At 44.4% G+C, this 144,179-nt stretch overlaps 1 protein-coding gene across 1 annotated transcript; it reads left to right on the plus strand.

The window, feature by feature from the left end:
* The first annotated feature begins 48,124 nt into the window (after positions 1 to 48,124).
* Positions 48,125 to 106,746, plus strand: efna3a (ephrin-A3a). The gene is made up of 5 exons (XM_034094733.2): positions 48,125 to 48,640; positions 95,394 to 95,695; positions 95,941 to 96,006; positions 97,914 to 97,991; positions 104,379 to 106,746. The coding sequence occupies exons 1-5, from the start codon at positions 48,531 to 48,533 to the stop codon at positions 104,495 to 104,497; spliced, it is 675 nt and encodes a 224-aa protein (XP_033950624.1). The 5' UTR covers positions 48,125 to 48,530; the 3' UTR covers positions 104,498 to 106,746.
* Positions 106,747 to 144,179: the final 37,433 nt, after the last annotated feature.

The following is a 144,179-nucleotide window of genomic DNA, read 5'->3' on the forward strand; positions in this document are numbered from 1 at the left end:
TAGAAGGAGAAGCAGGGTGAGTAGCAATGACGAGGTAAGTGACACTCCTAGTTCGACTGTTAACAGCAATGAGGAGGTTGCAGATGTCGACCATGGTAGTGGTGAAAACAGTCTTGCTGCTGATCAGAGCAATATCATTATGATACAAGGCACACCTGAAGAAGCCTTTGTTGTTCCACATGTGGAGCATAATGACATTCCAACAGTCAATGCTTGTGAGGAGGATGTTGGTTTGGGTAGCAGCAGCCAACAAACAAAACTAATTGGAAAACAGGCAGACTCCGCCTCTGTTCACTCTTACACTTGGGCTTTAAACTAAGACGGGTCATACTGAATAGTTTGTGCACACATTTCTAACATGTGATCTTTCTTTCATGTAGGACGCTTGAGGGAAGTTGCAACGCCTCGGCCAATGGGATGTCTTCTCCACGTGAAAGAGATTGAAGGCATAATTTATAACTTGAGACAATTTTCCAAAAGTTATGACTTGTATTGGCTTAGGCAGTAATGGATTACATCTAACACGAATCAAGATCGTAGAAAAAAGGGAAAGTGTAATCCTTAGTTAGATAGGAAAAGATGTAATCGCATTAGTTTTACTTTTTTTAATAATAGGGAAACTCAGGATTACAATCTTATTCAAAACCTAAAAAGAGCATATATATGTAAAATGATCAAATGGTATCTCTTCTCTGGAAGCGGTACTGTTCTGTAGGCTAATACTTTAATTGTGAATCTATACACCTACTGCCTGAAAAAAAAATCATATTAATATTTCTTCTCTCCTGTGTTTATTTGCATTGCATTTGATATTGAGGTAATCCAAAACAAAAATAAAGTCATCAGGTTACTGGTTGTGTTTTTGGCAAGTAGCCCTCCCAACCCTGTACATAAGTTATATCATTTTAATTACTGATACAGTTGTTGCACATCTTTAATTTATTTTGTAGTGTACTTAAGTCATACAATGATTCGAAACCTTTACTTTTCATAAAATGCAAGATGTAACTTTCAATGTGGCTTGTGTATTTATCACATTTTCAATGTGAAATAGATCTGATTAAATAAAGAGTAAAAGCACCATCTTAAATGTTGACATTTATCATTTTCCTATGCTTATTGTTAATGTAGTGGTGTTATGAACAAAATGTTGTCCTAAAGGAAATTAAGATGTTTTTTATTTGTTGACAAATGTCTTTGCCCTTATTTGGAGCAGGCTGGAGAAGGCGGGAGTTAGACTCTGACGTCACTGTCGAGCCGTTAGTGGCCGACTCCGCCTACTAAGGGCTTCACGGCAACTCTGCAGAATCCTATGGGTGACGTCACGGACCCTACGTCCATTTATATATACAGTCTATGGGCTGGAGCGGCGTTCCGGTGCTCTCTGTCAGCACTCCTTTCAGACGAGACATATAGAGAGGCGAAGTCCCTCCCTTTCCGGGAGCCTCCATGGGACCCCGGAAGCGTAAAATTATACATTGAAGTCAATGGAGAGAGAAAGGTTATCTTTTGATCCCGTTTGAATTGTGCCACGAATGACACATATGATGTTTGTCAATTTAAAAGAATCTTTTGCAAGTCAAAAAAATAAAAATGCGTCGTAAAACTGTGAAGTTACACATTTTTTTTGGTGAAACCGCTGAGTGAACTACAGGTCTCTGGTCTCGCACAATATGCGTCACCATCACAAAGACGGCCGTCACGTTAGCAAATTTCACCTGTTTCTTTCAGAATGAGAATAAAAGTATAACACGAGGTGAACATCACTACAAGTCTGGACACGTTGAGAGCTGTACATACACGAAAGGGGAGTTAGTCGGTTCTGTAAGAGCCAGCATGCGGGACCGGCTTTACAAGATGTCGGTGAGTAATATGAGTGCAATGTGTAACGTTAATGTCAGCTAGCTAACATTAGCTAACAAGGTACACTAACGTGTTTTGTTTCAGGAACTAGTGTTCTCCTTTAGAACTTCGTGGTCTGTGTGTGCTGTGGATAACATTAGTGTTCACAAGAACAAGGTAAACTCCCGTGTTTTGTTTTAGTTGCTCTTCAGATTGAAGCGGCCAGTTTTATATCGACTATACTGTATGTGTGATCTCCTTTTACATCTCGTTGTGTCATTTGAGTTTATTTGCTGTGTGTAGATTCAAGGGTTTTGGTTATCTTGTCAATTTGTTTGGTTATCCAGGCACAGCTGTGTGTGACTCCCTCGGGTGCACTGGTATGTGTTTTCCTAATGTAGAGAGCATTGATTAATTAATAAACTACACACTGAGTCTAGATCCTGACCAGATCCTTTTTTATTGTTGATCAAATGTTTTTCAAAAATGTATTCATACACATTTAGAAAAATACAATGTACAATCACAACCAACACAAATTACAAAAAATACAGAAAAAACAAACAATAACAACAATCAGACAAGAGGACAAAACTATGGAAAAATAACCCCTCCCATCCCCAGATCCGGACCATCCTTGTATTATTGCACATTCAATCTATTATAGCATGCTAACAAACATGGTCCTTACTTTATTTGTACAGATCTGCATGGGAGACGATGGCGCGATGCAGAGCGCTGTCTGTGATTGTGCACGGGGGATGTACAAATGCAGCCACGCTGCAGCATCGGCAATATGTGCCATGTGGCAGATCAGCTCCACAGATGTTGAGTGCCAGTGGAGGAAGCCTGGCACTTCCAAGGTAGTCCAGCCGGTGTCTCAACTTTACCAACAGTGAGAGGAGACATACAACCCACTGGCCAGAGACATCGCCACTCAGGATGTAGACTGGTTCAGGTCTGCACTGAGGGGCGCACAGTGTGGCATGGCATGGCTTTTGTCACCTGAGCCAGAACCGCGGCCTCAACATCAGGCCATTGTCACCGTGCCGGAGCTGGTGAAGGGGCATGGGGGTCGGGGGCTTGATTTATTCTTTATGAAAATAGTTGACTGATGGAGAAATTAATCCAAATGAAACGTTGGACTGAACTACAACTACGCCTTTAAATCTCTACGGACTGTTTTTCAGTGGGATGGCAAGTTCCTATCTTTAAACATTTAATAGTTTTTTCTCAGAACAGATTTGATTTTCTGAAGTTAATTTAACTTAACCATGTAAGGTCATTATTAAAAAGGTACAATCAATTTGTTTAGGGTTGACTAAAATAATGATAAACATTTCATTTGGATAATTTACTGACAGAATAAGAAACTCAATAATGCTCTACTCACCTGTTCCTTTTTATAAAGTGAAACAGTTGAAACGATAGATTTTAGTAAACTTAAAAACAACCTTCTCCAAAAGCTATCAAGGAATATACCGAATACTTATTTTAGAACTTTATTACATATTATTTGTATATAGTTTGAATGATCCATAATTGACAGAAGCTTGTGTTTACACTGACCTGTTACTCATATATTAATCAGTATTGGGTCCACTCCTATTCATCATTTACCTCCTCCCACTAGGCACAATCCTCCGTCACCATGGCATCCACTTTCACTGCTATGCTGACGACACGCAAGTCTATATCTCAACCAAACCCAACACCGCCCTCCCGCCCACCTCCCTCACCACCTGCCTCCAGGATATCAGGAGCTGGATGAGCAGGAACTTCCTGAAGCTAAATGGTAGTAAAACTGAGGCCCTGCTCATCGGCTCAAAAAACACCCTCTCCAAAATCCTAACCACCCCACCCCCAAGCATCATGATCGACGGCTTCCCTGTATCCTTCACCAGCCAAGTCAAAAGCCTTGGCGTCATCCTGGACAGCACCCTTTCGTTTGCACCCCACATAAAAAACATCACCTGGACTGCCTTCTTCCATATCCGAAACATTTCCAGACTCCGCCCATCCCTTTCACAATCCAGCACCGAAATCCTGGTTAATGCATTTGTCACATCCCGGGTTTGACTACTGTAATGCTATCCTCTCTGGCCTACCCACAAAACTACTCAACAGACTCCAAAAGCCAAATCATTCAAAACTCGGCTGCCCAGATCATTACCTGTACCAAATCGTCTGACCACATCACCCCCATCCTCATCCAACTTCACTGGCTCCCTGTTCAGCACCGGATTGTCTACAAAAACCTTCTGCTTGTATACATACAAAGCCCTCAACAACCTCACCCCCACCTATCTCTCAAGCCTCCTCCAGGAATACTCCCGCTCCCTCTCCCTGCGTTCATCCTCAGCCGGACTCCTGACTGTCCCCACCTCCCGCCTTAGCACCATGGGAGCCAGGGCTTTTAGCTGCACCGCACCCAGGCTCTGGAACTCTCTGCCTCCACACATCAAACAGTCTGACTCCATCACGACATTCAAATCCCACCTCAAAACTCACCTGTTTAAACTGGCCTACTCACTCTAAAACACATTCAACCTGCTATCACAGATCCCCCTCTCACTCCGTCACTCCACACTCTTGTCCTGCCTGTTTCATGCTTTTATGCTGCTGTATTGCCTTGTCGGTTCGATTAAATTGTGTTCCGTTTTTGTTTTAGCTGTTTTAACACTTTTAAATGCACTGTAAGGCGACCTTGGGTGTCCTGAAAGGGGCCTCGAAATAAAATGTATTATTATTATTAATGTCTTTGTAACTTCTTTAAACCACCACCTCACTCATTTCTTTCATTCATCACGGTTCAGTAAACTAAGTGATACATGAACCAGTTTAATCATTATAATAACGTAGGATTGCAACTCTTTGAAACTGTAGGTGGCTCTTAAAAGAGCCGTTGTGTTTGGGTGTGCTGGTCTCGGGTCAATCTAAGCCCTCTCTCTGCGGATGCGGCGGGCCAGCTGGATGTCCTTGGGCATGATGGTGACCCTCTTTGCTTGGTTCATCTTACTGGGGGGCAGCTACATGGATGTCGGTGCAGTCCACAGTCATTGTGCAGTTGAAGGCAGAATTAATTTATTATTGACTCCGAATGAAGCACAACTTCATGTCATACAATACATTGACTTTATTTGTAATTGTGTACAAAAATAAAGCATTGATTAGCAAGCAGGACCTGCAGGAACAGAGCACGGTGATGGATGGAGCTGGGAAGAGAGAAGAATAAAGAAAACAGATAAACTTTATTATCGGATATTACAAATTCAATTTCAAAACAAGTTGCTGCTCCTACAGTTTTCTAGTGTGTAAAGATGATTTCACTTGACCTATGCAAAATATCACACTCAATACATGTGTGTCTCTGGGGGGTGTATTGTGCCTTTGATGTATATAAATAATATACCATAACCAAATACTATTACGTACAGTGGAAATCAGGTTGCCAGAGCAGGTCAGTGTGCATGTTCCTCAGGGTCTCAGCAGTTACAGGTGAGGGACAAAGACAAACATCATATGTGTAGTTCGTGGCACAATTCAAACGGGATCAAAAGATACGTTTTCTCTCTCCATTGAATTCAATGTAAATGTTTCGCTTCCGGGGTCCCATGGGCCGGAAGTAGATGGGCGTGACTTCGCCTCTCTATACCACGTGAAGACACGTTACGCTCGTGTTGTGTTCATGAACCTGTCCTTGGCCAGGAAAAACAGGTACTCGCTTGTTTAATTATTTTTGCGGTCTAGATTTCTTCTTCTTTTTTGAAGTGAGAAGTTGTCCGTCTGTCGGACTGACTCCCTCCCCCCCACCCCCAAAACGAAAACTCTTCGGTTCTCCACGAATTACACAAGTCACCCAAATCAGCGTTAAAAAAGCGGGAGGCGCCGAAAAATCTCCTATTAATGTATTGATTATAGCTCCGGGTCCGTATAGGTCGGCGTCTGGGTCCGGATCCGGTCCGCCTGTTGCCGACCCCTGGTTTAGCGAGAGCGCGTATGTTTTGGATTAGGCCAACCGGCTAACTCAAACATATCCAGGTTAGGTTGAACCAGCTTCTGGTCTCTAATATTGTTGTTGTAGTGCGTTTTGTATACGAACCACCTTCACCCTAGCCTACTCACTGTGCCTCTGTGTGGTAAAACAATAAAATACTCTGTTCCCATCGTGACATTGTGTGTCTCTCAATAGTGGTAGAAGTGGTTTATAGAAGACAGGCTCGCCATATGATAACTTTAATAATAAACAAACATTTGCAGCAATTTATGCGTGGCAACTATTATTTTCATTATGGATAGCTGCTGTTTAGTCTGTGAACTGTCAGAAAATAGTGAAACATGTCCATACAAGTTTACACAAAGTTCAAGGTAATGTCTTTTTAAATATATTTTTTTGTTTGAACCTAAAAATATTCAGTTTAATTAGATACAAAAAAGAAAAAAGCAGGAAATAAATTAGCTGACTAGTCCATAGTACGAATCCATCTTTGTCATGAAGGCAGACATCTCAGGATTTGATATCTAAAAAAACATGGAGTACATAAAACCAAAGTTATCTCCATGGAAATAAAAGGGGAATTAAGGGAGCATATGTGTGTTACTAGTTTGGTTGAACTGACGATTTAATGTAACAGCTGATGTTCTCAAGTTGACATGCAGGTGATAAACAACTAATCAGAAATTATGTTCAGGAAATAGAATAATGGGTGGAAGGAAGTGTGGATTTCCCCGTGCTGAAGGTCCCCACCGCTTCATCGCCTCCTTCACTCCACAAGCCATCCCTCCATCACAGAGTGAGAGAGGGGAACGGACAGCACTGCCTGAAGCCGACAGAGCAGCAGAGCGGGCAGCAGAGAGAAAGTGAGAGAGTGAGAAACACAAAACAAAGGCACTGGGGTAGAGAAAGGCAGAGCCAGGTGTGAAGGTGAGGGGAGAAAGACAGAAAGGCAGAGCAGGAGAGCATGAGAGACACAAATGCTACCCTGAGAAGTTGTCCTCTCCTCTGGTTATCCTCCATCACCCTGCCTGTGTTTTCTCCATCCCTGTGACTCTCTTCATGCCCCTTTGGCTTTGTGACCCCTGTGTCGGCTGCCATTTTTCAGCCCTGCCCTGTCACTCTCCTCCCGGCCCACATGCAGCACATACCGGAGGGTCGAGTGTCGTCAGCGGAGCTTGAACCTCACACCATTGTTGTACGAGAGCAGATCCTGTGACCGACTAAATGTGACAGTTGAGCTGCTGACCTTTGATCCCGGGGAAGACAGACAGGAAACGGCAACTGGAGCAGCAATGCCCTTGCACACATGGGTACTCCATACAAACAAAACAAAACCAAAGAAACGCACACACTCACAGATGTAGCTTTGTCTATACACCTTTAATTAAAATGTGGCATTACGTTGTTCTTTTGTAAAACATGGGTTTGGCCTAGATACACAATAGTTCAACACAATGGTGTGTTTGAACCAGGTTTGAACGCATTGTGAACTTAAAAAGCATTTCGAATTAAGACGATGATAAATGTTGTGATTCTAACTAGTGTTTTATGCACTAATATCTTTCTCTAACTGAGTTTTACTTGTGCTGCGTTTCAACGCAAAAAAGACAAGTCCCTCATTAATAGATGTGAGAATAATAACAATGAAGTTCTGCACAAGAAAATCAATTTGAACAAAACAAGTGACAACAAAAATCAGTACTTTTCTTTATTCCATCATTGTTGTTCCACTATTATCTTTTGTATTACTTTTTTGTTTAATGAGCTTTACTGAGCATTAAAGTTAATAGTTTGGTTATTCAAAAAATGTCCATCTAGTCTTAATTGTTTCTATATGAGCAGTATAGACAAGAGAGAAACCAATTACCTCTGCACTGAAAGCTATATATCATAAAAGGACTCCCAAAATTAAAAAGAGGTGTACCAGAACTGCTGCATGTAGAAATCCCCATCTTACAATCCTCTCAGTTACACTACCATTTGTTTTCGAAAAATGTCAATTGGTTTTAATAGGTTGTGTAATCCCTGTAGAGTCCTGACTCTGGCTCCTATAGCAGACCGTAGCTAAATCGAAGATGGAATTTACCGGGATTGGAGGTAAAAGGTTTTCCTGTCACCGGCGTTATGTGAGTTATGGATGAAGCACTCCCTCAGGCATTTCCCCCCTCTGGCAGTCATAGTTTGTATTTCCATTCTCTTCTACACTTAATATTTCCCCCTTTGTCTTACCACCTTCTATACCAGCCACATTTTTAAAACTCTTAGTTCTAGTTTACGGTCTGGTTCATTCATTTTTTTGGTGACAAACACCATCCAACTGTATCTCCGTCTGCATGTTCTTCTTCTATGTTTTTTAAAAATATCCTGCTTCCACTTTCTTCCCTTTCTTTTGCTTTGTTTCTCCCTCACAGGGGCCCAATCGCTCACGTTCTCCCCTCCCTGCCCCCTCCTGCTCTCTAGCAGTGTTTATTTAAGCACTTTCACAGTCACTGCACCCTGTTCAACGACCAGCCCTCCCTCTCCCCTCCATCTCTCATGGACACACTTTGTTTTGGTGTCTCTGTCTCTGTACTCTTCCCTCAATCCCTTTTTATTCTTCTAGCCTCCTCCTTCACTTCATCCCTCTTTCCTTTCCCTCTTCCTCCTGGTGCTCCTGCTTCTTTAAACAATCTTAGTTGCTTTACAGACTTCACAGTCTGTTGTTGGAGCCTTTAAGATCTGAGAGGAGCAGACAGCTGAAATCTGGGCCAGACTGAACCAGGCATTGGGCAGCAGAAAATATATCTTTGCACTTAGACTATCTCGGAGACATGTAGTTGTTAAATAAAAGGAATATCTTTCCAGGCAGCTCATAATTATCAGAAGAGATTGATGCCCTCAATGGGCAATTTAATAACATGGAGAGGGCAGGGACTGTCGGATCTAGCTAATGTTTGAAAAGAGCAGCGTTAAGAGACTAATCCCATTCATCTCAAGTTCTATATTCATTTTTCTTGTGTTAATAATAGCTCCACAAGGACATGGGAGCACTTCAGTAGCACCGTCTCTTTCATCTTTTCCGTTTTAAAATGAGTTTGTAATGAAATTATATATATCATATCTCAAATACCTGCTGAGAGTTATACTGATAAGCCCGGCCCTTTCATCAGTAGGGTGACATGAAACTGGCAGTTTAACAATATACTGTAGTAACCCTGCACCTCCAATTAATCTACTCCCATACTGTATTACCACTAATGTTTCACTCACAGTGTCGGCTTAAAGGGGAACGCCACCCATTTTAAGGACAATTCTTACTTTCCGTGTCCACAAGGGTTGTTTATTGTTCTTGTGACACAAATTATGTGATTTACCTTTTGTATAACAAGGGTACTGACTCTACATGCTCCTGTTTTGTTACACACTAAAGTCTATTTGGTAGTGTGTGCAGCTTTAGCTTGTTTGCCAAAAAGAAAAAGAAAAATGTACGAACTGAATGGTTGTTTGGAAGACAAGTTGTTTGAGAAATATTATAAGTAATAAATAAGTATATTCTACTTTAATTAATTGTAATGACAGCCACATTGCGTTTAACTCTTGGCATATATAACGGTTGAAAATAATGTGGGTTGGCAAATGCGGAAGCGTAGAACGCCAGACAAATTTAGGACCATCACATTATCTGTTTACAGGTCTATAGGACTCTGTAAAAAGCGGTTTATAACGTATTTTGTGGCTCGATGATAAATGTGTCCCAATTGATATCACTTATGCATTAGTTTGGGATAAACACTATGTTTTGAAAAGGAAAAAAAAAATGGGGTTGTGTAGCAACCTCCAAACTTATCAGATCTCTGTAGCACTTTCCTAATCTCTGCTTGCAGCTAGCAGTACGATTAGCCGCTAATAGCATTACACAGACAAATCTTCAACTCACTGCTATAGGTGGATGCAGTTTTTAATTACTTAGAAAACACCTTTTGCTTAACACACTTCTTAGTTGATATATATTTTGTAGTAATAATTTGAATCTGAAAAGTAAGTAGTAGCAAGCAGTACTGCAAACCTAGCTACAGTATTGAGTAAGAACTAGAAACAGATAGCTTGGCTCAGTCAAAGGGTAACACATTATGCCTACAAGGACCTTAAATGCCCACTAATTAAATCCCACTATTGCTTTAAACTTTAGAAAAGCACCACTGGAGCTTTGAACAGATTCTAATGTGTGCTCAAGGACCTGTTCTTCAGGACTGAGGTTCCTAAGTTAAACTACTCTGTCTTTACGTCACCCTGTAGCTCGATTTGGAATCAGTATTTCTGGACATGCATTCATGCTTTAGAAATGAGGCAGACACTCTGAAATGGAAGCTATTCAAATATTCAACCATTTATTCATAAGTGAGATCACATTTATTATTGTTATTCATTACCAGGATTGTACAACTGCATCACCACCCACCCACACACACACACAACTGCATACACCTCCAAAGCCCATCCCCTACATCATTCATGGGCCCATTGGCAGCCAGAACACTTTGTAGTTGCGTAGAATCGGTTGTGTTTGCGCTCCCCTCGCTCTCAAGACTACTTTCTAGGCCTGTGAGTGTGAGGAGCTGTGCCGTGGATGACAGTAATGTATTCTGGCCCTCCCTGCAGGCCCCCATGGACCTGGCTCCCTTCCTCTTCTTCTCCTCATGGGACTTCCTTGATGTTATGGGAGCTGAGGCCTGTTGAATGCCTCCCCACCATGCTCCCCACCCATCCTTTTATAATGTGTTGATTCTCGTCTTCTTTTATTATGGGTTAATGCCTTCTCTCCTAGACCCAGCAAACTGGGGTCCGATAAACTGTAAGAGAGAAACCACCAGGCAGAGAGAGAAAGAGGATATAGAGCAATTCAGTCTCATCAAACTGAAATGTGGTTTACAGTCTGTGCTGTGTACCCGAATAATGCCAAGATACCATTTCTATGCCAAAAATGTGATTATATGACAATAGCATGATTTGGATTATAAAAAAGTGGCACAAATTGGATGAGCCTTTCATCAATGTTGCTCCATATAAAGCTGTACAAATGTTTAGGAAAAAAAAACATTGATTAAGGTCAGTGATTAGTTTAGTTATCTAACAAATGGTCAGGCACAGAAAACTATAGTTAGAGTTCTGCTATTTTCTACCACAGTCCGCTGTGTGCTCAAGGTGCTGTGGCAAATTATGGCATGCAAGAGCAGAGTAAAGTTTGTATAAGATTATGATTGCATGATATGAAAATGTACATTGAGGCAAACCAAAGTCAACAGGTGACATTTATTCCTTCTTTGTGCTAAATTCACAATAAATCGCACCTTGGAAATAGTGCCACTTTATTATAACTTCAGGCAGTTGCTTACAGATATGAGTGGACACTTTGTTGTCATATACAATGCTTATTATATAAGTAATAGACAGCTAGAATGTTCACAGTCCTGGGCTCTCAAGTGGAAATTATGAATTCATTGTAAGAAAAAGCAAACAATTGTGTTTTTTGTTGTCAGGTTGTCACATAACAACCACCTAAGTGGCCACACAGGTGAGGCGTCAGTACTCTCTCAGGCTGCCTGAAGTCACCATTGTTTGTCTGTAACAAAGGTTGCTAGGGTTACAGACTTTAATCACAGCTAAGGCTTTATTTATTGGGAGATAAGTGCATAACCTGTCCACACGCGCAGTGCTCATTTCATTCCGCTCCGCTGTGCACCACAAATTGAAATTCCCTCTCATTAGAGGGTAGCTTGTCAATCTCAGAGCACCGACGGTCTGAATGTAGCCACAGATGGGTGAGCCCGGGAGGAAAAGCAAAACCGACCACAAACATTGTTGCATGGTAGCGACTCTGAAGCAAATCCATTTCATCTTTTTGTCAGCCAGCCATCATGTGAAGCATGTATGCTGCGACATGATGGGCTGCCACTGCCAACCATTTGTAATACTAGCGTGCACAAAGACAGACCAGTGGTGTTTCTAGCTGCGCGAGCGCCCAGATGGCCAGTTTGTGTCTAGGGTAAACAAAGAATAAATGTTAGCAGAGAAGAAGAGGTACCACGAGAGTAATGGTGGTGTCTTTTCCTCTGCTTTTTATTTCCCTCATATCTCTGTTTGTGTTCTTGCTGTCTGCCGTGCCCCTGTGTCACATCGACGCACACATAACTGTATATACTCACACACAGCATAGACACACTCATACTGTAAGGAAGAATACACACACACACACATACGTCACACACACATATATACTATCACACACACACCTTCAGTGACACTTTACTCCTCTCCGGGTATCTTGGGTAAATCTGTCTGTCAGAAGTTGAAATTTGGCAGAGCAGTTCCTCCACGGCGAATAACACTGCAGCTAATGAGTTCATCTCTTCCACTCCTCTTTTCTCCTGACTACTTCTTGCTCCACATTTACACTCTTGTTCTCTCTCTCTACCCCTCCTTAGGCTTGCCCTCTGTCTCGATCTGCCTCTCTCGTACACACTCTCCCTCTTCTTCTCTCTGCTAGTTGCATCGTTTATCTTTCTCTCCACTTCTCTATCGACCCTCTTGGACATCCTCTCTTTACCTGCACAGATGGTTGCAGCTACTCCTCGGAGTCTTAATTATTCAGTCAATTACCAGTTATTCTGCGCCGTGCGGCTCCATATTTGTTAGGGTTACACCTGATTTCAGGGGCTCTGGAGTTCTTTGCGATGCTCCATGCCATCTTTTCTGTCGCCTCAAGGTGTGTGACGGACATCTTGTGGGAATTAGCTCATCTTATTTCCCTAATCTCTGTAGGGATCCCACCAATGGAGGAAATAGTATTGTGAGCATATGGACTATGACCATTAGATGACACAGCATATCATATATCTGCCTGGATTGCAGTCTGTTTAAGTGTTGAAATAAGAAACCACATCAACATGTACACATTTGGTTCCTCGTAATGGCATTGATCTGTTTTTCTTGATGTGCCAATCTCACTTAGGCTCACTGTGCTCATTGCCGGCTTCGCAGTTACCCACAGAGAGTATTTCCCTGGGAATGATTTTGTCAAATCACGCACTGTGGTGCAGCTGAACACTTATGTGCTTCGTTAATCCATCGGAGTACTGTTCTGCCCCAACCTTTGGGTCCCCGGCTCTCCCTCTGCTCTTCATTACGAGGCCTTAATCCTGACAGCGACACTCCACACACAGGGCAGGGCGGAGACGACCAACAACAGGAGACCTGCTTATTCGCCCAAAGCCCAAAGCAAACACTGCAGCTGCTATGGGTGATGCTGACAGCTAGAGCGGTGTGTGTGGGGGCTAGGAGGGAGGGAGAGTGATACATGTGGAGCTGTACACAAATAAGATAAGCAGCAGAGCAATCTACATTAGTATCTAGTGTAATGACACCCACAGAAAGATGGATAGAGAGGGAAAATGTGAAGGAGATGCTTGGCTGAGGAGAGCGAGGAGTGTTTTGTGAGGAGAAAAGCCTCTATAGCTGAAAAGAACAGCTCAAAAAATGTAGAAAGTGGGAGGAAGGGGAAGAAAGAGAAGGAATACGAGTGAAAGATTAATAGGAAGAAGATGGAGATGGAGGATGGTGATGGAGTCGAATGAAGGGCCCATGGCGCCACTCTAAGTCTTCCTAACCAATGAGGACCTGGATGCTGAGAGGGCTTGTTCACAGCAGGCAGCTGCTAGCACATCATTTTGAAACCTCTCTTCCCCCCCCCGCCACGTCTTTCCTACTCCCCCGCTTCCTTTTGCTTAGATTGCACGTCACTTATTATGAATTGTTTATTTAATTTATTTTTATTGTTGCTTTGTTAGTGGCTCAATATGAAGCTGCTGTCTTGGCTTGTATATGAGATCCTGGATCGTAGTGGGAGTAACTTGGATTTATGAAAAATCTTAATTAAACTATGAAAATGTTTTCCTCTTCCTCCTCTTCTTTTCTCTGTAGACTGGCAGTAAAAGGATGTAAAATAAACTGGGGCAAAAACACGATTCCTGAATATATTTCTCTCATTTGAAGGTTTCAAACCTTCACAAGTAAATGTTAAGGAATATTAAGCTGATAGAAAACAATTTGCACAATGTGGCCGGCTAGCATGTATTTACCAGCTACCACACGTGTTCTCGAGTCTTTGGTGCCCAACTTCAGTCCCATCACATTGAGTGACAGATTGACAGGGGCCACATTGTGTCAGTTCACTCTGGTGTGGAACAATACGTCCATACTATCACTCCATAGAAGTTCAATAGTGGAGTACAGAGGGAAAATGCATCGCACACTGAGAACTCACAGTGAATGGGAAGCATGAAGAACAGCGGGGGAAACTTATCAGCCGCGTGATGTAATGTTTACGGGCTTTTTAATTAATTATGAAAATTAGCCGAAGTGGTAGGCACGCTGAGAAGTGAAATCAGATCTTTACGCTTATCACAGCCTCGCAGCACTCACACTGCGCTATTTGAATGCCATCTCGCACAGACCACACACACACACACACACACACACACACACACACACACACACACACACACACACACACACACACACACACACACACACACACACACACACACACACACACACACACACACACACACACACACACACACACACACACACACACACACACACACACACACACACACACACACACACACACACACACACACACACACACACACACACACACACACACACACACACACACACACACACACACACACACACACACACACACAGCTTATCAAGTTCAGCTTGACATTAATGTAAGAAAAAACACACAATCCAACATGGAAACAAAATATTATTGATTGGAATTTCAGTTTTTCAAGGTTTGAATACAATTAGATTTCGCCCTTTGGATCCTTGAATGATGACGGGAGTACTCCTCGTTATATTCATCTGTCAAAATGGACTGCAAATATGAGCTCGCCAGATCTATATTTGTAAGCATTGATCTTGGAGGGAAAAAAAAGTGAACCAAATATGCAAAGAGAAAAACAAACAAAGTGAAGTATTATCACGAGCGTAGTGTCATTGATTCAGTTTGTAGAGTTTATCCTTGACTCTGTTGTGCAGAAGCAGAGAATCTCTCTCTGTAGGGTCTTCATTACTCATCACACAAAGTTGGTCCCTGTAGGAGGGAAATGGGAAGCTGAATCCAGAATCCCACCTTTGGAGGAAAACCTGCTCTGTTCCCATCAACCCCAGCCGGATTAGGGAGCAGGATGTTCTCAGAAAATGGCAACGAAAGAGGGAAGCTGCTCTGCCACGTTACCGCCTTCTCCTTTGCTTGTGGAGAAAAGACAAACGTGGACAAGACAGGAGTTTTTTTCCCTGCATCTTCGGGAGCCAAGAGACACGAGGTGTTAGTGGGGGGGAGGCGGGATTAGCTGGATTAGCTGAGACGCACCAGTGATAGGACCGGGCCCTCCTTGCAGTCCCTGGCAGCCGGGCCTGTTTGCAGGGGCTAGATGAACGGGGGGGGGGCCATCATTGTCTCAGTGAACCATTGCTCAGAACTGGGTTCAAGACAGAGAAGCCTGTATCTGTCTCCTCCTGTGTTCCTTTATCCGTGATTAAATGGACAAGCTTTTGCTGTCGGGTTCAATTCATTGTAGTTTGGGTCCATGAGTACGTCTTTCACCTCCTGGAGACACTTCCCTGTTTCTCAGCTTCACTGCTTTGCACCAAAAAAGTCTTTTGAATTTGCATTGGATAATGTGATTCTCACCTGGCGGTCCAGATATTGAGAAGAAGCACTGCTATTAATCACAGAATCTTTAGAAATGAAGGCAAGGATACATATGTATATACAGTATAAACTATAGCATAAACATAAACCAGTCATTCATTTGGTTGATCGGCCTTGAGACGGCATTAATGATACAACACACTCCTATAACACCATGTTTCCCTCTTATGACAGAAGGTTTATTTTTCCCTTCTGTGTACATTATGTATATTTCTTACACTGGCATGTACAGTGCAGCTGCTTTGTTGCAGGCATAATCCCCATAAATCCTCCATGGCAGGCAGCACATGCTGCACACTGCTCAACATAAGTACTGTATACGTACATGCATCTTGTGTGATATGGTCCGGGCATTCATTTCTCTGCATGTAGCCTCAAGGGCTCTCCACAGAATAGATTTCCTGTATCTGTAACAGAAATCACAGAATAGAGAGAAAAAGAAGAGCAGAAAAGAGGAAGCAAGAGGGAAAGAGAAGCGAGCGGTGAAAAGATGGGAGGGGAGCAATTAAATGAGTGCGGGAGAGAGAGAAAAAGTGATAAGAAGAAGAAGAGAGAAGTGGAACTGTGAAGAAGGAGGGGAATTGCATGTTATTAGCGATGCTGGTGTCACATTACAGCACAGCAGAGTTTGTAAAGTGGCGAGATAACTCTCACCTGAGGCCGTGCGCTGCTGCCATCACTCAGAAGGACAATCATGCGGCAAGACTAATGCTCCTGCGCCTGCTGTCTCCACTGTGCATGCATGTGTTTGTGTAGCTGGGCACCAGTTTGTATTCATCCATATCTGTCTGTATGTAGATACATGTAGTGCATGTTGAGAACCAGAACCGTCCCCTGTAAGCAGGCCTCAGCTGGACCTCAAGGAGCTTCTGCCCCCCCCCTCCACCATGATTAATTCTTCAGTCCACACGCATGGCACCCAAGGAGTCAAGCGTGCACTGTTATTTATCTGCTCTCTAGGGGGCCTCCCCCCCCCCGCCCTGGTCTCTCTGGACACAGTGGGCTCCATGTCGTATTGTTGTTCACCGCTGTCTTATCGGCAGTCTTGTCGGGAAAGACAGAGGGAGCATGGGAACGTAGAGGGGGGAGGATGGAGGGAGGGAAGGGGCAGCGAGGGGCAGAGCTTTACATGGATTTTCTTTACATTGATTTTCTTTACTCCGACTTTGTAGGGAAAATTGTAAGTTAAGGCACACTGCCCGATCCCTGGGCTCAAAGACTCGCCGTTAATGGAAGCTGTCGTAAATCCGAGTGTAGATTACATTTGTAGTGTCTTGGATGACAACGAGACAGAACAGTACATCAGACACTCCAGATGTAACACCCTGCTGTATGCATGTCAGGGGTGGCATATGCAGATTTCATACGGGCGTATTATTGAGATTTAATAGTGGAAGTGGGTGTGAAGGCTCATCTTGCATACATCCCCACCCGTGCCTTCATGGTGTATAATGCGATATGTGTCTCGTGTGCGGTATGTGTTCGTGTGTGTCTGAGTGTGTGTTTGTGTGTGTGATGGAAGGAGACAAAGACAGAGCCGCAGGGGAGGAGAAAAGAGACGTACAGTAATAGAGAATGGCTGTTTGTTACAGTACATTAGAAACCATTATGGCTTGGGTAGCAGAGCCTCAATGATGGAAGAACAACAATGGAAAAAGACACACACACACACACACACACACACACACACACACACACACACACACACACACACACACACACACACACACACACACACACACACACACACACACACACACACACACACACACACACACACACACACACACACACACACACACACACACACACACACACACACACACACACACACACACACACACACACACACACACACACACACACACACACACACACACACACACACACACACACACACACACACACACACACACACACACACACACACACACACACACACACACACACACAGAGACACCTAGTAATCACTATGTGCAATCACACAGCTAAAGGGTAATCGCACATCGTAGGAAAGTGTGCAGTATGTGCAGCACGTACTGATACAGGAAAAATGACCTCTACGTTCCATGTTCACTCTCACCTTTTTTGTCTTTTACTCTGCCGACATTATCACCTACCTACTGTAGTAAAGGTGGGCTGTAACTGCTGGTGATTTTACACAGCAAGGCTCAGAGCGCCCTGAAAGCTGCTCACAGTTAAAAGGGAAAGGATGGAATCACTCCCCCAGCAGGGCGGAACTACAGACCAATCACAGCATTATAGAGCCCAAGGGAGCACGACCTGTTTCTGCTTGTGTTTAAAGGAAAAGCGATGAGTGTGAGCATCCTTTGCTTTTCTTTTTTGCCCCCCTCTTTCTTCTTTTCTTTCTCTTTTATTCCTAACAACCTTTGTGTCTTTTTTTTTTAATATGTTGTGTCTGGGCATGTCTCCAATGCCCAGTGTTCTCCCTTCTTGGTCTCTCTCTACTGTAACAACCTGATTCCATTGATGCTGGTAAATGGTGGCCCAGTTTGTCCCCCCTCCTCCTCCCCCGCGCTCCCGCTTGTGAAATTACCAGTTGGTTACTATAGAGACGTGTTTATAAATGCAGTTTATGACTCCCTTTGTGCCCTCGCTGTGTGCACCTCCTCATGTTCCAAACCTATCCTCCATTCCCCTCTAAAATGGCATCTTTCTATTTGATGTCTTACCTGTTTCTTGTCTTACTGTGTTTCTGTCTTTCTGGCCGTCTCACTGCTCTGTCCTTCATCTGTCCCCTCCATCAGGTTCCTTTTGCCCTTTGTTCTCCTTTTTCATTGTCGAAAACCTCATTATTTTGTTAATTTCGTCTCCGTCCGCCGTCAACGTGACTCACTATGTGGGTCTCATTTCAGAGAAAAAATACCCAATTTACCTCGATACGCAAATGGGCTCCAGTCCAGCAGATTCCCAATCTCGGTGTTTACAATACCTAAGCTCCTCTCCTCCCATGATGAGTAAATGTAGAGCTCTTCTTTATGATAATGCATTGGTGTAGGGGTATGTGCCATACATCCTTGTCTGCAAAGCACCCTACCTTTGTGACCAGAGAGGTAAAGGAAATAAAAGCTGCGGGTTGTCTTTCTGCTCCCTCGTGAAAGTCTAACGGAGAGCTGATCGTATCTACCCAAGAAGACAATGGATGTATAGGCGTATTTAGACCACTCAAAGCAAAGTGCTGCTGAGGCTACAGTTTTACTCCCACCGGGTTCAGGTGTGGAGGGAAGCTAATGCACAACAAAGGGGTACGCTTATACAATTATGTAATAACCAACCTACCTCCACTGGCTCCAAGCGCAACACTTAGCTCCGGTTTGATTTTTGTTTTCTAAGTGCTTAGGAATGTACTAGTCTTGTAGTGATGCATCCTTCACTATACGTTTGTGATTGACAGATACTCTTCAGTGATAATGATGGGCTATGCTTGGGTCATTTCAGTAAAATGTCAGATTATATTTGTTGCTTCCTTCTGATGCCTGTCTGTGCAGTATTACTTTTATTCTGGAAATACAGCAAATTAATCTGGGTTTGATGTTTGTGGAAGGTAAAGCAAAGTATTACCTCAAAAGGGAAACAATGTGTGAAATGAGTTTCAAGAAAAATTCAAATCCATCCATTAAAATGTATTTTTAAGGCAATGTAGGCTTTGATTTTTATTATATTTCAATAATTGTTTTTTGATAAAACACGGTAAATTACCTTTCATGCTATATATTCCAAGCCTGTTTCAGTGCTGCTCTCGTGTTTATTTGTGGAAACTAAAAAGGAGAACATATTTGCTTTCCTACGAGCCTCTCTTCATTCCTTATTATAGATTGGATTTTTCTGTTTCTCAGTGAACTTGCTACACATTTACCTTTAATCTCCTCCTCATTTGTTTTTGTTTTAGAGGAGCAGTTTGGTTGCGGAAACAGGTACATGTAAATGTGCCCTCTGTGGGACGAATAAAGGTATTCTGATTCTGAAACATAATTACTGGACAAATGGGAATTCTTTCTCTTTCTCTAGATCAAACACAAGATATATTGTTTGCCTTCTGTTCTATTCATTGAAAAAGTGTAGTGAAGCTGATCTTTCTACATTGTATCAAGCATCAAAAGGGTGAATGTATAAAAAAGAAAAGAAAACCGGCTGTCATTAAACAGGGCCGACTCTGGGCTGTCATCAAACCTAATGAGTTTGGTTAAGTGTAAACATTAAAACATAGCAAACACTATTGTAGCAGCACTGCAAACAATCTTAATCTGATTTTAAACCAATTATGATTGGCCATTGTCATTATGTCCCCGTTTTTGTATGTCTTGTCATTTAAACTCCATTCCTACTCCACCCATCCAAGAAGCCATGGCAGAAAAAGCTTGTCTCAACACCCCGGCTGGTTGTATTATACCGTACGAGACAGCGGGACGCGCTGCCATGACATCGATGACACAACACGTGTCACCCCTCCGCTGTCTCTCTGCCATTTAGCGGTGTGGCTCTCTGTGTGGGGCCCTCACTGTATTTCTTGCCTTCTCTCCTTCTGGGGATTTGATGAGGTGCAGTAATATATAAGAAATGACTTGGTGGCAACTCATCTAATATGATTTGTGTAGGAGCTCATAAAACCCCGCCAAGCGTAACTTTAAAAGAATGAAATGGAAGGACTGTGTTGATTCGGCTCCCTCTGTCGCATTGCAGGGATCATAAATGCGTTTAGAATCGGGCTGTGGGACCAGCACTTTCTGTGGATTTCTATCCGTGCTAATGACAAAGACATTATTTTGTCATAAAGTGTGTGAGTCCATGTGTGTCATCTAGCAGCCACTTTGATTACAAAGACCACTACCTGGGTAACTCTCCTTCAGTGTGTATCATCCTGTAAGGAAGCAGCGAGGCGTCTGATTCCTCCTGCCTGCCTCCTTGCAACGACTCTGGAAATAAATAATAAACACATTTAATTAAAATGAAAATGTGCTGCATTTCTATGTTAATCCTAATTTATTCGCCTTAATTGAGCTTCCATTTGCTTTGCCAGTGGTTGGCAGGAGTGTTAATAAATAAGCCATTGTCTAGGTGCCATGAAGCATTTAGCCGAGCAAATCCTAATATACTGTAGCACTTCACCTGCCTAATCAGCAGGAAGAAAAGTCCTCAATGTCATAAACTTCTACATGCACGCACATACACACGCATACACACGTCTAAGCTACACGCATGCAAACACACACACCCTGGCAATTTTTCTGCAATAATTACATCCTTTTCATATTGGAGACCCTCCCCAACATTAATTATAAAAGTATAATGCAATCAGAGCAAGCTGTGTGTTATATAATATGCTGTGATCCTCACTCGTTTATCTCTCTTCTCTTCCAACACTTGGTCTGTGGTCTGAAAATCGATCTATCTGTCCCTGTGTTCCTCAGCTCTCCGTTGCTTATTAGTGTCATCTGGTAAGAGGATATCTCTCTGATGGCTGCCGTACCTCCCCACACATCATGTCCCCCACGTCGTCTCCACACTTTCCTCTAAATGATGAAAAGCTAGCTTTCTTTCTCTCAGGGCTAGAATAATCATTTTTCCAAAGAGGGGATTTAATTGCATGTTAAATGTCCTCTTCAGAGTCTTTCACTGTTCTTGAACTATGCTCCTTTGACTGTTACTAAACTCTCCTCTCTGTCGCTTCTTCGATGTCTCTCTTTCTCATTAGCAACGTTTTTCCTTCATTACCCTAATGTCACAATTTTGTCTCTTTCTTCTTTTACAGAAATGTAATTGGGCTTTTGCGTGTTGTTGAGTCACTCTGTGTCTGCTGCATGGAAAATCACCCAGACAGAAATGTAACCTAGGGCGTATTTTCACCGTCTCTTAACCTCCCTCTTGGCTGACTTGGACTCCTGTAGGGAGGCGATGAATACTTTTTAGGAGAGTGGTAAATTCGGAGGGGAAAGAAGAAAAGGCTGAATATTTGCAAATATATCACTCTGTTTTTCTGCGCAGTTCATGGCCCCTCCAAATGATTCTCGATCTAATACAGGCGGGCAGACAAAATATTACACCGCATGCATTCAGCATTGTTTATTCGGAGGATCTGATGAAAGTCCTTGTGTTTTTCTAGGAGCGTCGCAGATATCTGGTGTGTATATATATCAAGTTGCATGGTCCTCTTCCATGTGGCTCCAGGCGAAGCATCTGCACACATCTGCAGAGTGCACACAATCCCCCTTTGCCTCGTTATCTCCTCCAGAGCTGCTTAGTGATTTATTTACCCGCTCACAACATGTCGCTCAGGTAGAAAGGACGAGGGGAATAAAGGGGAGAAAATGGAGAGGACGAGGAAGGGAGAGGGACTGGTCGAGGACAGGTGATGAGAGACAGAGGAGAAGGGAGAGAAAGGGGGCAATGAGTGAGAAAGAGTGTTCAGGCGATGATAACATGCTGCTGATGAGAGGAGCAGGTGGAGAGACACATTCAGATGTCGTTTACAGACCCATAGAGCCAATGAAGGACCGCGTGAGAGGAGGGAGGAAAACAAGAAAAAGCAAGAAGACTGAGATTCAGACTCTTAATTCTAATCAGGAGATTTGGGTTTGAAAGAGAGTCCATGCAAACCCCAAGGGTGTCACTTCACATTAGAGGAGAGCCTGTCATCCACAGGAAGACATCACCAGCCTCTGAGACCCCAGGTGGTGGGAGACAAAAGGTATTAGTCAATGAAAAGGGACTGGTTTATTTCAAGACGCAAAATAAATGTCTTCGAAATGTAATTATGTGTGCTTTACGTCGGTGTAAGTTTACATAACCAAACAGAGACACTTTTCAGTGTGAATGGATATTTAGAAATCTGCTATTCAAATGTTAACACCAGCCCAAGAGAGATCCAAAGCTCTGTCAGTTTGATTGACAGGTATTTTAATACAGGCCACAACAATATAACATATGAGTATTTCTGTTAAAGGTCCCTCTTTTGTTTGTGCAAAGTTGTCCTATATTTTCGTGAAGAACCGTTGACATACACACTGAGTTTAGTTTTTATCATTTAGATAGAAACCTCCTTAGTTATTGTCTAAATGATATGTACAGTACAGTATCATATTTATATACATTCATGTTGTACATACTCTCTGTTGATTTATGGTTGAAAGTTGAATCTAATGTAATCAAATATAATATAAAGTCGCTCTGAGCTTGCACACAGTATAGGCTACATTTGTATAGACATAGAGAATGGAGAAATGGGTCGATGCAAATGTCAAAATATCAGCATATATATTATATTTTCTAATTTCCCCGTATGCTCTGAAAACATATGTGTCAGTTTAGTGCATGCAATAATAATAACTGGTGTTAATTTCTCACTGCGCTTACGTCTCTATAGAAGGCAGATGGGTTGGCAGTGAGTGCGGGCTGCCAAGGTCAACCCCAGGGTGCTCGGCGATATCGGCGGCACTTTCATCCACAGCCAAGACTCACGCTGCTCCCTGGAGCTCTGCCTCTCCTCCCCATGCCCCCCGTCCCCTCTGGATCTGCAGGCTTAGCGAACTCAACCGTGTAAGCACATCTCCCCCACCGCTGGAACCAGCCTCCGTAGGGTCCCTTGCTTGCTTTGCCACACAGCACGCACCGCCAGGTTCACTGGAAGCCAGAAAGAAGTTCATGGAGAATTCCCACACATCCACCACTCCTCCGTTGCTCTTAGCCCTTTTCCTACCCAGCATGCCGCTTTAACCCCAGAGGTTCAGTGCCAGTCATGTCACAGCCAGGCCCCGAAACGTCCGGGGGTCTGAGGTCTTTTGCTACCACCTTACTGTCTGCAACAGTTTTTTTTGTGGGAAAGGCCTTGTTCTTCCCAATCATGATTTTCAGAGTCGGAGTGCTAAATGACCCTCTTAATGTCACCAGGGAGAAAAATGGGCAATCTCTCAATTTGGCATGAGCCGGTCCATGGCAGCAAGGCAAGAACTTGATAGAGTGTGGAGGTTTTAAGCGGCAGGAAACCTGGTGACCTTTCGATGTTTTCTGACACTCTGACTCGATTGCCCTTTTGAAAATGCTAATACCGAATGGTTCTCTACAAAACGGGTCCTCCGAGAAGGCCCTCGGCGTGTCGAATAAAAGGGTGGGAGACGACCACAAGCAGTGTGTGTACGGAGGGCACTGTGTCAGGTTCTGGGGTTAAAGCTCTGTGTAATATGAAACTGCATCCATTTATTATATGGTCTGTTTTTTTTATTGCTGAAAAAACTTCTAGGCTTCTAACTTAAAACACTCAATTAAGTTCCTGAACCAAACAAAGCAGTAAATGGTCTTTTAAAATTGAACCCCTGAAAGGTTAATTTAAACTCTAACGGAACTCTTATTAAATGTCAATAGCCTGCAGTTTATGATAGTCAGTCATATTTCTCCTTTTAGAAAAAGATGTGTCTCTCCTTGTAGCACCTGTGAACCTTGCACATGGCACGTAGCGTCTTAGTTTGTTGAGCTCTGCAAAAAACACATAAAGCGCATCTTAATTATTTGCGATTTTATTCATTCCGCGGGCCATAGAGGTGTGCAAAAGACGATAGAAAGCATAATTATCTTAATGGAAGACTGAGATGCATACCCTTTGTAACACAAGCACCTCTTAACAGCCAAATCAATAGCACACAGCGGCTGTGCCCTCAGCCCAGGAGTGGAACACCTCCACTATCGAGCACTGATGATCATAATAAGCAGCTTCGATGCGATTCACATCATCACAAATAATGAGCACCCTCAAATCGAGAGAGCGCTATTACCTTTTCCATCTTTCTTTCTCTCATTAAGCACATTTCAACATTAAGGTAACTAAACGGGTTTCTTTTTCGAACCTCTGGCTTTTTAAATCCTTCTAATTGACTTCCTCTCTTTATCTTTCTTTTTTTTTGCAGCTTAAGTGCAGTTTTTCAGAAGTTTAATTAACATTTGGAAAGACATCATGCCGTTATGAAAAACTCGACCTGGCAGCGTGTTAGCGACGAAAATAGAACACCTGAACAAGTATTGCTTTAAAAAAAAATACTGGCTCATAAGAGAGCACAGAAAAAGAAACAAGGATGAATAAATCCACCAATATGGCCATCATACAGTATTTCAGAGTATTTTACCCACAGATGGAGCTCCACACAAAGTCCCTGGTCAGGCTTGTGTAACTTTCACTGGGCTATGAGTGAGTAACACTGATTGCTTGGTTCATTACCTCTTCCTCACAGGACTACTGACTAACTATACTCCTCAAAGGCATTGAACGTGGCCTTTGTACAAGTGCTTACAGCAGAGCGGACTGTGTGGCTTGCTCAAATAGCTCTCTGAGCATCAGCTGATCCCCCTGTGGCTCATAGTGACGTTCACTATCAACATGGCAGGAGCATCCTGTTGCAGTTGCTCCTGCTAGATTAACCTAATTTCCCCCTGGGGTTAATAATTGATTGATCGATCGATTGGTCGATGCTGTTTTAGTCTCCAAGCACTGCTAAACTTCTAAATTGGTAATGATAAAGGCTTTAGGAATAATTTAGCATAACATACATCTGATGTGGCTATGACAGTGGTGATGTGAAAGTGAAACAGCTGGCTAATTCAACTTATAAAAACTTGCTAGCTAATTGTTAGGATTTGTCTGTGTTTGTATTTTTCGTGTCCTTTTCTATCTTTGGGTTTCCTATTTTATTTTGTAAAGTGTTCACCCCCGTTTCCTGCCTGTTTGCTTTCTGTCGGTTTCCCTCTCTGATTACCCAATTGTGTTCACCTGGTACCTATGTGTTTTCTCCTCCCTCCTCACCTGTCTCGTGTTTATGTGATTAGTCCTGGGTGTATTTAAGTTCTGGGTTTTCTGTCTCTCTTTGTCGGGTTGTCTTGTGATTTGGCTTGTCCTCGGTGAGTGTGCTGTCTGTGTATATATAGCCTTGAAATAAAGGAATTATTTTGACTTTAATCTGCATTTGGGTCCTACTTGCTTCACACACCGTAACATTACAACCCGACCTGAAATATGGGCCCAGCAGATCCTTTTGAGCAGGAATTATTGGATTTTACGTTTTCTTTGGCTACCTGCTCTCATCAATGGATAGGAGCGGTCAGGGTTCAGCAGCGAGATGCTGCTCTGGCAGAAGCAGTCCACCTTACACTGAGGAATCAAAGTTTGGTGAAATTCTTACCTGCCAGGCTTTTGGATTACCTCACAATTTGTTTTCCCGATCCTGACAGACCCAGGTCTCCCAACTCCTGTTTTGATACCACACGCATTGGTGTGGTCCGCCTGGCGTCAGCCCCTGCTTCTCACCCAGTGTTTGCTACTGTCCAGGAGCCATTCGCTTGTACTCGTCTGGCCTTTGGAGGTCCACGGAGCCTCCAAACGGCTCCTAAAGGAAGGGGTCGCAAGGCCAGGTTGGCAGCACGAGCCCAAAGAGCCAGGGTTCCAGAACCAGTTCAGCCCCCAGCAGCCATGGTTACGGACCCAGTTCTGGCCCCAGCAGCCATGGTTCCGTGCCCCAGTACCATCCCACATAGCCATGGTACCGTGCTCCAGTACCACCCCACACAGCCATGGATCCGTGTTCCGGTTCCCTGCCCTGCAGCCATGGTTCCGGCTCCAGTGCCGGTCCCAGCAGCCACGGTCCCTGCTCCGGAACCGGACTTTACAGCCATGTTTCCGGCTCCAGAACCGGACCTTTCAGCCAGGATTCTGGCTTCAATTCCGGCCCCAGTCCCGGTCCCAGCAGCCTTGGTGCCAGACCCAGATGTGGCCCAAGCTGCCACAGTCCCATCTCCAGTTCCCCCTCAAGTTCCCTCCTTTAGTCCCTCCTCTGGTCCCTCCTTTAGTCCCTCCTCGAGTCCCCTCTCTAGTTCGCCTCTCGAGTCCCCTCTCAAGTTCCCTTCTCTAGTCCCTCCTCTAGTCCCTCCTGGAGTCCCCTCTCCAGTTCCCTCCTTTAGTCCCTCCACTGGTCCCTCATCGAGTCCCCTCTCTAGTTCGCCTCTCGAGTCCCCTCTCAAGTTCCCTTCTCTAGTCCCTCCTCTAGTCTCTCCTCTAGTCCCCTCTGGAGTCCCCTCTCCAGTTCCCTCCTTTAGTCCCTCCTCTAGTCCCTCCTCAAGTCCCCTCTCTAGTTCCCCTCTCGACTTTCGTTCTCTAGTTCCTCCTCTGGTCCCTTCTCTAGTCCCCTCTCTAGTCCCTTCCCTAGTCCCTCCTCAGGTCACTTTCCTAGTCCCTTCTAAAGTCCCTACTGAAGTGCTGTTGGAGGTCCCGCAGACTACTCTTCTGCCGGGGGTCCTGCCAACCCCAGGTCCTGTGCCGTTGGAGGTCCCGCAGACTACTCTTCTGCCGGGGGTCCTGCCAACCCCAGGTCCTGTGCCGTTGGAGGTCCCGCTGACTACTCTTCTGCCGGGGGTCCTGCCAACCCCATGTCCTGTGCCGTTGGAGGTCCCGCCGACTGCTCTCCTGCCGGGGGTCCTGCCAACCCTGTGTCCTGTCCCGTTGGAGGTCCCGCCGCCTACTCTCCTGCCGGGGGTCCTGCCAACTCTTAGTCCTGTGCCGTTGGAGGCCCCGCCGACTACTCTCCTGTCGGGGGTCCTGCCAACCCTTTGTCCTGTCCCGTTGGGGGTCCCGCCGTCTACTCTCCTGCCGGGGGTCCTGCCAACCCTTTGTCCTGTGCCGTTGGAGGCCCCGCCGACTACTCTCCTGCCGGGGGTCCTGCCAACCCTTTGTCCTGTCCCGTTGGGGGTCCCGCCGTCTGCTCTCCTGCCGGGGGTCCTGCCAACCCTTTGTCCTGTGCTGTTGGAAGCCCCCGCCGACTGCTGTTAGGCAGAGGACCAGGAAGGGGTCTCGGGCGGACGGCCGGTGGTCAGGGAAGCCGTCCAACAGAAGAAGGAGGCTTTCAGGGATTTGTTATCCCGGGGGACTCCCGAGGCAGTTGCAAGGTACCGACAGGCCCGAAGCGCAGCAGCCTCATCCGTGGCCGAGGCAAAGCAGCGGGTGTGGGAGAAGTTCGGAGAAGACATGGAGAAGGACTTTCGGGCGGCACCAAAGTTGTTCTGGAAAACTGTCCGACACCTCAGGAGGGGGAAGCAGGGAACCATCCAAGCTGTGTACAGTAAGGATGGGACGTTGTTGACCTCAACTGATGGAGTGTTGGGGCGTTGGAAGGAACACTTTGAGGAACTCCTGAACCCGACAACTCCGCCCTCTATGTTAGAGGCAGAGCTGGAGTATGACGGGGGATCAACACCAATCTCCCGGGGGGAGGTCACTGAGGTCGTCAAACAACTCCACAGTGGCAAAGCCCCGGGGGTGGATGAGATCCGCCCGGAAATGCTGAAGGCTCTGGGTGTTGAGGGACTGTCATGGTTGACACGTCTCATCAACGTTGCGTGGAAGTCGGAAACAGTACCGAAGGAGTGGCAGACCGGGGTGGTGGTTTCCCTTTTCAAAAAGGGGGATCAGAGGGTGTGTGCCAATTACAGAGGCATCACACTACTCAGCCTCCCCGGGAAAGTTTACTCCAAGGTACTTGAAAGGAGGGTCAGGCCGATTGTCGAACCTCAGATTGAGGAGGAACAATGCGGATTCCGTCCTGGTCGTAGAACGACGGATCAGCTTTTTATTCTCGCACGGATCCTGGAGGGGGCCTGGGAGTACGCTTATCCGGTCTACATGTGTTTTGTAGACTTGGAGAAGGCGTATGACCGAGTTCCCAGGGAGTTACTGTGGGAGGTGCTGCGGGAGTATGGGGTGAGGGGGTCTCTACTCAGGGCCATCCAATCTCTGTACTCCCAAAGCGAGAGCTGTGTCCGGGTCCTCGGCAGTAAGTCGGACCCATTTCCGGTGAGGGTTGGCCTCCGCCAGGGCTGCGCTTTGTCACCAATCCTGTTTGTAATATACATGGATCGGATTTCGAGGCGTAGTCGTGGGGGGGGGGGTCTGCAGTTCGGTGGACTAAGGATTGCACCACTGCTTTTTGCAGATGATGTGGTTCTGATGGCTTAATCGGTCTGCGACCTTCAGCACTCACTGGATCGGTTCGCAACCGAGTGTGAAGCGGCTGGGATGAGGATCAGCACCTCCAAATCTGAGGCCATGGTTCTCATCAGGAAACCGATGGACTGTCCACTCCAAGTAGGGAATGAGTCCTTACCCCAAGTGAAGGAGTTCAAGTATCTCGGGGTCTTGTTCTCGAGTGAGGTAACAATGGAGCGTGAGATGGGCCGGAGAATCGGAGCAGCGGGAGCGGTACTGCAGTCGCTTTACCGCACCGTTGTGACGAAAAGGGAGCTGAGCCAGAAGGGAAAGCTCTCTGTCTACCGGGCCATTTTCGTTCCTACCCTCACCTATGGTCATGAAGGATGGGTCATGACCGAAAGAACGAGATCGCGGATACAAGCGGCCGAGATGGGTTTTCTCCGCAGGGTGGCTGGTGTCTCCCTTAGGGATAAGGTGAGAAGTTCGGTCATCAGGGAGGGACTCGGAGTTGAGCCGCTCCTCCTTCGCGTCGAAAGGAGCCAGTTGAGGTGGTTCGGGCACCTAGTTAGGATGCCACCTGGGCACCTCCCTAGGGAGGTGTTCCAGGCACGTCCAGCTGGGAAGAGACCAAGGGGTAGACCTAGGACCAGGTGGAGGGATTATATATTTTCGCTGGCCTGGGAGCGCCTTGGGATCCCCCAGTCAGAGCTGGTTGATGTCGCCAGGGAAAAGGAAGTTTGGGGCTCTCTGCTGGAACTGCACGACCACGGATAAGCGGGAGAAGATGGATGGATGGATAAAGTTGAAGTATAGTACAGCAGCTGATTGCAGCACAAAAGAGAAAAGATTAATGGCTGTCTAATAAAACTGGGCTACATTTTGTTATAAAATGAAGAAATCCTTTACAGGCACATACATTGCTGTAATTAAGGCTAAGTAGGTTAAGTAAGGTATGAATGCATGGCTTGTCTACTGTTGCCTACAACCCTGATATGTCTAAGGCAATGAATGACAGCAACTATATGTTTTATTTGAGCCACAGCCATTCACTGTGTCCTCACTATCACTCAGTTTGAGCGTGTGTGTGTGTGTGTAAGTGTGTTAAAGTAGATACTACTTCAGCCACATGCCAGACAGTCCTGCAATTATTCAAACAGCTAATTAGGTCAGTTCTCTCCTTCATCCCGGCAGGCAGAGGGTTGAGCGAGATGGTTGGGTCTGACATAGTGACCTCGTGACGGCTTTCCTGGGCATTAGTATCTGGGATTGGTCCAAAGCCAAAGGGATGACCGACCTGAGCGTGCGTTGGACTCATGATTGAAATCCTGAGCATCAAGTACAGGCCTGCTGGGCATTCTGCCACCTGTCGCGTGGGAGTAACGTCCGTTTGAACAGTTGGACAGGGTTTCATTTTTCACACAGTGGACCAACACTTGAATCATTGATTGATCTGATTTCAGGAGAGAAACACACACCATTCACAGGCTTATCAGAATGATTTTTACATAGACCTGGGTTGAAATTAAATTGAATATCCTTTTGGACTCTTTGTAGTTGAGATTAGTTTGTCAAAGAATGTTAATGTTTTAATGTTTTTATTAGTGCTTTTTTCTTCATTTCTGGGAAGGAGATCTCTATCTGCAGTTGGCTACAGAAGCTAATATATTGGGATACTTTCGGTGCTTATTGGACTCAGAGGCCAGTGTAAGATTTCCATAAAGATATAAGTTTAATAATTTTACTTGAAGGCTTGGCCAGCATTCCGTGGTTTTGCAAGAGAAGCATTTTCCGCATTTCTTAACAGATGTGACAAGTAATACGTTGGCTTTTCCCTTTAATCTTGGTATACAACTGAGATGTATGTGCAGGTTACATTTAAAAGTAGGGCAGTGCAGTATTACAGGATGCTGTTATAATAATTGTGTGAAATAGGGCAGAGCTACTGTCACTTGTTGCATGCAGACGTTCAGCACTGCTTTCTGTGCTCCACCTGACAATATATAAGAATATATAGATTAATATTGAACCAATGTGTCATCATCCTCCATAATCAGTTTGTCTTCCTTCTCATCTGTGAGCCCAGTCCCCAATATATCAATCCATAATCCAGCTACAGTGCTTTTTTCCCCACTGCAATAAGCACACGCATTGAAAGGTTGATGTCCACACCAGGCCTTGCTCCATAGTGATTGTGACATTTTCTGCCCCCCCCCCACCCCCTCGTCCTGAACACCCTCTCATCCAAAATGCTCCAATTCCTTAGGAGCAATATCTTCTGCTTGCGGAGAAAAAGGTCACATGCTCCATTATTTCAAAGTGAACTTTCGACCTAACATTTACAGAGGAGGCAAAAAATAGCCGTCGATGTGAAGACGCCGCAGGTTCAGTTTGGATGTGTATTTTTGGATGAAGGATAGATGGATAAATGAGGGCAGGCAGTGTGAAAGGATTAGCATTGTTTGACAATACAGAGCGAAGTTTCTAAATAGAGACAAGCGATCACAAGGCTGAGTGGTCCAACATTGATCGGAGTTCAGACGCATGTACTGTACAAGCTATTACGACATATTGCGAGTCGGTTTCATGCTGATAATAACTGTTCTCCTTGAGCAGTATAGAGTCTGTACATGCAGGCCAGCCCCTGAGGCTGTGATGGCAGTGGCTAACTCTGCCATTTGACTGTGATTCTCTCTGCCAGTCAGTTGTGTCTGCAGCTCCAGCTCCAAAGCTTCTCATTAGGGCGGTGGGAAAGCAAAGGGACGAGATGCAAAGTGATTTGTTTTTGCCATTGAGGAAGAGACACAATGGGCCTCAATAAAAAACTGTATATCATACACACAAAAATGTGCTTAAACTATACAAATATTTTCTGAACTGAAGTTGTTGTAGTATAAGCACCAAATAAGAACTGTGTTAAACCATTGATACGCACAAATTATGAGGCACGACCGTCTTAGAAAATGTAAACACAGCTTTTGACCAAATGAATACCATTGAAAATGTATTCTTTAAAGAAGATTTTATTAGACAATATTATTTAAAAGTGTAGAAATGCATTGGGGAAAGTGTTAATAAACTATACAATTAATTCTCTTTCATCCTCATTAATAATTGTGGTAATTTAAATATTCAACTCTGTCCATGTCCTAGCTTACAATGGGTTGTATGAGAATTTCCACTTGGAAAAGTAACGGTTTTGTTTTTACTGTTTTTATTGACTTGGCATATTAGGATCAGCTGCTCCCAAATTATTTGGCATTTTTTCTTCTCTCCTACGACAAATCTTTTTACCCGATACACATTCAGACACACCTATTTATATATATATATATATATCCAGTATATAAATGGGGGTGGGGCAGCATGCTGATTCCTAACAGTTTGCACTCGCCTATCAATTTTTGTATGATTCCGATCCACTAAAAGAGAAAAGAACAACATTGTGTAATTGTGTAATGTACTGTACAGTATGTGTAATACATATTTGTATGCACATGTTTGTGAATTAGGCCCAGTGACAGGGAAACGGAGGCGTGTGGCGCAGTGGATAGAGCCTTGGTGTTGGGATCAGGGGGTAACAGGTTCAAACCCCACTGCAGTCAGCATGTCGTTGTGTCCTTGGGAAAGACACTTCACCCCAAATTGCTCCTGTGGGGATTGCCCACAGTATTGAGTATGTAAGTCGCTTTGGATAAAAGCGTCTTACAAGTGACATGTAATGTAATGGAAACTCTTTACTAATGATACTCTCTTATCAGCCAATTTGGGGTTATTAAAGGAACTCAGGGATACAACTATTACTTACCTACAGACAGGAGGATAAAGGGAGTGGAAGAGAAAGAATACATCATGAATACATTCTTCAATTGCTTCCTCAATCGATGCTCGTCCCGTGGTCAGGTCTGCTGATTGGAGTCTAGTTATTGACTCATGTGGTTTGCTTTGTCGTACCAAACCAGTCCTCTGAGCTTCAGAGGTCTTTTTATCCCATAAAATATATTGTTTAGAGATATTCTCAGTGCTATTTCATAACTTGTTGCTCTCGGCTTGTTATCAACTTTGTCAATACTTGTACTTGCATCACCCATTTTTTACAGATAAAGTGAACAAGAGACAAACATATCTTCCATTGCTCCTATTGATCTGAAATCAATCATTAGAAGTAGAGGGATTTTATCTTCATTTGGATCCATCAATGTATCGATCTATTACAAGCTTTCACAGCAACAATATCAGTCAGATCAATATACAGTATGCATATTCTTCAGCCTTTATTTGATGAACCTATATTGATTAGGCAGGCTGTAGTTTATTGATAGAAGATGGCAGGCATATTCTCTACTACAGATCAAATAAGATTATCGCTGATTTGCTAGTGTGAATGAAAAGATTAAATGTTTCATCATCCTTTACGTTTCGGTGTCTTTCACTCAAGTCTGCAAAACTTTGTTTGCTTAATATTAATGTTAATCGTACCAGATGTTTTAATATAGTAAATAAAATCAAAACATTGCTCGGCTTGAGCTCTGTTAGTAAAGCCTTATCCCATTTTGAAAGTGTCAATGCTTCCATTGCTACTACATCTTTTATAGTAAAATATCTATTCTGAGCCTTTTTTGGATGAGTTGCATCGAAAACACAAGTGCACTGTTCAGCTTCCTGAAGGTGCAGTGGAACATATGCCTCTTCCAGTCATGCTAATAATGTTCTCCTCTTTGTGTTTGCTTATCAAACACATGCTGCTCTGCTCTTGTTTTCTCTCTACTCTCCTCAATATTTCATGCCATTGAAAGTGCATCTATTCTTGGCGTTTCTCGTGCCCTACCACCTCCTGACTATCACAACATAATATGCAATCATTTGACAACTCTGCACCTATCTTATCCCCCTCTCTGCCTCTCATCTTTTCAGTTAAGATCATCATGCGCATTAGGGTGACCTTAAGGGTACTGAATCTGCTTTCATTGAATTTCTTTCTTTTGTTGGAATTTTAGGTAACCTACAAAAATAAGATGGCTTTAATTTACTATTATTAAAGCTTTGTTTAGGTTTGGTTCAGACTTGAGGCTTGAAGTGGACTTGCAACCCAACTAACAATACATATCATGGTATATTTGCTACATGAGTGGGCCTACAACACTCACTAAGCATAGCAAAGACAAACTTATTACAAACTAGACCTATTATCTAGTCTTGCAAATTATATTAAATGAGATAGGATTACACATGCTGAGCACGTAACTAAAAGCAAGTCAATTCAGCTTCTGTTTTAAATTCTGGCTTTGGCTGTAGGCCTACTGTCTGAGAAAAACATTTGTAATGTGCCTCCTGTTTTGATTTAGACCATGCAATGTGATTATCATTGTAAAGGATAGGATCTTCAAACACCGAATAATTAAACAGATAAGCGGGCATGGTTTTCAACCATCATGTTGATGTTTCAAAGCGGAAGCTAATGTTCTCAAAGTGTACACACATTGTGAATCGCAGCTTATATATTACAAAGGTTTCAGACGTGGCTAAGTGTGAAGTCAGTTTTTTGGGCTAGCAGCCGCGGCACTTATCCCACAAGTGCATGTTTAAGGCAATTACTTGAATTTCTGTAACTTTCCATTACTCAATCCGTGTATCTACCGTCCAATTGTTTTTCTTTATTAAACAAGTAAACGGAAGAGCGTCTGAGAGGCGTTTTTGCTTTTTACCTTATTAAATGGTAAAAATGGTCCTTGGAGCGAGGCGAAACTCACGGAAGTGATTTCAAAACAAAAGCACTAGTTTGCTAAAATCACACTTTGAATCACAACGAAAACGGTCACGACACATATTGAGCCCAGAAAATGGATGTTATTAAGGGCTGTTAATATAATAAGCCTAGGTAAAATGGACTGCATTGTCAGGAGATTCAAACTATACAGCGATTCTGCACTGCGGTCAAATCAGCTGCTCTTCATTATTCCTGCTATATTTGACGAGTGATACAAATATTTTTTACCTCAAGTTATTAAGGAAACTGACACTGTTGGATTCGGTTTGACTTCTACCAGAAATAAAATGAAGTTCTTTTACTGTGTACTTTGTGAGTATAATGCATGTTTTTCTGCTATCGTTGATGAATGATAAAAATATAATTTTACCATTAGTTCTTAGTGAAGTTGATACTGTTTGACTTTGTATTAGTTAGCCTACTACTTAAAATACATTGAAGTACTTTTACTTTGTATTTTTTGAGAAATACTCAAAGTCCCCGGCTGAGAACAAAATCAAGCCACTTCTGCTAAGTTTGATGAGAATTATTTTGTGTTGCCATTAGTTCTTCGTGAGATTAATCCTGTTGGACTCAGTACTAGTGAAACTACCCCCACAAGTACTATGAAGTACTTACTGTGTACTTTTCCAGTACTCCTCTATCAATGTCCCCTCCTGAGAACAAGAATGCATGTTTCTCTGCTATTTTGAATAAGCAAGGCAAGGCAAGGCAAGTTTATTTATATAGCACTTTTCAACACAAGGCTATTCAAAGTGCTTTACAAAAAATAAAAGACATTAAGAAAATGGCATTTAAAATCAGTCATTAAAAAGAAAAGCTAATAAAATAATCATTAAAAGAAAAAAATACATGGATAAAAGTTACAGTGCAGTTTAAGATGTGAATAGTTCAATTAAAAGCAGCGACAAAAAGAAAAGTCTTCAGCCTGGATTTAAAAGTAGTCAGAGTTGCAGCGGACCTGCAGGTTTCTGGGAGTTTGTTCCAGATATTTGGAGCATAATAACTGAACGCTGCTTTACCATGTTTAGTTCTGACTCTGGGGACAGAAAGCTGACCAGTCCCTGAAGACCTGAGAGATCTGGATGGTTCATAATTTAGCAGGAGGTCAGAAATGTATTTTGGGCCTAAACCATTATACTGCTGCTGGTTTATAAACCAGCAGCAGTATTTTGAAATCTATTCTTTGACACACAGGAAGCCAGTGTAAAGACTTCAGAACAGGAGTGATGTGATCCACTTTCTTAGTGTTAGTGAGGACTCGAGCAGCGGCGTTCTGAATCAGCTGCAGCTTCCTAATAGATTTTTTAGTGAGACCTGTGAAGACACTATTGCAGTAGTTGAGTCTACTGAAGATATAAGCATGGACAAGTTTTTCCAAATCCTGCTGTGACATTAGTCTTTTAATCCTAGATATATTCTTTAGGTGATAGTAGGCTGATTTAGTAACTGTTTTAATGTGACTGTTGAAACTCAGGTCCGAGTCCATGACTACACCTAGATTTCTGGCTTTATCTGTTGTTTTGAACATTGCAGACTGAAGCTCAGCGCTAACTTTTAAATGTTCTACCTTGGCTCCAAAAACCATTACCTCAGTTTTATCTTTGTTTAATTGGAGAAAGTTCTGACACATCCAGTCATTGATTTGTTCAATGCACTTACTCAGTGTTTGAATTGGAGCATAGTCTCCTGGTGAAATGGTTACGTAAATGTGTGTGTAATCCGCATAGCTATGGTAACTTATTTTGTTGTTCTTCATTATCTGAGCCAGTGGTAGCATGTAGACGTTAAAGAGTAGAGGCCCCAAGATGGAGCCTCGAGGTACCCCACATGTCATATTTGTCAACTCAGATGTGTATTTACCTATAGAAACAAAGTTGTTTCTGTCCTTTAAGTAGGATTCAAACCAATTTAGAATCGTTAAAAAACCTTTCTTCATGAGACTGATATTGTTGGACAGAGTATTTTAAGAGGATGGTTGACTTGATATCAGCAATACTTCCAGTCAGTACTCCGGCAGCAGCATTTTACACCTTGGAAAGTCTTTAGAGTCTGGCCTGGATAGCTGGTCACAACTATCCTTCAGAACACTGACACACACACTCTGTCACTCTTGTTGGCCTCTTACTGTCTTTTAAAATATGATTATTTCTCTGCTCCTTTTCATTCCTCGCAGATTCTTCCATCAGTCCCAGTCATTGCATGTCAGTCAATAGAGTTTCGAAAAATGTGTCCAATTCAACAAAATGTTTTTTTGTGAGTGAAGGCCAGAGCTAAATTATAGATTGTTTGATTGTATAATTACAAGGTGAGAGAAAATAAATCCACATCCTCCTATTAAGCCTATTTTATTTCCTTTTCCATGTTGCACTTATACTGACTTGCATTAGAACATTTGCATGTTGATCTACATGCTGATATATCTTCCCCAGCCTCAAGGAAATACATTAAAATAAATGGATTCATAATTTAAAATTTTTTATAAAAATGCATAAATTAATAATGTTGTGCAAACATTTCAAATTTAAATATATTGAAATGATTTCTCACAAAAACCTTTCTAAATTATAATAAATTATTAAAAAAGGTTTAGTCAATATACGTTTTTCTGCCTAAAATAGTTGAAATTGAACGTAAACTATATCAAACACCACATGCATGGTAATTAACCAATGTTTGCCCGCTATTTAAATTGACTTTGTTAGTTAATACAAATATTGATATTATATATAACATATCATTGATGCAGTCTTTCTGAACATTTTTTAAAAAAAATATTGAAAATGAAGAATATTTTTAATTTTCTGCACAGATAGTGCCCTAACTTAAATTTGAAAACACGTGGCAACTTTATTAATACAGCAGTTCAAAAGATTTGTGGAAGGATACATTCTTCATGGGCTTCAATGACTCTAAAGGGTGTTTTATGGTTGCTTGTATAATCCTCAGTCAGTTAGTGGTTTGTTTAAAGGTCCCATGTCATGGCCATTTCTACTGATCATAATTCCATTGTTGAGGTATGCTAGAATAGATTTATATTGTGAAATTTTCCAAACTCACATTGGTTTCACAGCATCTCTGTATAGTATGTGTGTATTCACTCTCTGTCCTAAACGGCTTGTTTGAGCCCACTGTGCTCTGATTGGTCAGCTCGCCCACTCTGTTCCGATGAGTCTACCACTATGGTCTACCACCGTTACAACGGAACATCAGTGATTACGTGTTACAATGGCGTTAGCAACCAGAAAATGACACCAGTAAGGACAAACAGATGAGAATGCTACGTGGAGCGGCGGACAGTGTGAGCTGGGTTCAGTTCCTGCTTGCTGCGTGGGGTCTGCGAGACAACGAGACATCGCGAATGGACGCGGGAAGGGGGGGATGCTGAGGGGGCTGCAGCACCCCCATATTCGAGGCTCCACTATAAATTATATATATAGAATAATTATGATGATGAATGAATTTTTTTACCACTAAAATACAGCAACACATCTTTGATTCATGTCGTTTATAACTGGGATATTACAATTATTATTAACTTTGTCTGTACAAAGTAGCCTGTCCAGGAAATATGCCCAAATCAACAAAAACTCCGAGCCGGCAGGCAAGACGCACCGCTTCTGAAATGCTTCTGAAATGCTTCTGAAACGCGCCCGGTAGGGTGTGACGCCGGAGGAGGCCGGACCAAAACCGCGGCGCAGCCGTGACGCGACGCAGACGGACCTGGTGGAATCTAGCTACAGGGTGTACTTTGAGGGTTTGTGGTTTGCAGACCGTTTACATGCATAAAAACCTTCATATTACACAAGGGGATGGGTAATACCCGGAAAAGAATGACATGGGACCTTTAAATAACTAGTGACATTTTAATAAATATAGCAAAAAAGGTCTCCAAAAAAGGCATAACCTGGCTGGCTTATATTAACCAGTGTGTATTTCTTCAAGCACCACAAGATTCAGAGTTTATAAAGTGCAATTCTCGGCCATTTATTGTCTCATTTCTCCAAACACATACAGTAAAAATGCCTGTTTTGAAGCCCTAATGTCACAGCAGGATTTGGAAAAACTTGTCCATGCTTTTATCTTCAGTAGACTCGACTACTGCAATGGTGTCTTCACAGGTCTCACTAAAAAATCTATTAGAAAGCTGCAGCTGATTCAGAACGCCGAGAGACGGCTGAGTTGACCGCAGTGCAGAATCGCTGTATAGTTTAAATCTCCTAACAATGTTGTCCATTTTAGACATAGGCTTATCATATTTACAGCCCTTAATAACATCCATTTTCTGGCCGTTTTCGTTGTGATCGCTAAATTCCCCTTGTTTATAATAATCACCGTTACTTCAGCAGGATACTGTAGTGATTCAAAGTGTGATTTTAGCAAACGAGTGCTTTTGTTTTGAAATCACTTCCGTGAGTTTCACCCCGCCCCTCGCTTCAATGACCAGTAGACCATTTAATAATGTAAAAAGCAAAAAGGCCTCTCAGACGCTCTTCCGTTTAAGTGTTTAATAAAGAAAAACAATTGGACGGTAGATACACGGATTCTACTCATATACTGACAAATACAAGACCGCAATTGGCCAGTTGTTTGGAGGTTGAGAAAGAAATTGTCTCTTAAACTTCTTCATCACTTGTATCATCCTGTATCAACAGGGTATGTACTATGATGGCAGATGTTCAATACAGCAATGTTTTGTCTCCAAAAAAAGTATTTTGATCAAGTAAAGTGAATTGTTCATACTTTATTATTATTATATATGGCTTTGCAGGCCACACACACTGCATTGTTTTTTATTATCGGCTTGTTTTCCAAGCCTTCATATGATGACCATATTTATTTTTCTGAGAATTTGTCAATTTCCTCCTAATTCCAGTCCTTACTGTTCATCTAAACAGATTGTCCTCAGTTTATCTATTCGCTCTTGCCGCCTTCCGTCCTTTACGACCATTTACCAACACATCACTCGCTTCCCCAAAGGCTCAGCCCTCATCCTAGCATCCATTTCCCAGCACTCCCTTTCCATCACAGCCCGATGCTGAGGAACATTGTTCTTGATTGCTTGGCAGATGCCATTATCCTGGGCTTATATCTTCACAATCACATTAGCCATTTGCACAGCTGGGTGCTTACTGAAGCAAGGCGGATTAAGCATCACACTTGAGGCTGCAGAATGATGGAGACCCACCTGGAGCTCATAGGCCAGGACTCTCCTCAGCACCATGCATTACCAAAAACACTGATGGCCTTCCTTCAATTTAGCCACTGCCTCCTCCTCCATCTTTCCTTCATGCACTTCTCAGTTTCTCAGTTTATACTTCAGTCTTCTTTAACCTTCTCTACCCCTCCCTTGATTCCATCCTCCATCTATCCGTGCCCCCAGGCTCTGTCTATTTTGTCTTTTCTTTCCTCCACTTTCTAACTTTTTTGTCCCTTATGCTTTTTGTTCATTCCCTACTTAATCACCTGTAAAGGGACTGCAAAATGCTAAAATGATTCACACCCAATGAAAAAGTAGAGAGAGGAGGATTAGGGAAGTTTGTTAGGGTCTCATAACAGTTTCTGTTCAGTTCAAAAATACATTTTATACACTCTTTCTCTTTACAGTGGTGTTTATTTGTGTGTGTCTTGAAGTTATAAATGCTGTTTTTATTTTTGTCACATTTACTTTTCAGTAGATCACCTGATTAATCAAATAAATCGCTGTTTACTGACACCCTAACCGGACATTAAACTCAGTCAAGACTACCTCGTTTTAATCCATTAACATTACAGATGAGATCACCCTTAAATGAAACATCAGGAAAAGGAGGAACAGATGGGTATAGGAAATTAGAGATTGCACAGATAGGGGCCAGGGGGAAGAATAAAGAAATCTCAGTGAGATAGAGACCAGCACATTTTCCCCTGGAATATTGCTCATGCCAGGAGTAAAGCCAGTTAGGAAATCAATATGAAGTCGGCACGAATATATGAAAGTGTTGAGGCTGATTGATGATAACAAATTATCTAAATAATCAATAATGCTATACAATAGCTGCTGTTCATGAATTAATCAGAGAGTCAGAGTCAAGGTAACAAGCCATGGTTACCTGTACTGTATTGTGCACTGACGCCTACTGCAAAATGCAAGCTGTGCTGCTGCAGAAGTATAATAAGCATACATAAACAGTGCATCACATTGTACAAAGTCGAAAGAACAACTGCGCTCAATAACTTATGACACTGGGAAGCCTCTATTCAGGATACACACTTGTACACACAAAGCAGCTCATAAATATGCATCTGTGCCTCTGCTGCTTGAGACGGCATGAAACATATTAAATGTCACTCTCCAGATTTTCATCTCACTTTCATTGACACTGTGTTGATGGTGAATGCAACAGGAAAAGAGAGATCATCAGTTTATGAAGAAATTGAAGAATCTGCTTCTTATATGCAGCACCTTTCCGCTCTGAGTACGAGGCGACACATAGATGACAAATGTTTGAGTGGATGGAGGCGAGTGAGCCACTGGAGCTGCACAGAGAGGTGGTGGGACAGAGAGGGGGAGAGTTGGTTGGAGAAAAAAAAAGTGATGGTACCTGCTCTTTCATCCGCCCCTTTACTCCAGTCGCCACGGCAACATGCCTGGCGGGCACTCAAGAGAGGCGTCATCACTGACAAAAACAACAGAGAGGCAGCGAGTGAGTAAGAGGAAACGAGAGCAAAATAGACAGACTGTGTGTATGAATGAGAGAAGAGAGGAGAAAGTAGGCAGCAGATCTACAACTGACTTTGAATACCTCACTCAAAGTCTGAATATGACCTTCAGGGACTCAGCTGAGAAGTGTAATGAACATTCATTCATCATTGGAGGTCAGGCAGATTAATGTTCGGATCCCTCTGCTAAAGTTTCACCAACAGTGTCTACGAACACGTTTATGGGTGTGAATATCCCTGATATCCCCTCAAAAAGGGACACTATTAAGAGATATGAAATTGGCAGAGTTAATCAAACCGAGGCTAATGCTTAATATTTGGAATTAACTGAGCCATTAATACTGCAGGCTGACGTTAGGCTAGATAGAGTGGTTAAACCACCACAGGCGAAATGAAACAGGTTAATTAAAGTCTCCAAATGTTCATGCACTCTCCCTCAGTCTCTATTTCCCTGTAAAACACACACACGCACACACACATAATTACTCCCACACGTGTGTTATTACCATGCTTGTGATGGCCTTCCGCTGACTATTAATTGTCTTATATTAATCTGAATTCTAGCGCTTGCTTTAACCCTTAACTTATGCTGAATAGTGAATCTGAAATAACCACATTTTCAAAATGTTTCTCTCCAGCAACATCAATAATAAATGCTCCTTAAAAAAAGACCCAGCAGACAAAATATACCACACAAAAACACACTTACTTTTGTATAGCCTCATAGGTAGGGTTGGGTATCGTTTGAATTTCCACGATTCTGATTCCGATTCCGATTCTACTTTTCGATTCCGGTTCTTAACGGTTCTCAATTCCGATTCTTTGAGGGGCAGGGTAAAAAAATGATACAGGCTTCTTCCACCAAAAAAAATTACATTTATTCGAGAAACTTTTACACAGGTTAGTTTACAGTAATAGTCACATTAATCAGTCTGTTTATATTCACTGCTATGTAACTGTAACCTGAGAACCACAGAAGCTACAACAGTGCAACAGTCCAACTTTTAAAGAACAGTTCTTGTTGAGAAAAACAAGCATATCTGCCTTCTCAGGCATACCTGGAAGAAATGTTTGAACATTTTAAAGTAAAATGCTTTAATCTGGTGCACTTTAAGCAGAATTACTAGAGACTAGATTTAGGGGGTACAACTCTAAACACCCATATGAAAAAGATCGGTTTACATTTTAATAATTAAATAAGTATGTGAACATAACCAATAACCTACCATAGCCAATAACAAATACATGTAACGTATTTTATTTTTGTTGTTCATTCATATCTTATTTTACTATTTTATTTATGCATATTTTTGTATCTCTCCAGTTTAAAACGATATGTCTGGTTTACTGATTGGAATGATTTCAAACCTGTTTTATCCCAATAATTATAAAGGAGAGCCTTGGAAATATGTGTTTACATAAATTGTGATCAAAACGTTTGAGACCCACTGAGATAACTTAGACTAAAGTGAACTATCTAAACACTGAGAGTCCTTTACCTCACTGAGCTGTAGTTATCAGCCTCTCAGTCTGACTGGAGAGGACTCTCCCTCCACATCATTGTAGAAACATTTTCTTCTTCCGTTAGAGCAGCTAGCACCAGATGCTAATAACAACAGCGCGTACCGGTGCACGTGCACCCTCCTTTTCTCCCTCGCTCGCTCCCACGCTCACTCGCACTTTGGCTGTGAGCTGCGGGTGCCAGATAAGCCAACATCCCCCATTTTCATCACTTACAGCGCCCATCGCAAAGGGCAAATGAAAAGTGTGACCGGGATGAAAAGGGTGTTACATTTACTTAATTATGAATGTTGTTACATCAAGGCCGAACATTAGGATGAGCCCCTCCCAGAGCTGTCAGCGCAGCGCCTCCACAGATCTGGCGCCCTAGGCGAACATGGTTACGCTGTAGGAAGTGTAGGTACAACCAGGGGCGGCGGGTACTGTAGGCTAGGGAAGGCTAACCCCCTAAACGCACCAGGAGCGTCTGCGCCGCGTTACGTTGCGGCTGCGCCACGCTGCGACCTCCTCCTGCGACCAAACACACCAGGCGCGTTTCAAAACGTTGTGGAAGCGGAGCGTCGTGTGTGCAGCCTCGCAGTTCTTAATTAACTTTAAAACATTAATATGTAGTTGTTACCTTCCACTCCACAAATTGCAGCGACTAAAAACCAGGACTTGTCCTTTCTGATGTTGTCCTTGTAAAAAGCATTGGTTACATCGTATAACATGGGGTGTTTCTCCACTTCCATTATGAACACCTCGTCGTCCATTGTGCGTATCGTAGTGGAGGTGTTGTGATGAAGGAGGGGGGTCTGCTAAATTAGTATATATGCGGGATGGGCCTGGCCCGGATGCTCACCTTTCCACTTCCTGCGAGGGGGGGGCTGCCTGCCCGACCTTACCTTACGGCTGCGCCGCGGAAAAAATAGGATTCATCCTAATTTTAGAGAAGCGCTGCGCCGAGCCGCTTCTGGGACGCGTCTGAGCCGTAACGCGGCGCGTGTGGTGGAATAGCACCCATTGACTAGAGTGGCCGCAATCCTTACGACCGGCGCGGCCGTAACGCGGCGCAGACGCTCCTGGTGCGTTTAGGGGGTAAGCCTTCCCAAATATTTGTGTCACTGCATCCTGGTAAAATAAAAATATAGCCTAATGTATAATGTTTGTGTCTTTGACATTAGCGCTGCTATGCAGCCACCTGTGCCCTGTACTACGAAGCCAGTTCAACAGACCCTGGATATGTTTGAGTTATCTTAACCCTAACAAACGAGATCTCGCTAAGCGGTCCTCCGACACTGGTTATCAACTCGGTAAATCAAGCCAGGGTCTCTCTCTCCAGTTGAGAGCGCGTTCACGTGAAAGGGGCGGGGTTAGCTACATTTGACCAATCACAAACAGGGACAAGTGTACTGACAGCGCAGCGTCATACTTCATTAATGAAAAGTAAACTAATATTAGACAAATATGAACTTTAAACATCCATGACTTAAACATATAATCCAGGATACAAGCCACAGAGTTGCACCTGCAAGGTGAATACAGAACAACTGGTTAAAACATAACTACAGACTAGAGTGATTGAAAGCGTACAAGAGTTTTATGATATCACTGCCCCATCTAAGACACGAGTGGATCTGACTTTAATGACATTTGAGTTGAGTGTTTCGTCAACTTAATGTGTTGCTTAAAATAATACGTCTGCATACAGTATAGGCCTATGTGACAATGTAAGTGTTGCACGGCCAGATACGGTTCGAGAAGCTGACTCAGATAAGGAAATATTGTGATATTATATGATCGATGATCTGATTGATGAAGTGATATCAGTGTGATATGAATGATAAGTGCGACACGTCGTCGTCTTCTCTACATACGGTAGTTTAAACTGTATTTCCTTTATCCTGTAATATGACTTTATAGATTTAAACTCCGCACACTGAGCGCTGATTGGTCAGCAGGCGTTGCTTTCACTGAGTTGATCTCTTTTCTATAGACGCCGGACGCGGACAGCGTCAGGTAAAACAATTATTTAGCCTTCCCAAACCTGAGCCTCACGCGCCGCCTATGGGTACAACGCTACATTTCCCGCCCCGCCGCAGTCATACAGTAGGCAACGGAGAGCGAGAAACATTTCCTCAGGCATCGAAAAGCGGAACCAAAATTCACATTTCTAAATGATGCCGTTGGAATCGAAATGTTGGAACCGGTTCCGGTTCTCGGTACCCAACCCTACTCATAGGGCTTTGCCCAGATAATAGCTGCTGAAAATGTTTTGTGTGTGAATGTATAACCATATGTGAAAGCAAGTCCTTGACAGTAAAAGGCTGAGCAAGTTCATTGGAGAATATTTTAAAGTCCGGTTGCTGTGATTTGACCACCTTCATTTTGTGGATTGTTTTTTAGTTGCTCCTTTTTTCCTTTATTAAACTTTGTTAAAAGACTGAATCCATCTGGCCTCTGCCATTGTAGGTCCTGAACTTTTGACCCAGCCTTAACATTATCGGTTCTTAGAATAAGACAGCACCATTACCACTCTGTTTTTCCCCTTTTTATTGTCATAGATTTATACTAGGGCTGTCAAACGATTACAATTTTTAATCAGATTAATCACAGCTTAAAAATTAATTGATCATAATTAATCACCATTCGAACTATGTCCAAAATATGCCATTTATTTATGTATATTGTTGTGGGAATGGAAAGATAAATGAAAGAAGGCGGATATATCCATTTAACATACAGTATCTATGTTTATTATAACATTTTTCTGCATGTCAAAATGAAAGACAACCCACACACCAATCAATCATCAAACCGTGGGGTCTTAATTCATTACGTGTTGATTTCTATCAACGGGGAGTAGCCTACTTCAGGAAAGTCGACAGAGGGGGGGGGGGCTAGTGGAATACTTTGTGACCACAGAGTGTGAACGTTGTGATCAGCTGTTTTAGCGCAGTTCTCCAGTGAAGGGGGGAGTCTCCCTCCGCAGCCGGTTGGCGTAGTTTTGGCACAGTTCCGTTGTACAGACCGACGTTAACAGCAGCCCTGTCTGTGCACACGGAGACCGACTCTGTCGTCCGGTGATCTAACTGCCTTCTGGAAAAGCTTCACAAGTACGTCGGTACGCAAATGCGCTTTGTGACACAAGTGACGGTACGCATTTCAGATTACGCACATAACCTGCGTACCAGTTATGTGCACCCCTGTACCAGAGCCATAGTATTACTATTATATGGCTCTGCCCTGTACTACAGCAAAAGTATTCTCCGTCGGGAGTTCCTGCAACAACACCACGCCGTTATCAAAGATGTTCTATTGAGAAGACGATCACTACGTGACAAAAGTTTTCAAAACCGTGGCTACTGAAATCAATCTTACTAACTGCTGTCTGTGCAATTTACTCCGCGCGAGTTGGCAGACTTTATTTGTACGGTGGCCCTGAAGTGCAAGACACCACAGCATTTCAGAAAACACCACAGCATTTCACAAAACACTACAGCGTTTCAGAAAACACCACAGCATTTCACAAAACACTACAGCATTACAGAAAACGCCACAGCATTTCACAAAACACTACAGCATTTCACAAAACACCACAGCATTTCAGAAAACACCACAGCATTTCAGAAAACGCCCTCCGGCCCACACACAGCACCAGCCCACCGGGGAAACTCCCGGTATTCCCAATGGCCAGTCCGCCCCTGCTGGGGCCCCCATAGTGTCTTGCTGCGCCACTGAGCGTACCTATAGCCTACTTTTAGATAAAAAATACTTTATTAGATGTTACCTGGGGGGGGGGGGGGGGGGGGGGGGGGTTGTGATTCTTAGCAGAATCTGAAGGTCAGTGCATGGTTTGATCCGAGGCCCCTTCAGTCTACATATTGAAGTGTCCTTTGGCAAGACACTGAACCTGAAATTGGTCGTGATGGCAGCTAGTGGAATGTGTGTTTGTGAATGTTGACTTGTGTTGTAAAGTTCAATGTGAGCGAATGCATAGACTGAAAAATATCAAACCAGTTGATTTACATTTTACATTTTATTTTAAAAAGTTGTTTTTCAACAGTTGAGTAATTTCTTGCATTTAAATGACTGTTTTGATGTGTTCCAGTCAGGCTTTCGTCCAAACCACAGCACTTCTATAGGTAAATACACATCTGAGTTGACAAATATGACATGTGGGGTACCTCAAGGCTCCATCTTGGGGCCTCTTCTCTTTAACGTCTACATGCTACCACTGGCTCAGATAATGAAAAACAACAAAATAAGTTACCATAGCTATGCGGATGACACACAAATTTACGTAACAATTTCACCAGGATATGCTCCAATTCAAACACTGAGTAAGTGCATTGAACAAATAAATGACTGGATGTGTCAGAACTTTCTCCAATTAAACAAAGATAAAACTGAGGTAATGGTTTTTGGAGCCAAGGCAGAACGTATAAAAGTTAGCGCTGAGCTTCAGCCTGCAATGTTCAAAACAACAGATAAAGCCAGAAATCTAGGTGTAGTCATGGACTCTGACCTGAGTTTCAACAGTCACATTAAAACAGTTGCTAAATCAGCCTACTATCACCTAAAGAACATATCTAGGATTAAAAGACTAATGTCACAGCAGGATTTGGAAAAACTTGTCCATGCTTTTATCTTCAGTAGACTGGACTACTGCAATGGTGTCTTCACAGGTCTCACTAAAAAAATCTATTAGAAAGCTGCAGCTGATTCAGAACACTGCTGCTCGAGTCCTCACTAACACTAAGAAAGTGGATCACATCACTCCAGTTCTGAAGTCTTTAGACTGGCTTCCTATGTGTCAAAGAATAGATTTCAAAATACTGCTGCTGGTTTATAAAGCACTGAATGGTTTAGGCCCAAAATACATTTCTGACCTCCTGCTAAATTATGAACCATCCAGATCTCTCAGGTCTTCAGGGACTGGTCAGCTTTCTGTCCCCAGAGTCAGAACTAAACATGGTAAAGCAGCGTTCAGTTATTATGCTCCAAATATCTGGAACAAACTCCCAGAAACCTGCAGGTCCGCTGCAACTCTTACTACTTTTAAATCCAGGCTGAAGACTTTTCTTTTTGTCGCTGCTTTTAATTGAACTGTTCATATCTTAGACTGCACTGTAACTTTTATCCATGTATTTTTTCTTTTAATGTTTCTTTTATTAGCTTTTCTTTTTAATGACTGATTTTAAATGCCATTTTCTTAATGTCTTTCGTTTTTTGTAAAGCACTTTGAATTGCCTTGTGTTGAAAAGTGCTATATAAATAAACTTGCCTTGCCTTGCCTTATCTACTATGGTGTAAAACTCACCTTTTATTGCAAAATCGTATCCTATACAAACAATACAAACCTTGTTATTCATGAATAAATTGAACCTAAACCCTTACATTAAACACAGGGAACCTTTAAGTGTCCATGCAGTCAAAAACATATTTCCCGGATTATTTCTACTTTGGATACGCAGATAAACACCATGATAAACACACACGGTGCATGTTTTGAGGGGGCGGGACAGCGGCAGCTCGCGGCCGTCAGAGGGCGGGTCTGTGGCGGTGTGTGTTGCGGTGTGTGCGCAGCGTGTGGCTGCTGCTGCTGGTGAGAGGAGCGTTGACACACAAAGCTTTCTCCGGAGACTCCAGCGGCTTTAAAGCTGTGCAAAGCGCAGTAAACACCGACCTCATCTCTCAGCTGTCACAATTGCCTTATCTGTAGCATGCCTGTGTTCTCCTCTAATGAAAGCAGAGCTGCCTGACCTAACAAGGAGTGACTTGAAAGTGCGCAGAGACAACTCCAAGTGAAGATGTGCAAATGGGTCTCGTCGCAATGGGATTCAAGTTGAAGTCACCCTGATTCACCCCGTTGTTAAGGTAACAGGGAACTTGAAAAGGCGTTTTCTGACCGCCGGGATGTTGTGAACGACACCTGGGACAGAAGGAAGAGGGGAACCAGGGCTGGACGAGCACCGGAGGGATTATGGCTCTCGCAACGTTTTCTCTCAGCCTCTTCACGCTGGTGCTTACTAACTTGCACCTGTCGAGAGCCAACGACCGGCATGCGGTGTACTGGAACAGCTCAAACCTCCTGTAAGTGGCTTTCTGCAGCATTGTGTTAAACAGCAGATTAACTTTTATTGCCCTTTGTTGTTGCGCACATGATAACTTGTTTACAAAGAGAGTGGTCATCCTCTGCAGCCTTTCTTTTGTGTCCAGCATTAAGACCTTCAACCACTCAGACACCAACACTAAGCCAATTATTCCCCTAGGTTTAACACAAGACAGACACTCTGATAACCAATAACTATTTCATCAATGCTTCTTTTTATATCTAAAATCATGTCGAGCCACAGACTTCTGTTTTACGAGTCATTTATTAAATGAGATTGATGCATCTACAATCTTCTTTCTGTGCGCCCTGCTATAGAGGGTTTACAGTATGAATATTTCATTGCCATCTTACATCTAGTCCCTCTTCTGCTTCACACTAATGACTCATTTAGGGAGTCATCTTTTCAGTGCACCTGCTTTCAATTTGTGTTGTGTAAGTGTCACCTTACCTGCCTCACATAATTGTGCCCCTTGTATGGCCAATCAAAAGATTACCATTGTTTTTCCTTTGGCTGCTGAATAATGCAATTATATAGCCAGCATTTGGTTGGTAAAAGGTACCTTTTTGCATCCTGCATACCCAGCTCTAACTTCCATACATTTGCTTGGGTATGTACACTTGCTTCACACACACACACACACACACACACACACACACACACACACACACACACACACACACACACACACACACACACACACACACACACACACACACACACACACACACACACACACACACACACACACACACACACACACACACACACACACACACACACACACACACACACACACACACACACCCCCCCTCCAACAGTAAGGTTGCTTACCTCAGGTAAGCTTCCCCTTGCTCTCCTGTCTCTACCTGTGAGCTATAAAGCCAACTCGCTGTGGGGCAGAGATCGATGTGGATTCTACTGCCTTTGTCTTCTCATTAGCCAACAGTGAATCCATCTTTCTCACATTCTTTTATCTCCTTTCCTCACACAACCTCCCTCATTGCACCCCCATTCCCCCCCTCCTCCTCTATCTGTGTTCCTCCCCTGTCCATTTGTATGCACCTCAGACACAGGTCTCTCCTATCGCCTCTCTGTATCTCATACTTGGTTATTTTGTCTTCCCTCTCTTATTTTTCTGCTGTGTCTCACCAGCCGGCCTGTCACGCTCAATTCCCTTTTTTCTGCATCTCATTACCGCCCCCCCATCTGCTCCTGGTCCCTTATTCACCTCCCAGGCTCTCAGTTGAGAGTATGTATATATATAGTAGATTATTTTAAATAAGAAATTGTATGAAAGCCATTTAAATGTATGTGGGGTAATTGAAATATTTGAAGGTTTCCTCAAGTCAAACAGTGAGGAAAAACCGCTATCAAACCTGATGGAAAAATGCAAGGTGCTGCTGCAGCTCAGTCACTTCCTCATTAATGTTAATGTACGAAAAGCAGAGTCACATTCAGAAATATTTTAGATTTATGACTGCGGCTTATACCATAAGTGTGACATGAATAGAGAAGCGGTTTATTAACTGATGCATTTATGCTCCGTTAAAGTGCACAGGTTTTTTTGAGTGTCAAAATCTGAATTAGTCCTATATATCAATTTTAATTAGTCTTTCGCTGTCTGCTCAGTCTAAAATGATTTTCACAGTGTAGAAACGGTTGCTTACTGTAGTCATTTATTACAATGTTAGCACATTTTGTGGGTTTAAATTGACATTCATGTGAAGAATAGGGTTTCATATTAATGAATAGTGTGCATTGTGAGTACAGTGTGCGAAAGAGAGGCAGGGAGGTCGGGAAGTGCAGGTGTGGGTCTACATGCCTGTAAAACCTTTCCTTTCTCCACAGTGGGATACAAATCTCTAAAATAATGCAACAATTGACCCAGTTTGCAGGTAGCAGACAAATCCTCAGAGGCTATGGCAAGAATACTGATGGCCTTCAAGATTTAAAAGGCCTTATGCTCGGGGCCACTTTTCCACCACACTGTCGACATAGAGAACCAGCTGAAGGCCTCACTTCTGCAATGATGCAGCTCCCTCATCCAGCTCTGGGTTATGGAGACAAATTCTGGAGGGACTGTAAGAAATGAAGGCAGGGACAGAGAGCCAGACACCAAAGGCCTTAAGGGCCAAACTCTGGTTGGGGCCCCTAATGTTTTACCCTTGAGCGCAGCATTCAGCACAGATGGTTATGGCACAGTTGCAAGAAATGGGATCATGGAAGCCAAGCTGTTTGTGCCAAAGCCATGGAAATGGCGTTTTATGATAATGCGCAGCGAGAAATGTCTTGCTCTGGTGTATTAAAAGTCAATAGGGGATTGTCACACAGTTGATACACAGCAGTACCTTGCTGTTTGATTCTTTGAAGCTTTTCCTGGTAAACAACATCAGATGATGTTTTAAAAGCTTTGCCTTGGCCAATTTGAAGCAAGATGTCTCGATTAGCATAACCCAAAGAAATAGCTCGGAGTGCTTTGATTACCTCCAAATCCGTCACGATCGCAGTACCCCCCATTAGAGTGTTGCTCTCAGCTTCCGCTCTCAGCAGTGCGCCTGGCCAACTCGTTACAGATGTCCCTGCTAATGGCTGACTGAGGCAGGAAAAAACACACACGCAGGCCATTGAATCATCTCGCATCTGAGGCCATCTGCCAATTAGAGGGGGAGATGTGGAACATCTTGAGAGCACGGGGAGCAGCGGTGCACTGCGGTAGCCTCGCCTGCCCACCAGCAGGCCCATGCTCCCGTCACCTCCTCCCATCAGGTGTTTGGCCTCGCTGGTTAGACAGGCCATGTCCATAATTGAGAACCACATTTCAGCATGATCAAAACATCTGTGCAGCTCTCATTTACTCTCCCACATCTTCCATAAGTCACACAGGGTGTCCACAGATGCTTATATCCTAGCAAGACACCAGAGTAAAGAGCCTTTGCACTGACGTGGGAGAAATCGCAATTTATTTATCTGTTAGGCATGAAATTATCCGCGGTGACATACATTATGACCCCCCGTGATATTGTGTCTGTCGTGCTCCTAGACCACGTGAAGAAAAAATAAACACAATCATCGTCACACCATGTGCTACAAAATAAATGATCACCTTGACAAATAGACTCACTGAGAGTTCACGCTACAGAATAGTCTTGAGTCAAGGTGCCGTCTTACTCAACACGATCATTAACCGCCAGGTCGCTCTGTGTGGGTGACTGCAGACCCAGAAAGAGTCGGAGGTGGTTCCCATTGGTACAGAGGAGAACCCCGACAGCCTTCAGGGAACGTTTTGTAGATATTTAGTTTAGCAGCATTGGTAATTGAACTGAAGAAAGGAGAGTGAATGATGATGGAGGAGGTGATGGCAAAAATAAATCAGAAAATAGTTGGAGGGAAAGTATGCAAAGTGTGAAGAACATTACTGCAGGGAAGAGGTGGGCTTAATAGAGAGATTTGAGGAGAACAAGCTGGAAAGGTTGAAACCAGAGCAGTCTTTCAGAGTAGGAAAGCAAGGGAAACATTGATAGAGGCGGCCTAAAGAGAGGAAGGGTGAAAAAGGGCGCGGGTTTCACCGGATATGGAAGTGAGGTTATTTGGCCGAATGCGTTGCAGCTGCTGTTTCCTGATGAGATGATACCCACAGGAGTTGATCCGTGCTAATGTGGACACAGGCCAGATCATTCATGTGGACCGATGCTCAGAGACAATAGCCCCCCCCCCCATTCAGCCGCCCCTCTGACCCTCGCAACACGCCACATGCCGCGCATACAGGAGAAGAACTGATCTGCTACCCGATTACATTCGATTACGTCTGTCTGCTCGCAGCGCCGTCTCAGGGATGTCTTGGCAATTTTGCATACAAATGCGCCTTTTTCACTACCATTCAATCTATTCTATCGCATTCCTTTTACCATATAAACAGCATTAGATAGTGCGTCACTTTTCCCCTGGTTGCAGTTGTTTTTAATGAGAATGTGTCTCTCCATCTGTGATGAAGTATTTCTCCCTCGAACTATGCAAGTTGTTTGTGAGCATTTCAATTCTTTATATTATTTATCAGGTTCAGACATCCAGAAGATTAGTTTGATGAAGAGGGCTCTTAAATGGATAGTTAACTTGACATTATCACCTGGCTTCATTATGCTGTAGATCTGCAGTGGTGTCTGGAAGCTTATTGGTCTGCTAAACATTGTGCTGACCATTTTTAGCTGTGAGGAATCTGCTATGAGTCACATTAATGGAAGAAGAAATGCTGAAAGGATGTTTAATGGTTCATATGGATCCAAGAGTGAGTGAGCGGATCAATACATTTATATGGTATGGCGAGGTGAATGGACCCTGGCTGCACAAAAACACTACAAGGTTGCTTTTTGAGCATCAATCAATCTGGGAACATCAGGTGATCAATGTCCAAATGCATTTTTAATTGGATTTCATGGTGTCAGTACATTTCCATGAAGTATTCAGAGCTCAGCTCAGATGAAGTACTGCCTTGGAACAGCATGCTAGAGAATTGATTATTACGGGGTTGTCAGTCATTGCTCCGGGGTTCATGCTCCATGGAGGCGTCTTGCAGCAGTGGCCGTTTCAGAGAAGCTTAAGGTTAAAAAACATAACGCTGAGGATGGATTAAAGAAAAAGTTGTTACTCCTCAACAACATAAAAATGAAAGGTGTACGTCATAATATACATTTGAATTCTGTCTGCTTCACAGATTCAAAGGTTAGGTGAGAGCATCGGTATACACATACAGTGTATATTTTAACAAAATGTCTCAGTGCTCACCTGCTTAACACTTTAAAGCAAGCTAAGTATAACATAAAAATAGTTCACACCACTGCTGTTGTTTATATTTAAGGTGCATTGTTAGGGATTCTCTACATTTACAGGGAAACAAAAGAAACGAGCACAAAGGAATTCATTCAAAGGGCTGTTGCATTTGATTGGAATCTAAAGCGCAGTGAACGTGAGTTAAATTAAAAAAACGGATGAGGATACAAATAAAAGCTCAGGAGGATGCACTTAACCTGAAATGTAATAGATGTGAACCGAAGGGAAATGATAGAGAACATTGATATTTTGTCACAATAAAGTCTCTCCTCTTGGTGTTTCCAATGCGTTACCCCTCGATTCCACCGGGTCCGTCTGCGTCGCGGTTTTGGTCCGGCCTCCTCCGGCGTCATACTCTACCGGGCGCGTATCAGGAGCATTTCAGAAGCGGAGCCAAGGCCGGATTAACCATATGGGCAACCTGGGCAAGTGCAAAGAGGGCCCTCAGTGACAAGATGAAAACCTCACTCATCATACATTGTTTTAAATGACATTCACTCTTCGCCATAAATAACACAGCTTTTCTATAGGGTCAAATTAATATATTTTCTAAACCGTCTCTGTACTGTAGGTCTCACTCAAGCCCCCAGGAAGTGCGCCAGACTCTGATGAGAATATTCGTTGTGGCCAAACGGCAGTACTACTAGTCCAGCAGGAAGGGCCCTCAGATTTTGAGATGACAAATGACAACAATGATTTTTCTTATCTTTAGGGTCTCCCATTAATGAAATTGATTGTTGTCAAATTTTATTTTGGGGGAAAAAATGTTTTTTTGGTTGTTCTTTAGAACTACCCCAATCCCTGAAAAAGAGCCAAATTAGACCAGGCCGAATATGGGAAAGGTGACAAAAAAGCCCATAACTTGAGTGACTTCTCTTATCCTCTTTAGATTTGCTGAGGTATGAACCAGGTGGCTGTCCTACATTACCAAATAGTCAGACAATTATTTAACAAAAAAAATACTGAATTATAGTCCTGTAAACTTAGCTTTAGTTTAGACGGAAATTGTACTTTTTGGTGATAGGAACATAGGACTCACTTTTCTCTCATTTATCAGAAAAACAGAAATCCCTAAAAAATATGCCATTACTGAATTGTCTAGGGTGCTATTGAACACTAACCAGTAGTTGTATGGAAATATCTGGTACAGTTCTATTGCAAATGAGATTTCTTTAGACATAGGCCTACCTCTTCTCTGATACAGTCAAATTCCGAATGGGGGATAAGTGGCACAATAGCTTATAAGTTAAGAATGCTTACTCTGATGGTCATTATATTTGGAGAGGGAAACACCAGGTGGCTGAACTACATCACCGAATAGTCAGAATAAGAGTAACTCAATACAATAAAGTGTATTAGTTCTAAATTGCAAGCCTCTAAAACATAGGTGTAAATAGTACAGGTTGTATTGAAACTGGAAACTTAATTCAAAGTACAGTCTATAAATCATCAAATAATTCTGTGAGATGTCAAGTATATAGATACTAGAATATAATGTTAAAGGTCAGGTTCCTCAGAAACGTTAGGGGACACATTTTGAGCGTCTTGCCTGCCGGCTCGCAGTTTTTGTTGATTTGGGCATATTTCCTGGACAGGCTACTTTGTACAGACAAAGTTAATAATAATTGTAATAGTCCAGTTATACACGACATGAATCAAAGATGTGTTGCTGTATTTTAGTGGTAAAAAAATGCATTCATCATCATAATTATTCTATATATATAATTTACACAGTACCTGTAAACCGGAGGAGAACGCTGGCATTTCTCCTCCTACTTGAAAGACTACGGAGGGATAGGGTCTGCAAAATTAGTTTATTTTGGGGATGTGCCGGATGCTCTGACCGGTCCACTTCCCGCCCGGCGCCTCTGCAACGCCTCGCGTCGAAAAATAGACTTCCTATATTGAGCGGAGCCCAGCGCCGAGACGCTTCTGGGACGCTTCTGAGCCGTAATGCAGCGCGTCTGGTGGAATAGCACCCATTGACTAGAGTGGCCGCGATATTTGCGCACCGTAATACGACGCAGGCGGACCCGGTGGAATCTAGGGGTTACATAGTCCCTCTAGTGGTTTGGGGCACCTCAGCCTGCTAGCTTTCATTATTATGAGACATTGGCAGGTTTGGTGGGCCATAATAGCCTGTTCATGGGCTATGATGGGAAAGTGCATGGGACTCATCTAGAGCTGCCCCAGGTGAGGGGTACTTTCTTAGGAGGGGTCCAAAGGAAAACATAGTTTGGCCCTTCAAACGCCATCAAAAGCGATTAGCATTCCTTGTGCTCCAAGGTTATATAAAACTGCACTTAACTGGCAGTGGGAACCCACAGGAGATAGACCTGATCCCATCCAGGTAGAACCAATTTCAGACTCAATGATTTGAATGCAAATGCTTTCTACAAAGAAGGCTTTCCAACTTCCGAATGGTGGCTCCACAGTACATTACACTGGGAGTCTGCACCGCAGTGCCCATTACCCACTGGGAAATTACATTGTTACTATGATGGAAATGGTTGCCATGTGGGAAAAATATCAAAGCTGTTGATAGGTGGATGAACACTGGCTGGTGTTTGATTATTTGGGAAATGGGCCTTGTTACACTACATGGGCTGGAAAATAATTTGGAAGCCGCAGCAGTGGGTTAAAATAATTTGTTTTGTTATTGAGGCAGGAGGCCTCTGAGGTGGTATTTTGCAACGACCAGCGCCCTCAGAGTTATCAGTGTCCCCTTCATGGAAAAGGCAGCAAGAGAGGACACAGGTTTGTGCTCTGTAATATCTTGTTCTCTGTTCATTCCCTTCAGGTCTTGAGCCATGACAGGTCTTCCCTCTAATGCTCTTGGGTGCTTAACAACAGCGGTTTTACGAGGAGTGGAAACTGTCCGCACAGCTTAGTGGATGATACGGCTCCAGTTTTGCTTTCATGCGAGGGCAATTTGGAATATGGGCAGCGTAATAATTAGGTATTCTGTTATAATTGAGATTTATCCTTTTGAGGATGTAATTATATGAAGGCCTGAGACCCTTTGGCAGGCGTTGTCTCTGTAATGAGAATATTTGAAGAAAATTGAAATCTCTCTCTAGTGCTCTGTGCATCTGGAATGACAAAAGGTAATTTGACCCTTCAGCAGCAGCCGCCACCTCCAGCGGCTTAATATATCCCTCTTATATTGTTGGAGGGAACATTTAAAATCAGTACATCTTCAAGCGAAACTGCTCTATTACAAATATGATGGCAAAGTCTTTAGAGCTTGAAAGTGTGATGTAAGTGGATCGGACGGGAAGCTACCTACTGGCAACAAATTAAAGTTATGTTCTTGTGAGGAAACTGGAGGGCTGTATTGCTTAAAATATTTCCAAGTATTTAAATACTCTTGCAGAAAAAGTCATTACATAAAACATTTATTTGGAGAGAGCATGCATCTCTTGTTGTAAACTATACAGAATGACCTGTACACACAAGCCATTATGATTGAGCCAGGATTGTCTGGAGAGGGGTCACATGGGCCCATTAGTACTATTCCAGGGCGGCACTGTTTTGTTTAAGAGGGAAAATAAACAATACTGAGAACAGAAAGCCAAATCTGTGCTGTAAAATGATTTGGAATAGATAAGAGAATGTATATAACATACTGTATATAGAAAGGGCAGGGGATTGTAAGTTAACAACGTTTGGTCCAGTCTATGAACCCTAAATTGCGTAACAGATAATTGCCATCACGACACGTTCTGGAAATCACAAAGACTCAACCTGTCCAAGTCCAACTTGTATCAGTATTAAGAAATATGACAAAGTTATCAAAATAATATTGTGTTGTGCCACTACTGTCTGACAAGCTGTTTGTAATTTACTGCGGAGCCTTGGCGGCATCATGATGGAGAAACATTTCAGTAAACTTGGGAAGATGCCCACGACTGCACGCACGTTGTTTGTTTGCTAGAAAGTCCCTGTGCTTTTTGTGGAGACAAGAGGCAGAGTCAACCAACGACATGGCAGAGTTACTCTCAAAGAGAACTAAAACTGCACCAAAACGGAAACATTTTGGGTTTGCAACAGAGTGCTGGACAATTCGTCCAGCTTGCCGCCATCTCCGATTGTCACTTAAAAACATTTTCCACTGGCCCAACATTAGCACCTGCTCTAACAGATGAGCTCCCTGGGTATTCCGTGTTTAATGAAGTAGCTGATTTATTTTTAATATAAGCTAGCTGCTGCTCGACCGATGTGTGATACAACGTTTTGTGCATTAGCTAAGGATGTTTGTTGAACAGATAACAATCAATAAGTTCATTGGGTAGTTTGGCTAACTCATAAAATACATTTGAATACAGCTTTAACATCTACAAATTAGAAGCCTGGAAATTGCTTTGTTCCTTTGAGTCAACTTGGCACAGTAAAGCTGTAGCGATAGGACATTTTAAATGTTTTAAAAGGGGTCATTTTTGCTCTTGCACGCTCAAACTCTTAATATTTAATACAAAGTCAGCGGATTTGAGTACAGTTCTGTCATTGGCACCACACTCCTTTCTTTCCGTCCATGTTTCCATATCTTCAAGCTCATCATTTAATCAGGTCTCGTGTTGGTCTGCATCAAAAATCTATTTGGAATTCATTTGCCGCCTTGATGTGTAAATTCAGTTATGGTTAATACATGAGCTACGGCACATGCATAATCATGTTTCTACTCACACACATGCTTTTTTTTTTGCTTCCTGGTGTTCTCTCCCATTGATATATGGACAATACGTGACTCATCTCACACTACTGGCATCCTCCATCAATGGGGGGTGTTCCTTTCCCCTCCTCTCCCCTGCCTCTCTGGATCTGTGTGTACTGTAGTGTTAGTAAGAGAAACAGCGCGACAGTGCAGTCGTTTATTTGCATTTATTACAGCTGGCGGGGGTGGTTTGAGGAGGGACGAGGAAGGGTGGCACCCTGCTCGTTATCATTACCTTTTCAATACAGTGATAACAATTCGATTTTTTTCTTGCAATTTTTACATAACAACATCTTTATTATAATGGACAGCATGTTTTGGTTTGCGTTTAAAAATACATTGCAAACAACATTAATCTGTGTATATATCGGTAGTAGTAGCGCTAGTTGATGTTAGCTGTTAGCAGCCAGTCACTGAGTTGCAATTATGGTGTGTTTAAGGTCTATTTAGTAAAAACAAAACAAACCCCTGATTAAATGTTTTTGTGTCCACATGTAGGTGTCAGAAAATTGCTTGACATTTTAGGTTTTGTATTTGATGGTTGCAACCTGTATGCTGCATGGGACTGTGTCTAGTCCAGAGTATAGTGTGTGTAAGAGGGAGACACGGAGAGGAGTCCAGATCCTCACCATGCTGTGTGTGGGTGTATCGAATATCAATGTCCTGCTGAGCTCCCTCACTGTGTGTGTGTGTGTGTGTGTGTGTGTGTGTGTGTGTGTGTGTGTGTGTGTGTGTGTGTGTGTGTGTGTGTGTGTGTGTGTGTGTGTGTGTGTGTGTGTGTGTGTGTGTGTGTGTGTGTGTGTGTGTGTGTGTGTGTGTGTGTGTGTGTGTGTGTGTGTGTGTGTGTGTGTGTGTGTGTGTGTGTGTGTGTGTGTGTGTGTGTGTGTGTGTGTGTGTGTGTGTGTGTGTGTGTGCGCGCTCCACATGTTTGATTGATTGTATGTGAACGCAGAGTAATGATTGTGTCTCGCTGTCTCGGCCCACTCTGTGTCTTTTAGGCCCTCCGATGCACCTGTGTTTTCTCCCCGTTGCATTTGCCTCGCAGAGCAGCAGTCCTTTCTGTCTTCCTGCCGTGTCGTTTGAAGTGTTTTTGCTCAGCCTTCTGTTCCTGCTCCACACTCACCTTGTGTGGAGTCAATGGGAAGTCCCCGAAGACCGCTTCGCTCAACCGCATTGCCGTGCGTGGGAGTAGAGTGGGCCCTCCCGCCCATTTTACCTCCCTTTTTAATTTATTGCTTTACTGAAAGATGGAATCACATATGCTCTATCATTATTTAGAAACCCTTTTGCTCATTGCTCATGCACTTGCCTTTCTAGTGCAGTGTAGGTTCACACGAGAGGAGCTGTGTTTCCCCTTTTCTCTGCAGTCTGTGTGTGTGTAGGTGTGTCTTTCAGTATAGCATAAAGTATACGTACAGTAAGAGATAGATGGTTATGATAAATAGATTTGCTTTTGCAGCACTTAAAGGGATTCTGTGCCACTTCCCTGGACAGAAAAAGTTACGACAAAACAATAACCAAGAGGAAGAAAGTCAGTTGGGGGAGGGAAGCGCAACAAAAAAAGGGAGATATAGGAAGGAGATATACGGGATGTAAAGGCAGAGACGTGGAGTGGAAGTGGGGATAAGGATGGAGGAGGGGGAAGAGGGTATTCGTATAGAGGAGAGGAAGAGTGTGTATGAGAATATTAATGGTGTGCCGGGACGAGGAGTATCTTTAAAGACCTCTACCTTTCCTCTGGTGCTCATGCGTATATTGTATGGGAACAAGCAGCTTGGAGGCACTGCTGTAAAACTAAGAAAAGGTGAGGAATTAGGAACTGCTTCAGTGGCAGAATTGCACTTGCATACATTCATTACCAAGAGTTGTGTTTGCAGGAAACAAATAGTCACAGCCAAAGACAATTTTACTGAGATAGTTGAACACCTACAAATATATTATTTGTGCCTATTTAGTACAGCATTTAGCAACAGCATGCGTTTGGCTCGATAACACGTGTTTATTAGAGGTGACTTGTTTGTTTTTATGTTATTATAGAAATCAGTTTGCCTGGAGGAAGAGATCTGGCCTGCAACACCTGCTCCACTTGCCGATTTAGATACAAACATTTACTCTATTTCTCACTCACTAACTATCTATCCATCTATCTCTATCCTTACTCTGTTCTCAGTTTCTCAATCATTCTCTCTGTATCTCTTCCTTTCTGTAGTATACTGTACACACATAGGTTTTCGAGTTGCAGCTGTGATGGGACTCTGAAATCCCCCCTAGTGCCTGCCTGCCAATGGCAGGATCCACACACAACAAGGAGAAGAGAGGGCTGCAGGTGTGTGTGCAGAGTGTTAAAAGAGTGTGTGAGGGGGAGGCGACAAAGAAGAAGAAGTGGTGCTCATTTACTTCATGCATAGAAGCCGGTGTCACAGGTGACAGTCAATGACAGGGCCAAGAACATGACTGTCAGGGAGGCAGGAAGCATGCGAAATTAATTTTGCATTCCTCATATAGCAAATGAGAGAGATGCAAGGGAAGTATAGGGAAGCAGTATGGCGGCAGGGCGGATAACAGCTGAGCACATAGCAAAGAGTTAAATGATGTAGTGAAGAGAATAACATATATCGCCCAAGGTCTTTCTGTATGATGTGAGAAGCAAGTGTGCCATGAAAGATGGATTCCTCGTGTGGAATGGTCTAATACCAGGAAGTGTATTCCCTGTTAGCCCTGACTGCTGTTAAAAACATTCTGGGTTATGATTGAAGAAACCAGAGACACTGTAGATAATCAAATTCAAATCTCGAGTGGTTTTCTTTTTGTATTTGATCAGGAGTAATGTAAATTAGAACATCAAGCTTTCTACTTCTCGTATCCGTCGACTTTAATCCTGTCTAATGAAAGAAAGTGTACTCGTAGCATTGTCACAACTTCCCTATATATCTAACCGCTTCTGACTTGGCATTTGCAATTCATAAAGCAGGTTGTAATCCCTAATTAGCAGCTTTTAATTTCCCTGACGGGAATGAACTTTTGGTCAAATTGGAGGTTCCATTAAGTTTTGATTCTAACCTCCAGCGCCTGCCTTATAGGGGTAAATTAGCGCCAGGGAAACCATATCTCTAGCTAATGTGCAGTGCCAGGAAGATAACAGCAGTTTCAAAAATGCGAGGGAAATTAGCATTCCTGCATCGTGCTGTGTGTGCGAGGTCTCCGTTTTTAAATCTATGAGAAAAATGATTTGCTGATAGTCAGCAAAACACCCAGCTCCCCCTCCCCCGCCTCCTCTTCATTACAGTTCATCAGCAATCTATCATCATATGTATTATTTATTCCTCCTTTCAACTCAGTTCAAACAGACAGCACATGTTAGTTTAGTTATTTAGGTTTTAGATATATTTCTAGTGTCATCTGTATTGTGTGTGTGTGTGTGTGTGTGTGTGTGTGTGTGTGTGTGTGTGTGTGTGTGTGTGTGTGTGTGTGTGTGTGTGTGTGTGTGTGTGTGTGTGTGTGTGTGTGTGTGTGTGTGTGTGTGTGTGTGTGTGTGTGTGTGTGTGTGTGTGTGTGTGTGTGTGTGTGTGTGTGTGTGTGTGTGTGTGTGTGTGTGTGTGTGTGTGTGTGTGTGTGTGTGAGTCAAGAGAGGGAGAGGGTACTCTTAAGCTTCAGAAAATGATGCTTTTCTGCCTAATGAGGACTCATCCTTCCCAGCGTTGGCACCTCCATCGAGCAGAGAGCCAGGGTGTGCTGCTCTTCCAGCCCCCTGCTCACTGCCTTGTATGCAAATATACATTTTTCAATCAACCTTGTGGTTCATTCCGAGACGCTCGATATAGGTCTGGCATTCTGCAAGGTAATTTACCCAGAATTATTTTGACCTCCAAGGTCACCCGGTGAAATGACACCTTTAATCACTAACCTCCACTCAGTGTTCGCGGCCTCCGAAGAGACAGACGAGGTCGCCCAATGTGAACTGGCTGTGATTTTCTATTTAATGAAGCTACTGGTGGTGTAATAGCACTGACTGAGTCATCTTAGCACCACTGAATGCTGGGTAATACTGAAACAAAGATGTTTGGTGCTTACTGAATAGGTAATCTTTCATTATCAAAACAGGCCCTTAAAATGGTTTTTGATTGAATCTCCAGGTAGCTTCTCTCCACAGGAAATGTTTTACTGAAAATAATGAAATAATCAATCAATTCAATAATTGCCTGTGTACCTTCTACTACATTGTTATATTTGCGCAGCTTGGCAGCAGCTCAATTGAGACAATTACAAGTTTTCAGAGCTTGAAGTTAACATTGTGACAAGACATTTGTATTGTCAAGTTAAATATTGCTTTGACGCTAACATTGTCAAACCTTTTTGAAGAAATATGATAAATGAAGACCTTCTTAAGATATCTCCCATCTTTATCATTCAAAACGTTAAAATAAAAATATTGGCAATTACAAATGTGCTGCCCTCACACCTGCTGTGTGACCTTAACAACTCCATTTTCTTTTCACAGCATTGAGTCTGATGTGAGATAAGCTTGGGAATAACCCACTAAAGTAAAAAACTCTTCCTGTTTTTCAGTACAAAGACACTTTTCTAGTCTGCACAGTAACACATGGGCTTCTTAAGTTGTTATTGCAAAAAGCTAAACTAACTGTAGCGCTGCAAATGTCCTTTCTAAAGCCCAGTGTTCACCTGGATGTTTGTATCACCATCAAGTTTGACCCCTTAAAATATATTTTCAGTTGAATAAAAGAAATGGATAACACAAAGTGATGAATTTAATAATAAGATTAGTACAGGTGCAAGAAAACTACACCTAACACTAGCAGGACATACTTGCTGGTGTCGTCTGAATCTTAATATTTACCAATACCAGTTCTCAGTTCCAAATCAAGAAGTCGTGTTTTGTTTATGTGAAAGTGGTGACATATCCTATCATTCACAATTCACATTGCATACTCAGATATTGCAATAGCAATGTGTTTGGAATATTAGTTGTTGGATATTGAAAGAACGACACTCCACCCTCTTTCACGTCAAGGTGCCTTTAAGCAAGGCAATACACTTTTAATGTCTAAAGTAAAGCTGTTTAACGGCCAGTGGTAAATTACTTCCAGATCTTCTGCTATCCCTATGATTTATAACACTGTAAAGATGTGAAGATGCCCAAAGCTTTTTGACATCTCCTGTTGACCAGACATTTAGTATTCAATTCCAATACCAGTGAACTTTCAGATTCTCAGACAAGAAATATCGTGTACTTTAAATAACATTTATTATCGTTTCAATACATTTTGTAGATCCTAATTTCCTCTCTAATATATCTGTTATAATGCTGTGAAAAGTTCTCCATCTGCTTTCTTTTTTAGGATTGTGATTGGTACCAAAGTAGCGGTTCGTGCATAGCAGTCTGGTGTTTAGCTAAATATCCAAACAGTTTTTTCAGAATGCACAACGTCCCAACCCTCACATGCGCACATGTTTTTTTTATCGCAAAAGATCCTTAATTGAGGACAAATTGTAAAATTGTATTGACTATTGAGAAATTATGCAAATGTGCTTGTTCCAGCTTCTTTCCCTAGATCCATGTAGAGTAATCACGACATACTGATTAAAGTTTTGATTGTGGGAAGATTTTGAATACAGTTGAATTATCAGTGATGTGCTTTTATAAAACAGCTAATCAACTGGAAAAGTCTTTGTACGAACTGAAAATAATGTCTAACTAATCAAGGAAGAAGGGGCTACACACACACATGTGGATATTTGCACATATAGAAAAGCCGGTGACTCTGATTCCTCTCGGTAAAGCCCTGCAGGTGTGGTCCACTCCTCCTGCGCTGGTTATTAGCACAGCCTATCATTGGTATTCATCTCCCGCTCCTAATTCCCCCACAGTATTTTTTCCCCTCTCACTTGACAGAGGACCGCGGGTTAAACGCCGGGGGGAGCGCTCCATCACGACTAGATCTGATCCAATTAAATACAGATTTAATCAGCCCCGCAGTCGGTGGGTGAATATGCAATGGGATCAGGCCGCTGGTAACTGGAGGCCCGGCCACATGGGTGCTGGTTTTCATCCGCAATTTGCTTGGCGGATAAGGAGACACCTTGATCCTGTCTGACCTATCAAATCAGCACTTTCATATCTGCAGACAGGCATGTTGAAGCTGTCTTTTACTTCTCTGCCGTGTCCAAAAACCTTTACTCTGATCACCTCACTGATTTAGAGATGCTGCAGAGGCTCCTGTGGAGGTTCTGCAAGATGTACTGCTGATGCAAACACACAATTAACTAATGATTTACAGACTAGATTATACATGTGGCAGGCAGGAACAACCTGGAGGAAGTTAATCTTTCTTTTCGCTGGCAGAGAAGAGCAGCCTGTCGTGTCAGCCCGGTGGCCGTGTAGAAAGTGGGGAGAAGACGCCTCCCCCTGCCCGCGGAGGAAGATTTTCCGTCCTTCCTCCCAAATGGCTGCAGCTGCTGATTGTTGAAACCTTTTACTCTGCAGAGGAAGCAGTCCTGTGATATGAAGTACAGCTCCCCAGTGCCCCATCAAAGTCCACTGTAACTGCTGTGTCACCTTCAGAGTTTCAAGGGAGGATTGTACATGGGAAGCTGCTGCAGCGCCTACTAATGAGAAGTCATTGGGAAATGGGTTGCTTTTTAACATAGCCTCATGTCCAGGGTCATTCCAGTTACGACCCCAGACTTAATTACAAATCCTGCTGTTTAGTGTGTCTGGTGTGTGCCAGTCTGGGACTAGATATGAATGTGAAAAATAGCAGTTCTGGCTGTCACTCAAATATATTGCTGTAAATAAGAGATGCATTCCTCCATTTGCCACATCCCACACAATGCAAACATAGCGCACATGGCATTAGGTGCACTGTTTAGTGTCAAAACCGAATCCAACCTGGCAGCAGATTCCGTGGCGGGCCAATTTAACAAGCTGGGAGGTTTGCTCCTCACCCTGCATGCCAGTCATTTATGTTAATGCAAACAGGTCCTATCGTTCTCTGTCTCTTTAATGTTTACAGTGATAAATTACGTGCTATCAGATCGTAGCCTCATTTCACGAGTGTCATTGGCATTCAAAGCATTCCTGCAACCTTTTATTGAAACACCCCAGAGGACAGATGCCTTGAATTTGCATTACTCACAATAGACTGAGATAAGATTTTCTATGTGAAAACCTGCAATTAATACAAAAATGACTTCTCGTAGAACTCGTAGTGGTGCCAATGAAAGGTATAATTGGTTAATTACACTTTTTCCTGTAAGCACTCTGCCCCTGGGATGGACACCTTGCTCTTCCCCGCCACCTCAGATCAGTAGTCTTTAATTGCCTCGAGTGTTTGGAGGAAGACCCACCTCACTTGTCATTTCCAGGTGTAAATGAGATGAGGAGAGAAAGGTTACTCGGAGCCCCACAAGAGCGTGCAGTCCTTCAGGGTGGTCTCTGCTCACCCCTGCTCACAGAGCACTGTTTGAAGTGCTTGGTTGGGTGCCTCCACTTTCTGCACTCGGGCGAGAGTCGCGGTGCTCGTTCAACTCTGGCAGCCCCTCTATAAGTTCCTTCTTTTGTATTTGCATACCCAACAAACAGGAAATTGTGTTCATTTGTATGCAAATGACTTTGTCCCCAAGGCTGGGATTTTGAATTAAAAGTTTTACCGTCCCATTTATTCCAAATTACACACAGGCACTGACATGGGCTCCTCTGCCCGGCAGGGGGGTATCCTACTTGCCATCCAAACGCATCTCTGTCAGTTTAGGCTGTTTAGTTTGCCATCTGCGAAACAGAGTCAGAATGTAATCTGGTCCACTGATTTGCAGATTGATCGTGTGCACCACTTTGCAGTCTCCTCTTAATTATCTCACGAAATTATGCAGGTTTTTGGGTGTGATTGATATTCGAGGATACTGCGAGAGACAGACGTGCGGAGGCCTTGGAGTGGTTGACTGACAGGTTGTGAGAACATGGTGAATGAGGGGGGGTGGTGAAGGCCGTCCAGCATGCCGATTGTAGCACACCTCATCAGCCCTGCTCATTAAAATATATGTACAACCTTATGAAAAATGCATGACCCCATCAATGACGTGTGGCATGTATGGGCTGATGCTGACAGTCAAGGTAATATGAAAAATGAACACCTACACACTGACTGCTCAAAAAGGACTTTGCATAAAGGGCCTTGACATATTGTTGCAGATTAATTCGGCTGTGTATTGATTACATTGAGTGAATACACAGTTGTTATATTAAGTATTAGATGGATGGATCGAATTCTGCCCGTGTGTGTTTATTTAACAAGCAACACAACAAACAGTTTACCTTGTGCAGTTTACTCTGTGTTTTTGCAATTTAAAACTACGCAAGGGTAACTGTAGCGGCTAGTGGCACTCAAAATAATGAATGAGAAAGTGCGTGCAAGAAAATATTAATTCATCAGAGAAAAGGATGGATCGATAGATGTTCTCATCTAAATTACGCCCTCTCCAGAGCCAAGTTTGAGAGAAATAAAAAATGTTTTTACATCCAGCTTTTTATCAGGTTGTTTATTGTTCAGCCTGGATCCATGGACACAACAAAGAAGTGATAAAGGCATTTTATTGGGCTATTGCACTTTATACTGTTTACAGTACAAAGTGATAAGCCTGCAGTGGTGGTGTTGTTTTCTTCTAGGTTGGTAATTAATTATTTAGCGTTATTTCGTCCACATACAGTTCAAGTCGATGCTTCTCAGCTTGTGCGTCATTAGTGGTACTTTGAAAACATACATAGAGACATTCAGAAGAATACAAATCTTACCTGGATTTTAATAAGTGTTGCAGCTGCTGGGGAAACCATCTATGAATGTGTACAAAATATTAACACACACACACACACACACACACACACACACACACACACACACACACACACACACACACACACACACACACACACACACACACACACACACACACACACACACACACACACACACACACACACACACACACACACACACACACACACACACACACACACACACACACACACACACACACACACACACACACACACAGTGCTGTTCACAGATTAATAATGCATGGCGCACATCTTGTACACATGCAGAGTTTTGGCAGACATCTAATGTCTCTGTGTGATGAGCCGAGGGGGACTCATCATTTCTGACTCTTCATCGGAGAGTGATGGTGGCAGTGTGTGGATGCCAGATTTGCTAATGAAAGGGCACATTTGGAAAAGTGTCCTTTCAAAGACCTTAAGACGACTTATGTTTGTTGGAATGTTGCATTCAGGACTGGCCGTGTTGAAATCGTGACTTAAACTTTTTTTGTAATTTTACAATTGGCATACTTCTTGTCTTGGTTTAAAGGCTGCTATACAGTAAGGTGACATACTTTTCTGAACTTAGCTGTTAGTCATTATATGAAACAAATGATTATTTATCAATTATTCTTATGTTATGATTTATCAATGCTACAAAAGTGATAATGCCCCTTTACAAGAGTTTTCATAAACATTTGTTGTGATATTTGATTTTCTACAAATTGCCTAGTACATAAAGTAGCTAATATAATATTGTTGGCATAAACAAAGAAGTATAAAGGAAAAAGAAGAGTCTTAACAAAAGAGAGAAATATATTAAATAAAACACAATAGACATTCAACTTACGTACTGTTTATAACAATCTCCCTGTATTGATCTTTAGTGCCTCGTGTAGAAAAGCAATACTTTATTTCATTAATGAAACAATTTTCAGAACATCTTCTCAAAGATATTGGCTTGCTCATTCCAGTTGTTTGTTACCGGAAAGATCAATCTGAATGTATCAAGAACAGATGGAAACGAGTCATTTTGCACCTGAACAAAACCATTTTCCAACACCCGGAGAAAACAGGTTTCTGTTTTCATCAACACAACTGGCAACCACACTCCCTGCTCCGCTCCGCTCACATCACTCTGATTGCAAACAGGATTATAAAATCCCTCAGCGTTGTTTGTTGTCATGTCACACACCGTCCTGGAAGCTTTAAAAGATGGCACACGTATCATTTAAATATAACTTCATTGAAATGCTGCTTTTTCTATACACACACAAACCTTTAACTCATTATTTTATGTTACAGACAATGTAGAATTGTTTTTGCTTGTAGATACAACTGCTTAGTCATGTTTCGTGCGGCACTCTCCTTTCTGTCTATGTCCTAGTGTGTCTGTACCATGTGTGGCAGATTGAACTGCTTTGTAATGAGGACTGTTGATACGTGTCTGCACCAGTGCCACTGAGACAAATTACAGTTTGTATTGTACTTAGTGAACAAGGTGAATCTGAGCGTGTTAGAGGGAAGAGTTCAGGAAATGGTGTTTCAGGATGAGCTTACAGGAGCTGCTGATTATTAAGTTGTTGTAACGCATAACATATTTGATTACATTTAGAATACAGGGTCACTATCAGGTATCCTTGGCTTTGGCAGGGAGACGCATTTAAGCAAAAACATGCAAAGCGGCTTTAATCAATCACAAAACGGAGCTAGTGACAGCTGATTAATATCGCAAACCCTTTAGTAACTATAACATCCGTTGAGTGCATGTGAGCCTCCCTGCTGTTTCAATTCCCTCACCAATGTTTTCCACTTAACATGAGCTGTCACACTGCACAATACAGCCAGCAGTGTACATGTCCAGAGACTGAGAAGGTTGTCACAAGTCATTTCAAGGCATTCACTTTTGATTGGCAGAAGAAACCTGCAGTCTGCATGGCCCCGTGAAAATATTGGCTAAAAGAAGACCTAAGGTTAAAGAAGGAGTACGAGGAACGTGGCACAAAGTGTACCAGCGCCAATATCGCAGCCCCCCACCTGGACACCTGGTATTAGCGCTGAATTGGGAGGATTGAATTAGACTGACTTTTCGTAGAAGGCTTGTAGAATCAAGCTGCCAGAGCCTTTCTGCCTTTTTGCCCGAGAGCCAGCGAGGGTCAGTGGGGGCGCGTGAGTAGGCGACGACCGGCAGTCACAGCCACTCAGAGACGCCCTGGAAGGGGGAAAGGAGAGAGCCGACCACAGCTTGGCTGCTCCACTGGAGTCTGATAAGCTTTAATGGCATTGCCACAATGATTCACACCATGTGAGACACACACACACACACACACACACACACACACACACACACACACACACACACACACACACACACACACACACACACACACACACACACACACACACACACACACACACACACACACACACACACACACACACACACACACACACACACACAGAAACAGACACACCTCTAGCAGGCTTGTGAGGAATGATTTCTGGACCCTGGATACATTTGCAGTAGCAGGGAGTCTCTATTTACCAGTAATTGCATTTCTCTGCCCTCTTTCAGCCCTGCCTTCAAAAATGTTCTGTGCCTGAGGAAGTTGAAGGTGGCTGGGGAAAAAGCAACAGAACATGTTGTCGGCTCACACGGCTCTCTGCCACAAGTTGACAGCTTGTAGGCCAATCTGTACCATACATGAACACAAGCTGTGTACGGTACACAAGCTGCCAGACAGACATGTTGCATCTTCTGCATTGCCCGTTCACCCGTAACTGAATGTATTTAACCGCGGTGCATGTGTGTGTGCTCACTATACAATGACTTAATTGATCCGTTTACTCTCCATCAGCTGAACTACATTACAGAAAATGAAGATGTGAAAATTATGATTAATGGTCTCGCTTTTTGGTAATTTTTCACGGTGGAAGGAGCTCAGGCCTGCCTGTTGGCATTGATGCAAACAGTCAAGGGAATAGAATAAAATCTCAGGAAATGATGCTATAATTCTGATATACAACAGATATCCAATGGCAACGTCAGGGTGTGTGTAGATTGGTTCCATTCACAGACTAACACTTGATGTCTGCAATCTTTATCTACCTTTGAGTTTGAAACATCCAGTGAGATAGAAGTTGAGTGAAATGTTGAAAGAAAAAGTCATAATTAAACCTGCTGAAGCAAAAACATTGTCCTCCCACGATATGTTTTTTTAAGCTCTTTTGGAAAGATAGGCAATTCAAATGTATACAAGAATATAGTGTAATTTAGAGGGCATCCATCCACGGTGATATGCTGCTAATTTATATTCCTATACTTTCCTAAAAAAGGGCTTCAATTTACTTCATGATTACAGCTGTAGAGTTATCTGTAAGAACAAATACATCCAATGTACAGAAGTGTTGTAACTCCAAAACTACCGGACTCTGCATATCCCATAAAGCACTTGATAACCTGTTTCAGTAGACCAACCTGGCAAACCCAGGTTCCTGTTATACATTGTAGTCCAATCAGATGTCACCACATTATAATGAAATTAGGGTTACTAGACAAATGACACCCTGGAGCTGCTTATGTAAAAAGTATTTTACAAGCTTACAAAACAGAATACCAACCGTGACTGTCAAACTGTTCCTTTAACCCTGCTTTGGTTGCCACGCACACACCTCATCAGATCGGAGGGGCCATTAATAATAAAGGTTTGCTGCTTGATCCCCAGCTCTTCTGGTCTATATCTTGAAGTGTCCTTGAGCAGTAACCTAAATCTCATCATTGCCACTATATTGTGTTCAAGAGGAAAGAGTCATTTTGATAAAAGCATCTGAATGGAATGTAAGAAAAATCAATGATTTCATTATTTCACAGGGAATGCAATCCGGCATTTGACAGGGTCGTCTTATTATTAATATTCTTTCAGCCGATAAGGTTAAATAAAACCACAACAGAGGGAGAAATGCACCAGACCAAAGACTGTTTATATAATACATAAGGCCTGCTGAAATATATATCTAAACTCTTGGTTGTGTGAATGGTTGGATATGAAGATACGCTTATGCTGCAAAGAAATAAGGTTTTCAACATGAGTAATGGAGTGGACTACCAGCACAAAGTAGTGCCTCCACTTAATCCACACACAGTCAATTGGAGACACACAGGGAAACACCACATGGACGAAGGAACAAAAATCAATACTGTGAAACAGTTACTTGAATAAAATACCCAACTCTGCCCAGCTTGCTGTAGTTTTTCAAGCTAACCCTCCTTCCCCTAAGAAGAGACCTGCTCCTAGTTAGCAGGAAGTCACTACAATGCACTAATGTACTTAGCAGCTTTGTGTGTAGAGAATGAGTGCCGGTCAGGCTGCTAGAAAGTGGAACAGATTGCAGGATTGCATATGACTCAAAATGTCCATCTGCCCCCAGTATGTGCATGTGCATGTCTTTTAAAAAAAAAAAAATTGCTGCTTACAGCATTATGTGCTCACACATGCACTAGGAGTTCTTTTTTTTTTTTACTCAGGGGGAGGTACTAAAACATGCGCAAATGCAGACCGCCTGGGTACAACAGGTAATTATTTGGAAAGAATAGAGCAAGTGCGTGGGGTGCAAATTGCATTGTGGGACGGCTCTGCGGCACTGAAAGATGTCAATTGAAGCGGCTGCCGTTTTTATGCACACCTGCTGCATTGTTCTCCGTGGTGAATTGCAGGGGGCAGGGTCACTGTATTTACATGTACCTCTTCGAAACGTGGGCGTATTTGTTTGTCTCTGTCAGAGAGGGTGATTTGCCCCTCGCTGGAGAACACTAGCTGTGCACAAACAGCCGGTAAATGGGAACATGAGTTTAGCAATAATTTCGAACCCCTCTTGAGAGCAACACCGAGGTGTGGAGAAGGCCCGTCGCCACCTGTCATAACCCTCAAAACAGCAGGTAGGGCATGAGAGAACCACCTGCCTGTCAAAGCGTTTTTCTCTCTAATTGTTCGCCGCGCATTCACAGCATAACTGGTTTAATCACTGCTCATTCTTCCCACTTATTGTTTCCTTGCTCAATTTGTTTGTTTGTGTTCACACTTTGGCAACACAAATGTTCTTCTGTCATGCCAACTAAGCGATTTGTGTGCAAGGCAATAGAGTTTAATTAAATTTAAGGAGAGAATAGAGCAGTAGTAAGGGTTTTAGTAATTCGTTCAGGCAACATGGACACTTTGAAACCGTGATACCTGACAGAAAATCATGGATTATTTATTTATAAGGACAAAATTACCATATTAAGTAGGTTGGTTTTTAATTCATCAATCTGTATTTGATGCCTATGGGTCTGGAGATACAATACTGTAGGAACAAAGCGGCTCTATCACTGTTAGCTGGCCTGCATTAAGAGATGTGTTAGATAGTCACAGGTCGATGCTCTACTCTTGTATCTATTGAGATTAAGCTTCAGGATCCAGTAATCCTCGATAGGATCTCCTATCCAGTACAGCTCTAACGCGCAAGATTAGCACTATTTTCCAGTTTCAAACAGAAGATTTATGACGTTCTTCGTCAGCCAAAATATTTAATTAATTGATAGATTATAGTGGGAATTTTTCTTTTTGACACTTCAGGATTATTTAAAACTACTAAAGATATTGCTGCTAAAAGTATGATATACTTTATGATAAAGTCTCGGTGATTACAGTCTTTAACACACAGGTTGTGGCCCGCTGTTCGTCCGGTTTAGTATCTGCACCTGTTCTGTGAAGTGTGCCGTTCAACAGAGGGCAACGTGTCCAGCTCGCTCTCAGCTGCAGAGTGAGGTGGTTCAAAGCCCTTTGCCCAGCACGTATTTGGGCCCAGGGGACGCGAGACAGGAGACTGATCGAACTGGTTTTACTCTTGGGTTGTCAGAGGTCTCCTAACTTCCTCACAAATCAATATGGGTCTCAAACTGCAGCCAACCGGCTGAAACCGGCCGCAATTTCCTCCCAACGTAGGCTCTGTCCACGTTCCTCATCAGTAATGACTGAACAGTTTGAACTAACGCCCCTGAGGGCCAGAGAACACTGACTTATGTTGTCCGCACACATTAATAATGCATTATAGCATGTAACACAGGATAATTAACTCTGCTGCTAAATGCAGGCTCAGACCAAAGTGCCATTCTGGCAGGATGCAGTTTGCCCAGAGTGAGAACGCGTAGGGTGATGACTGAGCTTCCATCTTTGTTGTGAATGATTATAGGCTTTACACTTTTTTTGTTTGGTTTGCAATTTGTTTCACCATTCTGTCAACATGAAGTGCTACAATTTAGATGGATATTAATCAGCTGCTCAGTTCTGAACCAGACACAAGTTTCTTTGTTTCTTGAATCCAAAGAACATTCAATCAATGTGCTAAATCACATTCTGTGAGGACCATTCCAACTCCTCTAGCATTAGGTATAGGAACAGTGTTCAGGGTTTCCCACACATAGACTTTACTTGGGCGGGCCGCCCAGGTATATTAACGGCCGCCCAAGTATATTTCGCTACCATTTAGTTTTTTTATTTTATTTGTTGTATGTATTGTGAACGCAACGCTGCGCAAATGTGGGTCTGCTTCACACAGGGTGAATGGCTGTCTACATGATGTGGCCTGCCGACATGGCCACTGTCATACAGATCATAAATCAAAGCCCTTGATTGGTCTCTGTGTGTCATTCAAGCTCGGGATAACCTCAGGTGAGGTAAAGGACTCTAAGTGTTTAGATAGTTAACTTAGTCTAAGTTCTCTGTGGGTCTCAAACGGTTTGGTCACCATTTATGTAAACACATATTTCCATTTGAGAGGGTACTGATTAGTCAAATATGCATGAATAAATAAATAAAAAGTTAACTAGGTGAAAAAAGGTAAGATATACTTTTAAAAGTTGTTGAGAGCTAAAACTAGTCTTTGCTGCTGCCTCAAACAGGAGCAGGGGGGAGAGGAGGGAGACAGGAGAGGGTGATTCAGGAGCAGACACACTCACAGCTATAAATGAACCAGAAATAAATAAATAAACAAGTTTCAGTATTTTTTCATATTGGATATGGTATGTTATTGGTTATGGCCATGATTTTATGATTATTGAAATGTATACAGTTCTGTTTCATATAGGTGTTTCCATAGATCTAGTCTCTTTATTTGCCCCTCAAAGTGCACCAGATTAATGCATTTAACTCCAAAATTAAAAAACAAATCTTACCAGGGGAGCATGCCCCCGGACCCCCCTAGAAGATTTGAAGTCCACCCCCACTTAAAATCACATGGACAGGTTCCTAAATACATTTACCATTTTATTTAAATAGTAACCCATGTCCATATGTTTATTTGTGGGTAGTAGATTTAAACTATAGGGTTATCACTATGGGCTGCTTTTCATTTTTGTATGGGATAGTGAACTGAATATCTTTTAGGTGTCTGACACGGCTATACAAATAAAAGCCTGAAAAGATGTAACCTTGGTTTTCTGGCATTATATGATATGATTTATCACTATTTTGATAAACCAAACAACAATCAAAAGATGAACCTATGACAATACTCAATCGTTTCAGCCATATTAGAAAGTTATAATCCAGAAAACAGTAGTTACATTAAAATAATCACATCCTAAGATCTACTTTAGTTTATTGGAGCTTTCAACTGCATTTGAATCTATTCGATATGGGTGAAAGCCCTGGAAAAACGCTAGGAATAAGATCTTAAATGTAACTTTTATTTTGTTAAATTGCTCCTTGCATACCATTATTTCAATATAGTTTTCATAAAAATGGTGTTCTCCAAAACTGTTCTCCTATGCATAATACAAGTAGCTTTCCAATAACTTTGGATGAATGAAATGTAAAAAAGGTCACAGTAAAACATGTAAAGCTTCCAGTTTTCCTGTGATCGTCAGGACATAGTCAAACTGAAAATAAGATTAAAATACTTTTATTACTTGACATGTAATGGATGCTACAAACCCACTTAGTACTTTAAAAGGTTTGGATTGATAGGCAGGGCTACTTGTATTCCACAGCGTGGCCTTTTCCCATTACACAGAATGACTCAGTTGTGTAAGGATGTGTACTTCACAGCGCTTTTAGTGTTGTTACCTTTAACTGAATGTGAAGTTCTGTCTCCCCCACTGCTTTTAAGTTGAGACAATACATGTTACATTGGCTGCTCTTCACAAAAAGAATGATTCTGGTTTGCATTCTGCCAACCCTGATCCAACTGAATGTAACAGTGTAATTGATCACTTAAATGTAATTGGAATCATTTAAAGCTTTATGCTCCAATCCATGTAAGCCATGCTTCATTCCCCCCCAACATTGCTTTTTTTCTACACTCCTTCCTCTCTCCTTCCTCCCCCTCTGTGTCTCTATCCCCAGTGGTTCTGGTTCAATGCTTCCCCTCCATCTCCCCTGCTCTTTATTGACTGCTGAGTGTAAGGCGGTGTTAAACCAGCATCGATGGAATAGTGGGCATTACCCCTTTGAACTGTAATAAACTCACATTTATTTTGCTTGCAGAGGCCTATTTCTTTGCCTTGGACACGTACATATATGTGGGCAGATATCAAGTGTGTGAGGTAGAGAGCTGCATAAAAGGTCTTTGGTATGGGGACAGCATAGCCAGTGCAAAGCCTGTCAGAATCCATGCTGGTGCACTAGAGCCGTGTTTGAGCCTCGCCTTTAATTGGAATGTAATTGGAGAAGTACCTGCACATTCGCCTCCATCTCCCTCCTCCCCGAACCAAAGGCTGCTCTGTTTTCCACTGACTGCCTCCGACTCTTTCTCTACCTCCTCTTCATCTCGTAAGAAGAGCGTCAGTCATGTGCAATGGAGCATCGCAGAGGAACAAGGCCCCCTACTGGGCCCGGTGTGTGTGGGTCAATGTGTGTCTGGGCCACAAACCAGAAGAAACAGGAAAAAGCAGGGAGGGGATAGAGGAGCGCGAGGAGATGAAGAGAAACCGAGGGAGGGAGCGGTGAGATGGAGCGAAGGACTAGAATCATTTGTAATAGCTTGCGCGCTCTATTGCGCCATTTCATCCAGCATTTAGTTAAGCGAGATTTGTTTTGTTTTGCCTTTGTTGTTTGGAATGCTCGGAGAAGTCAATTTGTTGGCTCATTTGTCAAACGCTGGACTGCGTCAGTGGCATCTCAGCAGTGTCACGGAGCGGAGGAAAGCTCTCTCACTCAGTAGATGGGAATCAGGATGGTGGAGATTGCCTGTGTACCATTTTAAATGTGGACTGGAAAACAATGAAAACTAGGGGCCACTGGCAGAGCAGCCTCTGTCCCAAATGGATTCTTAAGTGGAATAGGGCAGCACGAGCGAAGAGGTGTGAGGGAGGTAGAGGGGGTGAAGATTGCAAGATAATGTAGTTAGGGAGCAGAGCTGATCTATTCATACTTTGCAAGGGCGATTAGAGAGAGTGTTTTCAATGTAAAATCACCGTCTTTACAAGCTGCTGAAAGTTTTACTTGGCAACCATTAATTCCCCAACTATAATGACAACTGTTTATGGCAAATTCACTCAGCTGAAGCTAATTGCTGTATGTGGGTTGAATAAGACTTCCTTGACTGTTGAGTTATTCTGCTTCCTACATGCTGGTGTCTGGTGTCCAAGGTTGGAAGAAGCGATGTTGTAAAAAAATGTGGTTGCTGCAACTTCCTCTGGATAAACAATCCCACCTATCGCCCCATGTCAGCGTGAAGCTAGCAGTGAGCTTGTTAGTCATCCAGTGTGAATGATGGACAGCTGGCATGTCAGGGTTATGGAGTTTCCCATTTTAACCATTTCATGCTTTTCAGTTATTCATAGGTCTTTTGCTTAATACTTTTGACTTTTTAATTTTGACACGTCAAAGTAGAAATAACACATGTGAAAATATTAAAATGGCTGAATTCCATGTGGCTTTGTGCATGCTGGCTTACTGGCTTGTTTGGACCCTTGAATACAACACATACCTTTCCTAACTATTACATACATTTAAAATCTGTCGTTGGTCTTGGTCGAATGCACTTATTATAAGTCGCTTTGGAGAAAAGCGTCAGCTAAAAGTTTTGGAATTAAAAAATAGTCATATTGTCAGTTCAAGGATAATAAATAATGCCCTGCACATACTGGAATGTAGGCTACATTTTGTATGAATATCTGGAATCTTATAGGTTTTTGTAAGTTCTAATGTGCTTTAAAAGGTTTTTGCTTGATCCGAAAGGTTATTCCACTCTAGCAACAGTTTAGATCGGGTCATGAAAGGTTTTTCTTAAAAGCAGCAAAAGTGTTTTTCTTAAAAGCAGTTTTGGTCAGTGATTCAGTAAAAGCATATCAGGGCGTAGTTATAGATCGACCTCCAGGATGCAGGACTGTGAAGCAGCTCGGGCTCTCAGTCTCTGAAGCTAACGCTAACTCCAGCAGCGACAGTGCCGAGCTGGCAAAGCACCATTTAAGGTGGTGGGTAAGATACGGTATCTAAACATTACCATCACTGGCCAACTGCATGCTGGGTTAGATATAACACCAGTTGTTCATTTCATGGTTCGTATTAGAACATTTTGCATTGGTATCAGTTATATCAATGATGCCATATCTTAGTCAATGTGGGCCAAATTGGTCATTTTCTATAGAGAACCTGTCAAGTTTATGGTTAATACTCAACCAGTATATGTGACAAAATAAAAAGGTCAATGGTCCACTTAATTTAACTAGTTAATAATGACTTAGCTTGCAAACTGTCATGTTTAATACTGTAGAGACATTATTTCAGTGATGATTGATTGAGTTATAATTGATACAAATGTATCTTGTTAATTCTACGTGTTCTTCATAAACACAGGCTTGGTTTGTTCAATGATCTTCTTCAAAAATGAAATATTGTTCGTGCATGCTGAGCAATTAGATATGTTATCCAGCTGTTGTAAGGAGAGTACAAGAAAAATGAAGAATGAGAAGATAAAAGAGATTTTGCGCGTAACCAGAGCAGGGTCAGGGATCCTTCTTTGGTTTTTATGAGACATGAAGAGTGACATGAAAATGTGATCAAATGGAGGAGACAGAGCGAGAGACGAATGTTTGATAGAGCAACGATTACTGATGAGGGGCTGAGAACTGATGTCGGGTTGCAGCACTTGAGAGAACAAGAGTAAACAACGAACCAACGCCGAGCAATCATACAGACAAACAAAAAAACGTAGATGAATAAGGAGCTGCAAATGGAAATGAATAGAAAATGAAGTGGGGGTCGTGAGATGTGAGGAGACTAGGAGAGAGGCCACAGGAAGGTTGAGAGTAAGGGTGAAAAGAGAGGGAGGGAAGGAAGGGTGGAGAGAAAGATGAGAGCAAGCGAAGGAGGGAGGTTGTTGTTTTAAGATCAGTACGGATGAGTGCGTTTTCCCTCTCTGGGGAGGGGGGGCCATCGGCTCTATGTCTGTCACTCCACTCGTTTATGCGGCCGCTCCGAGGGAGAGGAAAAGGGCGCTTAGTCGTTGGTGTGTGTTTTGAAGTGCCTCGTGTGAGAATGGGGGCAATTTTGGAAAAAGGACTGTAATGCTCTTTTCATCACTGAATGAGTCACCCTTCCTTTCATGAGGCTGTTTTCCTTCCCTCCACCTCCACCCTTTTTTCTCTTCACCGACTCTTTTCTCCTGCCCTGGTCTTCCTTTCTAAACACAGGTCGTTCTGTTCTTAGTCTATTGTCTTTAGAACACACTGTAACAGGTTTGATGGTCACAGGCTTGCATTAGTTTAATCTTCTGATGTTTTTATTTAATATCTCTAAAAGGTGAAAAGAAGTGAATAAAGCCTGTCCCATAGTTTTTGCAATCCAAAATCTAAAATATTGAATTTGCTGAGAGCTATACGCAGCAGATCCTCATATTTGAGAAGCTGGAACAACTCAAATTGTAATTGATTCTAGATTTTCATGGATTTAGCTCGATACATTTCTTCTTGATTGTGACATTTTTAGAAGTTAAACTGACTTATTTTATTTGAAACTATTGAAAGTCGACATGCAGATCATTTGCCATTTTATTCATTTATGAATCATTAATTCCAATGTTATGCCTTGATTTACATCATAATATGCGTCTTTAACTCCCTACTGAATGTAAAAAGAAATAAAAGTGTGAGAACAGTGAATTTGTTGCAGTGCGGATGATAATTGCAATTAGCCGCTTTCCACCCCTGCTGCTCACTTAAAATCATAGACTAATGAAATTAATTTAGTATTAGCGGGACTCCGGACGCTCGTGCAAAAGCATGTCTGGGATACATTACAACTCTTAAATAAATCATTCATTAACTAAAATATGTCAAACAACCGAACGAAAGAATACAAAAATAAATGTCATTGCTGGTTTTACGGTCTGTGGAGGGACCAAGCTCCATTATTTAATTGTACAACTCAGACTGGCTGACAGCTGATATTTAATTAAAGGCCAGGATCAGACAAATATATTAGCTAGCTGATTTATCCGTCTCTAACCCAAGCAATAAGTAATGTCTGCCCCGTCATAAAGTAAAATACGGCTCTGTTCTATGTGATAACGTTCATTTAGCTTAAATTACAACGTGTCAAATGTTCCATTTTGGTTTCTAATAATGATATCAGTATTAGCTGGCAGCAGCCTCTAAAGCCCCTTGGACAAAGTTATCATTGTTTTTGCAGGTAGGCAGGCCTGTCACCCTGATGTGTGTTTTGCCCAGTTGCCATGAAGGTTATCAGGCCGGCGCACAAACTACACTAGAGGTGGGGCGGGGGGCGGCTCCCCACAGGTTAGGAGGCATAAGTATGCAGCGCCAGTCAGGTGCTTATTTTACCTGCGTGCGTGTGTTTGCGGAGCTGTCTATCCATGTGTCTGTTTATCCACATGCCTCTTTGTGTGTGTGTGTGTGTGTGTGTGTGTGTGTGTGTGTGTGTGTGTGTGTGTGTGTGTGTGTGTGTGTGTGCCTCCCAGCAGGGGCAGCCAAAGTGCGCTCCTCTAATGTCATCCTGTGGCCGTCCTCCAGCTAAAAGCCAGCGGCTTGCTCTCCTCCCCCAATGTCACCTTTCCTCCCTCCACTTTTTACTTTCTCCTCCGACGACGCCTCCTCCTTCTTTCTCTCTCTCACTCTCTCTCTCTCTGTTTGTCATTTTTCATCATCGGTCCGTGTTTGCTAATCTCCGTCCTTTCTCTGCTCTCCGTCTCAATCCATCATCTCTACTTGGGTCTTGTGCTGAAGGTTACCGAGTCGCTGATGGAGAGAAGACGAGGAATAGACGATCATAAAGACTGACAGGGAGGGATGAAGGAAGGGAGTGAGGGGTTGTCCTCTTACCTCTCTCTCTTTTTCCCTCTGTCTCTCTTTCTGTGTTTTCTTTTCCATCTCTGCATCCCTCTTTCTTTCCCTCTGTGTCCTCCTCTTTTCTCTTTCTTTCTCTCTCCTCCCTCTGTTCCTCCTCTCCTGATCTATGCCCCTCTCCATCTGCTTCTCCCTGTCATCATTTCTGCCTTGACACCGCTCACCTCTCCCCCCTCCTCCATCTGGATCCCCGCATACTGGCAGCCGTCAATCTCACACTGATGAACACACTTTGTGGAAACGGCACGTGAAGTGTGTCTTTTCCCCCTTAATACATTGTGAAGCCTGTTTTAGTGGCCCATGCCCCGGGTCAACAGTTAACCCTTTGATGCTCTGAGCCACGTGTATACATGTTAAAGGCAGTCACCTTCGTCTGTCATGCTCCAGAACATATGAATGCAACACACACACTCGACTCAGTACACTCGAGCGTATTTAAACAAATAAAGATCGCATTCAGAGCTGCTGTGTGTCTTGCTTCACAGGCCGGCTGCATTAGGTCCGTCTCTATCAGAAATTCTAATCGGCGCTCGCAGACATTACTATTCAGTCTGTGCTCCCGCCGGCTGCCTGCACAGCGGCTTAGCTCTGCATTAAAGTTCTGTAACCGTGAAGGCCAAAGTCCATTTCATACCCCCCACATTTGTATAACTTGTTGATAAACACAATCTGTGTGTTACTTTCTGCCCTCAATCTCTGGTCTCCCTCCCCGCCGCTCTCGCCTCACCTTGGCCTCCGCCGGTCCAACTTCAATGTTTTGTTTTGCCTCGGCACATTCAGCGGATCCATTCCCTTTGTCACAACTTATTTATGCATTACACATCTTTTCTTAATAATCTCTCCTCTCATCTTTCAATTTTCCCTCCTTTGCCGCCCTGCGCCTCTGCATCCCTTTCTTCTGCCGGGCTTAAAGCGTTGCACCTCTCCTCTATCTCCCTGCCTGGGCACACTTTCCCCCGTTCGCCTCAATTCTTATCTTCCCCTCTATATTCCTTCATCTCTTCTTTTTCCTATCCTCCTTCTCTATATTCTGCCCAGTACCCTCTCGCATCCTCCCTCCCTGTGCCCTCTATCCCCTCCCTCTCCTGCCCACCCCCAGCTGAAATGAAACCCCCGTCGGGCCCGACCACGTCTCCCGCCGAGGCCCATCCCCACGGACCCAAGAAACATACCTTGAAAAACAAGATAAAGTATATCAAAACTACCATGGCTTCAGCGCTCCATGGGCAGTGTATATTTTTGGATACCATTTCACATTCTTACACACTCCCCGCCCTGCTCCACCCAGTCTGTCTGTTTCTCTGCCTCCGTCTGTTTTGCCTCCATCTCCCTTTCCCTTCCTCCTCAAACAGGCATTGTCCCGGTCTTGACAGTGAAGCGGGTCTGCAGTGATTAACATTGATTAAAGTGGGTAACGAGTCTCGTTTTTATTCTCTGTGTGTGTGTGTGTGTGTGTGTGTGTGTGTGTGTGTGTGTGTGTGTGTGTGTGTGTGTGTGTGTGTGTGTGTGTGTGTGTGTGTGTGTGTGTGTGTGTGTGTGTGTGTGTGTGTGTGTGTGTGTGTGTGTGTGTGTGTGTGTGTGTGTGTGTGTGTGTGTGTGTGTGTGTGTACATGTCCTCAGAGCTGGGTGTGTGAGGAATGAAAAGCCCAGCTGTGAGTGCTTAGCAGTCGAGGTGTCTGTGTGTTTGATGGCATTGTACACAGGAAACCGTGTGTGTGGGATTGTGTGTGTATATAGTATACGGCCTACATGAATCACCCTCACTAATTCCGCTGCCTGTTTAGCAGAGACTCTCATCCTTTGTTTTTCTGCCACATTTGGACCATTTTACACACAGAAAAACTGAACACCCTGCAGCTTGATTCAGCTTCCAATCATGTGCCCACTCAAACGTTTACCTCATCTTACCTGAAAAACACATGGAGTATGTCATGTTGTTTTATTATTTGAAAATACACATGGATTTGTGGACATTTCTGTTCATATTTGGTTTCTGGTGTCATTTTGGTGCAGAGCAAAGACGGGTATTGTTTGATAAGCTGTTGTTCACGACTGGACAATATGGTTGGAGTCTATAATAAAATACCTAGTCAAATGTAAAATGGATAAAGAGTTATTATGTAGTGAAACTCTGTAGTCCCCTCAGCTGTACAAAGCATTTTAACATCTTTGGTTTGTTTTAAAATCCTTCAAGAATCTTGTTTTTCCTCTCACTGGTCAGTGTTTTAAGCAAACAGTCTCCAACAACTCTCTGAACACGGCCTTCCAAGCTATCAATATTGACCACCAGCTGTTGAACATAGGTGAGCATTTAGCAGCCCTTTTTTCCACCAAAACAGAGCATAAAAGAGGGTGTTAAATTCACCAGGTGGCCAGAAACACACCATACAATGTTTGCTCACCCATTGGTAAGAACAATTTATTATGTGGTGGCAATAGAATTCATTAGTCTGGTTTTATTAATGTTTAGCAAGCAAATACAATCCTGTTATCCTGATTACTGATGATGGGCTGATATCTGATGTCAGGTTGCACAACAACAAAAGTAAACAACAAACCAACACCAAGCCAAACAGACAAACAAGAAATTGCGATAAATAAGGAATGAGGAAATGAAGTGGGGATAGTGAGATGTGAAGACACTCGGAGATAAAACCAGTGGGAGGTTGAACGTCAGGTTGAAGGCGGTTTGAGACAACGATTTAGAAGGTGATTATAGGTGATATTGATATTGATGTGTTACACTGCCCTCAGGTAACAATCCATTATGCACGATATTTAGCAATCATATAAAAATACTGTGGTTAAAATGTCCCCACGACTCATATTAGTGCTCAGAGTTGTGAAAAGATGATACCATGCATGATAATATTTTCTTTTCACTATATCTGTAAAGCGTCAAAATAAATGTATTATTATTATTATTATTATAATATTTCATTTTTACCCAGCTCTATTGTCGGCTGCATAAAAGCACACCAAGTCTGTGGTGGTTCAAAGAAAAGCAGAGAATTAGCATGTGCTCCGTGCTATAGGAGCCATGTGTGATTGAGCGTGTTGATCCAGTGTTGTACCTGAGCAGCGGTAACCCTCCTGGCTGAGGCGCTGGAGCTGAGTGAGCCTTTGAGGCGCACAGATTCACATCCGACATGGCTGCCTGAGCCATAAGAACAACTCCATGAATTATGGAAGGGAACAAGCCCATCTCAGGGCTGCTCTGAGAGGAAGAGATGGAGGTAGAGATAACTACAGATTGTAGATGGGGAGAAAGATGAAGCAAAGTGGAAGAAAATGAAGGAGCGAACGATGCACTGGCACAAAAGAGAGGGATAAAGGCTGCATGTGTGGTGGAGTGAGAGTGTGTTTGTTTTGGAGTGAGGGAGAAAGTGTGTGTGGCTGTCTTTGTGTGAATTTTTAGCCTGTATGTCAGAATGATCGACGTTGCATTGTTCCCAAATCTAACCAGCTGCGTATCTATGCCATTGGATTTAGGCTCGTCACTCGGTCCACAAAGGCAACATTTTCACTCAGACATAGCATACACCACACAGGCTTTGTTCCAGCCTCTTCAAACAGTGTTCACTGAGGAGGTGTGACAGCACGCCAGGCGGGGAACTGCTGCACACCATTTCCAAGCCTCGGCAGAAAACAGAGGAGATATGGAGACTGGGGGATTTTTTTTTTTTTTTTTTACACCAATTATCCAATGTGTGATCTGGGGGCCTGGCTGGCTGTCATGCAGCCTCTGGTTTATTCTGTCTTTTAATCTTTCTAGTAATCTTGTTGCCACTGCTGAGCCGGTGTCACAGCAGTGAACTCCAAGACAAGACAATTCCATTAGGAGATGGCACGAGGCGGCATTCATTAGTGGCCCTGGCCAGATGCTGCGCCGCATATCGAACTGATTCCTCAGGACAATGTATTGTACCTCATCACAAAGTTCTTCCAGAAAGGGGGTCTCCACATATTCAGGAGGAAGCATTGAGAGAGCAGGTGGATTTGGAGTATCATTGTGCCTCCCTCCCATCCCTCAGTCTGTGCCAGGTCTATCTCAGCCTGCTCAGTATTCAACTCTGTCCACTCAAATCTTCTCTCAATCAATCGGAAGTGTTTAAGCAGAAAGCAGTGCAGACATGAAGCGTGTCATCCTCCTGCACCCAGTCCTCCCAGTGTCTCTCTCCCCTCACCGTCTGCATCGCCACACAGCAACTGTGGTGTTAGAAAGTGTTGTGAAGAAGCGCTGAGAGATGCCTCGCCTCTGCAACGATGTTTCACATCCTCTGCTTTTATAACACTCCCCTCTTTATCTCCACTGAAACATAAGTGCCTATATGTACGGGCAACCTTCACAATTCATAGCCTTGGGAGACAGGTGACTGATGTAAAGGGCGGGGGGATATAGCAGGAGCCGAAGAATGTATGAAAGAAAACACAAAAGATGTAGAGGTGGTGGAAAAAAAGAACATTTGGAGGAGAGGAGAGAGAGAGAGGAGTGAGAGCCGTGGTCGGTCAATTATTCAAGAGGGGCTCGTCGTGCCCTGGGAGCTGCTTTGAACACGCCTGCCGAGCGCCACCTGCTAATGGGCCACAGATTGACATGCTACCTGAGCAGACCCCCCCGTCCCCCGTCCCCCGTCCCCTCTCCTCCAATGTGGGCTCTTATCAGTGCTCTCTGGTGGAACGTGTAAATAATTACTCCATGACCAGTCTGCTGTGGGAGCTGGAGGATTGTTTGCACAAAGAAAAAAGAGGATATCTTTTTTTAAAAGGGCGATGGGTTATTTTAAGAAAACAGGTGAATTATTTATGTCAGCCTGCTCGGAAGTGTTGTGTGCATTTGCACTACCGCTTGTTTAGTGTATTCGGGGATACACAAGCTGAAAATGACGTCAGGGTGTTTATTCGGTAACACTGTAAGTTGCATTTAGCCCCTGTCACCGGGGAGTGTATTACTTTTGCTTGATGTTTTGTGTGTTTGGCCGTGTGTGTGGTGGTCTTTAGGGGGCTGGCGTGCGTTCATGAAGCCCTGAAGTTGCCATGGCTTGGAGATAAAAGACCAGATTATTCTACTTGGCATCCATTAGTTTGGCGCTGCCTGAATATCGTCCAGTATAAATCTGACCCAGAACTACTTTCCTTCATCTTCCTTTCTTCTTCTCCCCCTCTCTCTCCTGTCTTTGTTCTCTTCCTGGCTGAGAGAGAGATATGTGTGCCAGCCCAGATTCGGGGCTTAAAGACAGGAGTTATTTTTTAATTTTTTTTAAAGTGAATACCCTACTGTGGTTGACTTCCTGTGAGAGCAGCCGAGCCCCCACACTTTAACTTCAAAGCTTGTATACTACACCTTGATAATGGAAATGGCATTGATTTTACAGGGCGAGGAAGCATCTGTGGATTTACATTAGTGTTACATTTTACTCGAATGTTTTTTTCACATTCACTTTTCCACACACAGTTGTTGAATGTCTTTGTTTATCTTTTGGATCCATGAATACTATACTGATTTATCTCTTGAACTGTTCTTCTCTTGTGTGTCCTCTGCTCTGTCAGTGTCTGGACAGTTGGAAATGGGTGAGATGAGCACATGGCCACTGCGGCCTAGCGGGAGCTGCCTGGCACCCTCGCTGAGGGCGTGTGGATAATTCATCTTGATAAGAGCTTCTTTTGTGTGTCACCTCCCCTCCCCTCCGCTATCTCGCTTTCTGTCTCTCTACCTGTCTGCCTCACGCTCTCTCTCTCTAAGGACAGCACCCTTTATATTTAAGCAGCAGAACTACAATTGAAATTGGTGATGTCTTCCCTAAAGAAACAGGTCTGGTCTGTGACAAGAAGAGGCAGCATTTGGCTTCGGCTGCCACAATGTACCCACACCCAGGGGCGCCGTTTGCCGACAGGCAAGGCAGGCAACTGCTTGGGGCCCCGGACTAGAAGGGGGCCCCCAAAGAAGGTCGATGAAATTGGTCCACAGCAACGACAACATTAAACCCCCTTTGAATTTACTGCAATGACACATCGGCAACCCCACTAAGGGGGCATTATGCATAGCGCGCCGTCAAAAGCTGCTTCAAAATGTCAGTTTAGCAATCTCCGCTCCACCGGGGGGGGAGACATGCCCCCTCTTCTGCCTGGGGCCCCCGGAGTGCCCACACCTTTTAGTCAGACTCAATACCAAGTGAAAAGATAATGATCGTTCGTGTCGAGCTTCTGTGTCATTTCCGCTAATCCAACAATGTTCAGATCAGATTTCAAAGAAAATGTTTAAGGCTGTGTCCTTGATAGAGGTTGTGAAGGTTTTTTTAAAGACACTTTGAATTTTTATCTATTTTTTATTGCCAGTTTTACAAAATGTTATGGTCTAATTTGCACTTCATTAATTGTTTTCTGAAAGTACTCAAACGGTTTTATTTTCATAATGCAGCAGCCACCATATGGGCATTAGGTGCATAGACTCAACACAGATGTTTAGGCGACTCTACATAAAAACATTGATACCTGCCCTCGATAGTGATTTTCAGTTTGCCTTTGTAGTATATTGTATCTGTTCCTGTTCAGCTGCTGCTGATAGTACCCAAGACCAGGCTCAAAACCCGAGGTCACCGAGCCTTCGCAGCAGCTGGCCCTAGGCTCTGGAACACTCTGCCCCTCCATGTGAGGTCGGCCCAGACCCTAGGGGTTTTTTAAATCGACACTAAAGAAGACTCACTTCTTCTCCCTGGCCTTCTAGTCAGAGCGGAGCACGACTCATGACATTTCCCTGTGTTTTCTGTTGTAATTTATTGTCTTCTGTTTGCTATCGCAAAGTGTTTTTATTCCATGTACAGCACATTAGCTCGACCAAAATTCGTTTTTAAAATGTGCTATATAAATAAAACTTGAGCCATTTTCACAGAGTTGGTGGGGTCCATTATCAATATATGAATGCAGGACCTTTGCAGGAGAAGGGCTCTGTGGAGAATGAGTTGTGAGTTTCATTATCTGACGACATCATTCTGCAGAGTCAGATAAATAGTGAATGAGAGGCAGGAGGGGGATGTATGGGAGACAGTAAATGAGAAGTGGGCTCGCGCAGAGAGCAGATGTGGGCGCTGGAGCCTTTATAGTGAGGGACAATTAGAGCCTCACCTTAGGAGAGGTGGGCCCTTGTTATCACGGCTTGTCGCAGGATATAATCGCACCACCAACTCGGGCGGATGGATGACTATTGGAGGCTGATCGTGACCGGGGTCTAACTTCACCCCTCATACCGCTGAAGATTTTCATTCTTCATTAGGACAAGAGGGATTCCCATTATCTTTTCCCATTCTCCATTTTATTCTCTTTTGTGCGTGTGTGTCATCTATCCCGTTTTAATGATTACAATTTCTGCATGAGCAGACTTTTGGACATTACATGACTCCAGCCCAGATAGTTTAGCCACTCAAAATCCCAGTTGCATTAAACTAAAGCATAGTCATTAAAATATGGAGTTTGATTGCTGAATTTGAGTGCTCGCTAAAGTGCTCGCTGTATTGCTGCCAGTCTGAGCTGCCACACCGATGCAAAGCCTCGAGCACAGGGGCAGCTTCAGCCAGAAAAGCATTCCCAAGTGGTCGTTGGAAACATTTCAGTGTAATAAAAGGGAAAAAAATATGCCTAGTGGCCTCAATTACATTTATTTTATGCAAAGAGTCTAGTTGGAGGAGAGCCACGGTTTAATATTCAATATTCATCTACATTTCTGTTTGATATTTAAACTTCCTCTGTGGATGTCTCGAAAGTAAAGAGCAGCTTAAGCCACACAGATGAATCAATGGAATTTATGCCGTTCATATTTCTTCTGAGCAAGCTGCCAGCGACCCATAATGCTGTGTAAGTGATTTCATCAGAGTTTGGCCCTGTGGCTGTGGTGTTATTATGTTGATCATCATCAGTTTTGTTTCCCTCAATTCCACAATTCAAATACAGAAGCCCATCGAGGCAACTTCCAAACACTAAGCAATACGTTATTGAAGTTTGAACAGGTAAAACTATTTAGGGTGTTACAAGAGGAATGACACATTACAGTAAAACAAATCTGTGTGTATCACATAGTAGTAAAACGATTAGTTTTAATTGGCCAAGTGTTAGCATTTGAGTTTTTCTCTGTTTTGTGTCGATGTTTATTGAATTTATTTGCTTTTTAGACCAGCTGGTCTGACAAAGGAAGCTGTTCCTTTAGGCTGCGAGAAATTCTGATGTTTTATAGACGAAAGGATGCATTATTTAATTACACAACTGACAGATGAAGCTCTTTTATCAGACATTTTGAGTGGGTTTGCCACTGAATTGCTATCATTGTTATCATCTGGTGATCCTGTTGGAGGGTCCCAAACCCCCAGATTGGGAACTTGTGTGTATTTGTTGTTTATTTAGTCGAAGCTAGCAGCTGAGGCTCGAGTCCTGACTCATCGTCTCCTCCATCAGCCTGGCAGATAATTCCTCGCGTGCTGCAAGAAATTCTTTGTACTTTATTATGAAGCGCCACTGCATGCCGCTCTCATACAGTATGTGCATACAGTTAAAATGGCTAATATTTACATTTCTGAACGGGTCCCTGAAGCTCCATTACACCCACTTTCCTGCAGGAGCGGCCCGAAGCGAGGCTGAGGGAGACACCCAGCAACTGAGCTGCAGGGAGGAATCGGCAGAAAGTCCGTCCTTTCAACTGAAAGATCCATTTCTTGGCATCTGTGTCGGCAAGATTCTGCCCCGCAAGCTGCTGGATGCTGTTCTTTAGCTGAGGCTGCACTGTGACCTCCTGCTGAGAGGGGGGAGCACAAATTTCGCTTATAGGGGATCAATAAAATATCACTTTAAAGCTGAAATCCATAACTTTCTGCATGTTCAAACTACAGCCGCAATTGAGCGTTTAATTCTGCCGTTATGAAATTGTTTCACATCATTGTTATTGGCATGCTGTGTAAATGTCATGACCTACCAACATCATCACAGATGTAATAATTACCGCAGTGATTTATTTGGTTTGAAAGCGTTGGCATTTTTGAGGCTGAGAGTGGAGCACACTGTGAATATGAAGACAATCTTTCTCTTTCGTAAGTCATATGTTTTAGCTTAAAGATTTGTTAAGACTCAGCATCGGATGAAAAGGGAATTCCTGTCAAGGTGTCCTTGAGCAAGATTTCAGCAGAATATGCTGTGGGTAGGTGATGCAGCAGTACAGAATAGCTCCCGGGTGCGGGGGATCTGTAAATGTTAAAAACGTTATTGCGAAGCTTCCCTGAATTAGATAAAGGGCAGGAGAGAAATGTGGCAGAGCTCCTGGAACGAGTGAAGCAAAGGTAGAGGGCAGGGGAATGAGCCGTGGGGAGGTGATACTGAAATGGGTAAATATGAAAAGGTAATGTTCCTCAATTTCTTTGAGGCCGGAGTGGACAGAGGTTGTGGAGGAAACTGGGGGATGGCTCCCAGTGGTCTGATAGTAATGGAAGAGAGTTGCAGCGTCTGCCTCTTCCTGCAGTCTGGCTCAGCACTTGTTTCTCCCTCAGTCCTCCATTTTGGATCGAAACATTGTAAACCGGGCCGTTAATTGCGGCGTTAACTCAATCAGTGAGGACTCACAGGAGATATTGCGTGTTTGTGTGCGCTTGCATGCATGTCTGATGTTGTCTGTGTCCTTTGTGCGCATGTGTGCGTGCACAACTAATGAGTTTTGGTGCTGAGGTACAGAGAAAAACCGTAGAGCCCAGCTTGTCCCTGCCATGGGACTGGATTGAAGGTGTCTTGTCGGCGGTAAACAGGCGATCGGTGGATGGCTTTAAAGTCACGCCATTTCGCGCATCGGTAGCTTATCCTCCTGATGAGGCTGATGTAGATTACCCCTGAGAGTGTGTGTTTTAAAGTCATCAATGAAGAGGCCGTGCTGACCTCATCTTTACTCTGAGCGGCTTCGATAACTCAGACAGTGTCCCTGAAGAAGAACAAGATGGTTGTAAAAGTCTAATGAACTCATTTTTCATGGCAGCCATCTTGGAAAGCTTTAATGACAAACAACGCAGACACCAAGAAACATCTTTACAGTTAATTAGACATAGATTACTTCCTGTTGCTGCACTGGGTGTGATAGTCTGTGCACCGACGAGCAATTATGCAAAAGTAGATTCTTTAAATTGAATCATACCGCCACGGTGCTACTTTTGACACGGAAATAATCGGTTCAGGGTAAATAGTAGACGTGCAAACCAACACATAGAGCAAATTGGAGGTCAACTTGTTGAAATATTTGCCAGAAAAAGGGAATCCTGGCACAAAAAATATGTTGGCATTGAAATTAAAATAATGGGAAATATTAAAACCACTTTGCTAAAAAAATAAATAAAGGCCTTCATGAGTCAATTTCATTTTCCAGTGTGCACTCATGATATTATTTCACAAAAGTCAACCCCCTGCTGCTTTGTGAATTTAGAAAGAAAAGTACTGGTGTCTTTGTACTCTTGACAGCATTAATAGCTTCAGAGTGAAAACCCAAGTGTTCTTTTTCTTGTTACCCCGCAGTCAGAATCTATTACAGCCTTTTCTACTGCAAGGTTGGACTTTGTTTGTCAAAAGCAACAACTTGTCTCTTCAAGCTGTTTTAATGGATTTCCAAAACAGTTTGCGCCTCTGGTATGAACCTGCAGCAGCAGAAAGAAACGCCACTGACTTCAGACTGTGGAGAATACCTCGATGAATTTAGACTTTTCATATCCATTTATGTCAGTAGGGGGGAAAAAAACAAATAGAATTGCGCTGGTATCATTTTCCTTGAAAGTCAGCAGCGCGTATATTTCTTCTTTGATGATATCTGGCAAAACTATTATAGAGAAAAATGACATGGATTTGTTTCAGTTTTACGCTCAGAGGAGCAAAACAATAGTGATTGACACCGCTCGCGTGGAAGGTGAGGGAAATATCCCCTGTTAATTCCTCGTCTCTGCTTACAAATGATTATTTCTGGTGTTTTATTTGTTCCTACAAAAATTAAATGTGTTCTGTGTCTGTAGAAGATGTTCTGTTTTTGTCCACTGTATGCCTTTCCATTGTTATTTATTGATACCGGCAGTATCCTCCAAAGACTCTTTTTAGCGCAGAAGTGAAAGGTGCAGTGGTGCTATCTTTGTCTTCCTCTCCCCCCCTCCTCTTTACCTCTCTTTCTTTCCCCGCTATCTGCCTCCCCTGGCAGTCTTCACCACAAGTGCAGCCTTTACTAACTAGCTGCACACTCCCACTCATAGGAAAATGATGATGAGACAGAAAAAGCAGCACAGAGACAATGCACAGCGGGAAGAGGCGGAGAGATTTGAGCTGCGGGAGAAGAGAGACAACGAGAGAATGAGAGCCATCAGTCTTTTTTATGCACTTTTACCACATATATGTCCATCCCCGGGGAGCACTATGTCTCTGTCTGTCTCTGCCTCTCGTTCTGTGCTTTTCACTTTGTTGTCATCATTCAGTGCGTTTCCCTTCCTTCCTCCCCCCCCTCACCACTGTAACTTATTAAATCTCCTCTCACCCCCTTCTTCTGTTTCTCCTCTCCTGTCCTCTCTGCCCTGCAACCTCTCTGTCTTGTGCCGCTAAGTGGACTGCTTATATAACAGTGTACACCTAGAGGGACTCCTCTCACCCAGCCAGCCCGTTCTTCTCACCCCACCCTTGTAGTCTCCTGTTTCTTTTTTCTTCTCTTCTGCACCACCTTGCCTTCTCTTCTTCCTCCAGAGTCGTTTTTCCTTCCTCCTTTCTCCTCCTGCTTCTGATATCGCTGGCTTTACGATTGGTGCAAATGGTCCTCCTGCTGTGTAGCTATGTCTACTGAAGCTGAAGTGATAACCAAAACAGTAAACAGTAAAGTAACAGAACCGCATGTTCATCTGGGGATGAAACATGGAAAGATAATTGGTGACACTTGAAATAATTGTTTACAGGAAATAAGAGTTTACCTAGCTGAAATAATTGCCAAATGTCCTGCTCAAATATAAGGAATTGTTTATTTTTAGATCTCACATACTTGGGTTTTTGAATGCGGGTTGGACAAAACAAGCATTTTACTCACTTACTGAAATGTTTTAGGCTAGAGAGTCAATACATTCATCAGAAATAGTGATTTGTTTAGAAATGTATTGTTGTATCGCACTAGATTCATCCACAGCTTGTACACTGAAGTCTCATGGATACATCAAAAAACGTTTTTATTGTTCGTTAAGTGGCCTCTCGTGCAAATATGTTATATGTTCTCAAACCAGTAAATGTTAAAGCATAAAGAAAAAAGATATCCCTTGTGAGTTAGCAGCATTTGCTGTACTCTCTCAGTCGAATCGGAGGATGAAACAAACCCTCTTTATTTGTCACACATACATGCGCACAGCACACAGCACACACAGTGAAATGTGCTCTCTGCTTTTAACCCATAGTACTAGGAGCAGTAGCATTGAGTGTTATCCATACATACTATTTCACACACACACACACACACACACATACACACACACACACACACACACACACACACACACACACACACACACACACACACACACACACACACACACACACACACACACACACACACACACACACACACCACACACACACACACACACTTGCGTTCGGCTCCTCTCACCTATTTCTCAATGACTCCATCACTCAGACTTTTTACACGCACACATCCAGGATTCGCCTCATGGCATGTTTTCATATTCACCCCTAGGTCTATCTGCCTACCATTCTTTCTACCGCACACCCCCATTGTACTGCTTTATGCCCTTCTCTCCCCATCCCAAACTTCCTCCCCTCCTCCACCACCAAGCCCCCTCTCTAAATATAGTCCCTTTGAAGCATAGCTGTGTTGTCTCTCCCTGCAACACTGCAAGACAAAAGTCTGTCATCTCACATCTGAGCAGCGAGGACAGAAAGCACAGATAAGATTGATGGGCCTAAAAAGGAACACTGGTTAAGAGAATTGATATTCATCTGCCTCAGCGTGTGTGTGTGTGTGCTGTGTGTGTGTGTGTGTGTGTGTGTGTGTGTGTGTGTGTGTGTGTGTGTGTGTGTTGTGTGTGTGTGTGTGGTGTGTGATGTGTGTGTGTGTGTGTGTGTGTGTGTGTGTGTGTGTGTGTGTGTGTGTGTGTGTGTGTGTGTGTGTGTGTGTGTGTGTGTGTGTGTGTGTGTTGTGTGTGTGTGGTGTGTGTGTAGAGGAGAGGAGAGGAGAGGAGAGGAGAGGAGAGGAGAGTAGAGGAGAGGAGAGGAGAAGGATGGTGCAGGTGAGGATCCAGTAAAGAGTTGTAAGAGAACAGTGAGGAAGATGGCAAGACAGAAAGAGAGGGAGAGGTGTTATGACATTTCTGATCCACATTTTGTAATTGAATAATAATCTCTCAGGGGGCCTGACCCAGTAACGTATGCACGGATACACACGCAGCTTTGTGCGCGTGTGTGTAGGCACAATGCATACACAGTGAGGGGTGATGTGTGTGCTACTCTGTATGTGTGTAACAGAAAATATGTAGGAAAGAAGCAGGGGAGAGAAAGAATGAGTGAAAGAGGGGAGGTTAGCTCTTTAACAACAGACAGCGCAATACCTCCACCTGGTGGTGAAAAAGAGTCATTACTGCTATAGTTGGTGCAAGTTACTCATCACTGCAGCCAAGTGAATTCCCTTCTCATCAGCTCACCTGCAGGAGCCCTTTTAATGACTTCTACTTTGTCTAATTACAGATTGTGTAATTTACATAATAGGTATACTTAGTATTATAAACAGTGAAGATCACAGTGTGGTGGCGGAATGCAAAACCATGCCACATCATCGCCTCAGTGAGGAACCTTGAATCACGGATACTGTACTGCCATGTACGTCACGCACACTTTACCTTAGAGTGGCCTTCCTTACCTGCATGCAGCACACTCGTCATAGAGTGTGTCGTCATAGAAACCGTGTGCAGGCCGACTGTCGTCATAGAAACCGTGTGCAGGCCGACTGACAGGATCTCCTTCCGCCTCGATGACCTGGCTGGCTCAGGGGGAAAGACAAGAGGGCAGATTATCATTCTCAGCACTGTCCTAAGACTCGCTACGAGAAATGAAGAGAGGGAATGTGTATTTTTATAGGTAGAGGGGGGAGAAAGGTGTAATAGTATCTCGCTCAAAGAGAAGAGGGTGTTAATGTGCGCTTAGGGGAAATGTTTATAGCTCTCTTGCCTCTTTGTGTGGCTTTTACATTTACTAGTATGTGCTCAGTTTTATGTCATTGTAAATTAATTTTCTTGGGTTTCCATTGAAGGGGCCTTGGGACTTTTGGGTCTTGAAAACATGTTTCATTTTTTTACAGACTGAAGGATCAAATGATTGACTATCAAGAGAACTGCGAGGTTAAGGGGACAGTTCAAGCATTTGGAAATTCTCTTATTTGCTTACCTCCCAAGAGTGAGATGAGAAAAACACATCTGTTTAAGATCTTACTGTTCAATATGAAGCTACAGTCATGAGCTTAGCTTAGCATAAAGACTGGGAACAGGGGAAACTGCTAGCCTGGCTTTGTCCACTAGTATCTGCTTCCCAACACCTTTAAAACTAACCTGTTTACATGATACATCTTGTTTCTTTGTAGAGTCTAAAAACAGTTGCAGTTTTATTAGGTGTTATGTGCTGGGCTATTTCTTGACTGGGAAAAACTTGTTTTTCAGGTGTCTGGTTGCCTGGCAACCTAACGCTGGCAACAGGCCTCCAAATGACAAACTCCTCCTTTAACCTTTAATGAAAACAATTGAAGCCCTAGTTACTAATCCACAGTTCTCTCAGGCTTTTCTTCCTATTGTATTTCTCATTCCGTATTGTTATGCTCATAATGTGTTCTCTGACAATGTGAAATTGTGGCATTATTGAAGTGGAGGCTTTGAATAAGCCTGTTGGTTTTCTGCCATGTATTGTACTCTATATCATTTGTTATCTTAGGTATTTTAAATTGAGTAAATAAACCCTAACTTCCCTCTCCTCTTCTGTATGTCTTTTTCATTCAGGCTGCGAAAAGAGGGATTCACGGTGCAGGTGAGCGTCAACGACTACCTCGACATCTACTGCCCGCACTACAACACCAGCCAGCGCGGCACGTTGGAGCGCAGCATGGCAGAGCAGTACATCCTCTACATGGTCAATTACCGTGGCTACCGCACCTGCGACCCCCAGCTGGGCTTCAAGCGCTGGGAGTGCAACCGGCCTCACGCGCCCCACTCTCCCATCAAGTTCTCCGAGAAGTTCCAGCGCTACAGCGCCTTCTCGCTGGGCTACGAGTTCAATGTGGGCCAGGAGTACTACTACATCTGTGAGTCAGGCCTGCAGGCGCTGGGTTATTGTGATGCATAGAGTGCTGAACATCTTCCCTGCAGCTGCTGTCACGTATTGTTGGCGAGAGGGTGTTGCTAATAGATTCTGGAAGTTGAGCTGGGGACAAAAGCTGCAGCGCTGCACTTTGCACAGCTGATGTTGAGGGTGGCCTGCAGAGGGCACAACGTTGACATGGTGTGTGTGTGTGTGTGTGTGTGTGTGTGTGTTTGCTCTGTGTTTTAGCCACGCCCACCCACCACCACGGCCACAGCTGCCTGAGAATGAGGGTCTACGTCTGCTGCTCCACCGGTGAGACCCAACAACCCCGTCTTACCTCCATTTAAATCCATTTCTTCCCCTCATGTGTCACTACCCTTCCACTTTCCTCTCCCCTCCTCTTCTAAACACACAGAGGCAGAATGAAACGCACAAAGAGACACAAAACTAACATCTCACAATAGTTTTTTTTTGGTTGCCGCCTGCTCACTTGTTGAAGTTTTGATGATGGCGTCTTTTCCCTCGAAGCATACTTTGAGAATGGCGGCTTAATGTTATTCTCTATCTCAGTGCTATTACAGTAATGCTCTATCGCTCTCTCTGTGAATGGCATGCTCTCGTGAAGCCGTTGCAAATATGTAAAGAAAAAAAAAATGCAGCTCTCTCTGTCACTCCCCAACTCTCTCTCTCTGCCAAAGCTCTCTTGACCACCCCCTCCCACCTCATCCCTCTCCCCGACTGTCTGTTCCTTCTTCTCTCTCTGGCTCTGTGATGCCTGCTGCCCTGTGTAGTGTGTGTTATTTTTACCCTGGTAGCCTGCTTTCTCCCCTGCAGGCCTTTGATCAGAGAGCCCGGTGCTGAGAGCCCCCCCCCCCTCTCCTGTAACCTTGTCAGCACTAATACATCCCACACTCAGGCCAGTGTCAGCCCCTGTGTGTACACATCACCTAGACTCACCCCCCCCCCCCCTCCATCCCAGTGTCACGGCTAATCTATTGATGTGTCTTCCACGCCTCCATTTGCTTCTGTGTGTGTTTGTGTGCATCGCCGCGTGTGTCCGTGCTGTGTGTGTGTGTGTGTGTGTGTGTGTGTGTGTGTGTGTGTGTGTGGTGTGTGTGTGTGTGTGTGTGTGTGTGTGTGTGTGTGTGTGTGTGTGTGTGTGTGTGTGTGTGTGTGTGTGTGTGTGTGTGTGTGTGTGTGTGTGTGTTTGTGTGTGTGTGTGTGTGTGGTGTGTGTGTGTGTGTGTGTGTGTGTGTGTGTGTGTGGTGTGTGTGTGTCTACCCACGCTAGTTTTGCCGGCCGTAAATCTTTTTAATGTGTCCGTGTGTGCATGACTGGCTGTGTGTGCATTGGTGCATTTAGTCAGTTTACAATCCACAACCTTTGCTCAGCAAGGTCATTTTAACAGCTTGCTATCAGAAAGCTGTTGATTTGAGCTGCCTGCAGGTCGTTTTCATTTTCCCTGCGTGTCTCCCACCTCAACCCTCACTCGGCGTTAAGATAAGACAGAGATGTGAATATTCAGACATATGCTTTACATTAGCGGAGAGCTGCAACTTGATTGCTACCAGCTTCGATGTAGATTCACTCTAAATGCTATTTCATCCTCCTAACTGGGCACAATCAAAGGCTCACAAAGAAGCAGAACACACACAAAAGACACACCAACACGTCATTCATTCATGGGTGTTTTGGCAATGCAGACACAAGGTAATTCTATGTCTAGACGGACAGCTAATGTTAAAATGATTTCAATCAACCGGTTCCAAATGCATTTAATTTTCAGATGGAAGTATGATTCTCAGTGCAGGATTTCTTCAGTGGCACGGGCACACCAACTGCTCCACACTCTGCTATATCTGTATACAATTTAGTGGTGCCTGAAATGCACATTTTACCCTGTCTTGTCATTTTAATGAGGTGTTATTTTTCTGCATGTATATATAAATAGTTATTTATAATACTATCTTATATCTCTATGTGTGTCTGTGTGTGTGTGTGTGTGTGTGTGTGTGTGTGTGTGTGTGTGTGTGTGTGTGTGTGTGTGTGTGTGTGTGTGTGTGTGTGTGTGTGTGTGTGTGTGTGTGTGTGTGTGTGTGTGTGTGTGTGTGTGTGTGTGTGTGTGTGTGTGTGTGTGGTGTGTGTGTGTGTGTGTGTGTGTGTGTGTGTGTGTGTGTGTGTGTGTGTGTGTGTGTGTGTGTGTGTGTGTGTGCGCTCAGTTTCCCAGGCAGATGATGACTCCAGTCAGACCTCTCCCGACTACACAGTCAGGCCAAACATCAAAATACACAACATTGGTGAGTGACTGAGCTGCTGAAAATGTACAGCAGCCAATTGCCAGATGCTGGTCAATATTTGGCTGAGCCTGCAAAGCTCAATTTGTGCCTCACTCAATATGGAAAGGAACCAGTCATTTGTTAGGGTTTTTGTATTCTATGTTTGGCAAAAGAAAATCCACAGACCACGGATGGTTGATGAGTAAACCCTTTATGTTTGTGCTCTAGAGACTGATTCAGTAAGACTACAGTATGAGCAGTGCACCTGGAGTGATTCAGCAGTAGTGACACGCCATTCATTTCTCATACACATACTGTATTTTGTGTATACAACCTTCATTTACTCAACTACTGTACTTAATTAAAAACATAGTTTTTCATCCTGCTATTTAATTATTCTACTACAATTCAGGGGCAAATATTGTACTATTACTTTATTCAGATGAATAATACAACATATAATGTGTTTTAAATGCAAGACTCTTAACAGGGTATTTCTACACTGTGGTACTGTCTGAACACTATCCCTGGCCTCATGTTGCCTTCCATAAGGTTATTTAAATGAGTTTCACACAGTGATATACACATTTGGGAAACACTGGGAAAGAGTCTGAGTATTGGATCAATTTGAAACTCGACATAGCTGATACACCACGTTAACATATCCTACAAGTCATACACTCACTATCACACTCCCACTCACTCACAGGTAGAACCTCCACAAGGTCAGTAGAGCTCTTGTAGGGAATAAAAGGTCCATGTCTACTTAAAGAGAAAACATGTCAGCGAGCGAGTCAATTGTGCAGCGGAGTGGTTACATAAACCCTGTATTTCTCTTTTTCGTAAAAGCTTCTTGCCGGGAATCATTTAGTATGCTTGTTTCTGGGAGCTGTGGGCAGTCTGTGACGAGGGCTAAGAGAGTGTGACCTGCCTGAGATGGAAACTGAGACCAAGAGAGAGAGGAGAGAGAGACGAGAGAAGGAGAGAGATGAGAGAGGAGAGAGGACCGGAGAGAGAGAGAGAGGAGAGAGAGAGAGACGAGTATGAGAGAGAGAGGAAGAGAGAGAGAGAGATGGAGAGAGAGAGAGAGACGAGAGCGAGAGAGAGAGAGGGAGAGAGAGAGGGAGAAGAGAGAGAGAGAGAGAGAGAGAGAGGAGGAGGCAGCCTGACGCGACTTTATTCACGCCTTCATCTCCTCCCGCCTTGACTATTGCAACTACGGCATCAGCTCCACCTCCCTCAGTAGACTCCAGCGTGTCCAGAGCGCAGCCGCCAGACTCCTCACCCACACCAAATCATGGCATCATATCACCCCGGTCCTCAAAGAACTCCACTGGCTCCCCGTTTCACACCGCATCCATTACAAACTCCTGGTCCTCACTTACAAAGCCCTCCACCATCTTGCCCCCCCCCCCACCTCACTGACCTCCTCACCCTCTACCAACCACCCCGGTCCCTCAGATCCTCCTCAGCCGGTTTGCTTTCAATCCCCAAGGCCAAGCTTCGGGGACAGAGCCTTCTCTGTGGCAGCCCCGAAGCTCTGGAACTCCCTCCCCCAAGACCTCCGTGAGTCTGAGTCCCTCACCCTGTTCCAGTCCCGCCTCAAAACCCACCTCTTCAACTCTCTATCCATAAGCCCCCCCCCTCTCAATCAACTTCCTCCTGACTGCTTTTCTGTTGTGTTTTGTTTCTTTTTGGCTTTGTCGTTGTTTTGTTTGTCTACCCTCCATCCCAAATGTAAAGCATCTTTGGGTTCAGAAAAGCGCTATAGAAAATTAATACATTATTGTTGTTATTATTATTATTATACACATGCCACAACCTGAGGGACAGTGAATGACACACACACACACACACACACACACACACACACACACACACACACACACACACACACACACACACACACACACACACACACACACACACACACACACACACACACACACACACACACACACACACACACACACACACACACACACACACACACGTGTTGAAATGTAATTGTATCACTGTATATATATATCATCAATAATATGTAAACATTTGAAATGTATGTTAATGTTGTTAATTATTTTGTACTGTGATGCTTTGGCAGCATTGTTTAATTTAACTTTCATGCCAATAAAGCCCCTTTGAATTGAATTGAGAGAAACGGGCAGAAAAAGAGATGAAACCAGAGTGGGGGCAGATAAAGGGGGGAGGGGGGGCAGAGGAAGAGAGACGAGCTCAGTGGTGGGCGAATTGCTCAGCAGTAACTCGGGCTCGAGCTTACGTAGAATTTAATATAAAAAAACACACACTGGCAGGGAATCAGACAGAATCATAGCCTCCAGCATTGTGATGCATGTTGCTGAATACATGTGGAGGAATAACCAAATGGAGACACACAGATTTATGCACATACTTAAAAACAACTGTGATGGCCCAGCTGACCGCTGGACTCCCACTCTCTGACTCACCCTCAGGACCAGACTCGGCATCAACACTTCCCTCCTTCTCTCCACATAGGCTTTGGACTTTCCGACATCCTCGTTACTTTAATATTAGCTCTGCTTCTACGTCACATTGTTCTTATTTAACAGGGTGTTTTCAGGATAAGTCCGGCCTCTGATGACTTCTTGTTTTCGTAATGTCTAAAGGTCGTATTAGGACTGATAAGTTAGTAGCTGAAATGTTGAAACATAGGTCAGATATGGTAAGAAACATTAGCATTGAGAAAGCATACTTTAAAGAGAAAGTCGAAGCCAACAATACAAATAGTACTCAAGCTGTCGGCTGTAATCACTGCAGTTCATCATTTGTGAAATGAGACGCTGCCACCATTTGCAATCTGTGTGCAAGCGGTGCGTGTGAAGCCCTTTTGGTAAATGGGACGCTGTTGGCTTGTTTACAACCTGCCTGATCATCTGACTGGCTCTTCTTTGTTGCCCCATTAGACAGTCTTCCAATATCATTATTTTGATGATTCCACTATTTAACCCAAATGAGAAAAACAACATCCATGTTGTAATGAAGCAGAATGAATCATCCTTTAAGTGTGAATCGACTTAATTTATCTTCTTTTGTGATTTATATTCTCTTAATCCCTTGACACACACAGTTGCTCTGTATAGCAGAAAGCAGATATTCATTATGCTAGAGCATCTGGAAACAAACGGCTTGTTGCCACACATGTGCCACAAGGGTTCAACATCAGTCTTGCTGCTCAAATTAAGCATAGTTTCCGGGAGCAAAGCTTTGTATACTCTGTCCTATCTGCCATCTGTGACTTGCCCTTAAACAACGTCCTCCTATATTGAGTGCCTGCAGCAGTACAGGGCTGATGGCTGCACTATAAATAAGGTGCTGGACCGGAAAATGCAACGGATCATTTTGAGACGCATCAATAGGCTCTGGCACATTTGATTCATCTGTTCTGAGTGCAGATTCTTTCTGAAAATCATTCATGAGGTATAGCTGTGATGCACCGAGCAAACTGAGACCAGGGCTTCGTGGACATGAAGAGTTTAAACACTGATTCAGAAACATGGTGGACTTCCTCTGGTGCAGATACCCCCTGTCAAGCTGGCCTCTTAACCTTGTTTGCCTTATCAAAGCAACAATAGATTTGAACTGGTCAAAGACGAGCACAGAATCATAGTAGATTTGTGTAGGTATATAGAGCCTATATCGAATATTGCCTTTTCATAAGAGATATTGTGAATGGGGGAAATAGTGATTTATTGTGATAAGGGCTTATTTTGTTTTGTTGTAATAGTATTTATCAGTATTAAGTTATTCATCCATCACACCATTTACAATTGACATGAAGATCAGCAATTAAGATCAGGTCATTTGGGCCTTCAAGAGATATTCATATTAGATTTGTTTAATCAGTTGTAGTCTACCAGAAGCTGCATCTCTTTTTATATAAGCTTGATTAAATAGTGTTGATGCTTTTTTCCTTAGAGGTAGCTCCAGGTAGCAACAGTATGAAGAAAGATGTGCCGTAAGCCCCCCCCCCCCCCCGACCTTTAGAGCTCTTCTCATACATGATGGGTCCATCGGCTCCTGTTGTTTACGCCTCACTGCGAGCCTACCATGGCTGTGGCACGAGATGTTATCAGACCAGACAACTCATCAACAGTCTGGAGCTGATGTTTCTTATCTCACTGTATGCCCCCGGCACTTTCCCGTGGACAGGAGAGCTCCTTCACCAGCGTGCTCCACACTCCGGCGAGACTGCAACACATTGTAGGCTTGGAAATTGATTTCTGTATCCCACAATTGTACTATGATGTTAGGTGTCATACTGTGGACCCTTGATAACTTGTTATGGCCCGAGGCGCCCGCCGCCCCCCCACACTCACCTTCCAACAGCGGCATCTCAAAATAGCAAGGGTTTCAGAAAAGTGCAGCTTTGTGTTTGTCAAAGCTTCTAACATCCACAAAACAATCTGTAACACCACACGAAATTAACCACTTTAGTGGAGTGGAGCTGTGGCTGCAGACATGGCTGAAGACTCTTCCATTGGTCACTCAGTGAAATAAACTATAATCTGTGGAGTGGTGGTTCACTGAACATCCCAGGCGGTGTGCACATTAAAACACTGGATCCAGTAGGCCGTTTAACATTTTATTTTATAATCTGGTGGTTTTGGAGCGGTTACAGCACGTGTGAAGAATATGGATGTTTTTATATCATGTAATGCATCCACAGGATTAACTGCTCACTTTCCTTCAACATATTCCTTCCTTAATCAAAAGGAAAAGCGCTTTGTTCTGCAGCCTCTGGACGGAAGGAAGGGAGTGACAGGCCTGAAGGGCGGAGTTTATAGACCTTGGTAGGGAGTGGTCTACACGTGATTGGCACTAGTGACTCGGGTAGAGAGGAGAGTTATTGACATTTTTGTAGAGACGAACCGGACAGACACTGCGACCTGAGGCCCCGCCCCGAGGTAGTGCTGGTTTATATTCTCCCTAACAGACTGTTTTCAGTTTGAGTTCATGCCGGTGCACTGTGGTGTGAATGTCAGTGTCGTGTGTCATCGCCACTGACAGATGCCTCGTGTTCCTTAAGAACAAGGACGTGGGCAAGTGCCAGTCACAAGCAGGACAAACCAGAGCGGTCTCAGACAGACGTGGCACCAACAGAATTCCGTACATTCATCAGACATCAGCTGTTATGTTTTGTTGTTGCTATCTCTTATCACATGCCTTGTTTTAACTTGCAGACAATTACTGTCTGCGTCATATTTCGCAAACACCAGGCAAGGATTTAGCCTAACAGTGAAACAGCATTTTGAAAATGTATTGCCAGCTTAGTTTGTTGTATCCTCGGTTGAAAGCCAGTTTGATTTGTTAGATGAAGATACGCCAACTGGAGCTCTTACACACTGGGACATGATGTAAAGTAAATGTAATGAGTTTTGGATAGACAAACGCAAGATTGGTCTTGGTTTTTAGAGACAATTTATCAAATAGATATCTCCTTTCTTGAGTCAAAACAAGTATTTGTCCTCTTTCCAGTGTCAATTTGATGTTTTAACCCAAATCATTTTCTAATAATACAACATAACATCAGTATGACAACTCCTCTATTATCCCCACTTCACTTACACATGTGTATATCTCTTATATGCATTAATGTGAGTTATTTCAATACGAAATTGTAGCTTTTTTCTGCATTTAGTTTAATTACTTTATAGAAAGAAAAAAAAAATTCTCAGTGGAGCCAGTCCAGGCTTTTCTTACGGTTGTGTAAGCAACACAGCCCTGTCTGGTTCCTTTTGTTTTATTTTTTTCTAGAGTCTAGATATAATGGGAAACGTGATGTTCAGAGAGAGCATAATGACTCAGTGCAATCCACCTTTTACTGAATATTAAAAAGTGTGTTGTCGCAGCTCTTTCTCTTTCTTTCCCCTCCAGCTAATGTTCTGTTGTGTCTAATCAATGGCAAGGCCATAGCAATTTGGTTTGATTGAAATCCCTCTAGGATAACATCATCATTAGTGTGAAAAGAGGAATATATGAAAAAAACAGATCAGAAACAAAAGTGTGTTTTAATTCTCCATCCCACAGGGGGGAAAGGCCCATATGTACTGTAGCAGTGCTGATGATAATTGGTGGTTTGTTAATAGCACCATGCCATTTGCTCTGCATGTGTTAAAGCACAATTTGCATGTATCACACATTGCCTTGAGATTGATGAAATAATAATGTAGTAATGGTTTGTTTCCTTCTGTCTGACACACACACACACACACACACACACACACACACACACACACACACACACACACACACACACACACACACACACACACACACACACACACACACACACCATCCATGTATCTTGTTCTTTCACACTCACGTTCTTCTCTCTTCTCACTTGTTCTCTTTCTGTGACTTTCTCTCCAGATGAATTTAACCCTGAAGTTCCCAAACTGGAGAAAAGCGTCAGTGGCAGCAGCCCATCACGTGACCGCCTTATTCTCACCGTGGCGATGCTGCTCCTGTCTGCTGGCCTGTTGTCCTAGCGACGTGTCACCGTGAGTGACACTTGATGCATAGCTGGGACCGCCTTGTCCGAAGGGCTTTGTATCCACCCAGTTGTGAACGTTGGCAGAAACACAGAGGAGGACAAAGTAGAGGAGCAACAGAACCACAAACAAAAGGACGAAGGAAAAATTCTTGAGTGAACTTCACTAGACTTTAAAAAAAAAAAAAAAGGAGAGGCCTTTTTGCTGTCATATGTACATCAGTGTAGTTTGACCCTCCATGTGTCGTTGAACATCATCGTCATATGAATACCACAGCATTTTTTCATGTCGGTGTGTTTGCTACAACATGGAGACCACAACCAATATTCAGCCAGCAGGCAAGTGAGTAAGAGAAATACTAATGAGTTGGATGTAGACTACACACTCTTTTTGTAGCATGGATATTTAAAAAAATCACCTGTGGAATCGTAAGCAGCTCTGTCTTCAGCTTTTTTGTGACTGTAGGCTTTGAAGAATTTGGCGAACTTCGACTTTGCAGTGGAAGTTTAGGCCTTGGACCATGGACAAAGTGTACTGATGGATGAAAATCAACTAAGATGCAGTAAAAAAGCAAGCTGGACTTTGGATGTGTATTAATATCTATACAGGGTATGTATATTCAGTCGTTGGTGAGAACTGCTGCCATTATCCTGGAAATAGAAGAATGTTGTTGAGCTGGTATGAGGGAGCTGCTGGTTATAAATGCTCAAAATGTCTCTTTAGAAAAGGGGAAGACTTTGTGAGGATATCCACAGGCTTTTCAAGAATCCATTTTCACCAGACATCAGAAATACCCCTGGCTTTGTGATAGGTACAGATGCAAAGCCTGCGTTTGTTAGGAGATAGCGAGTGCCCTCTTACAACAAGTCCTTTGTCTGCATTTCCTGCCTTCACACTGTAACAACCCTAGAAAAATACAGACCCTGGACTAGTAATTTGACGGCATTTAAATGTGGTAGATGTGTGTTTTGTTCCAAGGCATTGACCTTCAGCACTTGGCGTAGTTTTCCCCGGAGGTCAATCCTTTCTCCTCGCAGCAATCAGCATGACTCATTCAGAATAACACTAATTTACAATTCTTAAAAACCTCTCTCCACAGCGAGTTCCCTTTTAATCCCAGACAACCCCATCTATTTCCTTTCCACTTCACATGTTCCCAGCCAATCAGTGCTGATGGCCATTACAGCAGTCACAGTCACCATGGAAACGACCCCATACAGTTGCCAGAGTGCGACAGGTGCCTGAGGAGAAACGGTGCTTTGAGTCTCAAAGTAACGCTGCCGCCATTTTGTTAGGGGAAAAAAAGAAAACACGTGTGAATGTGCAAATAAAGTTCACTTTTTTATATTGTTATACAGGACAACGTAGGCTGGCATTAATCAGATTACAATGTTGTGCTTTTTTAATTGATTTACTTTTCAAATGTATTTATTTTAACATTAAAGTATATTATTTATCTACCTAATTTATTAATGTGCATTTGAAGGCCTTTGCTTGATAAGCTACTGTGCCATTTTTGTATTCTTCTTTTTAAACAGTGGCATTTTTACTGCAGCATTTTGCTTGTGTAGATAACTAGGCAGATGTTATTATGCCTGACAAAAAGAGAGGGTTATTGGTTATGACTAATCAGTTGGGATATACCCTCAGTGACCCTGCTCTCATGTAACAGGTACTGCTAAACAGATTATGTTGAAGCGCATGTCATAAACCAACTAATGCAAAGACGCAGTTGACGGAAGGGCAGCGCTCCTCCAGTGCTGCGCTTGCGAAAACGAAGGAGTCTGCATTGTAATGTATATTTATAATACATGCCGGTAATGGAGTGTGTGTGTGTGTGTGTGTGTGTGTGTGTGTGTGTGTGTGTGTGTGTGTGTGTGTGTGTGTGTGTGTGTGTGTGTGTGTGTGTGTGTGTGTGTGTGTGCCCGCGCGCGCGCGAGCGCGAGCAAGAGAAAAAACATGTGTGCACATTTGTGTGCGTATGTATGTAGAATGTGTTTGTCTGTGCTTTTTCGAGTATGTTGCATTTAGGAATTTCGTACCCGTCAAGGAGTCGTTTGTAGGATCTGAATATGCAAGTGAGTTGCGAGAGAATGTGCTTTTCTGTAATGTTAGTTTACGTTACGGGGTTTGGGAAGCGGGCGAAAAGCATTTACTGGTGTTGAAGACAACCACAAGAAATGTGTTTACCTTTGACAATAATGAGTAAAAAAAACTGTAAATTGATCCAAGAATGTTTAAAACAATGCCGATTAAAATCTTTTTGCAGATTTACTTCTGTGTGTTTATTTATCAGTGTGTAACAAACTCTCTGTACTGTGCATAGAAAAGACATGCAGCCTTCTCCTTCACCCTGTTCCCTTACTTTATCTCAACAGTGACTCCTTCACCTTCACTCACTCTGCACTCACTTCTGTTTGTTTTTCTGAAGCACCATACTTGAAAGCGAGGCTCTCCCTCTTTCTCTCACACTCCACTTTTAGATATGTTGGTTGTGAGTTGATAGCGCTCCTTGCTACACATACTCTTGGTGTAAAACTATCACCCTTTCTCACATAGCCCATCCTTACGGCACCTCGCTTCAGTTTCCCAAACACGTCTTCTGCCATAAAACATAATGACAGCGTGGGGGGGAGTCACGACTCCACATCTACCACTCGATCCATCTCTCTCTGTTAAAAAAAGAAAAAATAACACCTGCAAGCCATTCATGTCTCCCCAAATCTTTCTCCACACATCGTTCTCTTTCCCTTTGCCCGTCGGCTTCTTTCTAATCTGTGTACGCGGAACAGAAAGAATCTGACAACGAGGACGGACACACGTCTTAGATGCACTAATGTCCATGTCTAAAGGGACGGATAGGGCAGATTTGATGTTGTCTTTGATGTTGCACATCAGGCCAGATATCACATTAGAGAGAAAGAAGTAGAGCAGACTCTGCTGTCGGCTGTCAAACCCCTCACTTCCAGACCTGGGTCAAAGAGTGTTTGCATGTGTGTGCAAAGGCAGAGCATGCGCCAAGAAACGTTCCAAGTTAATTTAATATACTTTGTGAGTGACAATATACTCAACGAAATGTGAGCCGTATTTAAACCAGCAGGTAAATTAAGCGATCCCGTCTATTATATGTGTTTCACAGCTGTTTGACTTTGATTCGGTCTGACATTTTGAGCTTTTAGCCTGATAATTGTTGAATATCACAGTATGTGTTGGCTTACAATCCTTTGCCACTTATAGGTTTGGACTTGCACATTAAAGTTTCAGTGTTTTGACACTGAGAGAACAGGAGAAGGGTTTTAGCTTCTGCTCGAGGGCCTAAATTGGCAATTTAAACCATCATTTTGCAAGAAATCAGCCGGCTTCGTTTCCTGCAGTGAGGCTTTCTCTGGATAGTTATGTAAGGGAATTAACACCGTCATATTTACACCTTAAATTCCTGTCTGAAATGTATGGTTTGCTTTTGCCTAAATTCAACCTTAATTGATCTGAGGATGTGGATTAAAAATTGCCGACTCTTTCCTAAGCAGCTGACACAGATTCTCACTTTTCCACAGAGAAACAGATATCCAGCATCGCTCGGTCCAGACTCTAACTGCGGAAGACATTCCATTTAGAAAAAGGAGATGACCTGTTCCACGTTAGAAGACTTATCGTTTTCTGAATCATTTACTGTGAGATAAGCCATCTGTAGCACGAGCAGGCCTTTGCCGTCGTCGAGAATAATTCCCCTGACAAGCTGCACCGTCTGGCCCAAACAATGAAACAGATGCCTCCTCCTCAGAGATCTTGTTATAGCTCAGGACATCAATGAGACAATCACCGAGACGGTGCCTTCATGTGCTGTTTGGAAACTCCGCTTTCAGGGTTTGAGATCGTAAAAATGTTTTATGTTTAGGCAAGATGCCTCTAGCTAGTGACTTTAACCAAAATGTTTACATATACTGACACTACACATCAGAGTTCACATTGTACGTCTATCTGTATGCCCAGCTTGTATTTGTGATATTTTCTTTTTTCCAAAATGCCTTTCAATCCAGAAAAGCTTCCATGCCTCTTCCTGTTAAGTGATTGTATTCCTTTGCAAACAATAGCATAATTAGTAGGGCACACTTTTATTTCCTTCACTCTTTTGCATTTAATGGCCCCTATACCAAATGTGGGAAGCCTTTTTTTGTATCTCTGTGGATTCCTGTTTATGAGAGACTTTGAAGTGGCATATACTGTTTACAGCCAGGCATGTTTGTGTAACAGGAGGTAAGGTTTCAGTTTAAGGTGCTTTCTTGTGTCAGATACTTGTAGGTTTTCCAGCTACGATTTATGATGACATGGAAAACATCTCCTCCAGGTATGTTGTTGCTCGAAAGCAGATATTATGAGAATGTTCTGCACATTGTAACCCCCTAATCTACTTTTGACCCATAGGTGTCGCCAAAGCTTTCTTTCATTCTGCACCTCTACTGGGGAAACTGCAGTGAGATGCAAACGGAACATCTGAAAAACATTATGCAACAGATTCACTGTAAATATGTTTGCCTATAGGATAGAACATTAATTCAGACCAACAATGATGACTTGGTTTTGTATTACACGGCCTGTGGTCCCTGGGTAGATTTTGCTATCTTTATTACTCAAAACAGGCCTGAATGTATTATTAATCTGCTGAACTTCAGTGGGACTAAAATAATAATATCTCACAAAACTCATTCAGGGAGTTCATCGTTGTAGCCCCTGTTTGATTTCTGTTTAAAAGTGCCAGAGAGGCAGCTCAGGGAAATCTGTGAGATTAATAAGTGTGAACACTTTTTTAAAAATCATCAAGGCAACATATGGTAAAATATAGAACATTATATGTAAAGGCCTACAGGATGAGTTTATGTTAACCTTCAGGATTATTTGTACATAGGGGAGTTCTCAGGGATTAAGACTGTTTTACATTTACATTTAAAACATTGATTATTTTACATTTAAACCTACATTTATCTTAATTTTGTATTAGTCTGAGCATTCTGGGAACAGCTTTGTTGGTGTTGTTGCTCTGTCAATAAGGCACAGACAGAATGCCCTTTTTAAAAGTCGACTTGTATTTCTGTCAGTATGCAACACAGCACTGTGTCTACTTTTTAAGACACACTGTATCTCTTATCTCTCTTTTACATAAGAAAATGGTTAGTTTAGTTTACAAAAAGACTGGCTTGTTTCCAAAAGTCATCCAGCAGCACCTCTTAAGCTCACATAGATTTGATCTCACTCGTTGAATTCTTTAATATGTAAAAACAACAAGTTGCAATTTTACAGGGAGTGTATGGGCTCAGAACAGTCTCATAATACACACATGCACACAGAAGGATTCACACTTGTATTTCCGGATCCACACAAATGTGTTCCGTTTCATATACATGTAAATAAAATCCAATTACAGATTTTTTTTTACATATGTACATTCCTCACATATTTGTTTTCCATTTAAAACCTCTGAACCTGCAAACACAAACCGCTTTCTGTGCATGGATCGCTGTGCATTCGTGTGTGGGTTTTTTGAGACTCCCCTGACGGTCAGCCGATTCGTACTTGTAATTGTTTCTATCTATAGCCAATCAGATGTCTCCTCCATTCTAAGCCAATCACATGAGCGCGCCCCCACGAGGGTATGATTTCTTGCGTTCATGACGTAGCACTTCATGTACGCATTTTGCGCAGTCCGGTCAGCTCGCTAAACAGAGGGAGGAGCATCAGGTGATCATGCAGAGCTGCGAGTCTCCGTCAGACTCAGCAGCTGATCTGATCTCTCTCTCGCGTCCGTTTATACTTCACTCGCGTTTGTTACCTTTTTACTAACGGTATCTCGGCACCGAAACCGTAGTTTCGGTTACACACCGGTGGTTTCTGACTTGGCTCGTGGTCAGCCAGTAACCAGCTGCCCAGACATTTCGAGGGGAAAAGGGATGCAAACGGGGTGTTCGTGTGCCGTGGGAAGAACCTCTGTTTATTCACGTTCTTCAGACTAATCAGTTACATTGACACTGTATTGCATAGGCCTACATACAGACTAGTTACTTTTCCCGTTCTGACCACTTTCTCTATACTTTCGTCTCTTTCTTCATAACTTCGCCTTGGCCATTGAAGAAACACACTCCTCAATGTCAGTCTTGGTACTTTATTGACAAAGATGACGACACCCTGAAACAGAGCAATGCCGCAGGATAAGCTGACAAAGTATTACATACATGCATGTCATGACCAATACACACATATTAAATTACATATACTAAAGACACACTAAACAGTAGTGGAAACAGTCTTACATGAGTGAGTGGATGAACGTCTCAACTCGAGGCGGAGTGAATGAACAACATGTGAACTAAAATGGCCGCTAGGCACTACCGGGTCAAAGCACGGCATATCCGGGCAGCGACAGCAGTGACGCTGCCCTCTTGTGGCCGGCGATAAACTCTTCATCCCCCCCAGACCGGAAAGCTGTGGGACGGAATAGGTTAACGGTCTAAATCCAGCTGCCGGACTCGGGCTCGTAACGTGCAGGCGGCCTCCTCACGCGGCCTGGCCGAGTAGGCTGGGGCAGCATCGGCGGCGACTGTGGCACCGGTGCGCCCAGGAAGGCGGGGGAAGCGCCCATAGCCGAGTCGCGGGGTCCAACAGCCGGCCGCTGAGCGATCCCCTGGGGCGTCGCCCAGCCCGGGTGGATAGGTGGGGGCTGATGGTCCAGAGCAGCGGGCGGCGGCAAGGGTGCAGCCGGCTGCTCACGAGCGCAGGGTGTGGCCGGCGTATAGGCACGGAGGAAGCGCCGGTTGCGCAGTGTCAAACGTCCCGAACCGTCAACCCTGATCCGATACTGGTCGTGGCCCGGCAACTCCACCACGATCCCTGACCTGTCCCATTTATGGGGGCTCGGGCCTTGCTGGTTCTGGAGGAATACCCTTTCGCCGAGTGCCAATTGGCGGAGCGGTCTTGAGTGAGTCCCCAGAGACTCGGTGGTACGGGACATACGGGTCCGAAGGGCGTCCTCCTTCGCTGCCCATGCCTCGCGCCATAGCAGGCGGATGTGCGGGTTCGAGAACTTCTCGAGGCGGTTCACGAAGGAGAGCGAGCCACGAAGGGGGCGGGCAAAGATGATCTGCGCTGGCGAGAGGTTGCAGTCCGGGTCAGGCGTGTTTCGCAGCTGCAGCATAGCACGCAGGAAGCGGTCCTGATCAAGGCCGCCCGACGGGCCGGTGTTGGACATCAGGAGGCGCTTAGCGGTCTTAACCGCAACTTCTGCCCTCCCATTCGACTGCGGGAAGCTAACGGACGACACACGGTGTTTGACGTGCCATAAGCGGAGGAAGTCCTCAGTGTGGCTCGCCTTGAATTCCGGACCACCGTCGCTCGAGAGCTCCTCCGGTACGCCGAAGGTGGCGAAGAATGAACGGAGGTGTTGGACCAGGCCAGCTGAGCCCGCCAGGGCAGTACCCGCCGTAGAGCTCAGGACCTCTACCCAGCCCGAGAGACGGTCCCCGACAACTAGGTAGTGGCGGCCCCCATAGTCGAAGAAGTCAGCAAACACCGCCTCGAATGGCGTGGACGGGGGTGAGGACGGCAGGGGGGGTGTAGCCGTCTGTGACGGAGCATTGCGGTTGCAATCTGCACATCCGTCCCTGGTGGCCTGAATGTCCCCGGACATCCCGGGCCAGTAAACTATGGCTCGGGCATGCTGCCCCATCGCTGAGATTCCCTGGTGGGCAGCATGGAGATGCTGAAGGACTCTCCCACGGAGGGATGGGGGGACCACGACGCGGTCCCGATAGAGCAGGACGCCGTCCTGTGCGTAGATGGACTCACAGACCGATGACAGACTCGCCAGGGCAGGGTCATTTACGTCAATCCCACCCTCCTGCTCGATGAGTTGGAGGAGGTGGCCGAGGCATCCGTCAGCTGCTGTCTCCCGTGCGAGGAGGGGCCAAGAGACGGCTCCGAGCTCCCGTGCGTCGTCGCGGATGGAGGCCATGAGTGCTGACTCCACGGCGTCAGGCCCGCTCGGCAGCCCCAATGAGAGGCCGTTCGCTGAGCCCGAGGGGGAAGGATGCCTCGACGTGGCATCAGCGGCATAGTTGCTCTTGCCAGGCAGATGCACAATGTCAAAGCGCCATGGGAGGGTGCGCTGCTTGAGTCTAAACAGACGCGAGTTTGTGATCTCATCCAGCGTACGGTCGCCAAAGATCTTCACCAACGGCTTATGGTCGGTGACCACGACGAGGTTGTCGGACCCCTGCGTGAAGTATCGCGTCTGTTCCAGACCCCAGGCCACAGCTAGGGCCTCTCCCTCGACGGCCGCATAGCGCTGCTCCGCAGGGGACAGGAAACGCGAGCCCGCGAGGGTGATCCTCCATCCACCTGGACAGCAGTCCGGTATGCCCGAGGCACAGTGACAATGTTGCTGGAGCAGGAAGTAGCCAATGCCACGCATGGACCAGTCAGGGCGGAGGCAGGTACGCTTCTGCATGTCGTAGATCTCCACGCCCTCACGGATGGCCTCCATTATGGCTTGCTTGGACGCCTGGAAGGCCTCCTCCAGAACGGGGGACCATAGGAACACACAGCGTGGGCTGAGGAACGGCTTAAATGGAGCCATCGTGTCACGCAACTGGGCGTAGTTGGCCACCTGGTTGACAAGGCCGAACCAACTCCTGATGTCCGTCGTGGAGCTAGGGGTGGGGAAGTCCCGGATGGCGTCCAAGTATTTCGGGAGCGGTTCGATGGTAGATTCCGACACCCTGAAGCCAGCAAAATCGACGCACCTCTCCGCGAACTGAAACTTGTCTGAGTTCAACACGATTCCTGACCGGCCGACACGCGTCAGGAAGTCGATGGTCCTCCACCAGTATTGCTCCAGGTCGGTGTCATAGTGGATGGTATCATCCACGCAACGTTCCTTGCGTTCATAGTCCGAGAGGACGGCATCAAACCAACGGTTGTAGCCATCCCCTGATGACAGGAAACCCTGTGGTGCCCTGGTGTAGCGCCAACGGCCGAAGGGTGTGATGAAGGTAGTGAGGTGGCGATCCGACTCACGCAGGGGGACACTGTGGTAGCTGTTCCAGGCGTCCGTGATGGTCTTCCAGGTGCCCTTCGGGACGCGGCGTGCAAGGTGGAACGGGGACTCAGTGGCGAAGGTCTCACGTTGGCAGAACTTGTTAAGGGGGGAGAGGTCCACGGTCCTGCGTGGGGAGCCGTCGTGCTTCCGAGTGACTACCATACGATGGCACCACGTCACAGGCTCGCCGTATGGCACACGTTCAATGACCCCAAGGGCTTCGTCCCGCAGTAGGTCATCGTGGACCCTCCGCTGCCAGTGTAGAGGCACTGTAGCCGCGGTGTGACATGCCCTAGGCGTAGCTGCGGGGTCCACGTGCATCTCGATAGGTGGCCCCTCCATGCATGGTAGTGCTCGATGGGGGCAAGTATTGAACGTTGACGAGGCATATCTCCCGAGTAGCCAATCTTTCATCCTGTTATTGTTCTCTGGCTTACAAGGGAACGGCAGTGCTACGGGGCGCGCCGGGGGGACCGTGCGCTGAGGACATGTGCACTGGGCGTCCCGGGGGTCACCTGGCCCCACACAGCCGCCGTTGGCTGACCTCGTCGCATTGACGGACAAGGGCTGATCTGGCGTGTCAGCCGTGTCAGGGCTACGCCTTTCCTTGGGCCCCCCTGCAACGTCATCCGATGGGAGGTTCGCGGGCAAGAGGCCGAGGTTGAGCAACGACTCGTAGGAGAGGTACATCCCGGACCGAGCTGCTCACATATATCATGGAACGGCAGGATGTGACACGCCCCCCACTGCAGGTTGTCGAGAGCCTAGCGAAGAACGCCCCCTCGATGGATATAGGGGAGCGGTTGGCGGCTGACAGGCTGAGGCTGACGGGTCGCAGGTCGTCCCGCGAGAAACCGCAGGCCAGGAACTCCGCCAGCGACCAAAGGTCCGACTGCGCGCCAGTGTCCGCGACGGCGGATATCCGAGCTCCGTCGGACGAGCCCCGGTTGCCGGTGCCATCCCTCAGCCCGACTGGCATGTCCATCGAGATGGTGATTAATGCTCGGGGGTGGTCTCTCAGCCTGGCCCGTCTCCATTCGCCCTTGGAGAAGATGTGGTGCTCGAGTCTGATAGGTGCTTGTCTGTTGACACATCCGTGCGACGTCGGGGCGCGGCGTCGGCTCCTGTGACGTCGGCCAGGGCGGGCCCCAGCTTGCACCGATGAGACCTGGGAGACCGGCTCCGACCCCATGGCGGCCTGTTGACTGTCGGACGACGGCTGTTGATGCCTCTGTCGTCGGCGGGCCCTATAGCAGCCGATACACACCTGGTGAGGCTTAGGATTCCACCCGCGAGGCCCCTCCGTGAAGACGTTAAAGACGCTCTTACATTCCGGGCACGAGGCAAGTTTAGCCCCGTCCGCAGGGCTTGGGGCGGGGCTCGTCTGTGGAGTCGTCTTCAGTTTCCGGAATGACGACATGGCTGATAGGGAGGATGACGGGAGAGCGTTACGGGCCATCTCTCTGTTCTCGACGAGTGCAATTACGTCATTAACTGGCTTAACCAGGACGTCAGGTGTCCCCAGCGTCAGGTGTCCGGAAGCGGTGTCGGGAGCGGCTTTCAACAGGCTGTCTCCAAGTACAGGTCCAGCGCACTGAAACAGCTGGAAGGGGGCCTGGGCATCCCCTATGCCAGAGCCGGCGCGGAATACGTCCCATCGGCGGATGAACGCGTTCCATTCCTCTATCGACACGCCCACATCAACTTTGGGCCGATCGAGTCTCGGGCCGTGAGGGGCTGGGGCCTGGGCTGGCGCGGCCTGGGCTGGCGCGGCCTGGGCTGGCGCGGCCTGGGCTGGCGCGGCCATGACAGGCGCTGCGTGCTGGTGGCTAAATCCATGAATCGTCAATATAGCAATGACGAGTGCTTCAGACAAGTCTTGGGATTCGAACTCGCAGCCGGGGACAGGGCATCCAACAATGACCATGGTGTCGTCATGAAGAAACACACTCCTCAATGTCAGTCTTGGTACTTTATTGACAAAGATGACGACACCCTGAAACAGAGCAATGCCGCAGGATAAGCTGACAAAGTATTACATACATGCATGTCATGACCAATACACATATATTAAATTACATATATTAAAGACACACTAAACAGTAGTGGAAACAGTCTCACATGAGTGAGTGGATGAACGTCTCAACTTGAGGCGGAGTGAATGAACAACATGTGAACTAAAATGGCCGCTAGGCACTACTGGGTCAAAGCACGGCATATCCGGGCAGCGACAGCAGTGACGCTGCCCTCTTGTGGCCGGCGATAAACTCTTCAGCCATCACATTTTACACACACACACACTCCAAAAACCCACAACCCCTTGCGGCTGCTACTCTTAAAGTGACAGGCCAAGCCTGTAAAACGTTTATGTCCATATCGATCAGATCTAGCTCTCCTGATAATGACCGGCGGGGCTCCCCCCGTTGACAGTTCACTGTCTAGCACTGGCTTCGTAGTGCACTGATCGATTAGGCTAAGCTAACCTGTAGCTGCGGAAGTTGATTTGCCTGCGCCATCTTGAGTACCGTCCCATGGTTCTTATTTCTGCCGGAGGATCGAGGAGTGATCACGGAGGAGCAATAACCGAGGAACCACCAGACCATCCTCCGATGAAATCCTCAGATACTCACCCCGCCCCCTTACTGTGTATCGCTCACTGATTGGACGAGGCAGTGCATGCACTGATCTGATGCTTCTTGACATGAGAGCAATACCCCAGCGGAGTGAAGAAAATACATGAACCTCACGGGACTCACTCCTCAGTTTATACCGTGTTTTGTTTCAATTCAAGTTTCATTTAGTTACAAATATGTGATATATCTGAACAACAAAGTGGTCAAAAATCATTTTATTCATTTATTGGAAACATTTTCATGATCGCTTTTTTCGTTTTACATTTTGATTTATTGTCATTTCCATTCAGTCGGTCATTAAGTGCTATTCAAATGTTAATGTGCTACATATCCACACAAACACACAAAGTGTGCAATCCAATGCATGTTAATCTAACTGGGTTTTGATAGATAACATATCTGTTTTTGTTCTCTGAATAATTGTATTCCTATTGTGCACTCTAATCAATATTAATCAAACTATTGTTCGTTTAAATACATTTTAAGAATGGCGTTTATCTTTTTTGAGAATGACATCTTATTTTATTTCATGTATTTGGATCTACAACAGATTATACTAATGTTTATGTCAGTAAATGTGCACTAACAGAGGCGGGGGGGTTTGTGGAAATAACGGGTACAGAGCTGGCTGTTGCCAGACGAACAGCTGTGCAGCGTAATCACAAACGGACGTCGCTTCACGTGACGCTCCGGAGGAAAGGACGTCCCATTGCTCTTAAAACTCATTTCCCTGCTTCTCGTGGTTTCCTTGCGTCTCTCCATGCTTCCCTGGTGGGAGGGACTAAACGCAGGGAAACGACGCAAGTGAGGGAAGCAAGGATTTCATTTAATCGACCTGAGAAGCAGCCATACAGACATAAATAAAGCAGCTGTATAGAGAGGCGAAGTCCCTCCCTTTCCGGGAGCCTCCATGGGACCCCGGAAGCGTAAAATTATACATTGAAGTCAATGGAGAGAGAAAGGTTATCTTTTGATCCCGTTTGAATTGTGCCACGAATGACACATATGATGTTTGTCAATTTAAAAGAATATTTTGCAAGTCAAAAAAATTAAAATGTGTCGTAAAACTGTGAAGTTACAATTTTTTTTGTGTGAAACCGCTCAGTGAACTACAGGTCTCTGGTCTCGCACAATACGCGTCACCATCACAAAGACGGCCGTCACGTTAGCAAATTTCACCTGTTTCTTTCAGAATGAGAATAAAAGTATAAAACGAGGTGAACATCACTACAAGTCTGGACACGTTGAGAGCTGTACATACACGAAAGGGGAGTTAGTCGGTTCTGTAAGAGCCAGCATGCGGGACCGGCTTTACATGGTTTCGGTGAGTAATATGAGTGCAATGTGTAACGTTAATGTCAGCTAGCTAACATTAGCTAACAAGGTACACTAACGTGTTTTGTTTTAGTAACTAGTTTTCTCCTTAAGAACTTCGTGGTCTCTGTGTATGCTGTGGATTACATTAGTGTTCACAAGAACAAGGTACACTCCCGTGTTTTGTTTTAGTTGCTCTTCAGATTGAAGCGGCCAGTTAACGACTATACCAACACACTCTCAAGCGTCCAATAGCGACATTTGGTCAGTGTCCGTGGCGTCCAATTGTGACGCTCCTAGGCTCCTTCAGCGTCATAAAGGGACGCAAATAGCTTTCAACTGATTGCAATGTATTCCCATCTGCGTCGGGATTTGACGCTCATGGAAGCACGGCATTCGTTTATGCCGGCTGCCCTTAAAGGCAATGTGAGCGTCCATTCCCATTGGATAACGGCGAATTGTACACCCGGAAGTAAGTATTCCTCTTACTGTCGATTGATTTTACAGTGATATCTGCACTACTCATCGACTAAAAAACACCAGATTATCCTTGTTAATTACACAACATTGATTGGTTTAAATTGTGTGCAATGCTTTTGTATTTTTCCCCTTCGATTCGGAGAAACAAATATTTTTTCTGAGTAAAGGATGGCAGAAGACACTACACTACCCAGAATCCCCAGCGTCTGTCACATGATCTTCAAATTTCTCCCTGCAGAAAAAGAAAACATGGCCGAAATTCGTTTTATTCTTGGTAGAAAATGCCTATTTTAAAGTTAGTTTGGCCATTAAAATGCGTTTTGATGTCATTTGATGCGAGAAATATGAGTTGTTATTTCAGATTATGTGTGCAGTGGATGTACATGACCTTTAGTTTGTTAGTTATTACGAAGATTACTTCAGGAAATCGTGACGTTTTCATTGTTACCAAGGTGGTTGCTAGGGACGCTGCTATCGATATTATTTCTGTTATGTTGTGTAACTGTTTAATGGTGTTATCTTTATTGCTACCCCCTTTCCCGTCAATGTATAGTGTTGGTCCACAGCCTAAACATATTAGTTTAACAAAATCCGCATCTAAAGATAGCCTACGTTATTTCCCCCCTGTGCAATTCCAGTCTCACATCTCACAGCACATCGTCATTAACAGACCGAAAACATTTAAAAAAAATAAAAAATAATACTTTATTCCGAGTGTGCTTGCTTTTCTCTTTGAAAGTCATCACATAACGGCATTGTAATACACGGTTCGGCTGCATTACATATTACATATCTTCCGTAGTTCTGTATTTATAGAGCCCTGATGAGAAGACAAACATGAGGAACTGGAAACGTGACGTGGATCATAAATATATCAGCCATTAAACAACATCTTGCATTTCTTTTCACACAATACGTCTCCTTGCAGTATCAACACTAATTCGGCTCACTTTTATATTTGATCCAATTGGTAGATAGGCTGTATTTACACCATAAAGGTGCACAGCTGATATAAAGGGACACCTAGTGGTTAAAGCATGTTATTGAATTTAATTATTTTTATTATTAGATATTAATACGATCCCTATAAAGTATATTCATTACTCGTTATTCTCTACTAATAGTTCAGTAAAGACTGTATGTAATGACTATTTTGCACATCCCTTTCAAGATTTCATGATTTTCTAAGGTTTATTGACATATCATATAGGCCTACACAACTGTGGTGTAGTTCTGCACTGAATGAAAAACTTGGGTTGCAGGTTCCTCAATAGTGCATTACAAGACATCTATCAATATTTGTGCATACCTACAGCAATGTTAACTATGTTGAAGCACTTATTTTAACTGATATTATACATATGTATTATACTCTTATAAGATGTATGTAGATATTTCATCTCCGGCCTTGTCAGGTATTGAACAATCAATAAATAAAGAACACAGAATTGTTGAATATAAAACACAGAATTTGTGTGATTATACTAAATGATTTTCAAATAAACACAAATGCATATTTAACTGTTACACATGCTGATGTAACGCAAATGTTCCAACTTGGGATCAATAAAGTATATCTTATCTTAAGCTGATCGATGGCTACTGCCATATTTGCAAAATGTGCCTCTGAACCTTGACAAGTGCATGTTTCAGGCTTATCAATTAATGTAATGTAATGTAATGTTATCACAGGGGTCACACACATAAGACCAGCTGTTAAATAAAGCTCTTCTGACCTTAGCTGGCATGTGGGTATATATATTAATACTGCCCATTATGGGCACAAGCAATTTTCACCCATTTATTAATTATATGTTTTAAATGTGAGTGTTTCCTGTCCCCTAAACCTCCAGGGATGTACACAGTTTAATACTGGCAACTTCTTATTATGGGAAATACGAAAACGTCTTTTAAAACTACAACTCCCAATAGAGACGTGCCATAGAGAACATGTTGCGAAACGGAATAGCCAGCATGTGTAGTTCTGAGGACGGGGTGGGGGAGGGGGGACGCGGTGGACCCGTTCAAATCCAGTTTTGGACAGTCTGCCGTGGTTCCATCCCATTTCAAGTGCTGTTCGAGGCTCAGCTTAACCCTCGGAGCACACTCTCCAATCACAGAGCTTGAGGACTATCACGGGGTTTGTCAAACAGAGCACATGGTGTAGTCCAAACGATAGCTGGGGATTCTGGGTAGTGTAGTGTCTTCTGCCATCCTTTACTCCTGGGAATGGACGCTCACATTACCTTTAAGGGCAGCCGAAATAAACGAATGCCGTGCTTCCATGAGCGTCAAATCCCGACGCAGATGGGAATACATTGCAATCAGTTGAAAGCTATTTGCGTCCCTTTATGACGCTGAAGGAGCCTAGGAGCGTCACAATTGGAGGCCACGGACACTGACCAAACGTCATTATTGGACGCTTAGGGAGTGAGAGTGTGTTGACTATACAGTATAGTATACTGTATGTGTGATCTCCTTTTACATCGACTATACAGTATAGTCTATACTGTATAGTGATCTCCTTTTACATCTCGTTGTGTCATTTGAGTTTATTTGCTGTGTGTAGATTCAAGGATTTTGGTGACATGAACATGACCATCGCGGAGGCAGTCCAGTTACCATCCTTCTGTCTCCGTGAGGAGGGTGGGTCATATATCACCCATACTGGCACCAGTCCAAGGGCAGCTGCACATCACAGACCGGAGTCTCTGCTACTTTGTTGTGTGGACCACGAAGGAGGCGATCATCATCCTCATCCCCAAAGACCCTGCATGGCATGGAAATCTCCTCCTCCTGGAAAAATTCTACACCCAGCATATGCTCCCTGTGTTGGCCAGTAGAGAGGAGGACATTTAAATAAACATACTCTTAACACCCTCAGAATCTGCGTTGTGTTTCGTATGTGTGATGGGGTGTTATGCAGAGGGGAGGAAAACAGGACACAGCAGATTGGGATTGTGGTGGAGATGCTGAGCAGTTATTTAATTGTTGCATGTAATTATTATTATACTGCGTGCTTCTTAGTTATTCCATCTTTTGCTGTAACATGGATCTGTATGTAACTCTATATTTACTTGTTATCTACCACACTCCCTTCTACATCATACACCATCATTATACATGATGGTGTATATAGGATATATATATTTGTATACATATCTGTAAATTGTATAATTTTATTTAAACGTCTTTTTGATCTCTCTGTCTATAAACACAAACTGAGTAAGATTAACAATAAAGTTGACTTTGAAAAATATATATATTCTTTATGAAAATAGTTGCCTGTTGGCGAAATGAATCCAAATTAAACATTGGACTGAACTACAACTACGCCTTTAAATCTCTACGGACTGTTCTTCAGTGGGATGGCAAGTTCCTATCTTTAAACATGTATTAGTTTTTTCTCAACAGATTTGATTTTCTGAAGTTAATTTAACTTTGCCGACCATGTAAGGTCATTATTAAAAAGGTACAATCAATTTGTTTAAGGTTGAATAAAATAATGATAAACATTTCATTTGGATAATTTACTGACAGAATAAGAAACTCAATGATGCTCTACTCACCTGTTCCCTTTTTATAAAGTGAAACAGTTGAAACGATAGATTTTAGTAAACTTAAAAACAACCTTCTCCAAAAGCTATCAAGGAATATACCGAATACTTATTTTAGAACTTTATTACATATTTTTATATAAATAGTTTGAATGATCCATAATTGACAGAAGCTTGTGTTTACACTGACCTGTTACTCATATATTAATGTCTTTATAACTTCTTTAAACCACTACCTCACTAATTTCTTTCATTCATCACGGTTCAGTAAACTAAGTGATACATGAACCAGTTTAATAATTATAATAACGTAGGATTGCAACTCTTTGAAACTCTAGGTGGCTCTTAAAAGAGCCGTTGTGTTTGGGTGTGCTGGTCTCAGGTCAGTTTAAGCCCTCTCTCGCGGATGCAGCGGGCCAGCTGGATGTCCTTAGGCATGATGGTGACCCTCTTTGCTTGGTTCATCTTACTGGGGGGCAGCTACATGGATGTCGGTGCAGTCCACAATCATTGTGCAGTTGAAGGCAGAATGGATGAAGGCAGAATGAATTTATTATTGACTCCGAATGAAGCACAACTTCATGTCATACAATACATTGACTTTATTTGTAATTGTGTAAAAACATATGAGCATAATGATTAGCAAGCAGGACCTGCAGGAACAGAGCACGGTGATGGATGGAGCTGGGAAGAGAGAAGAATAAAGAAAACAGATCAACTTCATTATCGGATATTAAAAATTCAATTTCAAAACAAGTTGCCGCTCCTACAGTTTTCTAGTATGTAAAGATGATTTCACTTGACCTATGCACAATATCACACTCAATATATGTGTGTCGCTGGGGGGTGCATTGTGCCTTTGATGTATATAAATAATATACCATAACCAAATACTATTACGTACAGTGGAAATCAGGTTGCCAGAGCAGGTCAGTGTGCATGTTCCTCAGGGTCTCAGCAGTTACAGGTGAGGGAAAGGAAATAAAAGAGAAAAAGGTCAGTAACAACACTTTAAAGTAACAACACTTTGAATAATTATCTCTTCTAATAATTTTCTCTCAGTAATCACTCAACTACTGTGTTTCCAACAAACAGATTGACTCACCCTTACTGTCATCACAATAAAACACATCCAGAAGAATCTGTCATGCAAAGCTCCCTGCCTGCCTTCGACTCTCCCTGACTGCTTCCATAGCACCCAGTGGATGGCGCAGTACTCTTCAAATGTTTCACAAAATACTTACCATCATGACTACTCTTACTCTTACTTCATGTAATAAAATAATAACTTCATGGTAAGGCTACTAAAAATGACAAGGCTAAGTAATGTAATGCTAACTAACGTGCTCGCTACTCGTCGCTACTAGCTAGGTAGCTAACTTGACTATGTTCCATCATGCACAACATGTATATTACCTGATATGTCTGATCCAGCGACTCCTGGTCCTTTCATCAGACGGGAATCGATAGAACGAGCAAGTGGTATGATCACTTATGTGATTACAACCTGGTACAAAGCACACATGCATCTTGTAAAAGTGAATTTATTTTTAGCAATCTCTTATTTATTGGAGGGAATAAATCAGTTATGAAATCTTCTTCTTCGCTTTAATTACGAGTCACAACCACTTGGAGAATTATCGCCTGTGACATCCCTTACGCGACCCAGAATGGGATTTGGGATTTGTAGTCTTTGTAGTCGCGTATTTTTCATAGTCTTATATTTCAACAGTTTTACGACAAAATTTGACTTTTTTGACATGGAACTTATTGTTTAAGATTGACAAACATCATATGTGTAGTTCGTGGCACAATTCAAACGGGATAAAAAGATACGTTTTCTCTCTCCATTGAATTCAATGTAAATGTTTCGCTTCCGGGGTCCCATGGGCCGGAAGTAGATGGGCGTGACTTCGCCTCTCTATTCGCCATGTAGGAAACACACATTTAAAACGGTTTTGCCTGCCGTTTTTGTGTACACAAGCATTCATCAATGGTTCGGAAAGTGGCGCTGTACCTTAATAATATAAAGGCTTGTATTTGCGTGCATTTCCTGTTCGGAAAGTGTCAATGTACTGAGAGTGGAGGTGTCCTGACATATTGCGCCTGCAGGCAGGTTCCATGGAGCTGTCAGCTCTGGACTGCGCAAAATGCGTACATGAAGCGCTACGTCATGAACGCAAGAAATCTACCCTCGTGGGGGCGCACTCATGTGATTGGCTTAGAATTGAGGAGACATCTGATTGGCTATAGATAGAAAAAATTACAAGTACGAATCGGCTGACCGTCAGGAGAGTCTCAAAAAACCCACACACGAATGCACAGCGATCCGTGCACAGGTTTGTGTTTGCAGGTTCAGGGGATTTAAATGGAAAACAAATATGTGAGGATCAAAAATACATATGTAAAACTTTTTTCTGTATTTGGATTTTATTTACATGTACAGTATATGAAACGGAACACATTTGTGTGTGCATTGGAAAAACACAAGTGTGGATCCGGAAATACAAGTTTGAATCCTTCTGTGTGCATGTGTGTATTATGAGACTGTTCTGAGCCCATAGAAGGGGAACTATAGAGAGTCACTGCAGTCTGCACACATCCATGTCTGCACACAGTACGCAATATATATATATATATATTTTTTTTTTGGGGGCCCCAATGGCCTTGACCGGTTCACGCCAAGCCCCCAGGAAGTGCGCCGGACTCAGATGAAAATATTTGTGCTGGCCAAACGGTGGTACTGCACTTCCGTTTGGTTGCCAGGCCCGGAAACACTTTTTCCCATTGACTTACATGGGGAAAGAGTGGTCTGTAAATCGTTGGATAATTTTTTTTAAACTAAATAAACTACCCAGTATGAACACTTGTATAGCCCTTAATAAAAACATTTGTTCCTCATGTTGTAATAATGTGCTAATAACGTTATTCTGAGAGTTATTTCCCTCTGCATTATGAACGCGCATCTAACCCACGGGACCGCGCCGCCCGCAGTGATGTACCTGAACGCGTTCAATGAACGATCGTTCATGAACGCGTTCATATTTTGGGCGAACGTGAACTGAACGTACTGTATTTCCGCTAGATGAACGTAATTGAGAACGCGTTCATTCTCAGCGCTGTCTAACGGCGTTCAAAAGTGAGTTCATTCTCAGCACTGTATTATAACGGCGTTCAAAAGTGTGCCAGATTTCATATGCCTTTCAGCCGAAAACCCAGTTAAAACACACCGTAAACAGGCTTCAAAATAATGCGGAAAACCACCCAATCTGGCAACAGCAAGCTGCCTGTGACGCGTACGCGCCTGTCACCCCTGGCTGTCGCACTAAAATATAAATATACTAAATATATCAGACTCCTCACAACAAACAATGTGGAACCGCGGAACCGGCGAGCATTGAATGAATGAATGAATTAGTATGGACGAAGCCGAGAGCAGCTGCAGCAGCACTCGCTCAGAGTGAGACTTTACGGCGTCGGCGTATGAGCATTTAAAAGAGTTTTACATTAAAGTCAGTACTGACTCAGACGGAAAAAATCTAACGTTTGCCTGTAAACCGTGTCCGCCCGGTTTGAAAAAGCAAGTCCGTACATCGACGACGTCGACAGCAAACCTTAAACGGCACATTGAGAATAAGCACACGACTAGCCTTTCACGGTATGTGCGAGTGGCGAATAAAAAAGAGAGCCAAAACAGATCCACTACCACCCAAATCCCATTAACATCGTACAGGAGACAAATAATAGCTCGCAGCAACGTATTGAAAAAATAACTATAAACTATAAATTAGTTCATTTTTGAAACCATGAACTTTAGTTCAACATTTTGAATTATGAACTATGAACTGAACTAGTTCATTTTAAAATGTGTGAACTGTGAACTGAACTAGTTCATGTAGAAAGTGAACTTTCCCAACACTGGCCGCCCGGCACGTTCATGTTACGTGTCCCGACCATAGACTGTATATAAATGGACGTAGTGTCCGTGACGTCACCCATAGGATTCTGCAGAGTTGCCGTGAAGCCCTTAGTAGGCGGAGTCGGCCACTAACGGCTCGACTGTGACGTCAGAGTCTAATCCCGCCTGCTCCAAATAAGGGCAAAGAGGCGGAGGCGGGACCTGCTGCCTCCAAACTGGAAGTAAACAGAGCTAGCTCAGGCTAAGAAGCTAAGCTAACATGAAATACATGCATACCAAGTTACTGCTAACAGTGTAGTTCCCCTTTCCCAACACTGCCCGGCACGTTCATGTTACGTGTCCCGACCATAGACTGTATATAAATGGACGTAGTGTCCGTGACGTCACCCATAGGATTCTGCAGAGTTGCCGTGAAGCCCTTAGTAGGCGGAGTCGGCCACTAACGGCTCGACTGTGACGTCAGAGTCTAATCCCGCCTGCTCCAAATAAGGGCAAAGAGGCGGAGGCGGGACCTGCTGCCTCCAAACTGGAAGTAAACAGAGCTAGCTCAGGCTAAGAAGCTAAGCTAACATGAAATACATGCATACCAAGTTACTGCTAACAGTGTAGTTCCCCTTTCCCAACACTGGCCGCCCGGCACGTTCATGTTACGTGTCCCGACCATAGACTGTATATAAATGGACGTAGTGTCCGTGACGTCACCCATAGGATTCTGCAGAGTTGCCGTGAAGCCCTTAGTAGGCGGAGTCGGCCACTAACGGCTCGACTGTGACGTCAGAGTCTAATCCCGCCTGCTCCAAATAAGGGCAAAGAGGCGGAGGCGGGACCTGCTGCCTCCAAACTGGAAGTAAACAGAGCTAGCTCAGGCTAAGAAGCTAAGCTAACATGAAATACATGCATACCAAGTTACTGCTAACAGTGTAGTTCCCCTATATAAACGTTACATTCATAATCAAATGAGACAATCTGCAAGAGAATTAGCTATATTTTGTTATTCTTAATGCTTGTCATTCACACGTTGAGAAAAGACGGACTCCACCGCCCGGACCTAACGGAGCCGCAGTGGGCTAGCTCCGGGATGCCGGCTGGAGCTAGCCCCCTGCGGCTCCGTTAGCTCCGGCGGCCACCACTGGGATAATTGGGTCCCCTATTAACATTTGCTCCCGTTTAGCATTATGGGCGTCATAGCCATAGACTATAAAAGTCTTACCCAAGGCTGAATCATAAACTAAAATATATGCATAAAGGGTTACGTCCTTAGCTGGCTAATAAGTAACAAGCTAAGCTACCAAGCACACAAACACCTGGGAACGGGGTTAACATGTATAATATTATCATTTTAGACTTCTTGGAAGTTCTGTTAGTACATTCAAGCGCACAGCACGACATTTGAATTGTCTGGTATTTGTAACAATATTCCCTAAAAGGCACAATCACCACAAACACCGCTAAAGCTAAAGGGTCAAGTACAGTACTATGACTAACTAACGTTGTAGCCTCTATGGTTGTAGCCTAGCAGAGTGGACAAGTTGCTGTTTGCTGACAGTGAGGCATGTACGTGTCCATCAACGTGACCACGCCCTAATTAATGCAAACACTTTAAGACCTAATATAAATAAAAGGGTCATGTTAGAAAACAATTCACTCACAGATTCATAATCATGAAGGTGGAATCTAACTATATCGATAATAATATGTATTGCATCCATGGGTAGAAACATGTTTTTTTCTGCTGCAGTTCATATATTGCCCGATAGGCGATGGCTGCAGAAAGGAGAAATTTCCATAGACCCCCATGTTAAAATGCCCAATTTTACAGTAGAAAAAAACATGTTTCTACCCCTGGCTCCATACATTTTATTATCGATATAGTTAGATTCCACCTTCATGATTATGGATCTGTGAGTGAATTGTTTTCTAACGCGACCCTTTTATTTATATTAGGTCTTAATGTTTTTGCATAAATTAGGGCGTGGTCACATTGAGTGACGGCTCTGTCAAGTGACTGCTGCTGCTAGCTTCTCGTCTCTCTGCTAGCTGCTCCGTGAAGCTAGCTACAGGGACTCTGCCTGCTCAGTTCATCCAGGAAACACAACTTGAAGCCGGCCGCGGTTGTTTGTTCTTCATGCTTATATATCGGACTATTGTGACTCGCTCTGCGGTTAAAACAGACGGTGCATGAATGCGGTTTTGCGGTAAGTGAAATTCGAGTGCTTTATTTATGTGTTAATGATTTTAATCAGCTACGTAATGAATGTTAAGGCTTGGGTTAGCGAGTGGTAGCTACATCGGTGCTAACGATGCTAATCGTAGCCTCCAAGTTAAAATAATAGACTGTATATATAAAGGTTAAAACGAAATAGACGTTAAGTGGGATAATACTGTAGAACAAACGGCTTCTGTTTGAGGTTGATAAAATAAGGTCATCCTTGTAACGTAGAGAGATATTTTATTATGTAGGTAGGAGGAACTGTATGCATGGCTAAGGTTAATTTAAATTGGCTATGCTCAAGTATGTAGACAAGTTAACGTTGAAGTAGTGTATGTGAAATCAACCTCACAATAAGATGTGTATATTACAATTATTAATGTCATATTTCAAGATGATTACTTAGATATTACAATATGGTTGGTTGAGCTGGAGTTCATTATCGAGTTTACACGTTAACGTCACAGTCATCTGAAGAACGAACCCAAACCTTGTTGTTTTTATTAATTGCATTACCAAATGGGTATCAAATAAACAGTAAGCATTGGTAACACAACTTCCAAAGTTACAGTAAAATAAAAAGGACCCTGACTCGGACAATACACAATCCAACATGTTCAACAGAAGAGAATCAGTTATATTGTTTGTACACATGGTACTTTACATATATATCTGTTTGTTTAAGGTGTCCAGGTGATGCAGACAGGCTGGACCAGAGAGTGAGAGACAGAACTGGACTCCTCACAGCAGTAAACTTCAGCACAGGTACAAAGACTCTTTTTTTCATACTGTACAAAGAATCAAGAAAGATATTGGTTTAAATAAATGAAGTATTGACTTTAATACACTGATATACATTCCATTAAACAATACTAAATACTAGATCACCTACACATCAGTTAAGTTGAGGGTTTCTTCCATGGAAAAAGTTACATTTAGATGTTAACAAGCACTATGATTTTGTCAGCTTTCTAATTTAATGTATTAAAGGCAAAGATATTTAACACATAGTGAGAACTGCTACTATTTATCTCTCAATATTGTCTGTAAAAAACGTGGTAAAAGTTATTCTTTCAGTGAGACAACAGAGCAAGCTTCTACAGTTTGTCACGATCTGTCTTTATGGTGTTTTGTCTTGTCTATATCTGTTTTTGGTTTTCCGTCTGCGTTGTGTTTTGTCTTGTTTAGATCTGTCTGTGGTTCCCTGTCGTTAGTTTCCCTGGTGTGTCTGATTACCCGATTGTGTTCACCTGTGGCCCCTGTGTTTTCTCCTCCCTCCTCACCTGTGTCTTGTTTGTGTGATTAGTCTTGTGTGTATTTAAGTTCTGGTTTTTCTGTCTGTCTTTGTCGGTTCGTCTTGTGTATTGGCTTGTCCTCGGTGAGTGTCCTGTTCTGTCATTGTCCTTTTTAGCCTTGAAATAAAGGAATAGAACGTTAATCTGCATTTGGGTCCTACCTGCTTCACACATCGTAACATTACGAACCGACCATTATGGACCCAGCAGACTCAGCCCATTTGATGCGACAGGCGGAATGTCTTGGATACTCTCTCGAGTACATTTTTTATACGTGGAAAGGCGCCTCATCTAGACGGGGTAGAGAGGCTGCATTGAAGGAGGCACGTCAGGAGGTTGCTCGCAAGCCCTGGCTATGGAGCTTGTTGCCCGAGTGGCTTAGGGTTTTCTCCTGTAGCCCTGAGTGCCAGTTTTCATGTTCTGACCCTTTCTTGGGGTCTGGTCTGGCGTTTGGAGGTCCACGAAGTCTCCAAAAGACTCCTAAGAGACGCAAGGCCAGGGTTCCAGCCCCAGTTCCGGCTCCAGAACCGGCCTACAAGGCCATGGATCCATGCACCAGTACCGGCCCACGCAGCCATGCTTCCATTCTCCATTACCTGGCTTACACAGCCAGGGTCCAGGCTTCCGCTCCGCACCCAGCAGCAATGGTTCCGACTCCAGAACCGGTCCCCACAGCCATGGTTCCGGCTCCAGAACCGGCCCATGCAGCCATGGTCCCTGCTACAGAAACGGCCCACACAGCCATGGTCCCAGCCCTAGTCATGGCCCCAGCAGCCATAGCTCCGGCCCCAGCAGCCATGGTTCCGGCTTCAGTACCGGCCCCAGTAGCCATGGTCCCAACTCCAGTTTCTGCTCCAGGACTGGCTCTCCGGCCGACGCCAGCTCCCCGTGTCCTGTCGGCGTACCGGCCGACTCCAGCACCTCGTCTCCGGTTGGCTCTCCAGCCGACGCCAGCCCCCCGAGTCCTGTCGGCGTACCGGCCAACGCCAGCTCCCCGAGGCCTGTCGGCGTACCGACCGACTCCAGCGCCTCGTCTCCTGCTGGCTCCCCAGCCGACGCCAGCTCCCCGAGTCTTGTCGGCGTACCGGCCGACTCTAGCACCTCGTCTCCTGCTGGCTCTCCAGCCGACGCCAGCTCCCCGTGTCCTGTCGGCGTACCGACCGACACAAGTTCCTTCTCAAGACCCATGTCAAGTCCCCTCTCGACTTCCCTCTCAAGTCCCCTCTCAAGCTACCTCTCAAGTCACCCCTCAAGTCCCCTCTCTAGTCCCCTCTCGAGTCCCCTCTCAAGTTCCTACCCAAGTCCCCTCTCAAGTTTCCTCTCAGGTTCCCTTTCGAGTCTCTTCTCGAGTCTCCTCTCAAGTTCCCTCTCAAGTCTCCTCTCGAGTTCCCTCTCAGGTCTCTTCTCGAGTCTTCTCTCGAGTTCCCTCTCAGGTCTCCTCTCGAGTCTCCTCTCGAGTTCCCTCTCAAGTCACCTCTCGAGTTCCCTCTCAAGTCACCTCTCAAGTCTCCTCTCAAGTTCCTACCCGAGTCCCCTCTCGAGTCCCTTTTCGAGTTCCCTCTCAAGTCCCCTCTCGAGTCCCCTCTCAAGTCTCCTCTCGAGTTCCCTCTCAGGTCCCCTCTCGAGTCTCTTCTCGAGTCCCCTCTCAAGTCTCTTTTCGAGTCTCTTCTCGAGTCCCCTCTCGAGTTCCCTCTCAAGTCTCCACTCGAGTCCCCTCTCGAGTCTCCTCTCGAGTTCCCTCTCAAGTCATCTCTCGAATTCCCTCTCAAGTCACTGCCCGAGTTCCCTCTCAAGTCTCCTCTCGAGTCTCCGCTCAAGTCACCTCTCGAGATCCCTCTCAAGTCACCTCTCAAGTCAACTGTCAAATTTCCTATCGAGTTCCCTCTCGAGCCGTCTCTCGAGTCCCAACTCCATGTCCTGAGCCGTTGGAGGGCCCGCAGACTGCTCTTCTGCTGGGGGTCCTGCCAACCCTATGTCCTGTGCCGTTGGAGGTCCCGCAGACTGCTCTTCTGCCGGGGGTCCTGCCAACCCCATGTCCTGAGCCGTTGGAGGTCCCGCAGACTGCTCGTCTGCCGGGGGTCCTGCCAACTCCATGTCCTGTGCCGTTGGAGGCCCCGCCGACTACTCTTCTGCCGGGGATCCTGCCTACCCTGTGTCCTGTGCCGTTGGAGGCCCCGCCGACTACTCTTCTGCCGGGGATCCTGCCTACCCTGTGTCCTGTGCCGTTGGAGGCCCCGCCGACTACTCTTCTGCCGGGGATCCTGCCTACCCTGTGTCCTGTGCCGTTGGAGGCCCCGCCGACTACTCGTCTGCCGGGGGTACTGCCAACCCTGTGTCCTGTGCCGTTGGAGGCCCCGCTGACTACTCTTCTGCCGGGGGTCCTGCCATCCCTATGCCCTGTGCCGTTGGAGGTCCCGCCGTCTACTCTCCTGCTGGGGGTCCTGCCAGTCCTGTGTCCTGTGCCGTTGGAGGCCCCGCCGACAACTCTCCTGCCCGGGGTCCTGCCAATCCTATGTCCTGTGCCTTTGGAGGCCCCGCCGACTACTCTCCTGCCGGGGGTCCTGCCAACCCTGTGTTCTGTCTCGTTGGAGGCCCCGCCGACTACTCTCCTGCAGGGGGTCCTGCCAACCCTTTGTCCTGTCTCGTTGGAGGTCCCGCCGTCAACTCTCCTGCCGGGGGTCCTGCCGGTCCTGTGTCCTGTGTCGTTGGAGGCCCCGCTGACTGCTTTCCTGCCGGGGGTCCTGCCAACCCTGTGTCCTGTTTCGTTGGAGGCCTCAACATTACATGTCTCGCCGGGGGTCCTGCCAACTCCTTGTCCTCTTCCGTGGGGAATCTTGCCGACAACTGTCCCACCGGCTCTGGTTACTGTCCGGTCAACACCGGCTCCTGCCCGGTCCCCTGAGAGCTGTGGTCTTCGCCCCTCCTCGAACTCTGCCTTGCCCCCGGGTCGTCCGCCCGAGAACCCCTTTTTGAACTATGCCTTGCCCCCGGGCCGTCCGCCCGAATTCCCCTTTTTGAACTCTGCTTTGCCCCCGGGCCGTCCGCCCGAGATCCCTTCCTGGTCCTCTGCTTTGCCCCCGGGCCGTCCGCCCGAGATCCCTTCCTGGTCCTCTGCTGTGCCCCTGGGTTGTCAGCCCAGACCCGTCCTCCGGACCCCCTCCACCCACCCTGGTGGCCCTAGTTTTGTGTCCCTCCTCCGGACCCCCTCCACCCACCCTGCTTGAGGTTTTGGACTTTTGTGGGGTTTTTTTTTTTTAGGACGTCTGGAATCCGTCCCTTGAGGGGGGGGGGTTCTGTCACGATCTGTCTTTATGGTGTTTTGTCTTGTCTATATCTGTTTTTGGTTTTCCGTCTGCGTTGTGTTTTGTCTTGTTTAGATCTGTCTGTGGTTCCCTGTCGTTAGTTTCCCTGGTGTGTCTGATTACCCGATTGTGTTCACCTGTGGCCCCTGTGTTTTCTCCTCCCTCCTCACCTGTGTCTTGTTTGTGTGATTAGTCTTGTGTGTATTTAAGTTCTGGTTTTTCTGTCTGTCTTTGTCGGTTCGTCTTGTGTATTGGCTTGTCCTCGGTGAGTGTTCTGTTCTGTCATTGTCCTTTTTAGCCTTGAAATAAAGGAATTGAACGTTAATCTGCATTTGGGTCCTACCTGCTTCACACATCGTAACACAGTTGCACTACGTTTTGTAACAGTTCAATATTATTTTGATAATAACATATATTTCAATGTTGATGAACTTCATACTGTTCATTCATAATCTGATTGTCTTTGTAGCTCACTGTTGAAATAAAAAAAAAACATTACAATTACAAAATAATTATATCTACAGCCCCTAAACACACAAACACACCGCTTTCATAAATAACACACTTGTTCTGCAATAATATGTTTTATGTTTCCTGTAATTTTTGTTAGGAAAGGACATGCCTGAAAGACACAACATTTTCTCCTTCTCTGAGGGTCAAGAAGAACATCCAAAAGGAACATTAAAAGCTGATATGAGATTTTAAGACCAGTACACTAAGAAACTACTTTTATTGTAAAAACAGTCAGCTGATCGAATGCAGCTATTTCCACATCTACACTCCATCAGCTGATTATTTCTATTTGCCTCACTTTATGAGCTTCACATCACTTGTGCCTTGTACCGCAGAGTTTGCAACGTCACAAATAAATGGGGCCAATCTTCAGTCAGATGTGAATGTGTAATCTAACATTTTCAGTAAGAATAATGGACAAAAGGAATGCAAATACCAATACAATTTATTGAAATGTGAACCAAAAGTTAATCAAATGTTTTAAATAAAAAGCACATATGGGCAGAAGGTGTAAACCTATTAAATGTATAAGTAAACACATTTAGTTAAATAAAGTGACGGACTAGGCCTGTGCAGTTGGTATCAGCTTTGCCCAGCATGAGCTCCTCCATCAGGCCTGGTCCTCCTCGCTGAGGAAAGACCCTCAGTCCTCTCCAAACCAACAGACTGGACGTCCATCACACGGAGGTTTCTCCCTGAAGTCTCTGCTGCTCTCTGGACACCACGCTGTCTCAATCCGTACACACTGAATATGAGAGGGGGGAAATGAAAATAATAAATGCTTTAGACAATAAGAAACATAAAGTTGACTGTTGAGTTGCTCAGTTTTTTTAGATTGTCAATACTATTACTGTATAACTAATATATCAGGTTAAGAGGCACATTCAAATAAAGATTGGTCTTTAAATACATGTTGTCTTTTGAATTGTTTGTCTAAAGTCAAGGATCTAGAACTGGTACTTAGTTTTAATGATACAGTCTTGTTATTATGCTGTTTGGAGGAGGCCTCACAGGTAAGAGCACTAACTAGCTACCATCACATGTGCCTTAGCTTGACTTAAATGTATTAAACGTATAGTTAAGTGATATCAAAATACAAATAACTAATGTCATGCAAACATATTAATATTTGCTTGATTCTAGTGTTGAATTTAGCACAATTGCATACAAACATTAAGGGGTTTTAACATTCTGAAGTATTATGCTAAAAACTCAATAACTTAGATTATTATTTATAGTTTTGCTGAATAGTTTCATGTCCGCTTACCTAGAAACGTAAAATGCGACGGCAGTGTGCAGATGAGGAGCATGTTAGCTTAGCTTGGTAGCTTCAGCTAGCTCTGGAACTTCCAGCTCGGTGGCAGCAGGTCCCGCCTCCGCCTCTTTGCCCTTATTTGGAGCAGGCGGGAGTTGAACTCTGACGTCACTGTCGAGCCGTTAGTGGCCAACTCCGCCTACTAAGGGCTTCTCGGCAACTCTGCAGAATCCTATGGGTGACGTCACGGACCCTACGTGCGTTGCCGCTTGGCGGTGGGCGTGTCTTGAGCTTGGGGAGTCAACGCGAGCAACGCGACCAATAACCAATCACATGAATGTCCCGCCCCGGACATACAAAGCAAAGCTCATGCTACATCCATGCTGGCTAAATATACTGTCTATGCTTGCTAGCTGTCCATTCAAACGAAGTACACTGGATATAAACTCCCCAAACAGGCGAAAACCTACCAGTTTCACCCACTGTCTCTGCCACCTCCCCCCCATGCCTGGCTCCTGGAGGGACTGGTCATATAGTACCGGGTGATTCCCTACCGCCACGATAATTTTCTCCTCCATTTTTTGACATATGGGAAATAACTGCGGTCTGGCTCTCCCAACATACACGCGGTTTGATTGGCTAGCGCTTGTACTGTCAGATTTGCATACGCGGGATTTGATTGGCTGACGCCTCCGTCGAGGCGGCAAAAGTAGAACATTGCTCTACTTTTGCAGCGAGCACCGCGAGAGAAGCTATGCTTTGCTCCCACAATGCAGTTCGGCGAATCGTGACGTCACCCCATTCAAAGTGAATGGGCAGAAGCGTTGAAGCGGCAACGCACGCCGCCGTGTGTAGGGGCCGGTAAGGGCTTCTCGGCAACTCTGCAGAATCCTATGGGTGACGTCACGGACCCTACGTCCATTTATATATACAGTCTATGGTCCCGATCAATCAGAGCACACTGTGCTCACAGGGAGGGTGGGGGCTGGAGCTATTGGAGCTACAATGAGCCGTTAAAGACAGAGAGGGAAATTCAGTGAATACACATAGTTTACAGAGATGCTGTTTGAGAAACCAATGTGAGTTGCGTTTATCTTTACCCATGGATGCACAATAAGGAAGGACCCATATCGTCTTACTGCCACCCCACGGAGCTGTAATAATGGATATATTGCACATGTTTTCTGTAATTCATTATCATACTACATGGGCTGTATGATTAAATCTTGTACCGTAAATGTTGTATTAAATAAAGTTAATATTACTTATTATTATGAGTATATACAGTGCAATCATTCTTTCATGCTAAATGAAGCTCTGTTGCTTGGATATCACTAGATCCTGTTACAGAGTAATATAAGTACATAACGATTGATGTTACATTAGCATAATTACTAGCTAGCCGCTAGCTGCTAACTGCCGCCTCGTTAATATCAAATCCATCATAATAACAAATCATTACCATGCTGTCATGAACATGTGGTGCTGTTACGTGTACGCAAATTGACGTGCTTTATGTGAACGAGCATTTTGGTTAAAGCTGCGCATGCGCTATGAGCGCACATACGGGTACTTCTCAGGCATGCCGGGTAATCTGTGACGTTTCGCTCTCTCAAAAGTTGGGCCATTTTATCATCTTGCGCTAATGAGCAACTCTCATAGGAATGAATGAGGCCCGCCTCCCACGCTGTATCCAGTTCTTATTACATCCATGGTTCACGCAGTCTTCAAAGTAACCAAGCAACCTAAATTAATTTGTCATTTGTCTGTCCAATGAACTTGCTCCCAAGCATATCATGTGATACCTTGCATGACGAGCGAACCATTTAATCAACCTGAACTGTACTGTAGCTAGCAGCAGCATTATAAGAAATGTAATAGCTTGCATTTATAATGTACAGCAAACCATTATTAAAAACATTCGGTCTTCAAGTTGTAAAAATGTGCTAATAACGTTATTCTGAGAGTTATTTCCCTCTGCATTATGAACGTGCATCTAACCCACGAGACCGCGCCGCCCGGCACGTTCATGTGATGTGACGTGTTCAGTACTACATGAGTTTTACCTTTACCCATGGATGCACAATAAGAACGGACCCATATCGCCTTACTGCCAGCCCACGGAGCTGTAATAATGGATATATTGCACATGTTTGCTGTAATTAATTGTTTGTAAAATATTATACTACATGGGCTGTATGATGTAAATCTTGTATTAAATAAAGTTAATATTACCGACGTAGATTAACGTACCTGTAGCTTCTTATTGCACTTGCAATATACCATTAAAGGAGTTGAACGTTGCTGTTTGCTATTACTATAATACCACGCAGGGATAAGCCAGAGTTTACAACCTTTGCTTGTGGGCACAACACGTTTTGACCCAGATGAATTAGCCATACCATATGATATCGCCCGAGGAAGTCGTCATACTTATACATATATAAATAAAGATATATTTGTCAAAGCTCTAATCAAATTAACTGATGTACTAATTATACTTGTGTATATATATATATATATATATATATAGCCTGTGTTGTATATTTATACACACAAATGAACAACTTTGTGTGTGTCAAATAACAAGTTGTATTGTAGTGTTTATTTTAGTGTTGTTTATGCTTATCCACATTTTGATTTCAGAGCACAGGAGAATTCTGGGCACAACATAAAGCTCAACAGTGAAGCTGGCAATGCTGAACAAAACCATCACTAGATCCTGTTACATCAGCGTAATATAAAAGTACATAACGATTGATGTACATTAGCATAATTACTAGGGGTGTGTTAAGCTCCGTGATCGCTTTTCAGGACTGAACCCACAATACAAACACGGACAGAAAAACAGGAGTTTGTAGCAAAAGGTTTATTTTCTAATCGTGACAGGGGATATTAACTGTGTAATATAGTCCAGGAAAGGGGATACAAAAACTAGGGAATGGAGATCCTCAGCCGAGGCTCCGGAGTGAGCTGGGGATATCGCCAGGCAGATGAGAGGTGGCTTGAGCCTGAGTCTGTACGCTCCCGAGAGCGAGTAGGTTGGAGTAAGAGTTAGTGTTTGTCCTACCAGACAGGAGTGTGGCGAGCAGGGGTTTCAGAGCGAGGGGAGCGAGCAGGCTGGAGCGGGTAGCGTGGAGAGCGGATGAATCCGACGAGGAAGTGGCTGGACGTGGCTAGCGGAGGAGGTGATGATGGGTTCTGGATAGAGAGACAAACAGGTAAGACAAAAACTGATTCCAGAGTTGTGTCAGGCTAAGCTAGAAAGCAATACGTTTACCAGTGTAATCTTGACGACGAACTGGTGAAGACTGGATGAGGAGACCGGGTTAATAAGCAGGTGTGGATGAGTAGATGATCAGGATGAATGAGAAGCAGCTGCGGAGATGAATTGGCAGGAACCAGAAGTAGGTCAGCCACGCCCAGCCCGGGAGACAAACACAGACAGACAGACAACAAACAAAAAGGGAAGCAGAAGGAATGGAGTACTGCAAATCCTTACAGTACCCCCCCCTCAACGGGAGCCTCCTGGCGACCACCAGGCCTGTCAGGATGGGCCCTGTGGAATTCCCTGACCATGACTGGGTCCATGATTCGAGAACGAGGAACCCAACAACGTTCCTCCAAATTGTAGCCCTCCCAGTCCACCAAGTATTGTAGACCCCTACCCCGGCGTCTAACATCCAGGAGATGCCGCACGGAGTAGGCTGGATGGTTATCGATGACACGGGGGGGAGGAGGGGGAACGGCCGGAGGGCACAGGTCGCTGGTGAGAGCTGGCTTGATTTGAGAGACATGGAAAGTGGGATGGATTCTCATATTTCTGGGGAGCCTTAAACGGACAGCAGAGGGATTGATGAGTCGCACAATGGGGAAGGGACCAATAAACCGAGGGGACAGTTTCTTGGACTCGGTGAGGAGGGGGATGTTCTTGGAGGACAACCATACCGATTGTCCAAGGGCGTAAGGGGGAGCAACATGTCGACGGCGGTTGGCCGATTGTTGACTCCTGGCGGATGCTTGGAGGAGAGCTAAGCGGGTGTCCCTCCAGATCTTACGGCAACGTTGAACATGTTGCTGGACAGAAGGAACAGCCAACTCACTCTCCTCTTCGGGGAACAGGGGTGGCTGGTATCCCAGAGAGGCTTCAAAGCGTGAGAGTCCCGTGGCAGATGAGGTGAGGGAATTATGTGAGTACTCCACCCACGGTAGATGGGAGCTCCAGGTCCTCTGATTACTGTTAGCCACACAGCGGAGAGCAGACTCCAGGTCCTGATTTGCCCTCTCAGTTTGGCCGTTGGACTGGGGATGAAAGCCAGATGTTAGACTAACTGAAGCTCCAAGAGACTGACAAAAAGCCTTCCAAACCTGAGATGTGAATTGTGGACCCCGGTCGGAGACAATGTCAGCTGGGATACCGTGTAGACGGAAAACATGCTGTGTTAGATGTTTGGAGGTCTCCAGGGCTGAAGGGAGCTTGGGTAGAGCAACAAAGTGTGCACAACGATCAACGACTGTAAGAATGGTTGTGTTCCCTTGAGAGGGAGGCAGACCGGTGACAAAGTCCAGGGCTATATGTGACCAGGGTCGACTAGGGATTGGAAGGGGTTGGAGCAGCCCAGCGGGTTTCTGATGGGAGGCCTTGTTCCTAGCACAGGTTGTGCAAGCTGACACAAACTCCCTTGTGTCTCTGTCGACTGTAGGCCACCAGAAGTGTCTTCGGAGGAGCGAAAGTGTTCGATTGGCACCGGGGTGATTCGAGAAACGGGAACTGTGGACCCACTGCAGGACTTGGGAACGAACAGAGTCGGGAACAAACTGACGGTTAGGCGGCCCACTTCCTGGGTCGGGTTGTTCCAAAAGGGCCTCTTGAATGGAATTACTAATCTCCCAGGTGATGGCTCCCACAACACAACTCAGGGGGAGTATTGAGTCAACAGAGGTTACTGGACTCACAGACGAGAACGATCTGGACAGAGCATCGGGCTTGGTATTCTTGGAACCAGGGCGATAGGTGAGGGAGAAGTTGAAGCGGCCGAAGAAGAGAGCCCACCTAGCTTGTCGGGAGTTCAGCCGCTTGGCTGACTGGATGTATTCCAAATTTGTATGGTCTGTCCAAACCAGAAATGGCTGCTCACTGCCCTCAAGCCAGTGTCTCCACTCCTCCAAAGCCATCTTCACTGCCAGCAGTTCCTTGTTCCTTGGGTTTCAGAGCCGAGGGGAGCGAGCAGGCTGGAGCGGGTAGCGTGGAAAGCGGATGAATCCGACGAGGAAGTGGCTGGACGTGGCTAGCGGAGGAGGTGATGATGGGTTCTGGATAGAGAGACAAACAGGTAAGACAAAAACTGATTCCAGAGTTGTGTCAGGCTAAGCTAGAAAGCAATACGTTTACCAGTGTAATCTTGACGACGAACTGGTGAAGACTGGATGAGGAGACCGGGTTAATAAGCAGGTGTGGAAGAGTAGATGATGAGGATGAATGAGAAGCAGCTGCGGAGATGAATTGGCAGGAACCAGAAGTAGGTCAGCCACGCCCAGCCCGGGAGACAAACACAGACAGACAGACAACAAACAAAAAGGGAAGCAGAAGGAATGGAGTACTGCAAATCCTTACAGTACCCCCCCCCTCAACGGGAGCCTCCTGGCGACCACCAGGCCTGTCAGGATGGGCCCTGTGGAATTCCCTGACCATGACTGGGTCCATGATTCGAGAACGAGGAACCCAACAACGTTCCTCCAAATTGTAGCCCTCCCAGTCCACCAAGTATTGTAGACCCCTACCCCGGCGTCTAACATCCAGGAGATGCCGCACGGAGTAGGCTGGATGGTTATCGATGACACGGGGGGGAGGAGGGGGAACGGCCGGAGGGCACAGGTCGCTGGTGAGAGCTGGCTTGATTTGAGAGACATGGAAAGTGGGATGGATTCTCATATTTCTGGGGAGCCTTAAACGGACAGCAGAGGGATTGATGAGTCGCACAATGGGGAAGGGACCAATAAACCGAGGGGACAGTTTCTTGGACTCGGTGAGGAGGGGGATGTTCTTGGAGGACAACCATACCGATTGTCCAAGGGCGTAAGGGGGAGCAACATGTCGACGGCGGTTGGCCGATTGTTGACTCCTGGCGGATGCTTGGAGGAGAGCTAAGCGGGTGTCCCTCCAGATCTTACGGCAACGTTGAACATGTTGCTGGACAGAAGGAACAGCCAACTCACTCTCCTCTTCGGGGAACAGGGGTGGCTGGTATCCCAGAGAGGCTTCAAAGCGTGAGAGTCCCGTGGCAGATGAGGTGAGGGAATTATGTGAGTACTCCACCCACGGTAGATGGGAGCTCCAGGTCCTCTGATTACTGTTAGCCACACAGCGGAGAGCAGACTCCAGGTCCTGATTTGCCCTCTCAGTTTGGCCGTTGGACTGGGGATGAAAGCCAGATGTTAGACTAACTGAAGCTCCAAGAGACTGACAAAAAGCCTTCCAAACCTGAGATGTGAATTGTGGACCCCGGTCGGAGACAATGTCAGCTGGGATACCGTGTAGACGGAAAACATGCTGTGTTAGATGTTTGGAGGTCTCCAGGGCTGAAGGGAGCTTGGGTAGAGCAACAAAGTGTGCACAACGATCAACGACTGTAAGAATGGTTGTGTTCCCTTGAGAGGGAGGCAGACCGGTGACAAAGTCCAGGGCTATATGTGACCAGGGTCGACTAGGGATTGGAAGGGGTTGGAGCAGCCCAGCGGGTTTCTGATGGGAGGCCTTGTTCCTAGCACAGGTTGTGCAAGCTGACACAAACTCCCTTGTGTCTCTGTCGACTGTAGGCCACCAGAAGTGTCTTCGGAGGAGCGAAAGTGTTCGATTGGCACCGGGGTGATTCGAGAAACGGGAACTGTGGACCCACTGCAGGACTTGGGAACGAACAGAGTCGGGAACAAACTGACGGTTAGGCGGCCCACTTCCTGGGTCGGGTTGTTCCAAAAGGGCCTCTTGAATGGAATTACTAATCTCCCAGGTGATGGCTCCCACAACACAACTCAGGGGGAGTATTGAGTCAACAGAGGTTACTGGACTCACAGACGAGAACGATCTGGACAGAGCATCGGGCTTGGTATTCTTGGAACCAGGGCGATAGGTGAGGGAGAAGTTGAAGCGGCCGAAGAAGAGAGCCCACCTAGCTTGTCGGGAGTTCAGCCGCTTGGCTGACTGGATGTATTCCAAATTTGTATGGTCTGTCCAAACCAGAAATGGCTGCTCACTGCCCTCAAGCCAGTGTCTCCACTCCTCCAAAGCCATCTTCACTGCCAGCAGTTCCTTGTTCCTTGGGTTTCAGAGCCGAGGGGAGCGAGCAGGCTGGAGCGGGTAGCGTGGAAAGCGGATGAATCCGACGAGGAAGTGGCTGGACGTGGCTAGCGGAGGAGGTGATGATGGGTTCTGGATAGAGAGACAAACAGGTAAGACAAAAACTGATTCCAGAGTTGTGTCAGGCTAAGCTAGAAAGCAATACGTTTACCAGTGTAATCTTGACGACGAACTGGTGAAGACTGGATGAGGAGACCGGGTTAATAAGCAGGTGTGGAAGAGTAGATGATGAGGATGAATGAGAAGCAGCTGCGGAGATGAATTGGCAGGAACCAGAAGTAGGTCAGCCACGCCCAGCCCGGGAGACAAACACAGACAGACAGACAACAAACAAAAAGGGAAGCAGAAGGAATGGAGTACTGCAAATCCTTACAGTACCCCCCCCCTCAACGGGAGCCTCCTGGCGACCACCAGGCCTGTCAGGATGGGCCCTGTGGAATTCCCTGACCATGACTGGGTCCATGATTCGAGAACGAGGAACCCAACAACGTTCCTCCAAATTGTAGCCCTCCCAGTCCACCAAGTATTGTAGACCCCTACCCCCGGCGTCTAACATCCAGGAGATGCCGCACGGAGTAGGCTGGATGGTTATCGATGACACGGGGGGGAGGAGGGGGAACGGCCGGAGGGCACAGGTCGCTGGTGAGAGCTGGCTTGATTTGAGAGACATGGAAAGTGGGATGGATTCTCATATTTCTGGGGAGCCTTAAACGGACAGCAGAGGGATTGATGAGTCGCACAATGGGGAAGGGACCAATAAACCGAGGGGACAGTTTCTTGGACTCGGTGAGGAGGGGGATGTTCTTGGAGGACAACCATACCGATTGTCCAAGGGCGTAAGGGGGAGCAACATGTCGACGGCGGTTGGCCGATTGTTGACTCCTGGCGGATGCTTGGAGGAGAGCCAAGCGGGTGTCCCTCCAGATCTTACGGCAACGTTGAACATGTTGCTGGACAGAAGGAACAGCCAACTCACTCTCCTCTTCGGGGAACAGGGGTGGCTGGTATCCCAGAGAGGCTTCAAAGCGTGAGAGTCCCGTGGCAGATGAGGTGAGGGAATTATGTGAGTACTCCACCCACGGTAGATGGGAGCTCCAGGTCCTCTGATTACTGTTAGCCACACAGCGGAGAGCAGACTCCAGGTCCTGATTTGCCCTCTCAGTTTGGCCGTTGGACTGGGGATGAAAGCCAGATGTTAGACTAACTGAAGCTCCAAGAGACTGACAAAAAGCCTTCCAAACCTGAGATGTGAATTGTGGACCCCGGTCGGAGACAATGTCAGCTGGGATACCGTGTAGACGGAAAACATGCTGTGTTAGATGTTTGGAGGTCTCCAGGGCTGAAGGGAGCTTGGGTAGAGCAACAAAGTGTGCACAACGATCAACGACTGTAAGAATGGTTGTGTTCCCTTGAGAGGGAGGCAGACCGGTGACAAAGTCCAGGGCTATATGTGACCAGGGTCGACTAGGGATTGGAAGGGGTTGGAGCAGCCCAGCGGGTTTCTGATGGGAGGCCTTGTTCCTAGCACAGGTTGTGCAAGCTGACACAAACTCCCTTGTGTCTCTGTCGACTGTAGGCCACCAGAAGTGTCTTCGGAGGAGCGAAAGTGTTCGATTGGCACCGGGGTGATTCGAGAAACGGGAACTGTGGACCCACTGCAGGACTTGGGAACGAACAGAGTCGGGAACAAACTGACGGTTAGGCGGCCCACTTCCTGGGTCGGGTTGTTCCAAAAGGGCCTCTTGAATGGAATTACTAATCTCCCAGGTGATGGCTCCCACAACACAACTCAGGGGGAGTATTGAGTCAACAGAGGTTACTGGACTCACAGACGAGAACGATCTGGACAGAGCATCGGGCTTGGTATTCTTGGAACCAGGGCGATAGGTGAGGGAGAAGTTGAAGCGGCCGAAGAAGAGAGCCCACCTAGCTTGTCGGGAGTTCAGCCGCTTGGCTGACTGGATGTATTCCAAATTTGTATGGTCTGTCCAAACCAGAAATGGCTGCTCACTGCCCTCAAGCCAGGGTCTCCACTCCTCCAAAGCCATCTTCACTGCCAGCAGTTCCTTGTTCCTTGGGTTTCAGAGCCGAGGGGAGCGAGCAGGCTGGAGCAGGTAGCGTGGAAAGCGGATGAATCCGACGAGGAAGTGGCTGGACGTGGCTAGCGGAGGAGGTGATGATGGGTTCTGGATAGAGAGACAAACAGGTAAGACAAAAACTGATTCCAGAGTTGTGTCAGGCTAAGCTAGAAAGCAATACGTTTACCAGTGTAATCTTGACGACGAACTGGTGAAGACTGGATGAGGAGACCGGGTTAATAAGCAGGTGTGGAAGAGTAGATGATGAGGATGAATGAGAAGCAGCTGCGGAGATGAATTGGCAGGAACCAGAAGTAGGTCAGCCACGCCCAGCCCGGGAGACAAACACAGACAGACAGACAACAAACAAAAAGGGAAGCAGAAGGAATGGAGTACTGCAAATCCTTACAGTACCCCCCCCCCCTCAACGGGAGCCTCCTGGCGACCACCAGGCCTGTCAGGATGGGCCCTGTGGAATTCCCTGACCATGACTGGGTCCATGATTCGAGAACGAGGAACCCAACAACGTTCCTCCAAATTGTAGCCCTCCCAGTCCACCAAGTATTGTAGACCCCTACCCCGGCGTCTAACATCCAGGAGATGCCGCACGGAGTAGGCTGGATGGTTATCGATGACACGGGGGGGAGGAGGGGGAACGGCCGGAGGGCACAGGTCGCTGGTGAGA

This window comes from Pseudochaenichthys georgianus, chromosome 11 (assembly GCF_902827115.2).
Source record: "Pseudochaenichthys georgianus chromosome 11, fPseGeo1.2, whole genome shotgun sequence".
In the NCBI taxonomy this organism is placed as follows: Eukaryota; Metazoa; Chordata; class Actinopteri; order Perciformes; family Channichthyidae; genus Pseudochaenichthys; species Pseudochaenichthys georgianus.

Coding starts and splice junctions, on each gene's coding strand:
- efna3a (XM_034094733.2), top strand. CDS start 48,531: ATGGCTCTCGCAACGTTTTCTCTCAGCCTCTTCACGCTGGTGCTTACT. Junction 48,641..95,393: donor TGGAACAGCTCAAACCTCCT/GTAAGTGGCTTT, acceptor TTTTTCATTCAG/GCTGCGAAAAGAGGGATTCA. Junction 95,696..95,940: donor CCAGGAGTACTACTACATCT/GTGAGTCAGGCC, acceptor TCTGTGTTTTAG/CCACGCCCACCCACCACCAC.